The 141879-nt window shown below is 44.4% G+C and overlaps 6 protein-coding genes across 15 annotated transcripts; 4 read left to right on the top strand and 2 right to left on the bottom strand.

Moving 5' to 3' along the window:
* Positions 1–4037: 4037 nt before the first annotated feature.
* On the top strand, positions 4038–32104 carry STEAP3 (STEAP3 metalloreductase). 6 transcript variants are annotated; one of them, XM_056348455.1, is made up of 5 exons: positions 4038–4283; positions 19188–19671; positions 20141–20668; positions 22248–22412; positions 28637–32104. In XM_056348455.1, the coding sequence occupies exons 2-5, from the start codon at positions 19189–19191 to the stop codon at positions 28925–28927; spliced, it is 1467 nt and encodes a 488-aa protein (XP_056204430.1). In that variant the 5' UTR covers positions 4038–4283; position 19188; the 3' UTR covers positions 28928–32104. The 6 variants fall into 6 exon arrangements, with proteins under 6 accessions (XP_056204430.1, XP_056204429.1, XP_056204428.1 ...); XM_056348454.1 differs by lacking the exon at positions 4038–4283 and adding an exon at positions 7377–7498; XM_056348453.1 differs by lacking the exon at positions 4038–4283 and adding an exon at positions 12336–12497.
* A 6788-nt stretch (positions 32105–38892) lies between these two features.
* Positions 38893–50537, bottom strand: C8H2orf76 (chromosome 8 C2orf76 homolog). 4 transcript variants are annotated; one of them, XM_056348458.1, is made up of 7 exons: positions 50478–50529; positions 49980–50128; positions 48554–48706; positions 46751–46801; positions 43173–43210; positions 42957–43038; positions 38893–39887 (listed from the first exon to the last, which is right to left on the bottom strand). In XM_056348458.1, the coding sequence occupies exons 3-7, from the start codon at positions 48684–48686 to the stop codon at positions 39811–39813; spliced, it is 381 nt and encodes a 126-aa protein (XP_056204433.1). In that variant the 5' UTR covers positions 48687–48706; positions 49980–50128; positions 50478–50529; the 3' UTR covers positions 38893–39810. The 4 variants fall into 4 exon arrangements, with proteins under 4 accessions (XP_056204433.1, XP_056204434.1, XP_056204436.1 ...); XM_056348459.1 differs by having other exon boundaries at positions 49980–50053; positions 50478–50526; XM_056348461.1 differs by lacking the exon at positions 49980–50128 and having other exon boundaries at positions 50478–50537.
* Positions 50538–50758: 221 nt separating this feature from the next.
* Positions 50759–54121, top strand: DBI (diazepam binding inhibitor, acyl-CoA binding protein). Its single transcript, XM_056348463.1, has 4 exons — positions 50759–50914; positions 51061–51178; positions 53057–53119; positions 53827–54121. Exons 1-4 carry the CDS (start codon positions 50906–50908, stop codon positions 53898–53900), a joined length of 264 nt encoding a protein of 87 aa, XP_056204438.1. The 5' UTR covers positions 50759–50905; the 3' UTR covers positions 53901–54121.
* An 8372-nt stretch (positions 54122–62493) lies between these two features.
* TMEM37 (transmembrane protein 37) lies at positions 62494–66853 on the top strand. The gene is made up of 2 exons (XM_056349685.1): positions 62494–62647; positions 63490–66853. The coding sequence occupies exons 1-2, from the start codon at positions 62627–62629 to the stop codon at positions 64060–64062; spliced, it is 594 nt and encodes a 197-aa protein (XP_056205660.1). The 5' UTR covers positions 62494–62626; the 3' UTR covers positions 64063–66853.
* Positions 66854–67452: 599 nt separating this feature from the next.
* On the bottom strand, positions 67453–92810 carry SCTR (secretin receptor). The gene is given in 14 exon segments (XM_056349686.1): positions 67453–71363; positions 72385–72426; positions 72610–72748; positions 72844–72935; positions 75667–75736; positions 76248–76308; positions 76397–76550; positions 77735–77867; positions 78835–78932; positions 79222–79325; positions 83216–83326; positions 86248–86374; positions 90268–90369; positions 90372–92810. Coding segments are annotated over 14 exon segments (1635 nt in total). The 5' UTR covers positions 90597–92810; the 3' UTR covers positions 67453–71186.
* Positions 92811–97789: 4979 nt separating this feature from the next.
* Positions 97790–121676, top strand: CFAP221 (cilia and flagella associated protein 221). Of its 2 annotated transcripts, XM_056349390.1 has the most exons (24): positions 97790–97970; positions 98437–98537; positions 99534–99620; positions 99726–99821; positions 100303–100403; positions 102787–102890; positions 105003–105162; positions 105681–105804; positions 105892–106003; positions 106226–106334; positions 106920–107007; positions 108739–108828; positions 110774–110869; positions 112331–112421; positions 114036–114163; positions 114611–114691; positions 115720–115827; positions 115970–116146; positions 117613–117771; positions 118186–118280; positions 118833–118922; positions 119126–119242; positions 120599–120628; positions 121240–121676. In XM_056349390.1, exons 1-24 carry the CDS (start codon positions 97832–97834, stop codon positions 121361–121363), a joined length of 2607 nt encoding a protein of 868 aa, XP_056205365.1. In that variant the 5' UTR covers positions 97790–97831; the 3' UTR covers positions 121364–121676. The 2 variants fall into 2 exon arrangements, with proteins under 2 accessions (XP_056205365.1, XP_056205366.1); XM_056349391.1 differs by lacking the exons at positions 97790–97970; positions 98437–98537; positions 99534–99620; positions 100303–100403 and having other exon boundaries at positions 99734–99821.
* The last annotated feature ends 20203 nt before the right edge of the window (positions 121677–141879 follow it).

The following is a 141879-nucleotide window of genomic DNA, read 5'->3' as shown; positions in this document are numbered from 1 at the left end:
GCCTTCCTGATATAAACAGAGCTGGAACCCAAATGCAAAATAAAATAATTTCCATCCTCTAGCTTCTTTCTTCAGGTAAGCAGCTTGTTTCTTTAATTCAAATTAGCTCTTCATATTCAAGTCTTATTTTATTTAATCTTATTTTTTCAATTAAATTCAATTGTCTGTGATCTTCTTAACTTCCTATGCTTCTCTGCCTATCTAAGACAGACAAATTTTGTATGTATTCCTTTCACTTTTTTTTTTTGCAAGCCAGCGATGCTTTGCTTAACAAAACCATCTTCCAGCAGAGACAAGCGGGTAAGAGCAGAGCCGTGGCTTGGTCTGATCCTGAAGCACATCTGCATTGCCCATACACAAGCAACGGCTACTAAAAGGGTGTGCTGGGGTGGGGAACATGTTTTCCACCAGCCGGCTGCCTCTGCATGATGTCGGGGTGTTCGTGCTCCCCGTGGGCAGGGAGAAACCCAGAGCCATGGGGGGGGAAGGCTGGGGCTGGCTTTGCACCCGTGTCGGCCAGCACGGGGCAGGAGGAAAAGGAGCATCCCTCTGCTTTTTGAAGTGTCCCTTCAAAAGACAGCCTTTATTTCTTTCACCTTTCTAGAGGGATAAAAGGAAGAGTTTCATGAAAGGCATGGTGTTTCATGAAAGGCATGGTGTTAAACATGGGTTACAAGTACCTGAGGGGGTTCAGACCAAGTCAGACTCCAACATTCAGTGCATTGCAATGCCTGCAATGGAGCCGCAGGGTAGCTCCAAGCTATACATAAGATTTTTTTTCTTAAGAATGCCTTTCACAGAGCCTTCCCCAGAACACCCAGTACTCCAGACACATGACCGCAGCCCACTGCCCTACATCAGGTCCAAACTCATCCCTCCAGGCACCAGCTCTGAAGTCCCACACAGGTCTCTGCAGCCAGACCCTACACCTGGTCAGGATGGGGGGACCTGGAGAAAACTGGGGCCATTCAACAGAGAGGGAAAGCAGCTGTCAGCGAGAAGAATAATTCTGGGGACAGTTTTGTCCACAGTTGTGAAGCTGGGAGCAGAAGAATCACCTTGGAGGTGGTGAAGCTGCCACCCATACCCACTGAGAAAGCTGTTGGCAGTGGGCAGACTTCAGAGAACACTTAGGAAAGACATAAAAGCAGGAAAGCTGCAGCAGCCAAAAGATAAACCTCAACATATAAAGAGGTGATGCATATCGTCAACTACGTCTTTATCTGGCCACTTCTCTGACACAAGTGTCAAAGGCAACTGGGAGCCCCCTGCCCTGCCCAGCAGCCACCAGACCCAGCATTTGCAGGGGAGATGCTCCTGCGGGATTTGCTCGGTTATTGCATTAGAGGTGTTTTCCTGCTTTTACGCTGTAGCAAAGTGTAGCTATTTCACCATCAGTGCCATCACAGTGCTTTCAGTGCTTCTGGAAGGGTTACAGGAACCAGAGGGCCAGTGATCAGGTGAGAAATTCAGTTTCCACCGTCTTTTTTAAATACTAATAAATGCTTAGTCTCTCTGGTTATGATAAAAGGCTGGAAGCAGCCCCCAAGTGTATTTCAAAGATGGAAAGACCAGAAGGCAAAGAATAAAGGCCTCCAATTTTATTATTTTGTATAATTGGAGAGCAGACGTTGTCTGTAGCATGGTGCCATTAGGGACACTGGATTTCTAATAAGAAATCCATGGGGGAATTAGACACTGTTTCAGTGGTGGTGTGGCTGATTTACAGAGATGCACCTGGAGGCAGAATCCATGCCCTGAGTAGCTGTACTTCACCAAAAGCAAAAAAATTAGGCACCATTTGGAAATCCCTGCAAAAACTGGGTCTGCAGCGGAAAAAGCAGTAGCCCCTTAATTATAGCAGCACTTGCGGGAGCTGTGATAATTAGGAGTTTCTGGTGTTCTGGAAATCAAAGTGTTTTCTATTCTCTTTTTTAATTAATTCAGGCTTTTATCTATGAAAGTGGAGATGAATTAAGGTTCTGCTCTGGGCAAAGTGCAATGACGCTTATGCAGTCCCTGGTAGGGTGAAACCACCAGACCCCAGGATGTGGGCGATGCCCCTCACCCTGCAGCATCCCTGGCCTCTGGTTCTTGAAATTTTGGGAAAATAAAGGGGAAAGGCAAGAAGGAGACATGCCTGAGCAGGACTCACCATGTCACACATGTATCGCAGGGACCTGCTGCATGGGGATGTGCATCTGTGTATCCTCGGCAGAGGACACACCGCCTGCCAGCAGGAATTCATGCATGGCAGATAACAGACACCCAGCATTATCACCTCCCCACACTGGGAAGGGTGAGTCAAGCTGTGTAAAAATCATAGGATTGGTATAAAATCATGACTTTTTGTTTGTGTGTTTAAAGCAAAGTAACATTATATGTCCCTTTTATTTTGCCCTGGGAGGGGATGATCTGGGGAGGTTTTCTCTGGCAAACCCCTAGGGCTGGGAAATCACACTGAAAATCCACACATATGTTAGAAGATGACGAGAGCAGGGTAGGATTTGCGCTAAAATCATGTGATGTGAGCAAAGCGGATGCCTTCATGATGTGAAAACATACATGCACGGATGGCAGAGAGAGGTTTTTGGCTGTAAGGAAAGCCTCCAGCTGAATGGATGACCTCGGTGCTGGGATCAGGAGCATCTGCCACCCACCGGAGCTGAAGGTAGCAGCCCAAGCCAGTATACTGCAACTACCACACAGAGCTAATTAATCAAATCCAGCCCTGACAATGTTATCAGGAAGCTGCCTGGAAATGATCCTTTATGTCAAAGTCTATTTTTAGATCCAATCAATAAGGACCCGTCCCAGACTAAGCCGTGCTCCAGCTCGGGGCATCTCCAAGCCTCGTCCTTTCCCACGCAGTGCAAATTCTGCAAAGCACAGGCTCAGCACTAGAGCCCTGCCCCAGAGCAGCTTTGTGTTGGGTTAAACCCTTCCCCCGGAAAGAAATTGTGTTTCAACATCCCCCCTCTTTCGGTTTTGGTCTTTTTCTCCTTTTCCTACTAGATGGCGCCTGCGCGACAGGCGGAGCCGAGCCCCGGCAGCGCCAGCGCCGAGCATCTCTACCAGGTCTCCTCCGGGAAGGGCTGATAAATGACATTTTTCTCCGAAAAGCCAGGCAGCTGCGAAAGCGACAACCTGCCAGCAGCTGATTAGCAGCAGGAAGCCGTTTTCTGATAGCGCCGTGTTAACTGTGCTTTCCCACCAGCTTCCCCAGGGGATGCTGCCAGACCCCCGGGGGGTACGGGGCCCAGCCAGAAGCTGAATCTGGGGTACCCCGGGCATGCATAAGCCCTGTACGGACACTTCCAGACCCAAGCATCCTCCTGAGCACCCTGGCACCATGGCCAGTGCTGCCAGAGTGCTCAGGAGGATGCTCAGGCTGGAAATGTCCTGCATGGCCATACAGCCAGCCACACTCAGCCACATCTCACCTCTATAGTCTGGTCCAAAATCCAAGCATTCCACTGGCATTTCTGGATCAGCAGCAGAAGACATGCAGCTGACAGCAGGGAGCAGGTGATCAGCATGGCTGGAGGCCCCTGTCGACTTCTAGCACCTTGCAGCCACCATCACCCCTACACAGCTGTGGGGTGGACTGAGGGCACACAGCCCACCCTCCCCACCTGGGATGCTCTGGGAGGGACATGGCAGTACTTTGTCCCGCCTGCAAGCTACCCGCAAGCAGCTCCCCTCTGCACGCTTCCCCCTTGCAGCTCTGTGAGGATACAGCCAGGTCTGTCCCCAGCACATCACCCCCAGTATTTCCAGATAATGCCAGCAGAGTCGAGGGACAACACAAGCTACTATTTCTTCACCCAGCAAAGATGCTGTTTGCCCAACTCAGGCTTCACACAGCAATTGCAGCTCCCTCCCCCCCCCCCCCCCCCCCGCACCAATTTTTGCAGCCTCCAGCTCATAGCCCCTGCACGTGCCCTCTGTTTCACAACCATGCCAAATTAATATCTGGCCTCTGCTTGCTGGCAATAATTAACCATACACAATCAATTCCACTTTGTATACGCACCTGTCCAGCCTCTCGGTTCCCTTCTGGGCTCAGTGGTTTCAGCACCGCCGGCCCATGTGCCAGTCCGGCGCTGTGTGCTGGTGAACCTGCGTGACGCTCCTGTTGGGCTTATAACCCGATTTCCCAACCCGGCCGGTATCACTGGGCCCCAAGAAAGCAGCTTCCAGCCCAAAATACAGCTCTGGAAAGGCCAGAGGAGGAGCCACGTTTACCAACTGCCCCGCCAGCCAGTGCCGGTTTGCAAACGGTAAGTTTGCCACTTACTACCCCTGGATTTCAGGGGAAAGCAGAGCCGTTCCCTTGCCGTGACATTGTGGGTGGCCAGGTGAGACAGTGTCCCCCAGCTTTGCATTTGTCACCATATTTGCTCAGCTGCAGCCACTGCTGCTGCATCCCCCGTGGCCTCCAGTGCACATCAGCCCTTGGGCTGGCACTTACACCTCCATGAGGGACCCACAGGAGCTGGCAAGGGCGAAGGGGCATGGGGGGACTTGGGGACCACCACCTTGGTGTCTGGGTACAGCGAAACCTGGGCATGCCCTGGGAGGGCCATCACCTTATTGATTAGGTGTGGGGAAGGGGGCAAGCTGGCCCAGTGTACCCCTCCACACGGCCATCTCAGATGGCTTAAGCATCCCAGCAAGAGCCCTGAGACACAGTGTGGGAGCTGGAGGCTCCCCACGGCTCCCTGGTCCGGCAGCCAGGAGCTGCTGAGGTTCATCTGCTCGCCCACGCCACGCTGTGCCAGCACATGGGCACCGGTGGAGCCTGCCAGCCCCAGCCCTGAGCAGATCCAAAGCAACTGCCTGGCCCCACGGGGGGCAAGGACAGGGAGGAGGGGGCACAGGTGGCACCGTGGCAGAGGGGACAGCGGGGGCACGGCCGGCTGGGCACAGGGACACAGATGGCACTGCCAGAGAGCCACAGCTCCAACCACCAGTGATGGGCCAGGAAAGACAACTGCTGGGAGAAGGGTCCAGCTGACACAGGGAAAACCCTCGCTTAGGACCAGCAAGGAGAAAGAGAGGAAAAACAGATAAAGACACAGAAACACTGGCCAAGTGCAGCACGAGCCCGGCACATTGGGTGTCTCTGTGTAGAAGAAAAATGAAGCCACCTTGCAAGCCCGCATCAGGTCGGCTCATCAGAAAGACAGTTCCCAAGGGCATTTCCTGAGCAATCAATAAAGCCAGTCAAGGACCAGGAACTGGGGAGGCTTGAGATACCTACCAACATGCTGGGACTCAAACCATCCAGCAGACAAGTGGCCTGGAGAGGGCTGGCCACAGGTTTGAGAAGAGGGAGACAGGTATGAAATGGGTGTGCATTTTGAGGCTCTTCTTTGCGACAGAAAAGAGGAAAAGCAGAGGATATTTTGATGAAAATGGTGGAGAAAAAAACCCCAAAGTTTGCTACTGCACAAAAAAGAAAGAGAAATCTTAAAAAAAAAGTAGCCTTCAGTGCTTCGGGATAAAGGAACCCCAGTGGGCTGGTTGTTACCCCAGGAAGCGATCATAAACCCCTAACAGCAGCCTTGCCCCATGCAAGGGAGACCCACACGGTGCAACTGTGGCTTCACAGAGACCTGAAAGATGAAAGAAGAATCATGTAAAACGAATTGCAATGACCAAGGCAAACAAGGCACTGACTAAAAAAAATCTATAAAAATTTTCAAGGCAAAATTTGTCTTTATATAACGTGAAAGTACACGTAGCAAGATACAGAAAACACAAGGGCATTCAATGATTCTTTACTTCAGTCTCCACAGAGGGCTCATCATGGCATATAAATTAAGTATCAGAAAGATACACACGAGGAGGCAGGAGCCCCAACAGGGAAGAAAGGGGTAAGGAGTAATATGGGTCTCAGCTGCATTCAATCACAGGTGGACTTAATGGAGGCATGATGAAGTAGAGATATCCCAACCATCCTCCTTCTCCTAACCATGCTAATAGGTTTTCTCACCTCTACAGTATTCCCTAGTACTCAGGGAACTCACAGCATCTCAAAGTTTGCAGCTTGAACACGCCTCGCCTCCGAAGCTTTCTCTTATCCAAGGTCCAGATACCAGAAGCCACCAATGCAAGCTTTCCCCAGCAGTCCCACATCTTCACTGCAGCCTCTCCATATCAGCTGGTTTCTGTATCTCTCACCCCATGGATGGGAGAGTGGATGTGCGAGGCGGTGGGTACCCCCCTGAGCCAGGACAGCCCTGGCTGGCAGCTGGCCCTGTTTGCAGGCAGCACAGAGGCAGGAGAGGGGGGACATCGGCGGGGGACAGCAGAGAGAAGGGGCTGAGGTGGTTAGCATCAACGGCCTGCCCAGGAGAGGGGAAAGAAGTGGAGCTTGTTTCATCCCTGGAACACCCATCCCATGTGCAAGGTGGGTACAGAGGGGATGGCAGTCTGCGAAAATCAGATTAGGAAAATTCTCCTAACGGCCAGGGCAGCGGAGCATGTAAGGCTCGGTTCAGAGGGGCTGCACACCCCTCTGTGCCAGCTTCAAAACCAGATGTGGCTGGGGGATGGATGGCACAATCCCTTCGGGTCCCTCCCCTCCGTGCTCCTCTCCTCTGCTGGGTGGGTGAACCAAAGCTCCAGGGGGATTTTTTTTATATTTTTTTTTAAATCCCTGTGGGTTTCACCCTGTGTGTTCGCCTGAAGACACTACTTTCAGTGCCAGCTCTGCGCAGCCTAAGCTTGTGTGACCGCCGGTCTATCGGAGCTGGGCCGTGCGGCTGCGTTAGGGGTGGCTGCCGCAGGACAACTCTGTCCCCCTGCAGGGGTGACAGCCATTATCTGCTCCACGCCCGTGGCACAGCTTTTAACAGCAAGTGCACAGCCCCTGATAGCGGCGAGCGAGGTGCACCAAGCCGCACCCTGCCATGGACGTGGCACGCTGGCTGGCCCTGCAACGCACTTACGAGCAGGGAATTCAGCCTGCCCGCGGCTCCTGCCTGTAACGGATGCCACGTCCCCGCAGCGCTGGCAGCGATGCCCTCCCCCCGGGTGCGTTTAACCCGGGCGGGCGCAGTGGGGGGAGGTGGGGCCGGGGCTGCGGGGCTCACCGCTCCGGCACGGCGCCCCTGGGCCGGGCAGTGCTGGGCCATCATGCGGGCAGCCTGGCTGGGCAGAGCCGTGCTAGGCCGTGCCGTGCCGTGCCGTGCCGGGGTATGGCAAGCCACGCTGTGCCTGCCATGCAGCGCCCCGCCGTGCTGGGCCATGGGGTAAGCCTGGCTGTGCTGGGCCGTGCCGTGCCGAGCCGTGCCGGGTATGCCAAGCCACGCTGCGCCATGCAGCGCCCCGCCGTGTGGGCCATGCGGTGAGCCGTGCCGAGCGGTGCCCGCGGCCGCCGGCGGGCACATGGGCAGGAGGGCGGGGCCCGCGGCCTGACATCACGGCTCCCGGCTCACCGCTACCGGACGGCTCCGCTCGCCCTCCCGCCGTCCGCCGCCGCGCAGAGGTGAGCACCGCGGGCTTCCCCTGGCGGGGACGGCGCGGCGGAGCTGCCCCACGCCCGGGGTCCGGCAGCGGGGCTCGAACCGACAGCCGGGCGCCGCGCCGGGCGTGCGGTGCGGGGAGAGGGGCGGCTCGGCTCGGCTCAGCGCGGCGGGGAGGCGCCGCCGGGGGGGCCCCGGCCCGGGGGGGGCCGTTCCGGGCCCGCGTTGCTTCCCCCGCCGCGGAGCGCTCGGTCGCGGGGTCAGTCCTGCCTGCACCCGCCGGCCCCGGGAGCCCCGCGGTGGGGCCGGGCCGGCCCCGCCGTCCGCTGCGCCCCTGGGCTCGGGCAGCGGGTCCGGGGCGGCCTCGGCCGCGGGCGCCTCGGTGCGAGCGTGGGGCGGGGGCCGGGTCCCGGGCAGACATTTCCGAGGGTCCGGCGTGTCCCAACCTGGGTGGTCGCTGGGCAGCGGCCGGTGGGACGGTGCTGGTCCCCGGCGGGGCTGCCGTGAAGGGTGTCCGCGGGCAGCGCTTGCCGGGGCTGCCGGGCGGGTGCGGGCAGGTCCGGGGCGGTCCCGGGCACCGGGCACAATCCCGGCGGAGCGGGGCTGCGGCGGGTGGGTACCCGGGTCAGGTTGGGTCCCCCGGAGGGCAGCCTGCCCGCCCTTAGGTTTCACTTTTGTCCCCAACTCTCCAAATGCTTTGAGGGGACGAGTGGCTTCTCCCAGCAGTCGGCACCGGGATGCAGCCGGGGGGGTCTCGGCAGGGGCTGCGGGCGGGACCCCGGCTGCGGGCGCTGGGCGGCGACTCCAGCGTTTGTCCGTGTGGGAGTAACGAAGGACGAAAGCCGTGAGGGAATCGGAGGGGTGACTGTAGCAGGGCCGTCCCGCAGGTGGTGAGAGCTGGGGTGGACCTGGCCCTGCCCTGTCACCCTGGCCAGGGGCAAACGCTTGCCCGGGACCGCGATGTCCCCCATGCGGAGCACCGGGGAGCTTGGGGGAGCATTGGTGCCCGCGCCCCGCTGAGCCGAGTGGGGACGGACAGGGGCTGGGGACCCCGGGTCCATTCGCTCGGTATAGCCTAAATGAAACTAATACACAGAAAATTGCCTCCTGTGGCAAGAAACCAAATTTGAGACAGCAGCAGAGGAAGGCCATTGCCTACAGCATCAATACTCCTGTGGGCTGAGGAGATGGAGGACTAACAAGATTTAAATACTACATCAAGCTTAAGTTTTCTCCTCTTCTAAAATCACATTTGCTATGAAACAAATGTACAGTAATACAAGATCCCGTAGTCACTGCACATATTTGATTTCCTCCATGATTGTGAAGAAGAATATGTTGATGACTCAACAAGTCTTTGTTTAAAAAAAAAACCACCAAACCCCAGGAAAACACACTTTGTGAAAGCATAATATTTTTTTTTTGTTGTTTGCTTTGCTTTTTGTTTTTGGTTTGCTTCTTATTGTTAGGAACTGTGTTTTGGCTGTGACCTTCTGAGATCACACCCATAAATAGAAGCAGGTTTAGATTCAGGGGAAACACATTTTTCCCGATGGTAGAAGTAGGCCAGCCATGCCAGCTATCCCAGGAGGTGGGAAAGGCCCTGGCAGCTGCGGTAAGAGATGCCACGTATCAAGGATTAAAACTCACCAATTTTTTATCTGTAAATTTACTATCACTGGGGCTTTTTGTCAACCCCATTATGGAGGAAAATGCTAATTATTTTCAAATTTTAATTTACTGCTTCTTCATAGGGTAGTTTTCCCTGCAGCCCTACAGCGGATTAAGTAGCTTCCCATCTTTATCTAAGTTTAGGTGAAATGTAGCTTAACTCAAAGGATAAAACATTTTGAAAGCACATTGGTGATGTTGGGGCTTACATTGCATTTCCAAAAGCCCTTTGGGGGCTAAATCACTTGAACATTTTGAAAATTATGCCCAGGGTTTAAGAGGCTGAGGCAGAAATTCCATCCTTTTTCCAGGCTCTCAGATTTTCAGTGAGTATCTCTGGTTGTGGTAACACGTGAATTTCCATTTAGTCTGCATGAATGTACCGCTGTAGCCTGTGGAAAAAAAAATGTCCTAAGAGCTCCCCATGGACCGTAGACTTTAAGAACCAGTGTCTGTAGGTAACATGTCTACCACTAAAGTATGCCGATACCAACTACTGAACATGTACAAGCACTAAGAGATACCAACATGCATCACCTCAGGGACTTAGAATAAATTAACTTGTCACCACAAGGGTGTCCTTGCTAAATGTGGGTGCGGGAGGCAGTGCCCCAGCAGAACTGGCTTTAAAAAACTCATCGCAGACCATCAAGAGGGATCCCAGAGGACAGAACTGACCAGACAGACAGCATCAGCTCCCTCTGCAGCAGCCAGTGTAGCTTGGCACAGAATGGCTCCCCTGAGCGGTGGTGAAATACATGGTGTTTGTACTCATCCAGTACACGTGGGTCTCGCTAAGTTGCTGGCGACCTTGGGAAGGCCGTTGCGCACACCCGCATGTGCACATGTGCACACGCATGCATCAGCCTTCCCTCATCCCGGAGAAGGTACCTCTGAGTTGGAAGCATCTGCTGCTGCTTTATACTGAGATATTCTCCTTCCCAGGTACCTCTCCTGTCCGTGGCATGCCTTGAACATGCCCTGAGGTATATGGTGTGCTCGGGCAAAACAAGTGCTGTACTCACAAGGCAGCATGATCTTCCTTGTTCTAGTCATTGTCCTTCCGTGGTCCTTTCCTAGTAAAGTCACCTGCTGCCTTCTCTTGCTTTTCCTCCCAGCTCCTGCCAGCTCAGTAACACTCCCTGTTCTTCCTCCTTTCCTGTTGGTCTCATCACCCACTTGAAGGAGTGAAGAATAAAGAGAAGTATAAAATAGATGGCCAGAATAACACAGAGCAAGATGTTAGCAGCTTGGTGTCCCTCAGCAGAAGGGCCTGGGTTGTATTCATCTCCCTGGCTGACCTGCAAGGCCGCTGCCTGTGCAGGGGATGAGGTGAAGCGAGCTGGCTCTGCGAGCTGGGATGCTGGACCAAAGGCATGTTTCTGCCAGACACAGGCAGGCAGTGGGAGTGGGAAGTGAGCTGACTCCCTCCCACCCATCTTCCACCCATCTGGATCCCCAAACAGGACCACCTGGTCAGCCGGTCACTCTCCCCCATCTCTCCCAGGAGCTTCCCAGAAGCTTGTGGGAAAGGCAGAAGGAGCAGAACGCGGCCCTACATGGGCTTTGTTGCCTTTCCTGGGCAGCGTGTGCCATTCTCTCCACTGCTGCTTCAGGGTGGGCTCAGAGCTACCTCTGCGCGCTGTGCTGTGCCTCTGCTCCGAGGCTGGAAAGCAAGAGATCAGCAGGAACCGGGCTGACCCCATGCCACAGGTTGTGTCTTCCCTGCGCTCCACACTGCCTGCCAGGCCATCTTCTCTCCCCTGTGGTCCTGCATATCTTCTGAGTCATCAGGAGAGGCAAAAGGAGAAAGGCAAGGGAGTGCTGATCTTGGAGACCCTTCAAACAGGCGCTGCAGCGTGGGAATAGCCAAACCAAATATTTTCATGCGACACACAGCGCCTCTGTGTCTTTCCTGGAAAGAAATAAAGAGGTTTTAAACAGCCGGTGCCTGCCAGCTCCCTGCAGTGACTGCTGAAGTCAGGTCTCACCATCTCGAAAGCCCTCAAGCTCCCAGCAGAATAACATACACTGCCCAGAGAATAGGGGAAGAGATTTTCCCCAGCTTGTTTCAGGCAGGAGCACCTTCTCCCATCGGGTCTGGCTGCAGGACGTTATTAGATCTACCTGAGAAGCTTCCACCGTCTGGGCTTTCGGCTGCTTCCCTGTTTTCCCTGCACTTTAGGGAGGGAAGGCTCAGAAATGGGTGGGTCAGTGTGAGAGTGTCATTAACTTGGTAAGTGCAGGAAGCAGATTAAGACCCAAAAGAAACAGGTAAGGCTGAAGTGTGGCACCTGAAGTTGTTGTAAACCACCCCTTTATGTCACTTAAGAACTGTGAGATGATAAGCAGGGAAAATAAGCTTCTTATTCAGAGTCACATCAGCCAGATAAAATCCCGTGTGCTATGTCAGCATCAGCACTGCTTTAGCAAAACTCCCTCTTGCTTCAGGTCTGTGCTCTCTGTGGTCTTACAATGAAACCTCCAGTCTTCCCAGGCTTTCAGATTCCCATTTTATGAAGTTATATTACAGGGCAGGTCCTTCTCAGGCTTCTCATTACTCTTATCAACACAGTGGGCACAGGCAGCAAGATCTTTTGGCAGAAGAGCTGAGGAAGCTCATCAGGTAAGGACTGTGCTGCAGAGAAATGGTACTGCACAGGGAACCTCACCTTCAGAGACAAATCTGGGAGAGTTTGGGGTTATCTGTTGCAGAGCCTGTTGATATCTGTGCTTAAAATCATGTTGTTTTGATGAAAAGAACAGGCCAAAAGTTTGTTTTCCAGTTCTGTATCACAGGCGGGTGATTTTTCTGCTGAGCATTAATGCTGCCTGTTTAACCTTGAGAAGGGAGATTCTTCTTGCAAAGTGGCCACAGGCTGATGTATTTCTATAGAAAAACTGTAGCCAAAATGTCTGAGCTTGTGTGGGAAAAAGAGACTATTTTGCCACTGTGGGAAACTCTGGTAGCCCTTTCTCCTCCACTTTCCCTTGTTTTGAAAGATGTTTTTGAATTTTGGTCATGGTGAAGAACATCTCGTGGTCAGGGACATGCCTTTGGCTTCACCACTGGCTTCCAAACCCAACATCCTCTGTATTTATTAATGTTTAAACCAGAGGGTGCACAGAGCAGGGAGGGTCTGTGCCTGTCAGCCTGTGTTTTCATTAGTGGGTGATGCAGTAGGGAGGCACGTACTGAATTCATAGGTGACGCTGAGCTGGGAGGAACTGGAAACATTTTAGAGAAGAAACTAAGAATTAAAGGTTGTGACAAACTGGAGAGCTGGTCTAAATAAGCAGGGCACGTGTTATGTCCTGTGTGGTAGGACCGACTGACTGCATGGACACCAGGTGAGTGACCAGCCAGGCAGCAGCCATGGGGAGCCAGAGGACAGGGTGATGGGCACTGTAGCCTGTGAGTCAACAGTGTCATGCAGTTGTGCAAAAGCAAACAGCCTGCTGGGATGAAGAAAGAGTAGTGGCACATTGGGGAAGTGGCGTCTCTGCTCCAGCCAGAGCCTTTTAGGGGCTGGGTTAGAAAATGCAGTTCTAGGCATCCTCCAAGAAAAAGGAGAGGAAGGAAGAGGAGGCTGAGTTGCAGGACACACATCAGATAACAGCAATGAGGAAAGAGTTGGATTTCACTTGTGCAGGAAAAACTGAAGGGAGACGTGAAACCTGTTTTCCAAATGCAGAATGTGTCTGCAAAAGGAGGGGACAGATCATTTGCTGCATCCTTTGGGGGTAAGAGAGGAAGCAATGAGGTTAATTGGATCAAGAGATACAGAGAGGGGAAAGCTGGGCTCTGCAGGAGCTTATGAAAGTGGTTTTAACAGATAAACACCTGATAAATGAGATAATCAGATAAACACCTGCCCTGGAGCAGGGGGAGGGATAAAGACCTGTGAGTGCAGAGTGCATTAGGGTGGAGAGCTCTGGTAGGGAGATATGCAGCAAACCCACGGGGTCCCACAGCAGGTCTGTGGTCCCAGCAACCCCTCAGGTCTAACGGTGGGTCTGTCCTCATCATGTTGCAGGGGACAGCACCCAGCAATGCCTGCTCAGTGCAGGGCCATCTCCCCCAGGGCAGGTCCCTGTCCTACCTCCTCAGCCCGGCGGCAGGGGTGCAGGGTGCACAACCCCCCAGTTCCCCAGCAGCCACCCTGCCCCTCTGCCCTGTGGGTGCAGGGGCCGCAGGACAGCGCAGGGGAGCCCGGCTCCCAGCATTTCCTCATTCTCATGGCCTGGCTGGCATCCCAGGTAGGTTTGCAACTTGACTTTTCTGGCTGAAGTGAGGCTGGAGGGTGATTTTTCACCCAGTTCCTGGTTTGTGCAGTTGGGGAGTTAACCCTGCTTTGGAAGGAGAAAGAGGGAAAGGGGCAGCAAGCCTGGTTCCCCCCCTCCTTCCCTTCGCAGAGCAGAGGGGTGATTTCCAGTCAGCCTGGGCAGCATTGAAAGGTCTCCTGAAATGTGCACCGGTGCTGGGGTTAAAGCAGCTTTGGATAAACCCTTTTCTTTCTTAAATCTGTTCTAGTCCCAACAGGTACGCGGTACCTGCTGTGCTTCTCGGAGGAGCACTCCAGGTATGGGGGACTTAAATGTTTTCTTTTCCCTGGAAACAAAACAGCTGTAGCCAAAAAAAGTGTTTCTGCTCACAGCAAGACATGAATAGACTTCAGGCGCTGAATGCTCCTCTCCAGCTGGGGCTTCTCAGGGGTTAAAGCAGCAGGAGATACTCTGCAAACAGAAGCTGTAAGGGCTTAGGCTTCATGGTTCAAAGGTCCCTCCATGCAGGCTGAAAGTCCCCTGGGGGCAGAGATCACCCCTGTCCCTCTCGGTGTGGTGTCTGTGGGCCTGTGTTCCACGGAGCTGGGTGCCAGCTGCGGCTGGCAGGACCCAAAGGGACCGTGCTGATGCAGAGAGCGTGACATTCCCCTGTGATGGCTTGACCAAGGGCTCTGCTACATCACTTGATTCCTCATGTGGCTTGCTGGTCTTTCAACCCACGTGCTCATTAGGGGATGTAGATAAGAATAGCGAGCTTTCATCTCAGATAACCCCAAACAGAAGCTGAAGCAGAGATGCCTGTGATGACCTGCATGGGTTGAATCCACAGCTGCTCAAGGCTCATTTGTGGTCAGTCAAAGCAAAACCCAACCTGGGGCAAAGACACAAAAGGGTTTTTTTCAGCCCAGGTACTGCTGGCTCAGGCCCTGTACACGAGGCTAAGCTCAGAGATGTTACTTGGAGCTCTTTATGAGATTTCTGCCGTGTTCTTTGGCACAGTTTGACTTGGTGATATGTTTAAGGTACTGCTTTTTTTATTAGAGTTAAGTTGTATTTTATCTGATAAATCTGAAGGCAGTGAAATGGGTCTTGATTGTTTGGTTTTTTTGGTCAAAACTGAAGTGAAGCTCATGCCTTGTCACCACAGGTCCATCCTTCTTCAGGGTTTGCAACTCAAACACCTCCATGCTGTGAGCCACAGGAACCAGCTAGGCTATCCTTCTGTACCAGAGGAATTGAAAGGGGCCTGAAAAGATGGTCTCATTGTTAAAGACATCGTCAAAGATATCTGGGTCTTCCCAGGCAAACTTGCTGGAGTCCCATAATTGTTAGTATCTTGGTCCCCCGTGGCTGTTGAAAGTGGATAACGCTGGAGCCAGCTCCCCCTTAGCGGTGGGGGATGACCAGCTTGGCAGATCGGTTCTGCTGTGAGCCCGGGGACACCTGAGCAGGCTCCTGCAGCCTGGCTCCATCCAGAACGGCTGTCCTGCTGCACAACCTGAGCGAGGCTGCCCAGTGTGGGCAAAGAGGCAGAAAAACCTTGTTTGCCTGGCAGTGAGCCTAAGCTAACTGCCTCTGCCAAGCCTCAGGTGCAAAATACCTCAAATTATCCGTTTTTCTTCTGTGAGAGCCCCTCCCTCCCTCTGCCTGGGCAAGAGAGATTTGACTGCTTCGTTTTACCCAGCTTTTGTCTGTCTGATCCTGTTCTTTGGGGCAGGAGTGGCCTTCTGGACGGTTTTGGTAGGGTGCCTGGCAGAGGGGAGCTCCCCGTCTTGCTTGTTGCCCATCGCTGCTATTGTCCTGTAAATAATAACAGTAATTGCAATGCAGTCAGTGAACCACACACAGGAACAAGTGTGTCAGAGCTGGACATCGCACCCCCACGCTGTGATATAAGGGTGTTATTAATAGTCTAGCTGAAGGGCAGCTTTAAATTGTATCAGATATTTTAATTAGGGAACTGCTTCCCAGTTAGGATTGGAGCTAGTTTACTTCCATTGGGCTGTGCTTTAAGTCATCTTGTAGCTTCTTTGCTAAGAAACCGACCTCCTTGAATTGCATGTGCTGTAACTCAGCAGGGGTGCAGTTTCCTTGATAGGGAAGATCAATAAACGAGGTATATCTAAGGCTGCAACATGCTAAAGATGTGTCTGAATGCCTGGTAGTCACTCCTGGCCTCCTCTGCCTCTGGGTGACTCCGCAGCATCCTGGCTGCCGTGCTTTGCGCTGACTTTGGATGGGTTGGCCTTGCCATGAGGAATTAGCTTTGGGAGGCAGAGTTTTAAGCAGGTATCACGTTGTCCATAGGTACAGAAAAAGTAGCATGGACATGGTAAGCCAGGGGCGGTGGCAGGAGACCAGAGGGTTTGCGTGCTCCGCAGAGATACAGAAGTGAAAAAAGCTGTTGCCTAATCAGATGCTCCATTTCCAGGCATCTGTTAGGCAGAGACCACAGCATTTGTGTCGGTGAAATGCACTTACGTGAAAAAGGGATCTCCTCCTCCTTCCTTGGGAGGATTTCAGTGTATGGTAGTGACAGATTGCAGCCAGCAGCAGGGACCAAGCTGCCATCACACCCAAGGGCTGTGCAGCAGGGATGGGTCCTGCTCCAAAGCCCTGACAGTCAGAGCACAACTGAAAGAATCACACCAAAATCCACAGAAAAGGTTTTGAGGCTTCTTACTTTTAACTACCCTGCTGACTTCAAAGGCCATTTAATTCTGTTGTCCTTTTTATTCAAAATAACGGGGGACAGCAAAACTGTTTATCTCCAAAAATTGCCAGCATCTCTCTACGTGTTCAGTGGCAGTCACAGGACAGAGAAAATGCACTACAAGAAAATGTGCTTGCAGCAAAATTCTTATCCTGGTGGGAGCATGGAGAGAGCTTTTGAGGCACTTTAGATTGATTACAAAATGAGTCTGCAGGTAACAACTGCTTTGTCACCCTGAATGTTGATTTCTCTCCTCTTGGCTGAGAGCTGGAAATGTATGTCTCTCGGGATAACATTTTGTGCATACAGGTGGTGGAAGAGGGGGGGCTGTAGGAAAGAAATCTCGTTTGGCTGAACAACAGCGTTGGCTCTAGAACAAATACTTCCAGCCACAAATAAATTCAGGTGGAGCAAGAAGGTTTCTAAAAAGTAAAGCAGTGAGCTTTTCAAAAAGTGTCTGTTTGAAAGGGGCCAGGAAAAAAAACCAACATCTTTTCAGATAGAGCTGCTTTACTGTACAGTAGGGGTTTTGCAGCACAGCTGGTTGTGGTCAGAGTGGACTGGTGTTCCCACGTGGCTCTCCAGCATTCCCTAGCTCTGACCTGAGCTCTACTTGTGAGGTTGCTCTTCCTCTCGAGAAATCCCAGGTGGTCCCTTCTGCATCCTCACTCAAGTGTTTCTTTTCCAAGCTGTCAGCCTTTGTCATCTCTCTTATTCTTTCCATCCCCTTCTAGGTTTATTCCCATTTTTTCCATGGGGTGAGCAGAACCGCAGTGTGCTGTTCAATTTATGGATTTGTACAGTGGTATAGTAGCGTTTTCTGTGTTGTTTTGTATGCCTTTCCCACTAATTCCTAGATGAAACATCCTAGTGATGGTGATACACTTGGAATATACCCAAGACAGGGGTGTGTGCGCTGGCAGCAGCCTGGGTTAACCCAGCTGACACAGCCAGCATCACCACATCAGCCTTGTGGCACCCAAACCCTTCTGCAGGGCTGGAACAGAAGCAGAAAACTTCAGAGTGATATATGAGTAATTCTGAGTTTAACAGGACTCTCTTACTCACCCAGAGCATGAAAGAAAGTCTGTGTGATATGTGGGGAGCAGGGGAAAGGTGTTATTAACGGGGAGAAGCTGGCATGCTTGTCTTTGGCACTTGTTTTCTGCTGAGAGCACTGCTCGTGTGAACACACACCTTTGGTCTCTGGGACGAGGGGGTGCTTGGTGGGAGGCAAGCAGAGCAGACAGACCTCTGCCATAGAAACAATATTGTCACTGAAGCTGTGATTATTTTTTTTTATCCAGGACAGTGAATTATAGTTTCAGGGTCCCCCTGCTGAAGGTGCCTTGTAGGCTTTCCGTGAGGAGCAGGACTGAGAGATCATGGTTGCTGTGTAAGAGATCTTCTCCGGCAGTGACAGGTTCTGTTTGAGGTATGCCGGCCAGGGAGCACCGAGCTGCTATTCTCAGGGCAATGTGACCCTCAGATCGTTTTTTTGAGTGGTGTTAACAAATCTACAGTTCATGAACATGTAGGTATAACTAGGGGGTTTTGTGCCCATAGGCAGCTCTTGCCACGTGTCAGTAGTGAATTTTGGTGCATGGGCACTTTGAGTGAGGAGATTCTTCTGCAGATTCTTCGCAGTGAAGACTGAGTGTCCTAAATGATCATCACGCATAAGCTCAACCTTCTCAATATTCGCTCCCTTTCCCAGATCACTTACGAGCCTGTTGAACAACACAGATCCTCAGGGAAATCCCTTGATAACCTATTCCCATTATGAAAATTATCTATTTCTTCTTACCCTTTGTTTCCCATTGGTAACTATTCATGCAGAAGTGCCCTTCCCCTTTGCACCACTACTGCGCCAATCCCAGAAAAGCCTTGGGTGAAGGACGTTTCTAAAAGTGCATGAAAAACAGCCTGCACCAGGGACCAGGTCACCCCAGCAGAGTGGTCACCTTCACTTTGAAAAAACTTGACTAGCTATAAGCAGGACTGTACTCTGCCAAAACCAGGTTGTCTCGGTTCCCAGTGTATCGTGAGTTTGTTAATGACGCCAGTACAAAAGCCAGGTGTCCTGGTGTGTAAGTTCCCTCGGCCACCTCCCGAGCCCTTTATAAACCTGCCTTTAAGGAATCTGCCATTCCTTAAGAGCAAATTTGCTATTCCTTACGTTGGTGGCACAGCCTGGCAGTTCCCTGCCTGAGTTTCTTCTGACTTCCAGGGCCAGCCAGCGTGCTGCCTGTGAATTTACTGATCTGCTCAAAACCTATCTGTGGCCTCAGTATCTAATCTGTTACGAGAGCAGAGCATTATAGGGCAAAATTCATTAACGTTTGTAAAGCTCATCAAGATCTTTCATGAGCAAATCCCATCATGTTTTAATTTTTTTTTTTTAAATGTCACGAGTAAGTTCTCATTACTCATTGAAGAGCTGAAGCAAACAGTGTTTGCCAGACCCAAATATTGGAACAGGCAAAGGCTGCAACTCTCTGGGTTTACCACTTTTAGGACACTTTCATTTCAGCTTAAACTCCCTGCCTCAATTCTGCTCCTACAAATCAGAAGCATAGCCTGCCACCAGCTTTTCCAAACATAGGCTCAGGGATTCCCATAGACCCCTGGCCCTGGGCTTTTCAGAAGATGTCTGGTAGCTCCATGGGGCTCTGAGAGCCTCTGGTCCTGGTTGCTGTTAGCGTTGCCCTGACTTTGCAGTGTGAGATGCCAGCGTGAAGGACAGCAAAGGATGGATGAGTGTATCCAGCAGGTGTTGGATCACACAAACCCTGGAAACCTTCCTAAACCCCTTGGCCTTCCAGCCCAGTGTGGTGGTTTGTCCCCCTCCAATGGTGCTTGGACGTTACTGCACGCCTGCAGGTGGGTTTGGCAGATGGTCCTGGGCTACTGGGACCAAAACCACTTGCACTTCTGTTCAAATGGCCTGAGTGGCATTCTTCCCCACGACTGTGGATGTGCTCTGGGTCTCTGTGAAAGTTTCACAGTGGACTTACATTTCCCCTTGTTTTTCTTACCAGGATGTCCAGAGGAGACATGGCCAAACCCCTCCTGGGCCATCGGAGCATGGAGGGTGACCCCAGCAGCATGCCAGCGGCCGGCCGCACCATCGGGGTGCTGGGGAGCGGGGACTTTGCGCGGTCGTTGGCCATCCGCCTGGTGTGCTCCGGGTTCAAGGTGGTGGTTGGCAGCCGCAACCCGAAGCGAAAAGCCAGCCTCTTCCCTTCTGCGGCAGAAGTCACCTTCCAGGCTGAGGCGGTGAAGAAGACGGACATCATTTTTGTGGCAGTTTTCAGGGAACATTACTCCACCCTCTGTGACCTGGCTGATGTGCTGGTGGGCAAGATCCTGGTGGACGTTAGTAACAACACCGAGATCAACCATCACAAAGAATCCAATGCCGAGTACTTGGCTTCCCTGTTCCCAGCCTGCACCGTGGTCAAGGGGTTTAACGTGGTTTCTGCGTGGACGCTGCAGTCAGGTGCCAGGGATGGAAATAAGCAGGTATTGTTCTCTTCTGACAAGGGCCAAATCCCAACTGTTTCAGCAGCTGAGGTCTGGCAGCACCAGCAAATGGCCTTAGGCTCCAGGAGCTGGGGTCCAAGGGCTGGCCGTGGCATCCAGAGACTGCCCCATAGCTTCTGGGTTTCTTGGCTCAGAAATGAAGCGCCCTCACTTGCTTCGCGCTTTGTGTAGTCTTTGGGGCCTCTCCCTAAGTGAGAAGTATTATTTAATTATAGTCTGTTTATCTAAACACAGCCAGTAAAACAAACTGGTGGTGCACACATGAAAGGAAACCTGTCCAGGAGAGACATCTTCGGCAGCCATGGTAAATCCCCGTCAGAAAGCCTGCCAGGAAGCATGATGCTCACTGGAACAATGTAGGCTCCCTTTAGCACAGCATTCCTCCCGACACACTCGTTCCCAGCAGCCTGATCTCTCTGCCCTGTGTGTATCTCTCTGTTCATTGCAGGTTCTGATTTGCTCAAATAACCAAGAAGCCAAGCGCACTGTAGCAGAAATTGCTCAAGTCATGGGATTCACCCCTGTGGACATGGGCTGCATGTCATCAGCCTGTGAGATTGAGAACATTCCCCTGCGCCTCTTGCCAGCCTGGAAAATCCCCATCTTTTTGGCATTGGGGCTCTTTCTTTGCTTCTTCACTTACAACCTGATCCGGCAGGTCATCCACCCTTACATCAGGGAACAGAAGAACAAGTTGTACAAGATCCCCATTGAGGTGGTCAACACAACGCTGCCTTGTGTGGCCTACGTCATGCTCTCTCTTGTCTACCTGCCCGGGGTGCTGGCAGCCTGCTCCCAGCTCTACTATGGCACCAAATACAGGCGCTTTCCAGACTGGCTTGACCAGTGGCTCCAGCACCGAAAGCAGATCGGGCTCCTCAGCTTCTTCTGTGCAGCTTTGCATGCCGTGTACAGCTTCTGCCTGCCCATGCGCCGCTCCCACCGCTACCAACTAATCGAGACAGCCGTCAAGCAGGTAACATGGTCGCTTTTCAGGTCAGCACCTGTAGCGATGATCTACGCACATCCAGGTGTCGGGTAGCAGGCTTAATGTCTTGGCTTTTGCACTCACTTTCCAAAGCACGTGTGGGACAGACAGTGGGAATAAGCTGTTATCGGTATGAGCCCTTCCTCCGTGGTGCAGCCGCGCCACGCATGCCAGGCATGCACCCATCCGCATAAGGACCAGCTATCTTGGCAGGAGGTTGCCCATGCATTCACAGCCAGGGCTAGAATCGAACTTCCCCGTGCCATTGCTCCCCAGAAGCACAGACAAGCCTTTGCAACCAACTTTGCCCAGCACCTGGTGTGCCTGAGACTAAGCCAGAGGCAGGAAGAATGCCAGGAGAGGAAAAATCCAGTGGTGGAGGGAGCAAAGTTCCCCTCCACCTTTCTCCCTAGATTTTGGGAGGTCCTTGTTTACTCGCGCTGATGTTCACAGTAGGGTGCCTGCTGCAGTGACCAAGCCGTAACCCGGCGGGTTTGTTTTGTAGAAGCCGTGTCCTCCTCACAGTGTGCCTCCAGGAGTTTAACAAAATGATGGCGAAGAACTGGTCATAGTCTAAGAGAACAAGGAGATGGAAAAGGACTTTTATTGCCCTACTGAGACTCTCAGCAGTGTTTATCCAATGTGAGATTGCTACCTTCAGGCAATTCAGCCAGCTCTGTAACTTGTCAGTGCCATGGGGAAATGTGATTCTGCCCTTCTGTCTCCTGGCTTCTTGCTGCTCCCCCCTGCTCCCTCCTGGGATGGCACACGCTTCATACGGTTGAGTGGAGAACCTGATCAAGGAATTGCCCCACAACCCATCTGCTTTCTGTGCTGGGGTATTTGCCCGAGTGTTTCCAAATGGTTGTCCCCACAGAGAGGAGGAAAGGGGCCACGGGGGCAGAGGGGAGCAGGATGGCTGGTTTCGGCAGCAGTGCCTGTTCAAAGCATCCATCAGACAACATCCACAGCCTCTCAGCTCCAGCCTTGAGCAGGTCCTTCTCAATTGCCACGGCAGGCATCCTGTGTTCATTTCCCCTCTACCTCCTGTTTTCTAGCAACATCTTTGTTTAGTAAATTAAACCCATTTAATGGGCTAGAGAGGACAGTTCTAAATGTTCCTCTTTGCCATGCAGGATGAAACCCATCTTCCCTTCCATTAGCATGAACAATTTCCCCCCTAAATGCACTTAAAACAAAGGTTATTAGGAGACTACTGCATATTCAAGCATCTGTATTTGTTTTCATGGCTTTAAACTGACTTCTCATTCTAATTATCTTTCCAAATGCGACTTTGGGGCCTGCTGCTGTGGTTACTGGCTGTGGGAGCTGAGAGCGTTCAGCAGTTCTTCCCAGCAGGCTTCACATCAGGTCTAGCTTTGGCCAAATGGCAGTGGGATAAAAGAAGATTTCCACACCTCTCAAATAGGCAAATAGTGCTGGAGTTGTGAACAGGACCCAGTGTTCATCCAGGAAACCTGCTTCCAAAACCCAAACAAATACAGATAAAATTCAGTTCCCCTATACCTAAGCGCTCTGTTGTAACAAACCTTCGTTGTCATGCCAGGCTGTGGAGAAGAAGATGAATGTCTGGGTAGAGGAGGAAGTCTGGAGGATGGAGATTTATATCTCTGTTGGAATAATTGCCCTGGGCTTGCTGTCGTTACTTGCCATCACTTCACTTCCATCCATCGCAAACTCTCTCAACTGGAGGGAATTCAGTTTCGTTCAGGTAAAGTTGACATTTGCCGATGCTAGAGAGCGTTTTTGCACTCAGGCCCTTTCGCAGGCCACGGAGGGCAGGGGTTGACCTGCCATCCCAGTACAGCCCTGCTGCGGCACAATGACTGCAAGCTGTGCACTGGTGCCAGGGCAAACCCTGCCACTCCACAGCTCCCTGTGCAGTCCGGAGCCACGGCCCCTGGCCGGGAGGTGACACCGAGCAGTGACAGTGGGGCAGCAGGCTGTGCTGTGTGCCGGGGGCCGCTGCTCTCAGGGCTTGCCCTGTCTGCAAGGGGTGCTTCTCTCGGGGGGAAGGGAAAATGCAGCCTGTCATGGGCAGGCATTGCAGGAGGGAGTCTTTAATGTCTTGCCTGAAGTTCTTTCTCACCCTGCATTTAGCAGCATTAGTTAGAGATCCTGAGAAAAATTCAGCCTGGGCTTTGCCTGTGTGACACCCCTATGCAGAGTCCTCTCCCTCTCGCTTGGTGCCCAGGAGCTGCACTGCTCTTCACAGCTAAAAACCTCCCGAGGTCACACAAGGTAGAAAGGCAGAAAGCCTGGGGGTCATTTTGAGAGGGCAGGGTTGTTCACTTTCGTGGGCAAGATCTCCCTTGGAGCTGGTCGCGTGCCCATCACGCACGATGTGTTGGAGCTGCTGTGGGGAGTTTGCACGTGGCCAGGGAGGGCAGGCAGGTAACCTGCCATGGAGACGGCTGGCTGCGGGACATGCCTCTGCCCTTGCATTTCAGGGAGAGTGACCTTCTGAAAAAGAAAGCACCTGGGAGGACAGTGCAGGGGAAGGTCAGGCTTGGCAGAGCTGGCATGCACCCAAATATTCAACAGGCAGGTTCAAAAAGGCTTAAACTGGTCTATAAAATGCCAGAGCCCAAGAAGCACAGAGAACTGGGTATGCTTTCAATGATAAGTCCATGTCTGATTCTAAAAAGTGCATTAGGAATGTAATTTTCCTTTCTCCAAAGTCATTCAGCAGTTTAGGAGCCTTCTTCCCACTTGCAGCAACGTCCAGGCTTCCAAGGGCCAAATTCCCTTGGTGACCCGAGTCCACCATGTGGGACATTCACAAACCCCAAATTTGGGGGCTGCAGCGTTCTCAGGGATGCACTTGGAGCCAGGCTTAGGGCTGAGTAACAGGGATAGCAGGGAATGGACTTCAAGTATTCCCTGCACATTAGAGCAGATTTTGAGGCCAAGTTCCACTCACCATGTCACTGTCATATCCCACAGCCCTAAAAAACCCTTGTTACTTGTGTCCCCTACCTCACTGCTGCTGAGCATGCACTAGGCTTCAAGTCCTGCTGCAGTGACCCCTGTGGCACCCTGACATGTGTGGGACCCCGACCCCTGCATAGCCTCCCTGTGCATCACATGGGTGCGCACCTGACCCTTCCAAAAGGGAAGGCAGGGTTTGGGGATGCGGAGGTGAATATCTTATCATCCAGCCCCTCCTGCTGAAGCTCTTCAGCAGCACGTAAATAATTCAATATTCATTAGAGCCTGCTCCCCCGCTTCTCCCGCAAATGCCCCAATCACCAAACGAGCAAGTCAGGTTTTGTCTTTTCTGCTCTCTTGCTGTGGGCTAGTGAGTAATTATTTACACTGAGTAGAAGACCCTCACCAGGAGAACTTGACCCCTAGAGATCATCCCTTGGGGAGAAGGGAGACCTGGCTTTAAACCTCCCTTTCAGACTGGACAATGGGAGCATATTCATTCTTGCCACCATCTCCTGGAGGGGGCTGCAGCTGCTGGGCTGTTGGATAAATCGATCTTGGCTTAGGCATCTCATACAGGAATCCCAAAAGAAGGGAAGTATGAAATAAATGAAGCTCCTTGGAGCTTGGAAGGAGGCTTTGAAACCCCCTGTAGTGCTGCCGTCTCCTACCAGTGCATGTAATGTGACTGTTGCATCTGCCCTTTGGGATCCGTTCCCATGCCTTTCCAAGGGGATGTCAGCCTGGGACTAGACAAATACATATTGGTCAGCTCCAAAATAGCTCTTGGCTGCCCCACACAGGAACGGTTCATGGCTTAGTTCATGGAAAGATATTCACACCTATTTTTGTCCACGTAGGATAAAGCATGACGGTGCAACAGGAGCTCCCAGCTGGTCACGTGCAGGAGAGGCACAGCTGGTGTTGTGCCCTGCTGCGGAAGCAGAATGCAAAAAGAGCAGGTTACAGATCTCCTAGCATGTTAGCTTCTGCTTGTGTGGGGTTTTTTTAATGAGGACTCTTAAATTATTTACTCTCCAATAAGTTGGTGATGCCTTTCTTGAGGAAATTACGAGCAGATAAAGCTACGGCTCCTGGGCTCCAGAGGTTAACATTCACGTAATGCGGTGTGATCCTCCCTGAATTAATGCACAGCTGCACAATGTAAATACAAGGGGTGAAGCATGAGGCTGCTTTCTCAAATATTTGGGATGTCTAGCACTTGACCCTTTTACAGCGCATCAGAGGCATCGTGGCTTCCCGTGCCTGGGAACAGTGAAAGAGGGGGAATGCGAAGCACAGCCACCCCAGCCAGGTGTCTTCCAGAAAATGCAGCAATTTGTTGCTGTCTCACTAGAACTGGCTGATGTGTTTGAGAGATCCTGTACCAAAAGCTGCATCTAAGAGAGGGCTAGGGCTTGTTACAAATTCAGGAGCCGCTTTAGTCCCCTCCTTAACCGGAGCTTCTCAATGACATTTTCCAGCAACAGTGTATGCACCTGTATTAGTGTCACGGGATACTGCCACGCTCTTAAAATACCCATCTGTTGCCTGACAGGCCAAAAATCCTGTTTGGATTGTTGCTAAGGTTTGAGAAAAAAAACCAGTTAATTTTTATAGTAGTTCCTGCACATATACAGATTTCAATTAAATATAGTTAAATTGGATACACAGTTCCCCTTACATGTCCAGTTTTGATTAACAGAAAATGTACAGGATCTGGACAATGGATAAGTGGAACGATTTGTATGCAATTCAACTTATAGGAGACATTTTTAATATTCCGCAGTGATTTACAAATCCACTCTAATTGGCTGAGAAGTAAAAATGTGTATGATTGCCTTTACCTTCCCGTCCTGAGAAGTCCTCCTGGAATTTCTTGGTTGAATTGACCTGGTTTCCTTCTTAGCTCATGTATCACAAGATATAAAGAATCTGTCATCAGACCTTTTCTAACCCTTCTGTCGATGAAGTGTGAGCCAGAGTCACTGCCACGGAGCTAATGACTTCACAGGACTAACGGCAGCAGAAGTCAGAAATATATCTGGGTCAGGAAGGGGCTGTTTGCTTTGGATGCTGCCCAGAGATTTCCAAATGCGCCACATGCAAGTGAATCACCTTTGGTGATGGATCACAGGGAGCCTCACGGACACCAAGGACATGGGGGAGATATGAGTTATTACAGAATAGAAAATAATGTGCAAAGCCTGCGTTAGGAAGATACCGTTTTCACACAGCCACCTTTCAGAGGGCTTTAACACCTTATGTGGGTGGTGGCTTCACATTCCTCATGCTGTGACAGTGCAAAGGAAACCTTTGCCCCTGTTTAAAACAAAAACCCAAAAAATTTTCCTAGCCAGAAACTGCATTGAGAGGGTAAACAAGAACAGAGCTTCAAAACTGGTAGCAGGGCTAAGCACGCTGGGAAACCAGCCACCCCGGGGTGCTCAGCAGGCTCTGCATTGTGCTATGCTGGGCAGATACTGAGCTGTAGATACTGAACCAAGCTGACATCAGGAAAACTTCTGGGGTTTGTGCCCTTACAGACCAACCTGTACCCAGCTGACAGCTTGCCTGGGGGGTGCAGCCACAGGGCGCTGCTGACCACAGGTCCTTCAGCCAGCAGCACCATCCGGGCCCACCCCAGGCACCCCCAGCTCTCACCAGACAGCCCCTCATTTGTGTTAGAAGCGGATCAGACCATTGCTGCTGTCTGAGGAGCTGCCAGTGCCGTTTCCAGCCTCTGGCAGCTTATCCACGTGGTTTTTGCCAATTAGCTTTTTTGTTCCATGTGCCCCGCTATCCGCACACAAAGGTGGGTCACTGAGCGCCTGTGATGGTTTGTCACCTTTTGTCCTACTAATTTCTCCCCCAGTACCAGCAGCAGCTGCAAGAGAAACTGTAGAGGAACAAACTAATTACCTCCAGCTCTGACACGTCTGCCATGCACAGAGCCCTGCTCTGGCTGGCTCCGAAAGCACCCTCTGCTCAGGGCAGGCAGTGTTTGCTGCCCTCAGACTTCACTCTGTCCCCTTTCCCCCTACCCTGCTTTACATCTCTGCTCTTCCAGATGAGTCACAGTCTCGTACTTCCAACCTTTTGCCACCCAATGATTTTCTTTGCCTGTTGATAAGAAGCTCAGAGTTGGTAAAAGATGGATAAGCTATAGGTCAGGTCCTGCTGTTATGTTCAGCTGTGATCATGGCATATTGCAGCAAACTCCTCCCTAATTTTCCAAGTGAAACCAATCTTCACCTCGTTTGGGTTTGTTGCTTGTTACCACTTTGGTTTAGGAATCAGACGTGGCTTCTGGTAAGGACAGCTGTCCCTGGAAGAAAGGCTGGATGTGGGGATGCACACATGACCGAGGTTCAGCTCACAGCTCTGCTCCTGATTCCTGGCACAGCCTCGAGTAATGCTCAGCTGTAACAGAGCAGAGTTCCCTACCTTGGCAGGGAGTTGTACAGGGTGAAATCTTGGCAGGACTCAGCGACACCCAGGTGACTGCTGGATAGGTGCTGTGAAGTACCTAGACGTGGTAGTGCGTTTTAGAGCTCTCCTCCCCTCCCCTGCCCAGTCCTCAGCTGCCTAAATAATTAGCTCTGAAGGTTAGAGGAGTTTTTGTCTAGTTTGTTGGTAACAACATGGTACATTTTTAAAAGTTGTCTGGGTTTTTAGTTTCCCAGCAATCAAAAATAGGAAGGGATGCTTTGAATTGTTCTTCAGCTGAGATTATTTTTTCAGAAGAAAATGATGAGTCCTTCCTCCTGTCTTGCCCTGATCCCTTATTTCTCTGCTGTGTCCTCTTTCTAAACATGCCTTGAGGAAGACCGTGTTTCTTGCTGATCCAGATCTGACTAGCTGCACCAAGCCAGATACTTTGACATGTAGAGACTTCCTTCCCTACGTTAGGGATAGCAGCAGCAAAATTTTCCCTGTCTATGCATCTTGAAATGCTGTTGTTATTGCAGACTTAGACCAGGCATTCAAAGTAGGGCAGCAGAGCAATATTCTACACCTGTGCTTTTCTTTGAAAATACAGCAGCAAAGGCTTGTACTCAAGATGCCTCCGGGATCGAGCGCCCGGCTCCTGCTGAGGAGCTGGCAAGCTCAGGAGCCACCACCTCTGATGCTGGCAGGAAAATACCAGTGAGGGGACCACAGTTTAAAACCCCTCTTGTGAGCAACCCTCAGAGGGAGCTGGAAATATTCAGGCAAAATACTGTCTCTGTGGGTGCTTGGGAGCCATGATCTCAGCTGAAAATGGGGAAGTTCTTTGTCTGCAGAACAGGAGGTGGGTTCTTGCTGCCTCCCTGAGTGACTAAAGAGCTCTTGACTCCCCATTCAAAGGACTTGGTCCATCACATAGCCTGATGGTCTGGCTCATGAACCAACACAGATCTCTAGGACAGAGAAGGAAACCCTTCAGGGATGTTCCTCACCTCAGAACAGAGCACTTCTGTCTCTGCAATCTCATTTTCCTGTAGATGACAGCACCTGAAGGTGGCTTTCCTTACAGCTTCACCAACTTCTGATGGTGCCAATTGCTGGTCCAGAGCCACGATGCTGATGCTTCACCCAGTCGGCCAGCAGCCTTTTGCCAGCCAGGGCCCAGCAGGCAGGGGAGCTGGCAGCTGCAGCTGGGGACGAACATTTGCGAGCTGCCTGCGGTGACGGTGACAGTGACGTGCTCGGCAGGGGCTGGGGGCTGCTGCTTTGCATGGAGGCAGGAGCCCACCTCTCAGCCGAGTTGGCAGCATCTTCCGGGAAACTCCTGCTGAGATTCTAATATCACACTTAACCTCTGATTAGAAAAAGAAAATGCAGCCTGGCACATTACCCAGGAAAGGTTTCCAGTTACATGTTATTCTGGCTAAGAAATGCAGGAGTACTCATTGCTTTCTCTGTGCTATGTACACTTAGAAAATAGTGTAAAAAAAAATATAGAAAAATAGCCAAGTACAAGGTCCTCTGCTAACTGGCATGTGTTTCTTTTCCTTGTAGTCCACCCTTGGATTTATTGCCTTGGTAATCAGCACTCTGCACACACTCACATACGGATGGTCAAGGGCCTTTGATGAGAACCAGTACAAATTCTACCTGCCGCCAACCTACACCCTCACGCTGCTCGTCCCGTGTACTGTGATCCTAGCAAAAGTCATCTTCAGTTTGCCCTGCGTCCAGCAAAGACTTCTGCGAATCAGGAGGGGCTGGGAGAAGGGGAGATACGTGAAGTTTGTTCTGCCCAGCGCAACGGGGGAATATTCAAGCGGGGAGACCTCTAGCAACGTCTAACAGAGCCCTCGGCTGGGACACAATTTCAAAGCACTATCAACATTTCTATAAAGGTGTTTCTTTTTCTTAAATATATGTATGTTTTGGTATAATTGTGTTGTGGGTAAATAATAAAGTTTGGTGACTTTAGAAAATGGATAACCATGAAGCTAGTTTAGACAGTAGTAGTTAAATTATATTGCTGATTTGCTAGGACAATTATTGCCTTAAAAATGACTGTGAAAGCTGAGCTGGCAGCACTAATATACAAGGGAAACTGAGGGACTCTCTTAGATCAGTCATTTGAGGTGCTGGCTGGCAGCTCCTCAGACCAGTACTTCTCAGTTGCTTCCCTAGCTGCTCTCATGAATTGCAATGCCTTTTTTTTTTTTTTTAATATGAAGTAGCACAGATTTTCTGGGTTTTGTGACCGCAAAGATATGCTGCCTCTTGAGTGTCTGGCTCAGTCAAGGCAGTGAGGTTTAGAAAAATGAATTGTCTCTGCTTTTGGTCTCCTCAGAGAACTCTATGGATAAGTAGGAAGAGCAATGTCCGTGTTATATAGCATCTGCAGATTTTACTAAAAGCATCCAAACCTGGCAGCAAGTCCAAGTATACCTGTTCTCTCAAATACATACAGCACTTCTGGTCCTGTAAACTGTGCCTGATGCACCTTTATAAGCTATAGAAATAAAGCACTTTTCCCAGCAGCATAAAAAGCATTTGGAGAGATGTCCCTAACATCACTTGTCTGGTCTGCACGGCTGGCTCCGAGATTGCTGCTGCTGCTGCACATTCTCTGTTTTACTAAGCCAAAGTTTCAAGCAGTATTTCATGGAAACAGAGCAAAGATAATTATCAGAAAGACCTGCTGTTTCACGAAATTACATGGAGAAAACTAAGGCCCTCCAGCTGGCCTTACAGCAAATCAAAGGGTGAAGCTTTTAGAAATCATCTGTCACCTGAACATGCCCATTTACACAGACAAAACAGCAGCTCTAAACCCATTGTTTTCACTAGCAATAATATCTTTGAATGGTCTTACAAAGGGATCAAAGAGTCTTGACTGCAATATAAAAATACAGCAGTTGTACATTTTGGGCACAGTCCTTCATTGCTTTTCTCCTTAAAAAGTCACTTGCTAGATCACAAAGCAGGTAGCAAATGCTGTTCTGACTTCACTCACACTTTGGATAAGGTACAGGGCAATGAAGATTTCTGTCCTAATTTAATTTTCCAACTGTCACTTTCTATGCCTTCAAGCTGTTACTCTTGATCAGAATAATTGTCTAGGTTTTGGACATCCAAATCACCAAACAGAGAACAGACAACCATTCACAAAAGCTCATTTGAGCAATCGGGATGACACGAGCAGTCTACCTCAGTCAGGTCAGATAGAAGGACACAGCTGTAACAGCCTCTTTTTCCTACAGTTAAGCAAAACCCACCACTTCATGTTCAGTATTGCTTTGAAAAACAACAGCTGTCAGCATCAGATGAGGTACAGTTTGTGGCACCAGTACGTACTTTTACTGGACCAGTTCACAGAAGGGGGGGGGGGGGGGCCAACATCAACCTTGGGGTGCATAAGCCTTTCTACAAGCCAACATTGCTTCTGTAACATGAACGGTTTCTGCACAGACCGTTCTAAGAATTCCCTGTTTAGCCTCAAATAACAAAGTGAGTAATATTCTCCAAGCATTGCTTACAGTGCCAGTGATGATACTGAGGGATTTCAGCTTTTGCCTAAGGCATACAGTAGTCCCAACACCGCTTCCTTTCGCTGAACAGAAGGACATCAGCATGAGGGAAAAGCCTAGATTTCATAATCAGCTGGGTTTTTTTGGTTCGTGGGGTTTTTTTGGCAACATGGGGAAGTTACCATGCTTTCCCACTGTCCCCTTCATAAAGTCATGGTTATTCAGGTTTCCCCATCCACCTCCACAACCTAGTCCAGATCAGCACCTGATCAAATCACTCACCAAGCAGATTGATTACGCAGCACTATTTATTTGTGGCTGAATGGTAGGTTATGTTTCTGCATGGCTTTGAGACAGTTTCACCTGAGCATAATTCCACCCACTCCAGTTTAACTCATCCTTGAGGAAAAACTGGATTCAGCAAGCTTGTTCTTTTAGTCTTCCATTTCACAGAAAGTCAACATCAAGCAAAGTCAACATAAAAGCACCCAGTCTGCACATTTTTTTCTCGTTGCAATAGTGTATTCCAGTGCCTCTTTTTCCCACCTAAGCTTCTCTTCACATCTTTAGGTCAAACAAGACTACTGCCTGGCGGAAAAAAAAAACGAAAAAAAAAAAGAGGATTACAAGGCAGGGAAAGAACATCACACAGGCTTGCAGGATTTTGTCTTCAAGGGGCAAGGTGTGGTTTTATTGTGGGCACTGCAAGGTTGAAGACTCGCCTTTCTGAAGTAAGGTTTGCACCTTTGCTTTGTTTACATGACTTTCGTGCCCACATATTCTTTCCTATCGATGGCAAAGGGACAGTTTTCACGAGCAGAAGCAGAGTCAGGCACCCAGACCTAACCTGAGGAGCTGGCTCCGTTAGTGAGTCAGCATGGTGCCCTTCAGATGGACACAGGCCCAGATGGACGGACGAGCCAGCTCAAACTCCCCACAGCTACTGCAGCTCCACGGCGTCTAAAAAAAGGCTGGTCAAGTGTCTCCAGGTAACGCCTGTGCCAACGTACTGTCAGCCAGTCACCATCCCTTTGAAAGACTGAAACGAATTAGTGTAAATGCAGAACAGCACTTCAAGTGGTGCCCTCTGTAGGCGTCTGGTCCTGAAACCCTTTGACACAACAGTTTTGAGTAATTTCTTCACATGGTGGAATGCTGAAAAGTAGTTTGAAGAATTTTTCAGTTATCTTTTCCTTACACTTTTTTTTGATGTGGGCAGGGGGTTCAGTGAGGTTAGCTTAAAATTTACCAATGAACCGGTTTTGTACTTGGAGTTTCTCCCTCTCTGTATATTTGTACACACATCCATATATATTATCGCAGAATATATAGCTGGAATGTAAATTTTTTATATTTTTATTTTCTGTATTGCCTACTATGTGCCTCTGGGATATGTAAGAACCAACTGAAAAGCTGTAAGAGTAAGCCCAGTTTTAATCACTGGCATCTGTAGTTATATAAAAGATATTCTGAACACGTCTATATAATTATAACAGAACTCGTTTGAGTCTTTTTTTTCTGTCCTCCCCCTAAACAATACCATTACCTTGATGGCAGTAGTAGTGTGATTATCTACAATTTAACCACTAGGAAATTAAGCCCACTACAGCCAGCAGCTGGTAGAGTCTCATTATCAAGGTAATAAGTGAAAATGATCATTGCAGTGACCCACGGTGCCAGGGTCTCAATTACAGAGTTCCTATGCATGTGGGAGGGCACAAGTGTGTACAGACATAAATTTCATTACAAGAGTGGTATTACACAGCACTTGTAGCACAGGATCAAACAAGCTTAATTCACTAAACAAAAAGTGCTGTTGATACAGAGTTCAAGAAGGAGTTCCAGATGAGGGTTTATGGGACTGGAAAGAAAAAGGGAGTTTTAATACTATCAATTTGTTCTCTGTTTCTTAAGTAACTTCTTCACAGAAGTGGCATGCCAGATCAACCAACTTCTGGATCTGCAGCACTGCATTTTAATGAGCTAATTTGTAAGTTGATTTTAATGAATTCATTTAAATTCCTGTGCTGAAGATTAACCTCTGCAGGTACAGTTCTCTCACTCCTTCTGTTTGATAATACAAGGCTTTTAACAGTACGATGGGTTTTTTGCTCTTCAGGGATTTACTTACAAAGTGATATATCAAACTACAGTTAAATCATTAGGGGGATGCACTTGCTTCAGCATCTCTATGCAATATATTTCCTCCAGTCTCTCCAAGATGGCCAGCACAGCAGCATCACCTACTACAATCGGCAACAAAAGCCTGGTGTTATCCTTGAGCTCAAAAGTTCACACACTGAGCTAGCAGGATCTGCAGACTGCGCCTCAGGTTGGAGGAACCAGATTTGTTACAGTAGGACGGTTTTCTTTTATCTGTTTATTGTGCCTTAATAAGCAGCATCGGTTTTGCAGAATTTCTGCTCAAGTTTTTTTCAGTGCAAGTCAGAACCATGCTTATTTTAAAGCTAAGCATACAATATACAGTAAGAAGATACCATCTATGATTAGGGATGGTTCTTAGCAAAGCGTGTGCAGGACTTTCATTATCAAAGACTAAAAATAACTGTTGTATGTGGCCAGTCAGGAGGATCACATGTTACAAGCCACAGTATTACTGGAACCTTTCAAAGACTTAAAGTGCTACTACTGCAGTCCTCCTAGAAAGATAATCTGCTTTAGATTTAGAAACCTCAGCACTGGAAGATCCACTACAGCTGCTGTTCAGCAGGTTAGTTAATCTTCTTATCAGTTTCCCATATCTGATACGCAATTAGCTAGCTTCAGCTGCCGCTGCTGCATGCCAGCCTGCTGGCTTAAAGAGCTGTCTATAATCAGATGTCTTCGTTTAAGTAGCTGTCTCATTCAGTGCTCTAGAAAAGTTGCTGTGCAAGACTCGAGTCTGCTTTCTGCAAAACCAGGTTTACTTGATTAAGGAGGGATGGGGCAGGGGAGCAGCGAGAGGAAATGGCCACGATACTAATTGCTACGATACAAGGCTTTCATTTCCAGCTTGGTGCTTTGACTCTAAAACCAACTGCTGTGCTCCAGTTGGATGGACACAAATATATGCACAGAGCCAAAGATGTGACGTCAAAGCCGTGGGAAAAACAGGCCAACACCACACTTCTCATTTTGAAAACCTCAGTTCACTGAAGAACAAAAGCTTCCCAAACTGGCCTTAAAGTGTATGTTCCCTGGGCTTCAGGTTAGAAAGCAGAATTAAACCTTCCCAAGACATGGAATAAGAACAGACGGCAGCAGTTCTTACAGTACATGCTGACATTCCTGGTACACCACACTAATCACCTGCCAGAGAGCAGAAATGGACATACAAAAGTAAATTCTTATACTGATCCGTCATACTAAGCTCTTGAATGTATTCATTATCAATTGAAACTCCAAACTTTTCTGGCTAGCTGCTTTCAGCCCACTACAAAGGAAAGAATATTGCTATCAGAGGGAGGATGCTAGCAAACAAAAGGTACAATCCATACTGATAAACAAAATATACTGATAAACCAAACAAAAGGTACAATCCATACTGATAAAAAATATCTCTACAGGAAGACGAAAGCTCTATGCCCCATACTGCATCAGCAGCCCAAACACCCACCTGGAGTGGGTGAGGAGTCTCCACTATCTGCCACGCACGCAATGCCTCTAGACAAGGTCCTGGTCCCCAGCAAAGCAGAAATGGGTGCTGTGCAGAAGGAAGAGAAGTGGGAATAACACCTCCCAAACAACCTGCATCATCATGCTGGCTGCACCCATGCACACTACCGTCTTCCCCTGCAGACAGCACAAGACTGCACAACTTGTAATCTCCCATGCATCCCCTCTGGATTGTGAATGGTATGTGAGGATTATAGTGATCATTCAGAATCAATAAGCAGTTCTCATACACAGCAAGCTGTGGTAAACCGCTAGCATGACACCAGTGCTACCATGCTAGAAGAAAGGAACTAAGCAGCAGCGCAAAACAGAAGGAAGGGAGAACTCAGATGACACAGGCTTTACCTGCCACTTCCCTCTCCTTGACAGACTTTCTGGCATCTGCAAGCGGCTGCAAGAAAAGTAACAGGAATCTCGGCAGAAAACTCTGTTGCACCTTGTCCCTGTATGCACACTTCAATCACTGACAGCGTAAAGCTGTGCACAGTGCTTGGGTTCAGGCTCTGAAACTCATACCTCACCACAGCTCAGGAAGCATGGCCCAGGGAACGCAGCGCCAGGTTCTCCTGAGCCCTTGCACTACAAGGAAGAAATAGTAGGAGCTTAGGGTCAGAAGCATGGAGGATACATTTGTTGTGTGTTTAAGCCGTGCTGCTGAAAATGTTTTGCTCTGCTTTGCGTGTGTGTCTGTTCTGGGTGGTTTTCCTTGTGTTCAAAAAAAATAGGCATACTTAAAGTCTACTTTACAAAACCTCAGCAAATTAACACTGATCTTTTCCAGACAATTCTTCAAATGAATGTTCTGCAAATGCCTCTTCACAGCATGCAAAGATTTAGATACGCTGGAAGTGGCTCTGCAAAGGATGCTCTCTAACAAGAGGAATTTAAGCACTGATACCAGTTCAATTTGCCGCTTTTTGATTTTAATATAAAAAGAAATACTTTCTGCAAGGAAAGATTCAGCTTTCATCACCAGAACCCTAGCGCAGACTTTGCAGGCTAAACCAATTCACAGATGAGCACTTCTCATAAACATTACATATTTCTTTGCTTACAGGTTCTGGAGAATGAAAGAACAGGCTGTGCTGACATCTGGTGGCTTTCTCTGCAGACAAAGACAGTTTATGGCAATAGGTCTTGGCTTTTCACTGCTTCCCCCCCCATTTCTGATACAACTTCCCTTGTTTCCTTCTAAGACACAAAGCATTATGATAAAAACATTTTTGTTGCCACTGACCAGTGGACAGTGCTGTCCTATACAAGTCCTCCTGTAAAGCAAGAAAAGATCCTTTGTTACGCAGTATAAGCGGCAATGTAGAAAAGGTCTCCTCTTTATTTCAAAGCATATTTCTTCATGAACAAAAAAAAAAGTGTACATTCACTGCCACAGGAACTGCTGCTATTGCATATCAGATGAGGTGCAAATCTAACCATTAAAGCACTGCAAATCAGCAGAGGTGGCAGCAAGGAGCAAAGGGAAGTGGCTGGGAAAACACGCACAGCTGCGCCTGTTTCTCTGAGTAGGAAAGCAGGTAGCAGGGAAAAGTCAATGTCCTGATAATATGAAAAGTAGCAAAGTTGCCTAATGGGCATCGTTGCTTGACTTAATCATTTGCAAACCTGTGTGCCAAGTAGTGCTACAAAAAGGAAGTCATGGAAGGAGGATTGGGTGCCAACCAGGAAGACTGTGCCCAGTCCAAACTGGTTAATAAGCAAAAATGTGCGCTTGTCTCAAGTATTTTTAATGGCTCCAGCCGGCTGCCGTTCCTCTGAAACCAAGATCCTATCAATCATATGAGGCCAGGAATGAGTACTGTATGTTCTGGGTTTTCATTCTTGATCTCTGGACACTCAGGATTTCTGTGGCTATTAGCTTCCAATACAGGACCCATGGATGTCCTGTCATGGCTGTGGTAACTCTTGGACTGTTACTTGCAAGCTCATTTCTAAGTAGTGATCTGTCAGGGGATGCGCTGAATACTCCCAGGGAATAAAAGAGGAACACCACAGCTCACAACATCTCTCTAGATCACCTTTAAGACAGAATGTTCACATCAAATAAAGCAGTTCCCCAACTTTAATGGTGATGCATATCAGATCTTTGAGGACTCCTTTGTCCCACTGGTCACTGTGAACATTTAACTCAGCTATTCACATCAGCAGTTTTCTCAGCTCTTGCTTCTTCAAGAGGCAACATAACTACTCCTGGACAGAAAAATACACAAGACTGTGTAATACACACCTTTGCATGCAGAAAGTATAACATGACAAAGCCAGAAAGACCAGGATGCCTATTCCAGCAGTTTATGAGTTCCATTCCAGAAATTATTAAAATGCATTATTTCATGCATTTTCAAGCAGCACTACTCCAGTATTTATGCCAAGAGTGCCATACATTGAAGATTTTGCATCTTTATTCAGTTACACTGTTACCTCTTCTTCATGATAACTCCCTTCCTAATTTCCTTTCTTCTCCTTTAGTAGCTATACTTTCACACCTTGTAACTAAAACACCAGTCTCTCCGAAGTGACTTTTTTCTCCAAGAAACACCCAAGTCACACACACACACACACATAGAGCTTTGTGTTAACTACCTCTCCCTCCTATAGTGCTACAACCCAGCGCAAGTATCTTACTTCAGCACCCACTCTGGATGCTGCTGTTCTTGTTTAAAAAAAAAAAGCTGGTGAAAGACCCAAAGACACCCTCTGAAAGATGAATCCTTATTAACCCCATGATGTCTTAAGAACACTAGCAAAGCTACATGACTTGCCCCACTACACATTATGGGGAAGCCATCTTTGATTAACAGTAATTGTAAACTGATGTAGTTCATGACCTCTGCTAGGATAACAAACCATGGTACCAACCTGTAGGTGGCTTCTTTCAATAGAAGGAGGATTTCATAACAACATGGGCAAAGATACCTCAGTCTTCAGTAATTTATTAGCCAGTGTGCACAGATTTAATTCAATACCTAACAGTCCTGGATCCAAACCTACTTTGACACAAGGCTATACCATATACCACCCAAAAACATTGGAACAGCAGCTATTGTAACAAGTTCTCAGTTACCATCCATGGTTTTGTGGGGTTAATTTGAAAGAAGTATCATTAAAGGTCTAAAAAAAAAAAAAAAAACAAACCCAAACAAAACCAAAACCCCCACAGAAACCCACAGTAGAAAAACACTTCAGAAAGAAACCAGTTTACAAGTATGGTCATTGAGAGCATTACAAAAGGCTCTACTGTGCTGCTGCAGAAAGGGGCCAATGAAGTGCCATGGCCAGAGTGAGCTGAGCTCACAAAGCACTAGTTTAACTCTTCCCTTGGAAAAAGAAGCCAGACACATAATTCTTGAATATTTGCATTAAAACATTTACCGTTTTCTCGTTGACGCTGTAAGAATTGCTCTTTCACTGTGCCACACTTGATGTGGCACTGAACATTTGTAACTGTACTAGCCCAAGAAAGGGCAGTTGTTCAAATACGGTGACTATTTCAAACACAAATGCCTTAGAGAAGAAGGATCACAAAACCAATCCAAATCTGTCTGAAAGGGCTGGAGACCAAATTCAAAACCCCAGAACATGAGGAAAAGAATGACAGTGTTTGCTCAAGTCTGAAAGCCTGAGTGTGCTGACAGATGTCATCCTGATGACTTGGTAGGACAGTCGGAGACATTGATCTCTCCAGTATGCCATCTACCTCTTACAAAGTTACCTTCATTATTATAAATTTGGCTGAACAAAGCTGGTATACTCTGGAGTGCAATGCTTTAGCTTAAACTGTCTGAGAAGATGAGTACAAATTGGTATTAGCCAGTATAACACATCTGCAAACTTGATGCACTGTGTAGGAAGGTAGCTGAGACATGGGCCCATGTTTAGGGAGCAGGTACCACAACAGAAAGGCAGCCTGGACAGAAAGAAGAGGCAAGTGGTAAGTTCTCCTTACAAATTCATCAGAGAATGCGTAACAGCATTGAAATCCCAAGAGAGCACATGTGACTTCAGTGACACAGGAATCCTCCTTACCAGATAAAGATACAATCACCTTTTTAATCACAGATGACAAAGTGGTAGACTACTTGCACAAGACAATAACTCTGTCTGAAGCAAAGCTGTTGGTAAGTAACACCAGCTATCAAAACCAGCCTAAACCAGAGCACTGTCAGGAATGATGAAGAAAATGAGGTGGGAACAATACATAGAGGTCTCTTTGGCCCTACATCTAAAGTAAAGAGAACTTTTATTTAGATACTTTGGAAATCACACATCTGCTTTCACTATCACATGTCAATTAAAAAAAAATATATCATCAAAGCTCTAGGAAACGGTAAGCTTATTTCTCTGGAAAGTCTCTTGTGGAAATAGTGCTGTCAGCTCTCACCCAGAGCTGAGGGTGGATGTGTGGGTCTAAAGCAATTGTACATGAGGTCTCATTTGATTTAGCAGAACCTATAGCCAAAAAGGCTGCTAAGGCAGAGGGCCAGCATAATTTCTGTTTCAGTGAAGAGAGACTTAAAGGCACAGTGTCCCATCTTGGTACCACCTAAAAAGCAGTTTCATATGCAGTATCTATCTAAAGGTACTTTATTGGATGCATGATTGGGTTTTCTGTTATTTTTTATTTGGTTAATGTAGTAGGAAAGCCTGGAATAACAAAGAACTAACATATAGCAATGAAGTATTTGGCTCTTAGAAAGCAGGAAAGAATCAATTCCCATCTTGACAACATGTGGCTCGCAGAATGGGCCTCTCCTCGCAAAAATGCAATCATTCAAGTTTTAGGCTTAAAACTGAAACCATCAGCTTTCATTCCACTTGGAAAAATGCCCAGTTCCTACTTATGCACACTGATGTCCTAGCAGAACTCAGGTTGGTACCTCTTACATGAAGGTGTCTCTGTGAAGTAAAACTAGAGACAGGCCAGCTGGTCCTTGAACACAAAAGCCTCCCAACAGTCACTTGTCCCTTTCAGCATGCTAAAGAGGGCTGGAAGAGAATATAAAGGAACACATTCAGAAATGCTTGCCAGTCTCCACCATTTAAACAAAAAAAGACCAAACATAAAATGAGAGAATTAAAGCAATGACTTGAAACAAAGATTCTCTTCTCAAGATCTCAATAATACCCACTGATTTGGTCATAAAACTTTTCCATTTTCATTATAAGTTAAAACTGTAATGGGATCTTCCTGTGTACTGTACAGTCTCCATATGTAACTAATGTCTACTGTAGGATCGCACCAAGAATGTGTATCACAGGTCAGAGATTGCACTGCTTGCATCATAAGAAGCAAGCAAAGGAAAAAGAAAAGCAAGAAGGACAAAAAGTAATTTATGTCCCCCAGTTTTCCTTCTCTCAGTCGTAGCATATCGACAGAAATTAATTTCTATAGGAAGGGAACTGCACTGTTTGCAAAGCAATCCTCTAGGATTTATTGATCTTTAAGAAAAATCTCATTAAGCAGAATAAGGAAAATTTACAACAGGTATGGGAAAACAAAACAATCTCTTGGGATCTTCACCAGGCTGAAACAGGATTAGCTTTGTAGTTTCTGTAATCTTCCTCACAGAAGAATGCTAATTCGGTCTCATTTGCTAGAATGAATAAAAAAATTAAATATTTAGCACACCAGTAAATGAACCACCCAACAGCCAGCTATTAGAATCTTAGAAGAGAACTGGCAACTTTTTTGTTAAAGACAATTATAAATCACCACACACTTCCCCCCCGCCCCAACATGCATTTTTGAAAAAAAGATTCTAGTATTAAAGATGTAATTTAACCTTGTTACAAAACAAGAACAAAAATCAAGAACCTGAATGTATAGAAGTAAATATGTACACAAGACACCTCAAGGTTTGTTTAACACAGCCTCAGAATTGCTTGTATAAGCATTCAGCAAATTAAGTGATTGCATTCCTAACGCCTTCACATGCTAAAAAATAATGAAACATTATTTTCTTTTTCTTTCTTTTGTGCATTTTTCTGTTAGGAAAGGGAAAAAGAAACAATTTTTTCGATTAAATTAGCCTGTAGGTATAATAATTTAATACTTAGAGGATCAGTAGAATATTTTACAGATCACTTTACATTCTCCCTCATGACCCATCAAAATATGTGTCTGAAGAAGTTAATTTTTTGCCCTGCTGATGATTAATTCATGAGGCTTCAACAATATGCAAAGTGAAAGACACAAATTGGCTTCTCCAGCAATACCTTCAAATACCTCTAATTATTCACAGGGGATATGGCAGAGCTAAAGGACCCACAAAGGTTCAGAGCAGTCACAATTCTTTCAACCCAGTAGGTCAAGGACTTCCTCTTCTAAAACAATAAGTCAGCAACATTACTAATTCAGAACAGAGACAAATCTGATGGAAAGCCTTCACAATTATTAAACATGAAATTCTTTAAGGTGCTGAGCCAATAAGTTCCACATTCGTTTTTTAAATTAAACCTGAAGTTAATGAAGTCTGCCTGTCTTGTAAAAAAGAAAAAAAAAAAAAAAAACCGAGCAGAAGGGGTTTTAGAATCTCAACTAGAAAACCGACAACACTGTTTGCAATGAATACTGAACACTTTATTAACATACACCTTGCTTTAAAAAAAAAAAAAAAAAACCACCACCAAAACAGGGAAGCATTAACTTTGCTGACTAGATAATAACTGTAATAATAATCGCTACCACAGAGGCTTTCCCGAGGATACTTATCTAATGTCCTCATAATTTATAACTCTCTAGCCCAACCCTGTAAAGTGCCAAGGGCAATCAACTGCAGCTTAGAAAAAACGTTCTGTGTATCTCAGAATTTCCCAGATTTTCGAACGGCAATTCTCTCTTTTATTCTAGCAAATGTTGTCTAGGCTAGACATTGGAAAAATGTAATATGTCAACAAGAGGTTTAAAACCTTACTGATTTAAATGAAACTGTAAAAAACAAGGACTAGTGGTATATGCTATCATACTTCCTTGGTTTACTCTTTCCCACTTCTTGTTGAAGAAGAAGTAGTAAAATCTTTAAGATTTTACTACAATGACCCCACTTCCAACTTAGCTAATTTTCCTACCAAGATATGCTAGAACATACCAAAATTCAAAATAGCATAATGGCATGCTGCATTTTACAAAGCAAGAGTTTTTCTTTTCTATCACAATTACCCATTATACATTAACAATTAACTGCTGTTAGTTATTCTGAAAAAAAATAGAAAGCAGCTTTGAATTATCTTGTGTCTTTAATAAGCCACCCTCTCCATGCAGAGACGCAGAACAGGCTGGTCTACTCCAGTTTCCTTTCATTATAACATTTATCCTGATGTTTTGACACCTTTTCTGAGATCACATCCAACTGTTTCACTGCTGTAGCTACAGGTTAGTTTCAAAGATGGATAATATATACAGATATTTATCAATGCTATCAATACCTTTTTGAAAGAAGGCAGCTCTGAACAATGCAGTTTCTAATTCAACATTTGGCACTGTCATCAGTCCCTCTCCTGAACTGCATTGCCTCTTATGCCTTAGGTAGATAAAAATCATGCTTAAATGAATCTTCTGCTAACTAAATGACAAATCTGTAAGACTTGAGTGCCATTAATCCTCCTTTCTGAGGAACTTTTTTTTTCTTTTCTTTTCTCTCCAGATAAAAAGACCTGGTTTAGTACAAACAGCCAGACAGTAACTATCATTCATATTATAGGAACACCCAGAGACCTTTAGGAAAGGTATACTGAGGCCAGCTGCAGTACACCCTAGAGAGAAACATTAAAAAGACATTCCAAATCACTTGAAACCAGAAAGTAAATGTAAAGAAACAAAAAAGCCAAGAAACCTATGTGAAAGAAATCCCATACCCCAGCTGGGGAGCTATCAGAGGGCAGCAGGAACAGGAGGGAGCTTTCTTTGCGAAACCCCCACACTTAGAGCACAGGCAGTTAAGCATTCCAGCTAGGCAAATCAGATTCAAATGAGCAAATGTCCATATCAAGGTGGAATACAACTACATCCCTTAAGTACCCTGCTGCCACAAAGTCATTCAGCCACATTTATGTGAAGCCCAAAGGACATCCAGGGACCATCAATTTTATCATGACAGACATTTCTTTACATTATTACCAAAAGACATGCCCTATATGTAGTCCCCTGTCAAAATATGAGAAATCAGGTCAAGTTTCAACTCTTTGCTATGTTCAGCACATTCTCTAAATGATAATGCTTGAGCTTTCCTGAGCAATCTGGCTATCAGGCACTGTATGCTGCACATTAAACAAATCTAATCTTATTTCATTATTCCATGCTGGTTCCACTACTTACATTTCTAACCAAAACATCAGTTTAAATGTTACTGATAAGACTAAGCAGACATGGTACTAATAACCTATCTGTCAATCATTTAAAATTACTCTCAGCAGAATTATAAGCATACCCTCTAAAAATCACAATTTGCATTCTGAACATTTGAGTGCAGATACCTGCTGCCCTCAGTCCAATGATTTGAATGTACATTATCCCCCCCTCTTCCCTGCATAATTATCAAGTAGTGTAAAGAGCATCAGGAATAGCATTTACTTTTCGGCAGACTATCCAAACATAATCAGCCAGTTATCAATTTAATGACAACCACAATGAACAGCACCTTTAGTCAATACAAATGTACTCCTACCTACTCCAGCTCCTTTCAGCGTTTTATCTTCTTTCAAGATCAGTTTGTCATCATCTTCCAAACTCACTACAAGTTCACCAGTCTGCAAAACAGAGAACCAAAAACCAAAGATAATAAGAATTTACTGAGTGCCTCTGCCCCAGTCCTGTTTGACAGTGCAGAGATCCACTTCAATTAAAGCATGTAAAAAGGGAAGAACACAGCTAATAATCATACCTTAGATTTGTGTGCTTGGTGAATAATCTTCATCGTATCTGAAAGAAAATACAATGTTTTCCTAAAATAAGGCTTAACAGGCAGGTAACACTGAAAGTTGTACTTGGGGAAAGAGAGACAAACAAAGGGCTAAGGTTCAAAATCTTTTGTTAATAAAATTTTGTTTCTTCAACCTAAAAGAGGAGAAAACATCTTGATTTCCCAGTCCTGCAGACACATTCTTAAACCAATCAATCCAACATCTCAAGGTACCACATCCTATTGGGCTCCTGTCTGCTGGCTGAATTACAGTAACTAACTAATGACCATCCCAATTGCCAGTCAAAACACATCAATTTAAATGCCAGTTAGGGTGTTTTAACCTAACAGGTTTTACACATGCAGGTGGTGCAGGACAGACAGCATTTATGCACTGTCAGCTACTACAGTTCAGACGATAGGCAGCAAGTGATTAAGACAGAGTAACCTGACCACTTCAACTCATTCCTTCAAATTTTCCTTCTCATGAAGAAAGCACCCACCACAGAAATTTTGTTAAGCAAGTCCATTTTCCATGAACATGTACAGCCTCTCCTCTTTTTAATGCTATACCCTCTTCAATAATATTTACCTCTGATATGCTTGTGCAGTGTAGGACTTTTAAGAAATTATGTTATATAAAAAAAATACTGCTTTCCTCTGGCAATGTTAGCAGGGCTTTGTTAACAGAAGGGAGAAAGAGGGGAAAATAATGTGATCACTAAAGCAACCAGATGAGTGCAAAGATCCAGAGGGAATGGAAGTCAGAAGATGCCCATGCAGTGCTTAAAAAAAAAAGAAAAAAAAAAAAAAATCAAACTCTAAAGCCTCTGTGTTCAAATTCAGAGTGACACATGAATCCCTTCCCAGCAAAAAAGCAAAAACCAGTTCTGCTCGGCTGGTCATTTCCTGTTCTACTTTGTTTTTGTGCATTAACTGAACACTACATGTTAAAATAGTCTAGTAAGAGAATGATGCAAGAAAGTTAAATATAGGCTAAAACAACTTCCAAACTACTGAAAGCAAGTATTCAGATGTTCAGAATAACAGATATCACATTCCCATTCAGAAGTTTGCTTTCATACCACCAAAATGGCCCATTTTGAACATTTTATTTAAAACATTATAGAAAGTAAAAACTACTCTGTATTCCCACTGCAGAGGTTACTGAGAAGGCAACCTTAATATGTTGTAATAATTGCAGCATTAGAAGCAAGACACATATTAATTTGCAATTACCAGGACCCATCTTGCATAGATGTGTTGCAAAAAAGACCAAGCAATCACAGCAAAAATACACTGCAATCATGAAACCTTTCTGCCACAGCAAATATAATCCAGCCTCTGCTTGCTAGTTTTAAGTTTCTCCATCTACTTTGCCACATTCCCTTTTCTCTAGCCTTTGTCCGTTCTCTGAACTGTTGTCTCTATTTTATTTGTTCACAACTCCACCACTGGCATCCAGCAGTTTATCATATATTCACCTGAGCTATTCAAAGGGCTTCTCTAACTCTGTCACAGAAATGAAGACTTTAATCATAATGAGAAGAGACTGTGGTTTAAGTCCTCTCAATAGCCTTTGTTATTTCATCCCCATTTAATTCCACTCAATCATATTCCCAAATTTTTATCTATCCTTTTCCAGTAGTAAATACTCTGTGACAACAGACAAGAAATCACTTTCTAAGTCTGATTCTGTGAACTGTCTACCACATTGCTCTGCATTCATGGAGAGAGGGAATTGAGAAGCAGCTTACGAGACAAGCTGGCACCCAGGCTGCCATCGTCAGTGAAAAGATGGCAATGACAGGGTAGGAAGATGAGACTATTGACTGAGAAGAGTTCTAGACCAAGGACAAGAACAGTGTCTACAGAGCAATGAAGAGAAAATGAAAGCATTGATACGTGAATTAGAGCACCAAGACAAGAGGGAAAATGTGATGTCATTATAGATGATGTTGAGAGAACAAAGTGGTGCTGAATTCTAGAGAGAAGAAGCCATAACAGGCCAGGTGAGAGACAGCCAGGTCCACCTGAGATTTCTGGCACTGCCAAACAAAGGAGGAAAAATCTGATTCTTACGAGCACTAGTCATGCAGAAGTCTCACAGCTCTTTCATCACCAAAATACAACAAAGACTGCAGAGCACACAAGACATGCCAAAAACATGAACCTAGATGATTCACAGCCTGAAGGGAAGGTGAGGAACTTGGCTTTGATTTTTCTGTGTGAAAATTTCCATGCAGCTAACACCATCCCACTAAAAGCAGGCCCCCACTAACTGGTATAACAGGTTTTTAAGTTCTGCAGTGTTTTTCACCCACATTATGCTCAGTTCTGCACAGCACAATCAGGCACTCAGCCACAACATACGCCTTGGGAAAAACTAAACTGATGCTCTAAGTGATGAAACAGCTAGCAGCAGGGATAGGGAACACAAGGAATACCACTGACAGTAGCAGTTCTAGATAGGACACCCTCATCTAGCCAAAGCCACAGATACTGGAGAGAGGAAGGGCACTCCAAATTCAAACTTACAGTTACCTAGATTTTAAGACCTTAAGTAATGTATTAAAAATAATCATAACATTCAAGTCTTTGCCACAGGCATAACATAAATCTCAACCCCTAACTCTTCTTCTGCTTTCATTTTGCACTATCTCTTTCACCATCAGCAAGAACACAGAACAAAATGCTTGGCTTTTTCTTTTTTTTTTTTTTTTTAAATAGGCAAGTAAACTCTATTACCATTCACATGTATTAAGTAGGTTCCTCATACAATTCGTTGAATCACTGTAGAGGAAGGATTTTGTTAACTCCAAGAACATGGGAGAGAGAGGATCCCTTGCAGCAAAACTCCAAGGGAACTTTCAGAATTGCCGAGTTCAGGAAAAGATACGTTACTCACATCTGAGTTAACAGACTCCAGGAAAGGAAATAATTTAGTCTATTTTGAAAGTAGATTCTGTCCCAAACAGATGAATTGCACATGTTCATGCCAATCTTCACAAAAAGGAAATATACACATAGCTTTACATAACTTCACACCAGGCTATTTCACCAGTTCCTCTGCTTCTCTTATATCATGTAAATTATTTAAGTATATAAGTCTTAAGCATTTTCTATTTACTGACTTCAGCTCCTGCTTCTGACTTCACAATTAGTAAATAGATACTAAAATACATAAGTCCATAGACAACTACAGTTTCAAAGCCTTTGAGACCACAAGCTGCTCACTACAGTAAAAAGAGCATTAAAAGGCACTTACAGAAGTAATAAAAAATTAATACTAAAAACCATTGGTACCAATTAGCAAATAATGTATAACATGCAGCCTAATTCAAAGATTAATACGGAACTTCAAAATAACAGCCAAGCTCTGTAGACATGATCCCAGTGGTACAACCCCAGCTACAAGAGCTGGACAGAGTTGCAAATGTAGGCAGGCACTGCCAGCAGCATGAGGATTCTACAGCAGTTTAAATTGTATAAAAACTGGTATAAAATATTATGTCTGCATTTTACAGGAATTAAAACAAAAAGAAAAAAACCACACCTACCATACTTGTAATTTCTAAAAGGAGGAGGAAGTGCTGTTCTTGAAGACACATCTATTAAAATATAAAGCACCAAGTTAAAACACAGTTGTCTTTTATTATTTCCAATATTTTACTTTTCATTATTGTGCAATATATGCACCCTGGACATCCTTTACATCAAAATAAATCCACAACACAGGAGACTTGTTTGAGCATCAAATACTAAAACACAACCTTTGGCTCAAATTCTGTGTTTTCTCCATACTGATTAATTTCACGTGAGCTTGAAGTCCCTCTGAACAAAATGACCTGTGAGGACAGTGTGTCAATACAATTAAGATATGATCACAGGAGTCTGATCCTTCAGAAAGCTGGCAGGAACATCTTGTTAATGGTTTGCACAGCATCTCCCTCTACCTTATACAAACAGCAAACAACTGTCACTCATAACTGAATTGTTCAGTAAATACAGCCATGGGAACCAGCCACAAAAAGGAAGCCAAACTGTAGAAAATTAACTCTTTAGACCCACGCAGGACACAGCCCATAAGCAACTGCAAGAACACTAACACCTTCCCTGGTGCCAACGTTTCCAGTGACACGCAGGGATTTAACCTGGGCCTTGGAAGGCCCAGCCACCTTGCGATGCTAAGCAGCAAGGCGGCTGAAACCTTACTTTCATCAGTAGTTTAACAATTTATCTCAAACTCCCCCTTCAAAACAGGTTACAGTAAAGGAAGGAACACAGCTTTTGGACCAAGAACAGCACTATCCATCTGTGGAATGAGGTTCCAAAAAGCCTTATTCAAGATGCTAGCTTTGTCTCAAATAACAACGAGTTGCAATACTGCACACATCAAAAGCAAGTTTCTTAGCATTGTTTTTTATTTTATCCTTCATAACAGCAGCTGTACCATATGTTTTGGAAGTGCTTGTAGTTTTCTCAAAGCATCCTACAATATTGCCATGCCTATCACTGTCAAGAAGTACGGAAGTTGCTGAAAACACTATATAGCTGTGAGGCCCAGGGCAATGTCCTAGAAGTTGCTCAAATATTATCAGCTATAACAGTTCGAGACTTGTTTAAGCTGACTTCATGTAAAAAAAAAAAAAAAATCAAATGATGTTATATTGCACTCTTTGAATGTCTCCATTTAGGTGTGTAGAAATACATCTGCAAGATCAGGGTAACGCCCTAACTACTGAGTCACTGTGTGGGCTGGTCTACGTTAATTAACTTTCAGATACATTGTCACTTTCAGCCAGGCTTCTAAACCATGAAGCTCATAGATGAGTAAATCCATACCACAAAGCTCAAGATGGAGACACAAACTGGGCAGCAAACATGCACAGTTAGACCTCGCAGTGTCAAAAACAATTTTTTGAGGTCCTCTCTTCTCACAAATAGCAAACAGATTTGCATTCCCACATTCCACATATTGGTGTAGTTCCTAAGGATCAAAGGCTCTCTAAATTTTACTAATTTACTCCTGTTAATTTATGAATAGCTGCCTGACAGCACCACTCAAGGAGCCTGAGGCACTGAGCCAAATGCACAATGCCCGCGTCTCTTTTTGACTAAACATGGGGATCTGGGCAGGGGGAGCAGTCTATCCAGATTCAGGCATGGCACATGGACCATAGACACCCTTATTAACTCCAGACCTTTAATCCAAGGGAGGAGAGCGCACAGGGGATGTAAACACAAATCTGGCATCTCTACCAAAGCCACAGAATTCCCATTCATTTGCTCCCCTCCACTTTCTTGTGCAGAGACAACAACACATGGCACTGAAACAAACGAGTAAGGCAACAGCCCCTTACCCTTCTGCACAAAAGTAATGAACTGCTTTACTGTCTGATCCAAGTTAACTCCATGATACACTACAGGTCTGAAATTCCGGTGTTCAAAAGAGCGAACAAGACGAACTGTGATGGTTGAGCTTTCTGCTGACATGAGAATTAATTCTGAATAACCTGGAAAACATTAAAGAGAGGAATGATTGCCCTTCCTCTGTGTATGAGCGCAGCTAGGAAACAAGGTACAAGCGGGTCTCAGGCAAAGATTAAAACACGGTGAGAAATTCAATAGCATTTTGTCTTTCAGGACTTTATTTATATTATTTCTACAGAAGCAGTATCAGAATCTCAAAACAAACAGGGTTGTCTAGGATATTATTGATACTGCACACCAAATAGTCCAGTATTTGTACCTGTGCTGTGTAATACAGCACCAGACTCCCTATTAAGCACACAAAAATGTTGTAGATAAATGCAAGTATGTTGTTTGGGATTTAAGTGACTGAAGACTACCTGCTGGGTGAGTAACATTGTGCTCTAAAAGAATGTACTAAAATGAACAAACCCAAAACCTTCTTAATATACTTATATCATAGAGGACATAATACCCTGAAAAATGCCTTAAGCTGTTACACAACGCTCATTTTTACCTCCCTACAGAATGTGGAAAAACCTCCCCCACATACACATGCAAATAATTCTCCTGGTATACTACTACATAATTAAGAGGCTTGATTTAATTTAAAATAGTAGGTCTCTAGAATGGTCTACAGGGCTTATAGTACTTCAGCGGAGAGCAGAAACTACAACAGAAGCAGCTTATGAACCCAAGCCCCTCTACAAACAAGCCCACGTGTTGTTCCATTGGGTTCTTTCTCTCCACAGGAAAACAAGCTATTTCCTACCTTGACAATCTTCTCTTAATTTTGGTGCTGGGTATTCCTCAACAACATTGCTTTCTGGTCACACAGTAAACTGCCGTGGCTGCTGCAGCAATGAGCAAAGACTGCAGTCTAAGTGCTGCAACATCAGCCAGGGACACAGTACAGCCTCTGCATCTCCTATCCCTCAGCAGCCATTTCAGTCACCACTTCCAGTCCTGCAAGGGATTCTCTTGCCTATTCATCCTTTCATGTTCTTTTTTTGTGTGTGTATGGCTTTTTTTTTTTCTCCTTCCGTGCTGCGAGGGGAGATAATCTAAGCACCCCACCATCATGCAGGTAGCCAGGCATCTCCCAATCCTTGCTGTATTTGTCCTAGCAAAGTAAGCAAGCAGTATTTTCTTCAAATACTTTCTGCAGAATGGGGACACAGGCCTTCCACATCAGAAGGTAACTTGCTTTTACATCCCCTTGGTCAATAACTCCCAGAGCTCTTAACTCAATTTTCATTGTAAATAAGCTGTGATACACAAATGAAAGATGCCAATCAAGAAAAGCATACTTTGTACCTTAAAATCACTAGATTTTTGCTATACAGCAAATATTAATATCTTCTTGATGCTGTTGCACATGGGCTTGAGACCTGGAGGGCACAGTAGAGAGTAAAGGAAAGGGGATAGCATTCAATTAACTTTCTCCTGAGCAGCGTGGAAGAACGCTGTAAGAATACAGATTTGGGAGCAGAGACCGCCGCTTTTCACAAGTACTGCACAGACCCAACAGACCGATTCCACCTCGGGCGGAGACCAGGTACCGGGGCAGCACAGCAGACCCCCTGCAGGCGCTGGCCGGGGCAGAGGCGCTGCCGACCGGTACCTCTTGCGAAGGGGGCCCACCCCTGGGCCCGCCCAGCTTAGGCCCACCCGCTGTAGCACCAGGACCCGCGGCGGAGCACCACCCGCCCCAGGTATCCGTTCGAGATCGAACGGCCTCCCTCAGCCCTCACAGCCCCCTCAGCCCCCGTCCCGCCCCAGCAGGGCCATTACCCCCCCCCTCAGCCTTGCTACCGACTGCCCCGCCGGCGCTTCCGGGTCCCTCTCCTCAGCCCGTCTTCGCACAGCCCCACCAATCACCTCGTTTCGGTGCCACCCACCGCACCGAGGGATTGGCTGCGAGGCGCCCTGTCCCCGCCCCCTTCCCGCGCCTCCGAGCCGCAGCGGGGCTGGGCGGGGCTCCCGCCTGCTGTCGGACGATGGCCAGGCGAGCGCCTCACGCCAGCGAGCGCCGCGGCTCCCTCGAAGCCCGCCCATCCCGCGCTGCATCCGCATTGGCCGTGTGCCCGGCTTCTCCCCGCCCCCGGCAGGCTCCGATTGGCGCCGTGTTGCCCGTGGCGCTGGGATTGGCCAGCAGGGGCTCTGGCGAGGAGTGAAGCGGCCGAGCGGCGGGGGCGGTGCAGCAGATGCTGGGTGGTCGGTAACGCGCTGGGCTCGCCGTCATGACTGAGGTGCGGGGGGCTCTGAGGGGACGGGGGGCGGAGGGGATGGGATGGGTGCCTTTTCCCCCTTTCTGTCCTTCTCCCCTGCGTTGGGCGGTGGTAGTGGCAGCCTGCAGGTACTGACCCCAGCTACGCTCTGCGGCTTCCCCCTCTAGGCCGCGTTTCAGAAGGCCGCCGAGGAGGTGAAGCAGCTCAAGTCCCAGCCTACGGACCAGGAGATGCTCGACGTCTACAGTCACTACAAACAGGCCACGGTGGGCGACGTGAACACGGGTGAGCCTCGCCTCGGTCCCCGGCGGGCAGCGGCGCCCTGTGCAGGGCCCCCGGCGGGCAGCGGCCTGGCAGCTGCGGCTTGGGGGCTGGGCGGGAGGCGACGGGGGAGGCAGGGCCTCTCCCCTATTGAGTGCCACCCTTCCTGCAATCCCGCGGTTTAGCAAAAACGGCTCAGTACCGACTTGGCATGGATTTGTATGCGGGCAGGCATAAGCTGACCTGATAAGGGTTTGTGCAATTTGTGGTTTTTAGATTAACCCAGCCGCAGTCATCTAAATCGTGTAGCAACAGTCTGAGAATCCTTTGTGTTAGCTTTTGCAGATGTTGGGTTTGGTATTATTGGAGACCTCTGTCAGCAAGTACTTGCTTAGGCCGAGGGATGCTACCTTAATACAAACACTTCTCAGTTAAACAGCAAGGCAAACCGTACAAGTGTGGAATTGCAGTAACTTTGAGGGGTGGAGTTCGTTTAAATTGGATTGGATGCTAAAAATAAACTGTAAAGCCAAAACAGAAAAGGGGACAAAACTTTATAGGAGCTGCAATTAAATACCACATCTTGGAAAGACTGTAGCAGAAATATCTCTGCAGGTATGCTATGCAAAAATCTCTCCTGCTACTTCTGTTGCTACACTTAAGTCACTGGCAGCTCAGCCTAAGAATGACATTTAGAATGAAGCCTGTCTCTATTGGCCTCGTATAACACTTGAGTAACTAGATTTAGAAAGGGAAAAGGTCATTTGTTTGGAGCACTGGCCTCCTGACCCAGTTGCTGGTGAAGTTTATTGGGTGTTGATTAAATTAAAAGCTGGCAACGAAGCGTGCAGGAAATGGTAAGTATGGGCACTTGCAGTCTCTTACCCCCCACACACACATACACACCCCGCAAGATGAGCAGCATGGAGGGGGAGAAGAACTAACTGGTTTTAAGGTTTGATCCTTTAGGTATGAGTGGACCTTAGCAGTATTAATGTTTGCTATGGTGAAATGGTGCTTTAGAGCTGTTAATATACCAACGTTTCTGCATGTTGCTGCGTTTTTGTGAAGCAGTAGCTAACAGGAGTTGGCTAGAAAAGCAGTCTGTGTAAGAGTAAGCTAATAGGGTTTTTGTTGGAGACCGGTGAAGCTGCCAACTAGTTTTGCGGGTCACATTGCCATGTGAGCAGTACAAGGGTATTTTTGTGGGTAATGTCCAGTTCCATTTGTTAATCCTAAGAATTGTCTTCAACGAGACAGGAAGTAAAAACACAGAGGGTTTTATGTTTCTTGCTATATTATTTTCCGTATCAAGGGGACTTCATGTGAAGAATAACCATATACGCATCCGTATCTCATTTATTTCTTCTTTATTTGGCCACAATGTAGCCTGCAATGAAATGAGTTAGAATTCAGAGCTTATATCCCGAGATGACAGAGCAAATGAAGAACTGTGTGTTAGAAACATACTAATAACTTGATGATAATGAGTTCTAAGCTTTACGCTACTAGTTTTGATTTCATGTCTCTGTGTAATGGACCTTAGGGCATTTCTGCTTTACTTTAAAGCTGATGCTCTTCAATCGGAGAGCTGACACGCAACAGCAGTCTCTTCAGAAAGTACGATAAAACCAAATCATGCTATTTGGTGGTGATCTGCTCAAATGCTGCCGTCTTAGGGGAACTTGACAGAGAATATCTCTGTTGCCACCAGTAGCATTCCAGCATGCTTCCGTGAGGTGATCTTCTGACTACAGGTTAGTAAGTAATAGCTGCAAAGATGAACCATTTTATTTTATCATAGTTAAGAGCTAAAATATCCCTTTCCTTCAGGAAAGGAATGAGTACTGCCTACCTTCAGACCACACAAACTAATACTGCTGTTTATCCTGTCTCTCTCAGACCGCCCTGGTATGCTGGACTTCAAAGGCAAAGCAAAGTGGGATGCCTGGAATGCATTGAAAGGTAAGTGTCTGCTTAAAAAATTAAAAATTAGTAAATAAAACCACAGGCAAACTAGTCAGAAAAGCATGTGTCGTTCAGCAAGAAATAAAATACTGTCGCCTTATAAGACAAGAGTTCTAGAATGCTGTGATAAACTTACTTTTGATTACCTCTGCAAGGCAGAAGTAATCTTGAAAAATGTAGCCTGTGTGAAATGGAATTAAGGTGAAATATCCCCCAGCTGGCCCAAGATGCCACACAAAGGAGAACTGTAGCAGCAGCAGCAACTTGAGTCAGTTTTCCAGGTCCCAGCCTGGTACCCCAGAGACTGAGCTCTCCCTCAGTTGTTTCTTTTGAAGCTTTCCTAAGTGGAAGATGCAACTGGGTGCTGCTCTCTAAATAAGAGCCAAAGAAATTATTTAATCTACGAAAATGGGATTTTTCTGGTGTTTTAAGGAGCCAGCACCACATTTAAATGCAGTCTAAGTTGGTTGAATAGCTTTCCTCTAATGGTTGTTATAGCGTTAATAGAACTTTATTTGTATAGACAGCAACAGTGTATTTGCCACTTCGAAACATTGCTTAATATGTCTGTTTAATACTAGATTCACAGCCAAGTGACCTTCTTAGCTTCTTTTCTCTCTGGTAGCGTGCTGCTACACGCTATAGCAAGGAATTGTGACTTGCATGCAAAAGGTTCTGACTGCTTCCTGTGTTCTGTCCTTCAGGAATGTCCAAAGAAGACGCAATGAAAGCTTACATAGCGAAAGTGGAAGAGCTAAAGGGCAAATATGGCATCTGAGGACTGGATACAGCAGCCACTTGCACACCTGAAACATGCCTTATTTCTAATACTGTGGAAAACTGGTTTCTGCAAATAATTTTAAATACCTGTATATTACAGTCAGTTTTCCTCATGCCTGTAGTTCTGAGGAAGTTGTGTACCTGCCTAATGTACTGACACGTTATAAATTTCTTCTGGGAACAAAATCTGGAACTCATTAAAGTGCATTTGGTACTTTAGCTGTTGTTATGGTCATCCCTTAGCGATTATTCCGAATTCATCCCTTGTTTGACAGCTGCAACATGGCAATCACTGCAAGGCGCAAGCCAGCCTCTCCAGTCGCTGTGCCGCTAGAGGGGGCTCAGCAGTCGGCGCTCCTGCCGTACGGGCTTGTGTCCAGACCTGTCGGGTCACGCCTGGTACTGCTTTGCATCTGCCTTGTGTAAATGAGAGGCAACCCGCAAAAGCTGGAGCGCCACGAAGATTACTGTGAAGAGGCTCGGTCTAATGCTGTGTGTACAGAGTACTGCTGTTGCCATGTACCAAAGCTGCAGTGAGGGGTGAATCAAGTATAAACTAGCTTAACACTGGCAAGGCTGTTCAAACGGAAAGACTTGGTGCTCATCAGAAGTTTTATTACCAAACCCACAGCTATGACTATCTCTAGTAGGCTTTTACCTGTTTTGGTCTGCCTAGTATAGTCTGTTGGAGCTGCTGATGCTGGAAAAGGGAGACATTGCTTCTAAAAGGTGACATGTACTGGTTAGCATCTGAACAGGTGAGGACTTCAGTCTTCAGATAAGCAATTGATTTATAGAAATACATAGGGGTGAAACCTATCATTACCCATCTGTCTAGGTAAATACATAGTTTTGTACTAAGCTACACAGGCTTTGCTGTGTCTAGTGTCTAACTCATACTTTTTTTCCCTCTTATGCTGGTGGTAAGAGAGAGAGAAGATTTCAAAAACTAACCTTCCCCCTTTGCTGCTTTTAATGGGAAATGCTCTTGGAGCTCTGTTCTTATAAGGAAAAAGTTTGTTTAGTCTTATTCTTCCTTGTTCTTCTGGGTAAGCAATATAAACATTTGGGTTTTTTTTACCTCCTCTTGTATCCTCTGTTAGTTTTTCCTTAATTACATTCACATTGCAAAAGAGGGGTAAGAGTAGATCTTCAGCATCAGAGATGTTTTTAGCTGTTTGCTAGCCTGAAATTCCACAGCCAGCTCAGTCTTCACAGCTGTATTTGTGAAGCTGGTTATCCTTGGAGGATTCTGTCAATCTGTAGCAGGATGTAACTCATTCATACTGGCAAATGCTTCCACTTCTGTTCTAGTTTGCTGGAAGCTGATGGCTGTGAGCAAGCTGCGCTTTGTTAAACATGCTTTCTGTCAAAATGGGTGTTCTCAGAATTTTTGACTGCTAAAGCAATAGAATTAGATTCTGTCTAAAGAGTGGGCTGGGAGCAGTAAGTTCTGTATCCTCATCCTCATTCTGCTTTATTTCCCTTGTGAGACGTTACTGATAGTTATGGTGCTGCTGTCCTTTCTCATACCTGTCTGGCATTAGGAAAACATTGCTACATACACAGTGCTTATCCCAGAGAGGGCTTGGTCTTGGCCGGGCTTTTATACATTGCCTTGTACTTGCAAATAATGCTATTTGCCAGTCTATGCCAGTGACTGAGAACTCTACCTCTAATGTCCTTACTTGGGATATTCACCATAGTAACACCTTCCTGCTTGCAGCTTCACCTTCCTTGGGAAAGTAACATTAGTGGTCTTACTATTTAGCTTGCCCTTTGGCAATTAATCTACCCTTTGGCAATCAGTTGTGCATCTCAGGAATAAGCTAACAAAATTCAAGTTGTGGAAGTAAGAGCTATGCAGTAAGAGACTGTACAAGAGGTGCTAAGGCAGGAAGAAGCATACTGATGTCTGTGCACAGCGTCCATGATGAGACTGTAACTGTGGGTACTACCACTGCAGGGAGGGTGTTAAAAAAGGCTGAACTGAGTTGAGGGGCTGGTTGTTTAGCAGTAGGATGAATGTCTGTAAGTGCATGGACTGTTGGGCTGTCTGAAAATGTTGCTGACTTAATGGTGGCATAGTGCTGTTGGTATGGAGTATGCAATTCCTGGGTTGCTTAAGTAACACTCTGGCAGTAGTGATGCTAGGGCAATAGTTGTTTAAGGATATCTACGAACAGACTTGTGGGTAGTGGTAATTACTTTTAATAAAAGGATAAAGTAGTAAAAATAGACAACCAATAAAGATATATAGCCTTGAGATTTGAAACAGAAGCAGCAAGCCTCAAACCAAAATATAATTTCAAAACCATTATTCTGTCTGTGATAAGCTATGCTTGGTGGAGGAGCTTTTGATGGCTGGGCAGTGCTGCAAAACAGGGAATTGTTCTGACACCCATTCAGGGAGCTGCTGCTATTTCCTCTGTATTAGATCAAAGAAAGGCCAGTAACATCCTGATCCTCGCAGCGCTTGGGAAGGGGAAAAGACGTGCGCTGAAACAAGCCCAACAAGCAGGAGGTCAGAGGCCAGCTGGCACACACGCACTCAGGTCTGGTTTGCTGAGTTTGCAGAGTGTGCAGGACGGCATCTGGACTTTGGATATAACAATAATAAATGTTAACTTGTGTGTGTGATAAGACAGTGTTCCTTCTATCGCACTTCTACGATTAGTTCTTGCAGAGAAACTTTGTTGATTGGCACCCAGTGCAATTAGAGATAAGCTGTAAAGGGTACGTTTTGCTTGGTTGTTTTTTTTTCTTGTGGGTTCTGCTTGCTCTTACCAAACATATGTGAAGGTTAAATGCTTGTAGCACAGATTTAACAAGTCAGTATTGGTGTGCTGCTTAAGACATAACAGATTATTTTTAACCCTGTGAATTTTTATGTTTGACTAAAAAGCACTCTGAGGCTGACTGCAGTGTGCAACTATCTGTCAAAATTCTTCATTCCTCATCTGGAGTGATCTTGTTTCACAATGCAATTATTTCAACCTTTGAACTTGCTTGACCCTGATGATACTGCTAAAAATAAATGACAGTTGTATTTGCTGCTGTTTAAAATATTTGCTCTGCCTGCAGACTGTTCAGAGCAAACAATATCAAGCAATACCACTTTGGGGTGACTATACATCTGAGCCATCTTGTGGGATTGATTATAAGCTGGGGAAGACAAAAAAGAAAATGTATTTTGGCTTGGATAGGTTTCTGAATGCCATGCACAGCTGTCACCCAAAAAAGGTTATGCAGTCTTCCAAGTTGTCAAAGCCGCTTAGAGGTAAGACAAGTTGATATTACATAGACGTAACACATTTGAGTGAGAGTCACAGTGATAAACTCAGCGATGTAGAAGCTGATAGCATAAAATATAGAGTCTGATTTTCTTTTTGTTATTTTTTCCTCTGCCTGTAAGTATATGAAGTATCTTCAGGCTCAGATAACTTATCTATGAATTAGCCAATCTTCAGTTGCTCACTTAAAGTGCAGATAAGATCGATCCATTCTAGGCATGACTGTCTTCATCATCTATAGAATGAGCTTGTATTTGCTGTAGAGCCAGCATATCTATATCTGTGGAAGTTAAACACAGCTTGGTTTTGTTATTCTAGAATAGAGAATTAACGTGGAGCTTGGCTGCAGTGATCTTTAAACTCATTCCCATTTCTACCTGTAGCTACTGGATTTTGGGTTAGTCCCTGTACACAAACATTTATTTTTCAAGGTCTGACACTATTAATGATCACTAGAGGTGATTAATCTCTTACAGCTGTCCTGCCATCCAGTATAGTTCTAGAGCAATCTTTTGCTACCTCAAAAGTACCTGAAGATGTACAGAGCTGTTCTCAAAATCATTCAGTGTGTCTTGCCTCTAATGATTGAAACCTTTCCTACACTTCAGACTGTCTAAATTGATGGAGAAGCTGTTCACAAATACAGTATCATTAATGAGAGTGGGCCTGGGGAGGAACAGCTGGTCAAAATTTCTGGAGTTTTTTGAGCTTATGAAAGAGGTGATACAGAAAAACTGCTTGGAAGCGTAATCAGTGGCTCAACTAATCCCTTCCAATCCTTACATTAGCAAGGATTACTCTAGCTCTATGTACTGCCACTGCAATGAGCAGCTCTTTATTGTTATGTAAAAGAGGCCAAAACCCTGGTGCATGGGGATATTACATGATCTCTGCCCCGTCGGTTGTAAACCAGGAGCTTGTTCTGTTTGCAAGCCCGGAGTGCATCAGTCAGGTGATTTTGCATCCTGGGAAGAAAGAAAGTTATGTTACGTGGCTAGAACAGCCAGGAAGATGCCTTGTTTGTCTCCACCAAAGTGTGCTAAGGCACGGGCTTGTACTGTGTTCCCCAAAAGGCTGAGATGGTGGTATGTCATCGCCACCTAACAAACACTGCTCATTTGAATAAGTTCTGACTCTGAAAGGTGATCTCGCCAGTTTCACATACTTGGTATTTTTAAATCTGAGTTTTTACTGCAAGAAGAAATTTGTATGTGACAACTGAGAAATGGAATATGAATTCCCCCAGCTTACATAGTATTGACATATGGACCCAAATTTTTCTAGTAGTGCTAAAAGGGCTGAAGTTTTATTTTCTCTATTGAATGTTTATTTCAAAGCATCAATTTGTTGCAACGGATGGATGCAAGTACTTTGAGGTATGTCCTAAGTCAATGTAACTATTGCCAGAGGTCCCTAAAAAGGGCTGAATCCAAAGCAGAATGAGTGAGCAACCAGTGTTGGGTCTCTGCAGTGTGATGCTGAAGTAAGTCCAGAAACTGATCAGAAGTGAAAAAACAATTATTCCAGGATACAAAATGTATTCCTTTAAGCCTGTCTTTCTGCTTAAAGTCTCTTCTTATTCTTGGAGTTAATGGGGGTGAGGGGTAAAGCCACTGTAATGGACCAGCATATTATCAGCATGTTTCTAACCCAGCTATGAGTGCCTTAACGAGTACGGTTTGATTTGGATGAACAATAGGATCCCAGACATCGGCAGCAGGTATTCTTGCTGTGTCCAGCAGCCCAGGTCTCGCACGTGTCCAGTGGTGAGTGGGAGAGCTAGGGCTGCAGGGACGCGGGGCAGTGAGCAGCCTGCCTTCCTGTGGCACGGGAGAGACCTCCAGCCAGGACGCAAAGTGAAACCACCTGGCCCAAGAGCTTTACGTGCTTGACTGCATCTCTCTTACATGCTAGGATGATGCTGTCCGCTTGGCTGCAGTGACTTGCAGCGATGAAAAGAAAATTGTGAACTCAAGCCGTTGTGGTAAGGGGTTGGTGTGAGCTGTACAGGCCTTGGTGTACAACCCAAAACCCCCTAACATTAAGTAGGCTGCCTGGGGTACTATTCACTGGGGAAGGCTGTGCCTGTGTTCCCAGAAGCTGTCGATCTTGAGCAGCTTGCCAGCAACTTGCTGACTTTTTGCCCCATTCCAGAAGCTCTGTTTGAGCCCAGCTAGGCTGAACACAGCCTGAGCTGAATGCAGCTTCTTCAACTTGGATTTTCAGTCTGCTGCCAGAAAAAAAGAAAGAAAAAACACTGCGAAAAAACAGTGACATGAGACAGCTAGCCTCTTCCTTCCTCATAAAATTTTCTATGTGCTCATTTTTGGGGGAAGATACCAAAGAAACCATTTTGCACTTTATACAGGCTTTGGGCATCTCCCAAAGACTCATCCTGCAAGATAACGAAGATCTCCAAGATTTGTCTTCAAGATCATGTTAATGTGTGTCTGGAAAGACACCTTAAAACAGAAGTCTGACAAAAATGAGGGTGTAAATGCCTAGCCAGATCAATTGCTATGCCAGGAATTAAAGATGTGATCAGAAAAAAAAATTATTCAACTGACAAGTGTATTTACAGAAGTAACCAACTTTCAGATCTGGTGAACCTGGACCGGTGGTGACTCAGTCACTTGTGTTCTGCTTTACCTCCAAGTGAAATACTTCATTGGGTAACTGGTCCCTAAGCCCCTGGTGACTCTCAGACTTCAGTCCTGAACCTTGTCCGGGCTTCTGCAGGAAAAAATCTGAAACAGATTCTTTAGTGTTAAACTTTTCATGGTTTTAAATGAACCAGATGAAACTATTCCATGTTTTACAGCAGTCTCTGGTAATTTCCATTATTTATGAACACATTTCCCTGAAAACTTTCTCTCCAGGGAGAGGATGTGAAATACCCACTTAAACAATAGAGAAAAGGGACTTTCTAAACAAAATAATGAACCTGGCAATATACCAAGAACTCTACATTAACACAGCTGAACCAAAAATACATCTGAAGTGCTTTAAAGGTCATTTACCGAGTTGTTATGATGTAAGTAACGTGTTTTTCAGACAAAACCCAAATCTTATTTTTCCTTTTAAAGCACTGAGCTCTTTTTATTGCAAAACACTTTTCACTTATGATTTTCCAAAATAATAACCTCGAGGCATTTTTCCACAATTTGTCTTTTCTTCAAGCAATTCTGTTATTTTTTTTTATCTTTAAAAGACTCAAACTGCCATTTCCCTTAATGAACCAGCTTGGCAGATAACTATGTAGCTGCTCAAGTATGACAGGGAAGCAGTTTTCCTTTCGAAAGTAACCACTTTAAAGTTCCTCATATTACAAAGCTTCTTATGCACGTGTTTACTCATGTGAGCCTTACCACAGGCTTTTATGGAAAAAAAATTATCTTGTTCGGCAGGATATGCCCCCATTATTAAAAATTATTTTTTAAAATTACTAAAGTCATTAGGATGACTCACTTGTTTTAAAGGCAGATTTATGCTTAATAATTTTGCTGATTGGGGCCCAAATTGCCTAATGCTTTGCAGGATTGAGCCCATGTTACAGAAAGCATAAGTCATGTGAGGTTCTTGCCAGATAAGAGTTGGTGTATTTTGTCTGGCCCAAGCCTGCATTTGCTTAGCACGGTTACGTGCAAGCAGCATTCGTTCAGTTCATGCAACAAATGAGACCAGACCTGCTTGTGCTTTTTGAGCCAAAATTGCATAAATGTTGTTGCATTTGGAACTTAAAAGTGGAAGGGTATAACAGCAAGTGCATGTAATCAGTCTGAACACTGCGATACAGGAATGCTATTTAACCTGTGGAATAAATAGCCCTGGATGTTCATAACACTATTCTACCCTCTGATGAACCTAAAATGAAAGGGATGTGGCAAACATCAAGTTTGCTAGCTTGGAACGCACATTCAGAAAACAAAATAATATTGCAGACCACAAACCCACAGAAGTTTTAACCACAAACCTTGCAAAAATTTGCCCCGTCTTGCAAAAACAGAAAACCCCAATTCAGCGTTTGATGGAAATATAATTAATAATATATACAACTTGAAGAGAAACAATTTTAAAAAAATATTTTGCAGGAAGGGAGAAAGAAAAAGGTCAGAATTTGTTGTCAAAATGAGTGGTACAAAACTGAAACTAAATGTGTTGTTCAGAACGCTCACTCTTACTAGAAACAGTGTTAGAGCAAACACCCCCGGCCAAATCACAGCAAATATATATGTATTTTTCAAGGAAACATAGGCAGCCCCCATGAACTTGTGTGGAGATTGAAATAATGAGACAATCTTCATAGACAGCTGATCTGTTCAGAAGTGGAAGCTGGAAGAAGGATGAAGTTGTGATGACTTGTACCACTCCATGTTGGAGAAGGGGAATGGTCGCATTCAGACCCCGGCTACCTGTGAGGGAGGCCAGGGCACCCCGGAGACCATCCACTAGATCCTGTGGAGTCACCGCAGACCTGTCCACTGGAATCAAAATCAAAATTTGGCAGTAAAACAAGAGTTTCTGGTGACAGCAAAACCTGCCTGCCTTTTTTTTTTTTTTTTTTTTTTTAAGCCGTTTCAGGAAAAAAGGAAGGGGGGAGGGGGGAAAGAAAAAAAAAAAAAGCAGTAAAGCAATCCGTAATTCATTAGAGGCTGGCGAGTATGAAAAAGAGCAAGGGCAACAAACTTTATGAGGGGTGGCGTTTTTGCTGACGGTGGAGGCAGCGAGATCCCCAAGGCCGAGCACGGCGGGGGGAGATAAGGGTGCGCAGCAGGCGGCGAGCGGCCGCACCCGCAGCAGGTGCGGAGGGCCCGTGTGCGAGCGGCTTCGCAAACAGCCGCAGCGGGAGCAGATACCGCAGGGAGCAGGAGGACGAGGGCCGGGGCGTCCCTGTGGCCGCGGCCGTTTCTGCGGCTGGGTGTCACCGCTCCGCAGCGGCGCGGCCCCGGCGGCTGGTGCTGGGCCGTGCAGGGGGCTCCTTTGCAACACGCTTCTGCTGGAGAGCGACACCCGCCCCGCGAAGGGCTGCGAGCAACCGGCACGGGGCCGCCCGGCCCCCCCGGAAGGCAAGCAGCCGCGGAGGTCGCCCCCCCCGTCACCGCCCCGTGCAGGCCGGGCACCGGGGAGAAACGGGCCGCCGGGGATGCACCGGCACTCGGGGCAGGGGGGCTAGCGCTAGGCCGGGCACGGACGAGCCCGTGCGCTGGGCCAGGGCAGCGCTGCGGTCCCCGCTACGCCGGGCCGCGGCGGGGGAGCGGCCCGGGCCGGCTCCGGCCGCGGCTCCGCCCGTCGGGGCCGCGCTGCTGACTCAGCCGCGGGGGGGCCCGGAGGGCGCCCCGGCCCCGCGGGCGTGGCGGGCGGCCCGCCGCCCTCCGGGGGCATAAAAGGCCGCGGCCGGAGCCCGCCCGCGCCTCTCGGCGCCGCCGGCAGCATGACCGCCATCGGGGCGCAGGTACGTGGCCGCCGGCGCCTGCCGCCGGGGCGCGGGGGAGGCTGCGGGCACCGGGGCGCCATCGCTCCGCCGCTGTCGCTGCGGCTTGTCCCGGGGCAGCCGCGGCCCTTTCCGGGGCTGGGGCCACCCGCACCCCCCGATCCGGCCGTGGCTCACCCCTCCTCACCGGCGCGGCCGCTCCCCGCCGCACCTGGCGGGGCGCGCAGGGCCGGGGGGTCTGCGGGGCGCTCGGCTGGGCTCGCAGTTCGGTGTCGGGCGCCCCCGGAGGGTTTCGGTGAGGAGGGGGCGTGCGTTGCCCGTGCGGGCTGCAGCCGGAGACCCCCGGCCCCGGGGGAGCCGAGCCGTCTCCGGGGTGCAGGGTCGGGCCGGGCCGCCGCTGCGGGCGACGAGCGGAGGAGGAGAGCCCGGGGGGCTGCGGGGAGAGGAGAGCAGTGCTGGTAACGGGGTGCCCCCCGCCCCGCTTCTGCCGCCGCTCCCTTCCCAGCCGCGGACCTGCAGCCTCCCGGGGCCGGCGGTTCCCTGCAGCCCTGCCAGAGCCGGGCTGTGCGGCGGGGGCGCTGGGGCAGGGGTCTCGCTCAGCCCACAGCCTTTGTGATCCCCAGCCCAGCATTGATGTGGGAGCATCGTTCGTGCAGCCGGGAGCGGGAGGGCTTCGCCCACCCTTCCCTTCTCCGGGGTACAGCCTGTAGCTGCGCTGCCCTCCCCTGCGAGATGGGGTTTGATGTGCCCGGGCAAATATTTTCAAACGCTGAAGCCCCACAACTTTGTCCCTCTGGTTTCATTTCACCCTGAAGTAGCGCCGTTAACCTCAGGGTTTTTTCTTCCCCCCGCTCTCCGTTAAGTCACAGAGGCTGCTGGCGCACCGGAGACCACAGAAATCCTTCTTTGAGACGCTCATCAGGAGCCTGATCATCTTGTGTGTGGCCATCGCGGTGGTCTTGTCATCCATCTCCGTCTGTGATGGCCGCTGGCTCTTTGCAAGGGGGCAGCTCTTTGGACTGTGGCACTTCTGCACCGTTAGCAACGGCAGCGTCCTGAAGTGCGTCACTGACCTCAGCCTGGCCAGGGTGGAGGGGCTGAGCGTGGGGGCGATTCCCATAAGGAGCATGGTGTCCTTTGCTGTTGTGGTCGCCATATTTGGCTTGGAGCTGCTGATGGTGTCCCAAGTCTGCGAGGACACCAATGCAAGGCGGAAGTGGTCCATGGGCTCGGTTCTCATCCTCTGCTCGTTTTTGCTGTCGGCCACCGGCGTTCTGAGCTTCTCCATCCTTGTGAAGGATCATCTCACCTTCACGGGCTTCACGCTGACATACTGGTGTGAGTTCATCGCAGCCTTTCTCTTCTTCCTTAATGGGATCAGCGGACTTCACATCAACAGCCTCACACGCCCCAGGAACAGGGTAGGAAAAATCTAGCTGCAAAGATGTACCTCTGCCTTCGTGTAATCAGCTTTGCCAATTAGACTGGAAAAAAGGGAGTCTAATGAAGTTTGAAAAGGACACTGCGTCTTAAATTGTGTGCATGGAAGGGAAGCATGAGTCAGTCCTGGTGCTTGTGGAAGACATACCCACCCACTGGTCAGCATAGAGGGCTGGGCAACGTGAGCAAAGCAGAGACTGGGACTGGTTGCTCCTGCAATGTGGTTTTCTGGAGGAGTGGAGTAAAGAAGAGGGCATCCCGTTAAATGTGCGCAGGGTCGGCAGACTGCAATCTACATCCATGGGCTGTTTTGAAGCTTACACAAAGCCTGTACTGCTGTGGGTTGGGCGTTGCTAGGATTTCTCCCATACTCTGGAGCCTGTGAAGAGTGTGGTACAACTTTGGTGTGTCTCATAGCTTTGCTCTGTCTCAGGGACAAGTGATCGGTGCCTGGCCATGCTCACTGGTGTGGACTATTGAAAATCTTCATGGGACCTCAATCCTCCATTTCTCTTTCAAAAGAGAAGGCACGCAGTTCTTGTTCTGGTCACCTGTTTTGTTACCTGTGTCTGTCCTTTCTCCTGTGAGTTTTTCTGGGATGCTTCTGACAGAGGCCCAGGGAGATGCAGTTGTCTTGAGGCCAAGGGCAGGCGCTGAGTGATGCAGATGTACAGGGAAGGGTTGTGATGCCTTTCTCAGGCAGCAGTGTGTATTCCTGGGCTTGCAGCCTCCCCACTGGCACTGCTCCTCTGCCAGCCACGTAGGACGCATGCCAATCGGCCACCAAAATTGGTTCATTCACAGCCCTTGCAAAGTTCAATGTAACAAGGCATTGCTCCTCCTGGTTTCTTTTTTGTCCCTTTGGGGCAAGAGAGATAAGCTCTGCAGGGGCTTTAGGCGGGCATCGTGGCTGGGCAGACCGCCACACTTACTGGAGTGTGTTTTGGTTGTTGGTGTTTCCTGCTGGGGCAATAGGAAATCTGCTCATCCTGTAGCTGAGAGTCTCCTGTAGCATTCCTTCTAGGAGGAGAAGGCTCTAGATCCTTCTGACTAGACTAAGTCCTTTTCTTCCCCTAATTAACAGTGAGCCTGGGAGAAGCCGGTGATTTCCGAAGGAGGGGCTGATGGGGGCAGCTTTAATCCATCACAGCTGGTGGAAATACCAAGGGACTTGGCCAAAATTATATTAATGGTGGTCTTCCTGCTGCCAATGCCTGAGTCAAGATCTCTAAAATTGCTGCAGCCTTGATGTTCCCCATAGTGTCTGATGTAAAAGAAGACCTCAGCAGGAGAGGAGACCTCAGAGGTTGGTGGCCCTGCATGTATTCTCCCTGTCCAACATACAGCACTCAGCTGCCCAAAGATAAAAATGTCTTTAGAGTATTTCAGGGTTTCTGGTTTAACATTTATTGGTTATTGTATTTGCTGGTAAAGCTGCTTGTATTCTTGTTTTGGAACAAATGTTTCTATACGTTTCACCTCTGTAGTTTGTCTGGTAGCTGTTGAGCAAGGTTTTCTTTTCCTGTGTGCTGAGTTTGACACAATTTTTCACCTGAAATAAAAGCATCATAGCACAAAGTCTGAGAAGGCTGTGTAGGTGAGCTATGGGTAAGCAGCTTTGTCTGTGAAAGCAAAGACACTTTAAGAGCATACATCCGCCTTTGCCGAATGTGCTCTTGTGGACTCACTTGCCTTCATGTGGACAGTGTCAATTCCTTCTCAGATTTCCGTAACTATAAGACGACACTCCTGAGCCTTTTTTTGTGGTGCAGTTTCAGACCAGGCTTGCTATAGACAGTGCCAGTTATGTTTTTACACATGAGTCTGCCTGTCTTTCTGGCAAGATAATGCACAGAGCTGTGCTACCCAGCCAACTCCTGGAACTCTTGCAATGTCTGGGGCTCTGTCAGAGTTTCTTGACCTGCTTTAAGGACAAGGACTTGGGTCCTGAACTTGCCTCTGGAAAACTGCACTGTGTGTGTCTTTGTGAAGGTGCTTTTGATTTGCTGAATTGAGCTGTGAAAGGTATGCTAGTGGGCTGAATTTGCAGATGTTTGTGTGAATAGTGCTGTGGCTTTAGCAGAGCCGATTACCCCAAAGAGTCTGCAAGGTGCAGTCCTAAACCGTTGCACTTTGGTGTTACCAGGTAGTAGAGTGCCTTAACTAACCAGTAACTCGGTTGTGGTGCCTAGGGCTGCACATGCCAGGCAGGAGAGTTCCCCTACACGAGGTTAAGGGTGTCCACGGCTTGTCTAGAAACATGAATGTAACTTCAGAGTGGCGCCTTGGTGACACTCAAACCTGGAAATCAGTTCTTCATGTACTCCCCTTTGTGCTAGTGGGAGTCTGTGCCCCCAGCCCTTTCCCTGGGGGAAGGCAGCTGTAGCCAGACTTGAGTCCCAGGCTGGTGCCTCCCACTCGGGTTAGAGGGAGGCAGTGGACAATCGGCCATTGAGTTCACCCAAGACTTGGTGCAATTGTGAACGGTTGCAGATGCCCTCTGCTAGCTGAAGAAGAGGCCTTTTGTTGAGGGTAGGGAATCCTTTAGAGAAAATACAGTAACTTTTTTTTTCTCCAGCTGTTTTTGTATAGTACCGCTTGACTTACTAATGCTGGGAGAAAGCACGTTTTGGTGGCTAAATATTACAAAACAGGGTTGATTGTCTCGGACACCCTTACATACAGAAACCTGTGCAGCAATGGGTAACTGCTAATTTTCTGAAGCCTGTGGAAGTGTCAAGCAATATTCCTGAAACTTGTTAAATAAATTTCTTTGAAATAAGACAACTGTAATTATCTCTTCTTATATTTAGATGCTGGGGTGTAGATTTAAGGGGACGAGTGGGGTTTACATAATCTCCCAGGCGCCATCCCCTTGTGTTTACCCAGCTAGACCGATGAAGAAACAACTGCCTGGCGCTTTGCCGAGCTCTGACCAAGGGAGCCAAGGCTGCTGCACACTCTGCTCTCCTTCCCCCCCCCCCCCCCCCCCCCCCAACCCAAGCAGCCAGCACTGCTTTCTGGTCTTGCAAAACAAGGGGTGTCAGCTGTGCTGCTTTGTGGGAATTGGAGATAACCTTGTAGGCTCTAAATGATTTCCTGCTGTTGCATGTGCTCTGTTTACCAGCTAAAGAGCTCTTTCCTGTGTCCTTCACCTCCCTTTTCCCACACCGCACCCTGTGTCTGAAGCATCCTTGCTCTTTTCCCCAGCTCTGCTTATTTGGCCTGCAGAAAGTGGTATAAGAGTACAAATGTATTTATACAGGTTTTTTTCCAAGCTTACTGTGCTAACAGATTTAGTTGAATGTCAGGAAAACAGATTTCCACCTTCAGCACTGAATTCATTTATGTAATCTCAAGTAAGTTAATTAGCACCTGGTGTTCTCTTTCTGATGGGGGAGGTCATTGGTCTGTCTCAGATGGTTTAACAGTATCTCTTAAAAGCAGGGTAATGAACATCACCTTTTGTTAATGAGCTGTTTAGACTTAGTTACTAACTTTAATTGGAAACTTGTGCACAAACCATTGCTTGCAGATAAGAATAACAAAATATCGGTACAGGGCATGCTAACTAGGGAGATATCCTGGGCTGTTCACTGGTATTTTGATTTTAAGTCTACAGTACCTTCATCAGCTGTGCTTGGAGGGACAATTGGTTTGGGGGTTGAGCTTTGCTTGCTTTTGTGAGTCAGGGAAAGGTGGTTGTAGGAAGATGACTGTCCTCACCTGCCTTCTCTTTCACTCTTCTGAGACCAATGGTAAGCAGGTAGTGGCTCTTCTAAATTTTCCACCGCCAGCTTGCATACACCAGAAGGGCCTCTGGGTGGAAGGCAGGTCTGCCCTACGGGGTGTTGGCTAGATTCCTGGGTCCTGTCACCTTCACCTGGATCCGATGCCTCTGAATTGGCACCACCCACTTCTGAAACAGTTCATTTGAGCTCCCCTGATGCCCAGTGAGGCATTGTACAATGTAATTAGTTATTCACTGCACAACAATACTGCTTTTTGCTTCTGATGGTTTTGCTGGGAACTTCCTCGTTGCTGTGTTGGGAGAGAAAATCCATTAATCATTTCCTCTTAAATTCAGCCCTAAGGCCTTAGACTGCTGATGTTCCAGCTGCTGGAGCTGCTGCCGCCTGCACTGCTGGCTTGCAGAGCCACAACCGGCTTCTCAGGGGACCTAGAGTGAATAGCCAGAGGCTGTCACAGCATCATCCCAAAACAATGATAACTACTTGACTGAAAGATGGCCCTATTCACCGATAACAAATTCCTGCTTTACCCTGAATACTGAGGAGCAAGTATAGAAAAAGGGAAGCTGGTGAATTCTGAATATGGAGTTTGCATTCAGTCTGTGTCAGTAGTTTCAGGCCACCGATGCTGGAGTCTGCATGCCTTGCACCTGTTCATCTCTAGCTTCTTGAACTGCTCGCTGAGATTTACTTCCCTGTTCCTCTTCATCTGCTTACAAACATGTCAGAGTTCCTGGAGCTCCTTCCACTGCATGGTGTATGTCCCGCTATGGTGGTGATAGGCAGCAGCTTTCTACCTCCAGGTCACAGCATCATAACACCTGGGGCTGTCTGCTTCTGGCACCTGCACGAGTGGTCATGCTTTTCCCAAAGAGCCAAAGACTCCAAGTGCCAGCTGACATAGAAGGCTTTTTATGGAATCAGCTTTTCATACAAACCAGGCCAGTGCTTGATACTTGAATCAAATGTAATACAGAATCTGAGAATACTTCCTTTTTTTTTGGTTATTTCAGACAAGTCAAATAAAACCAAAATGGCCATGTAAAACAATAACATACTAGAACTTTTTTTTTTAACACAAACAAACAGCAGTGCTATATTTCAGGGCATGTGGTTCGCCTCTCTCACCAGGACTCCTGTACAAATAAGTATGACACTCAGCATGAGCTCCACCCGAACTTGTGCCATCAGTGCTGGTCTTAACTACATACTGCAGGGCTGGGCTCTTTACACTGGCTTGTGGGAGAGCCGGTAATTGCATCAGGTCTAATTAATTACATGTTATTATATCTTTGAATCTCTATTTCTTCATTTATGCCGGAAGAAGACACTTGCATTTAAAACAAACAGCTGCTTTGGCTTGGCTGGTAGATGTTTAATGCTCAGACAGGGAACATACAAGTTGTTTCACTCCTCTTGGCCTTACTTGTAGGCCAGAGAGAAAACTAAGCTAATGGTGGTATCTTTTCAGAAGTATCTGACTTGCTAAATGCTCTGGGACAGAGCGAACCCCCGAGAAGGTTGGAGGCTCTACTTGGCTTGGGTAAGTCAGGGAGAAATGAGATCTTTCACGCAAACATGCATGGAGGGGGTCTCTCTGTTCTTCCTTAGTCACTTCTGCTCTTCCTTCCACTTGCTTTGGCTAAGTTTTAAAGGACAAATCCAACTCAAAACCTTGCCATTTCCAAAAACTTAAGTTTAAAATTAATTCCTGGAAACACTTGCCAGCTCACTGCTTTATATTTGATTATTTTTTTCCACCCCTCCTGGTGTTAAAAGAGGTCCAGCTCTCCCACTGCTGGGTGACCTGCATCAGCTGGCAAAGCGAACCAGGCAGGGGAGGCTGGAGCAAACACCAAGCCCTCCCTCCTGCCGAGGTGCCCTTCCTCGCCTGGCTGCCCACAGTGCCCGCTTCAGCGGGGAGGATACGGGCTGTGCAGTCTGTCAGAAACGGCAGGAAAAAAAAGACATTTTCCTGAATCTTGGGGTTTGAAACACTGCTAATAGCACTCAAAAACCTGCTCCTGCACAGGTAATTTAACTTTGAAAGCATCCTTAGAATTCTCTGCATGTTTGCCTTCTGGCAAAATGGCAGAAGTCTACCATGATGGTTTGGTGTGAATAAAAGCTGGTTAGAGCAGTTTGGGCCAAGCAGCTGGGGAATGCCTCTAGGTCAGCATTTGACAATGTCATGTAGGTGATTGGGAGGAGGGGGAAGGGTGATAAGCACACTTGCTTTCTGTTCAGTCATCTTTGCCCTTGAAGAAAACCAGGCAAGAATTGCCCCAACTAGGGAAGTGCAGATGCAGACTCAGAAGTCTTGATTGCATTTGACGTATGAATTTTTATCCCTTTCCCACTAAAACCAGGGAAATTTGCTTAACAATTTTATCCTTGAGAACGTAAAACTGTAATAGAAGCTCAGATACCTTGTGACAGCGTATCACAGTGCACAGTCTTGCAGATTTCAGCATGCTGAGTGATCATAGACTTTTAAGATTTTTGCCAGCCACTGTGGTGGTGTTTTTCACAAGATAGTTTGTGCTGTCCAGTTCAATTGAGTTTTAAATGTCTCAAGGGTTTCATTGCTTCCCTTCAAAGACTAGCTGGACAAGTCTTAGAGGTACAGACACAGTAGGAAAAAGCTATCTTAATGAAGTTTTCTTGGCCACCCTTGGAATATGCTATGATAGCTTTTTTACCATTTCAAGAAGATATGAAGATCAAAATTGGACCACTGTTATTTCCAAGGTCTCCATTGTTAGGAGAGGCAAAGGAAGAAAACCATCTGAACCTGCTACTGTCACTGAAGCAATGGATATGCAGTCAGAGGGGAAACTGGAGCTCAGCTGTGCGTTATGTTCTCAGTGTCTATCATTTGTGACCCCAACAGAAAGACTTTGAATGTTGGTAAATTTTAGAGATTCATTAATTTTGCATTTCAAACCCATGGGCTGTGTTAGAGGGTGGCATAACCTTCATAGTACAAGATTGAGTGTCCTGCCAGCTTCAACAGCAGAAGAAATAGAGAACACTCACCAACCTGGCTTAGCCTAGAACATGTTGAAAAGCCACATGGAAAATGAAAGGTCACATTTAAGGTAGAAATAGCAGCTGAAAAATACTGGTGTGGAAAGAAACACAAATGACTATGGCTAGAAGCCCAAGGAAAAGCATAAAGCTTTGGCCCATTTTGCCTTGCAAAATAACTCTGGTGCTACACAGGATATAAATGAACAGATGTGCTTCAAGAATTGTTGATCTATAGCCAAAGCCCGCTTTCAGATGCATACACAAGACTCCCAGCACGGTCCATGGGACTTAACCATGTGTATCTGAGCATGGAGGTATCCTCCAGGTGTATAGTGTTAAAGCACGCTTGATCTTTGGAGGGTTGCTCTCCTGTGCTCTGGTGGGCTTGACCTCACCATCTGCATCTCTTGAGTTAAGCCGCTTCCTCCGTTACTTGCTGAGGCACTGAGATGCTGACGCAAGTGTTTGCTTAAATGCCACTGCCTCCATTTTCTCTGAACTTCCAGCTGAACCTGGGTAGAAAGATCACAAAATCCTTAGTTCAGCTAGTTTATCTTGGAGCCCTGCATCATGGAGAGCAGTATAACAGGAAAAGGAGAGCAGGTAACCTTTGCCAAGGTTTGGATTTATTTCTTTAACCCCCAGTTTAAGGGGTTAGGGTAGGACCTGTTTCTTGTCACTTCTACTGATACTGTTGTTGCAGCCACACAATTTTCTGTTAACCTCTTTTTCTGTTTAATTGCATGTTAAAATGCTCACAGTCTAGCTGGCTTTAGTGTTTGGTTTAGATTTTCCCAAGATTTTGATTTTGGTTATAAAAATTGGACAATTTTGTATACTAAGGTAAAAAAAAAATCAGATTTTCTTTTCAAAACAACTTTTTCTGAACCCTGTTGAAGGATCAGTTGAAGTATTTCAAAGCCCTCCTCCATTTCAAAGTGACTTTTTCTTCCAACCATAGGCAATAATGATTTTTTATTCCCTTACAACAACCTCAGGATCTCCCAGGTTTGGATAATGTTTTTCCCCACCTCTACCAGCAGCAGCATTTCAGAGCACAAGTTCTAGCCCAGAAGCCTGGGAGTTATCATGCAGCTACAAAGGAATGGTCCCTCTTCCAAAAGTTTTACTTATGAGAGGCCTAATAGATTTGGACTGGATATAGCTTTTGATAAATTCCTTCCCAAGGATCAAGCAAAGAGAACAGCCATAGGATGACAGATAATAGCACCATACATCAGAACCAGTTGAATGCCAGTGTGACCGTGTGCGGGATGGTACTCCCAGCGTCTGTTCCCAGACAGTAATAATGCTATCAGATTTACTAAAAGGCTGCAATAGTTGAGAGATGAGGTTTGCATCTGGCATACAATTACTTAAGTTTGCCAGATCCAGGAGGTATTTCATGAGTGACGTTCGGTAGCTGGGAAGAAAACCCTCAGATAAAACATGCAATTCATTGGAGAACGTATCCTGCTGATTAATAAGGCATGCTTGAGCAATAAAAAAGAATGTTATATACACAAAACTCACCTCACCATTAAGAAAACAATAAAGTACAGCCACGACAAAGCCCTAAAAGATAAAAGAACCATAGCCACAGAATTAGAACTGCAGTTTCAGCTTCTTAATGGGGATGAAGCATCTCAAGGGAAATTAGACAGCTTGGTTTTGCCACTGGAACTCTGCTCTGTTGCAGAGTTATATGTTATACCTATTTTTCTTATTTTAAAGAAATAATAGCTTGTCAAATATTACCTGGAATGATCCAAGAGCCAATTCGAAAAACAGCTGAATTTCCATTGTGCCACTGCTTGTGTCTTCTGGGAAAAAAGCAAAGATGATGTAGTGGACCCCAAAGAGTGGGATGAGGAGGAGCATTGACTTTGCAAGTCTCCTGAGAATGAAAACAGAGGGGAAAGCCATTGTAGACAGAGCAAGAAGAGCTCAGGTGGGCTCACATGGCATAAAGTCATGATGTAAGGGACATACTTGTATTGGTTGAAATCACTGTTCCGTCCTTCAGGTGAGCTGAGCTTCCTCATCAAGATTCTTAAAATGTTGACAAAAAGAATGAAATTTATCTGAAAAAAAAGAAACAGACCAAAACACAAAAGGAAGGACATGAAAATAAATAATAATAAAAAAAAAAAACAAATGCCCAGTAAGCATGCACATAACTGCTAGGTATCAGCAGAGCCAGTTTGGGGTGTTTTGGCTGAGCAGGCAGACTAGAGGGGCTGGGACTGGCCTGTCCATGTCTCTGTCCCCATCCCAGTCCCTGTCCCTGCCACTCCAGCCTGCCCTGAAGTGCTGGCTGCTTTCCCTGCTGGATTGCTGCACCTTTAGTTGTGGGGATGGTGATCAGGGCTTATTATCTAGGCATATCACCAAATGGCAGGGAGACCAGGCACATTGGTAGGATCCCTTCTGGTGCCAGGTTCAGACAGCCTCTGTGCAGTCTTTGGATGCCAGCAAAGGGACAGCACTGGAGCTGCCCATCACTAACCAGGGCTGCAAATGCACTTTGTTCCGTGCCAGAAGACGCAGCACGGTTTGGGACGATGGAGGCAAAGCAGTTAAAAGTGGGGATAGGAGAGAGTCGACACTGAAGTCCTTCCTTTTGCATTTTCCCCCTCTGCAAGGGTGGATATCAGATAAAAATGCTGATGTCCTGCTCAGTTTGGGTGAAGGTGGGTGAAGCAATAGCTGGGTTTTTTTCATTCAACCCTCAGGCAGAGCAGGAGTGGCAGGGGAGGCAGAGCTGGCCTGAGCGTGCCCCTCTCCCACGGCCAGCATGCAGTACTGGGAAGCGAGCTTGGGTAATCTGCCCTTTGCATGTGGGCTCCCAACATCCCCTGTGCTCCTCCTGCACCCACAGAGCCTACCACAGCCCTTTTGCAACACGCTGCACCATGGCAGGCCCTTATCCCTCCCCTGCTCCTAGAAACACCATCGCAGTGGTGCATCCTCTTCGTGGTGGTTTGTACGTGCCTGTGGGTGATGGAGCAGGGGTCTGAGGTGCTGGGTTTTCCTAAAAGAAGTAGGTCTACTGTAGATGGGACAGATCCAGGATGTCCCTGGGTTTCCCGACTTATTGGATTAAGAGGGAGCAACTGTGGCTGTGTGGTCTGGGCTGCTGAGGGTGTCTGGGGAGGGCTGGAAGTTTGGGGAGCTGGGAGGAACGAGGGGTGGGGAACATGAAGGAAAGGCTGAAATATTCTGGGGGTGTTGGGGGGGGGGGGGGGAAGAGGTTCAGGTCTGGGGGTTCTGGGTTCTTTTAACCCACTAGGCCAGGTATGCGCAGTGTAGGCTGAGCAGGACTTTTTGCTGATGAAAACTCCTGGGGAAGGCGGGACGGTGGGGTTCCTGCTGGGAGGGATTGCCCGCGGGCAGCACAGCAATGCATGTTAACCTAGGAGCACAAAGGAGGTTATCGGCGTCGATTTTCTACCCTTTGAACTGCTGAGGACTGTGCTGTGAGGAATAAAGAGATTAGATCTGAATTCTGAAGGACTGGCTGTTTGTTTGTCTGTGGCTATGGGCTTGAGAAAAGCCTCTACCTTTTTGGGTAAAGAGGCAGAGTCGTGCTGGCGGCTCCTGCCTTAAGTGGCTAAGCTAGATGTGATCAGGATATTTAGGAAACCTGGAAGGGCATAGTGGGTGGTGGTCATCAAAAGATAAATTAAGATTGTGCTTTTTGCCTTTCAGAATGCCTGGGCTTTGTTGGCATTTAAATAGTGCTGAGTAGCTCCTGGAGCATAAGGGTAGTTTCATTAAGAAAAATAAATGCTATGGCCTCATTAAGTTGATCCTGAATCACTTTTGTGGTCTTCTGCTGATCTTGTGGGCATGAAGGATTGCTCACTGGTAAATGGGAGCAGAACTTTAACCCACCACCTCTGCTGCCTGGGTTTCCAAGAGATTGTGCAAGTGTTGCAGTTTCTGTCTTGCAAATATTATGGCTTCTACGGGCAGCACAAAACCCTCAACCATCTCTTGGGTTCTCACATGGAGTGTCAGTGGGTTACTTGATAGCCACTAGCAGTACGCGTGTTTCTAGTGCTAGGGCTTCAGATAGATCATTGCGGAGCGGTTTGTCCCAGAGCATCTCTGCTGGGCGGAACAACTATTTCGAAGAAGCAGCTCCAGCCCCTCGGTGCCTAAGGCTCTGAAGATGAGCACCAGCAAATACTCAGACTGTAAGTGCGGAGTATTATATGTACCAAACTACTGCCTCGTACTGGGTAGGTTCACACTGGGTTTCAGTGCCTGTGCCTTATTTCAGTGAGCAATGCTGTAACAGTATAATTGTGATCTACTGACATATGGTGCATGCAGCCTGTGAGCTGCTTTCATTGCTGAAAACAAAAGCTAATGGTCATGTAAGGCAAGTTGTTTTTGGCTTTGCTGAGAGAGGCATTGACCGGGAGACACAAAGGTGATTGTACTGAAATGTACAGCCACTTAATTTCTCCTCCAGAGCCTTCCTTGAAACAGTCCAAAACAAGCTTCCACAAGCCAGCCAAGTTCACATGAAATCAACAGGATGTGGAAACCTGATCTTCTTCAGGCTCTTGCTTCTTGGGAGGACACTCTAGCTTTCCTTGTGAACTTAGCTTCGGGGCGTTAGTTACTTGACTAAATCCTGCTGAGCAGAAGTTGCTTAAGCAGTAATTCATGTGTCACACCAGTCCGGGCACATGTCTAAGATCAGTTCAGTAACACACTTCTAAAACATGTTGAGCAAATGATCTCTGACTTCATGATATTTGAAAATACACTTTGAATCTGCTTGTCCCAGAAAAGACTTACAAAAATAGACAAAACTACAGGGCCTCTAATGATCCACCAGGTATTGGCATTAGTGTTAATATCCCAACACCTGTAAAAATAGAAGAGAAGGTGCAGTCAGTTATCAAAACACTGGTGTCTGTTCAAAGAGGTTTAGTCTGTTTTGCACTTTAGATAGGCCCCTATCCCCTTCTTCTACAAAATTATTTTCCTGTTCTCAGTTAGCGGTACAACATTGCTGATAAAAACCTGTCCACCTGCACTGGACAAAAGTATATCCTGCCCTTAAAGTACAACCACTGTTCAAAATTTTGGAAGGGAGAAAAGAAAGGAACAAAGTTTCACCAATCAGAAAGTCAAATACAGATGCTGAAAACATCATGGGCTGATGAAAATTGAGCCTTTTTCTTAGATTGCTCAGCTGGGTGGGCCTCTACATGCATCCATGCTAGGATCCACACTCACACCACAGCAGGGTAGTAGTTGGTTTGATTGGTTGACAGTGGTTAGGAATGAGCAGGAGTCCGTGGAGCAGACTGCATGGGTGGGGGCTGCATGCTCCCCCTGGCATGCCACCTTCCCCCACTCTCCACGCAACTTACCCAATATTTTCATGGAGTTGCCTCGCAGTTGCCCATGCGGCCACAAAGACGGTTGGGGCACCTGCAATTGGAAAAGCTAGTTACTGCTCCACAAGTCCCTCCCAAAGGCAAAACAAACCCACATTTATTCTTACTGAAAGAACCAGTACCCCATCCGAGGGTGATGAACCGCCAGAGGAACTTTGTTTCCGAGAAGAAAGAAATAACCAGGAGAGTATGGAGGTACAGTCCCTCCACAAGGAGCCAGCTGTAGTTAGACATGATGCAGTACTGAAAGAAGACCATGGTGAGCTTACACCCAGCCTGAGGAAAGAGAGGATAATTAGCTTCTGCCTGGGTTTGTATCTACCTTCTAACAAAGACAGAGCAGTAAATAAATCTTGGCGGGCGAACGGAGGGATCAAAATGGGTGGCCTCGAGATAGGCATTTACATGACAAGAAAGCAGGGCTGGCACTTGCAAATGCATTAATCAACTGCCTGGATAACCTAATGTGTCATGGACACATAGGTTTGGGTTACTTTCTCAGAGGAGTTTCACTATTACTACCTTATTAGTATCAGTAGCACTAATATCACCTTAAAGAAGCACGTGAATGTATTTATCAGTCCTTTTTTTGCCAAGAAAAAGGGTCGATAAGACAAGTTAAAATTTGCTTAGAATGTTCTTGTTTAGAAACAAAAATCCCGCAAAACCTGGGGGAAAAGTTTTTCTTTGGTTTTTTGTTTCCCTTCCAAAATCTTATCTTTTGGTCTAAAGCATTGAACATCATCTCTGGTGCTCACACACACAGAGACACCCAATTTTCAAGATATTTTGCTGCCAATAAAAAGAAAAAGGAAAAAACAGTCCAAAATTTAGGTGGTTCCTTTTCCAGGCTCTCTGGGTGCAAACCCCTGTCTTAATATCAGGTCTCACACTGCAGTGTAAGTCAGCAATATTTAATATGTTCTTGTACTTTTCCTGCCAGCCCCATCTACTGGGATCTAAAATTCATGTAAGAATCTCCACCCTGGTGGTGTATCCTGTGTTCACAGCCCAAGACACCTGTGTTTAGCCATTTCTGGGTCAATATGCTGAACTCCTGGTGTCTTCTGTGGCCATTTAGTCAATGCAGTCAAAGTGATGAATGCAGGTACCTACTTCAGACTGACCTTGGTGCCCTCTGCTCCAATACTTGTAAAGGCATCTATAGCCAGGAGAAACCACACCTGGGTTTCTGTGGTTATGCTCTAGCCTGGCCTGCTTTTGCATCCTTATGTCTCCTTCACCCACACAGAATACCATCAAACAGGGAAATCTCAACCAGGAACAACCCACACAAGAGATCAAGGGATGGAGAAGGGACAGGGCATACCTCTCCTCTCCCGTAACCCCGCATGCTGAATAGAAAGCTGGGACAGAGATTTCCTTCCCTGCGTACTAACTACTGCTAGGATCCTGCTGGGAAACTGAGGCATGGAGCAAGCTGGAAGGCAGAGGGTTACCGTGTATGCTCTGCAGTAATTTGCATCTTCAGAGGAAAACAAAACAGCATCCTTGATGAAGTTGGACGAGGCTCGCAAAATGAATGATGTGAAGAGATGCATGTGGATGTAGTTTCTTGTACAGCGAAGCCTTCTGTTGCAAAAAGAGAGAAAGATCCTGTGAGGTTACGTTCCTAGCCAATGTGGGCAGCTTGTGGCTGTAAACAGCATGTTCAATCCCTATTAATGCTAAACTGGCAAATTTAGAATGCTGTTTTTCTGTCTGTGAAAGGAAGGCTAAAGCATTTCTCAAGAGGGATATCCTAGAGAAGACCTTAAACAGCTAGAGTCACATCTGCTCCATGCAGGTACTAAAACAAGCTGAAGGTTGCCAGAAGGATTGTGATTTCACACCAATATACTTGTTCTAGCCTCTCACCCTCCCTTCTTTCTGGAGTAACATGAACCTAAGGTGTTTATCCACACCTGGGTGGATTTATTTCGTTTGCCTGCACAGTGTGCTTGTGTCTGGAATGTTTTCTGTACTAAATCTCCACATAATCTGGGTCCAGAGGCCATGCAGCCTGAAGACAAGTTTGCAAAGCAGTTGAGGTTCCTTCTGCCTGGAGGTGCAGCCCTGACACTTACTGTAAAGGAAATTCATTTCACTGAATAAGCAGCAAAGTACAAATTCCAGGTTATAAGGATGTGTGAAGAAAAGCTGACTGTCAGATCACTGCTGTAAATCTGAGACACCTTCCCAGAAGTCAGTGCAGCAGCACGTAGAGCAAAGTTTTAGCCACAGTCTCAAGTGGGGAAAAGACACTCTTCCCAAGGGACACTGAAGTCATGGGAAGACCTCTGCAGGGAGGTGGTGCAAGTGCCAGTCTGAAAAATACATCCAGCTACATTTTGAAAAGGACAGGGGAGCACAATGTGAGGAACAGCCCTGACATTTTCTGGGAGACAAGACTAAAAGGTCATTTTTGTTACTGATTTCTGTGAAGGTTTTCAGAAATACTTCCATTTTTAACTTGCCCTGAAAGCCAACAGAAGGATCTGTGTTGGCTGACATGACCAAAAGTCCTGGCCAAATGCCAGCCAGAGATGCTTCTCCTCACCTGAAAGAGGCCAGCACCGCTAAGGCTATCATCAGCGTCACAAGGGAGGTGCAGTACCCGATGGTGTACATGGTCTTCAGAATCATGAAATAGGAACGCTGCAGGGGAACATGTATTTTTACATCTTTACCTTCGACTGTCTGGTAGAAATCAGCCCATACCAAGAGAAAGATGTCTCCTCCTATTTAACAAATTTTCTTGTAAAATCAGCTACTGAAATTTTATCCCAAGCAACCTGTTCTGATAATTTGGAGGAAGTGTTTATGCTGAAAAACATCTGTCACAATAACCCCACCTGAGTTAAATCATAGCATCATTCAGTCTTAACAAGTTCCTCCCCCAGAGCCCCAAGGCAGCAGATCTGTGGTCACAGGCACTCAGACTCACTCTTGCCTCGTTTGCTGTGTCATTGACATTGTAGCCACAAGCGATATCAGGTCTTGGATATGGGTCTGACCAACCTTCGCTTGTACAGTTTCGGTAGACAAAACCTGTGTGGTAGCAACAAAAGAAAGACAAAACCAAGTGTGATCATTTCTGATTGTATCTTCATTCTCCTTGGGAGTCAGTCACAAACATGTAGGTTACTCCAAGAGCAAAGAGAGTATTGTCCCCAGGCAGTGCACTCCGCATAGCTGGTGGTGAAATGCAGCTGAGCTAATTATGTTGTTACTTGCCCAGTGTACTTGTGTGGGTCATAATATTGTTTGCCCGCTCACAGATGACTGTGATGGATGTGTTTTTATTAATTGCAACATAAATAATACTGTTCAGTACAGCTGGTGTTTCTTGGCCAGTATTCCAAGACCAGCAAACACGTGACTTGTTCAGTCACAGATTCATGCTCCACGCAAACCTGCTACTTTCCTGAATGCTCCCACCTCCTTACTGTGCTTTGTCATGGTCCAAAGAGAACACAAAACCTTAGACGGTCACAGATTTTTAGTGAGTTTTAAATGAAAACCAAAAAGCTTGATCCCACAGCCAGGTCTGGGCATTATCTTACACTGTTGATTTCCTCCCTTACGTGCAAATTAAAGGCTAGGATGGGATTTCCCTCACTTAAGTTAGACTTCTAAAAGCTAAATTCTTGAGTCCAACTGTGTTCCTCATGGCTGTCTTACTAGTCAGTGGAGAAAAAGAGGCATTTGCAGAATTCATCTCATTTTCAGACAGACATCGGCAAAGGACAGTTTATCTGACCCACTTCTGCTGGGATGACTGACTTTTAGACTCCTAAAGCTGAGTGAGATGGATCCCCAGCAAGCTGCATGCAGTTGAGCAGGGCAGGTTCAAACATGTCCATATTCATGTTTGGCACCATAGTGAAAGTGAAAAGTCCTGCCCTGCACACCTTACAATCTCATTGGAAGAAAATGACCCTAGCAGGCATGTAGGTTACGTACTGAAGAGAAGAGAAACTTCCACAAAGAAGTAAAACCGCTGCTGACTGTCCTAATCATGTTGATCTGTCAGGTGGGAGCCACACTTGAGAAACACAGAGTGAAATCCTGGCTTTGCTGTAGTAATGGCAATACTAGCAAGGACTTAGGACCTGAAATCAGCAGCCCTTCGTAGCAGAAGCCTTGCCAGAAGACACCATAGAAGTCTGGTTTTGCCCACACATTTAACCATGGGGACTCCAGGGCATCCAGTTCCAGCAAAACATCCCCACAGTGTTGAGGATTGGAGGGAGATGCATATACAGCAGTGTTTGGCACTGGTTTATGCTCTTTAGAGCCCTGCTGGGACTGTCAGGACAAAGTCAGGGCTCCTGCTACCTCTGGGCTAATTCTGGTGACCTGACAACATGTCTGCACTGGATTTGAACTCACTTCTGTAAAACTGCAAGGTACAGGAAACATGCTGAGACCTCCAAGTGGGAAGAACTCTGGGTATGTCAGTATCAGACCATTAATATGATGCTTTTGTTCCAGCTTAGCATCTTTGAAAGGGGCAGGGTTGCTTTTGTAGCCAGATCTTCCATGCCCTGCTGCAGTGCAGCAACAACAGGAGAGAAATAGCTCTCCCAAACAGTTCTCCCCAACCTGCCTTGGCACTCAGCAAGGGAGCAGTATGATGGCAAATTCTCTACTTCAGCTTCAGTTGTTAAGACACACGTACTAACTCGTAGTATTGCGTGTATAAACATGCCTGTAACTGTTTTTAGCCTGAGGATGTCACAGTAGATCAGACAAGAGGTGAATTTCTGTGTTGGTGTGTGCATGCAATTGTGTTACATGCAAGGCATGGGAAATAACGCAGGGCATATTATGTTGATGGATATAAGCAAAATTTTAACAGTGCTACTTGCTTATGGGTGACACACGGTGGGGAAACTGCAGCATGTTCCACTCTGAGCAGACTCAGGTCCACACTGTGTAAAGATCTGTGCTTGGTGTTTACTGGTCCTTAGAGGCTTTTGGAGTTGCCTAGGCAAGGGGGAACAGGGACTAAAGGGATGGCTGTGAAACTGGGGCCATCTGATGGGGCATTTTCTGGCTCTGAATCCCCACAGTTGTCACACCTTTCCTCATTTCTTGCCTGAGACACAATGTGCGGGTCTGGATGTGAACTTGGTTCCAGTATTATTTTGTTTCTTTGGTCTGTTATGTGGGAAGGGGCCAGACAGTCTGGGCTGCAAATGCAAGCCTAGATGTCAGCACAGAGCTCAACAGCATGGAGACCAGGGTCTGGTCAGAGCTCAGAGCTATCTCTGTCCCTGAACATATGGGTCTTTGGCATTTGTGGCTGCCCATCTGCTTTGTAAGTGGTGAGGAGAGAAAACTTCTATTTTTTTCTTTAAGCAAACAGATTTTTGGTTTCTTTTGCAAAATTGCTTCAAACAGGGCAATGACTGTAGCAGTAATTAAATGCAGGAGTCACAAGGCAACCGCAAGTATAAGATCAGAGAAGAATGTGGCTATGAGAATAAGAATAAACTATTGCTGACTTTGACTCAAAATGCCAGACGCAGAGGCCGAAATAAGATGCAAATGCCAATGGACCATGTCTTTGGTTTATGATTTGAACACTGTCACTCTGATTGTTGCTTATCAGAAGTGGTTCAGCTCTCAGCTTCTCGATAAGGAGGGCAACTAAAGTTTAAAGCTGTTAGACTATCTCCAAGATAACCCAATGCACATTTGAGATGCAAGCATGACCTTTGGACGTACAAATTCCTGTTTTCTGCCCGGTGCGAAGGCCAGAGGCAGGGAGCAGTTCCCTCTAGCGGCTGAACCAGCAAGGAACCAGCAAGAACCAAATTTCATGCATTTACGGTCCGGCATCACTATGCTAAGGATTTGTGAACACATGCCAGATGGATGATTTCTTCAGCGATCTGTGTCCTTGTGTAGTTTATCCTCTGTCTTTAAACCAGGCTACAGGATTCAATGGGCAGCTACTGTTTGTGTGTACAGAAAGTAGCAGGGTATTTATTTTAATCTGAATGGCTCATGTCTGATTTTATTTAAAGAGTACTAAGTGCTTCTCCTCTGATTTATCTAATCTTTATTAGACAATCTAATACTTGTCTCCCATTCCTCCCTCCATAAAATGAATCTGTATGCTTTTCTGTAAGTAAATTAATCCATGTCCTATAACCAAAGAATGCAAAACCCTCTTCCAATTTGAGTTATTAACTCGCTAAAGAGAAATGTAAGCACGTTTCTTGGGCATTGCTGAAAATGAACAGAAAGCAAGCAGGGAGTCCTACTTGATAGCTTATGATTACTGTAGCATTCTGGAAATAAATTTCACTTCATTTCTAGCTTAGAAAGACAACAAATGTTGCTTGAGCTTATCTCTTTTTAAGTTGTTTGGTAACAACCTGCGTTCCCATGAACGTGTGCCACTTGTGTGGAGCTTGTCACAGCCAAGGGACAAGCCCACAGTGCAGTCTTCCTCTTGATGAAGGCAAAAAAGGGATCTTTTTCCCCTACCTGCCTGGCTGTTTTCCCAAAACTTGTATGAACTTAACTGTGTGTGAAATTTTGTCTCCGTCAAGCTCAGTTGAGATCAGCCACTGGCTCTAGGAATTATTAGAAGTGGAAAGACAGGCAGAAATACATAAGCACTGAGCCTGAGTGAAGAAGAATCTTTCCCTTAAGAAACCATGCTAAAACCCTGCTTTTCAGTATAGCATTTGCTTCCTGCACTTTTTTCCACCTGGCTAAGAAAAATAAACATCTTGCTACTTTAATTCCAGGCTTTCCCACATCTAGCTTAGTGTTGGAAGTGGAACTGCTAAGTGACCATCAGCTGTTAAAAGAAACAGGGACACAATTTCACTTCAAGTTCAGACCTGACAGTGGCATCCCTGTACATAACATTTTTAATCAAAAATACCTGAGCAAGAAAAGCATATTTTCAGTGTTACCTTTTTTCCCAGTCAGCATCTGGAAGAATTCAGGGCAGTGAGCACTGACAGTCTGTCCCACGGCAGATGAAGGCCAGCAGCTCATGTTATCCCACATTCCAACACATCTGCCTGTGGAGGGGGCAACAATGAAATACCATGCACCATCTCCCAGTGACAAAACACTGTGAGACTTCTCCCAACAATGAAACACTATGAAACATCTCCAAGCAATGAAATGTCTCCCAAGGACCATGGCAGCTAGAGGAGCAAAGATGCTCAGTACTCTGAAAAGCAAGGTGGATGAGATAGAGCAAGTCCTGCTGAGACCTGTCAAGACTTGGATGGGACAGAACAGGTCCTACTTGCTTCAAACCAGCCCCAGCAAGTTCCATGCCTGTCCCATTCTGGTCCTTGACTCCACTGGTCTGTACTAGCCAGAAAAGAGCAACTTGGGGCATTGTGAACTTTGCATCAGGCCTATGGCTAACCCTCTGTCTCCTGGTAACTATTGAATGGCCCTGGAAAGATGAAGGAGACCAGATGTGAGTTTTTTATCCTACCTTTCTGTCTTTCTAAAGCTTCCACTTTCACCCTAATGTTTTCCTTCCATACCCCTTTTGTAAACAGAAAAAGATACAACTTGACTAGGAGTTTAAACAGCTTCAGAATGATACTAGGGAAAGGGCAGAGAGGAGCAGTATCGATGTCATCCTGTTATCACCATAGATACACCTCTGCTTGTTCATCTCTTTCATGATGCCAAGACTGTCCTGGAGTGAATAACACCAACAGACCACTCACTGGGCTTGGCCACAGCTCTCAATGGCTTTTTTGCTGCAGGAGAACAAAACTTTGCCAAGCTCTATCAGTCCTTGGGAGTGTAAAGGGAAGGTCATCACATTTACAGGCCAGGACAAAACATGGATACACTCCAATATGGTGGCAAAATCTGACCATACTGTTGTTTTTTCCAAGGCCAGGCCTCTGACAGTATGACATACCTGTTGGAGGACCCAGCTCAGAGCAGCCATTGAACCTGGAGTCCTGCTGGACTCCCTGCAGTCACAAGCCTGTGGCTCAGTTGCCCTCCCTGCACCTTCTGCCACCCAAGGCCTCTATCAGCTGCAGGGACTGACTGCCACTGCCCAGATTCACCCCATTTCCTTCAGTTAGGCATGAGAACTCCTTATTTTAAGGCTGGGCTTGTCATGGTCCCCTCCTACAGTCAGGGTGTGAGGAAGGCTTTTCCAGCTGCACCCTTGCCTTGGCTGTGTTGCCTTCTGACAAGGCTGGTAGACATGCATCAAGGAGCCAATGGTCAGTGGAGCACAGTGTGACAGTGATCTCAACTTAGACATCTTGCTTAGGTGCTAGAGGCTGGCATGGATGAATTTTGGCCTGTGGTGCAGAGTTTAAGAGAGAAGACCTACAGATGATGCCCTTTGTGCTACACAGAAACTGCAATCCTGGCCTTTCTTGTTTTGCTCTTCTCCAGACATAGGCTGAAATCATTCAGGCTGGTTCCCTTTTGCCTCTGCTTATTGTCATTAGTTTTAGCAAAACCTTCTCTTTGGGTTTTGTAACATGATGGGGAAAAAAAGAGGCCAGAGGAGCATGCCAAGACTACTGTACACCTGGCGGGTCCTGACATGTGCCAGATGACCTGCATGCTCACTGAAAGTGGAGGGGAGGAAGTGCTGAGCACTCTTCAAACACTTCGTGCTTTATAAGGCCAGCCTCTCTCAGCCTGCAAAAATATTTACATTTCTAGAAATGTGTTGATTTCCTCCTGCACAACAGTCCTAGTGCCTGGAAATACAGAGCTTTTCACAGCCAGGGCGTTACAGCTCTGATGTCCCCGCCTGTGCCAGTGTGTATAGGACTTGGTAACCATTTACTTCCAAGCAACAGTTTAACAGCAAATGATACATCACCTTGGGTGACATTTATGCCTGGCTGTGCTGCATTGTTTGCGTTATTGAACCTTCATGCCAATGCCACTGGCATAAAGCCCCCAAATCAGACTCAGTGCACAGAAAAAACACGGTAAAATTATGATGTTGGGATGATCTCTGCCCAGGAGAAGAAAACAAAAACCAGCTGAGCCATTCCTCCTGCAGGTGGGCTTCTTGCCATTCCTCACGGAACAAAGCCAGTGCCACCCACCCCTGCCTAGCTAAAGAGCTTCCTGGATGGAGGCAGAGTACAACAGCACCTCCCTGGCATCCCTGTGCTCTTCAGGACCTCCCTCGAGCCGCAAATAGAGCATCCCCCCAGCAGAAGTACATGGTGTCACCATGACCAGAGCTCCAAGACCTCCAGCAGCTTCCCTCCCCTTTCTCCCTGCACCTGAGAGAATTATCCCACCTTCGCTCATGCACAAAAAGGAGCGTAACCATGACTTGAGTTATGTTAATGCAACACTTCTCCCTTCTCCAAGCTAATGCTATCAAAAGCACAGAGTCTCTTTTTCCTTATACTGCAGGAGCATAAGAACTTTGTGCTTGATTCACCCTCAATTAATCAATCCTGTGTGTTTATGCCACTTTCACAGAGATGTGAGCATCACAGCAGAGATGGCACCATGGAAGCTCTGTTATGTGACAGTAAGTTAGAGCAAGGAGGAAGCGATGAGGACCTTCAGGCCACATGATTCAAATGTTGGCTGTTGGTATTCATTGATTCTGAAAGCATAGTTAAGTAAATTTGCACTTACTGGGCAGACTTTGTAAAAATTTCCTTGCCCAAGATGAGAAGAATTCCAAATCCTCTGCAATTTGCAAGATTTTGTTGCTGATGTGCTCCCTAGTTGTGAGGACTGCAGTTGAGCAGCTGAGTAGAAGGCTCCTACAGCTCTTGCTGTCACAGGTCAAAATCCCACTCTCAGAGCCTTATAACAGATCTTACCTGTTTTTCTGCTCCTAAATGAGAGATACATATAGGGTGCATGCCTTCTGTGGGGTTGTCTGATTGTGAGTCCACGGAGCTCTGTGAGTCCACGGAGCTCATCTGAGAGTGGTTTTTATCATGCATATTAATTCACCCTTTACCTGAGCTCAGGAGCAGATAGTTTTCAGTTGTTCCGTTCTTCACCTCCAGGGAAAGCGTCTCAGCACAGTTTTCTTCCTCCTTTTTCAGGACACTCAGGAGGTCACAGACAGGTGGGACAGCTCCGATCTGCAAATTTTAAAAGCAGTGGAATCAATTTTCCTCTTATAACTTACATCCCCTTGACAGGATTTACCCTTCTTAGGCTCACATTTCTCATGCAAGCCAATCAATATGTGGGCAATATTTCCTTGAAATGTAGTCTATTTTCCTAATTAAGTCTGCTTTTTTATCATAGCAGCAGGCAAGCACAGACTGAGTTTCTGCCTTCTCCTTTTTGCTGACATTACTGTTATTGAGAAAAATGTGTTATTCTGGGAAAGTAAACACATGAGCAGGATGCTCTTCCAAAAGACTGCAGAAACATCCAGGGCCCTGCTGGACTCTCCTAGAGCAACAAAGAATTACTCACTTGCCCCTGGCAGTGTTACACCATAGACCTGGCAGGTCATTTTTCCTGGCAGAAGTGATCCAGGTATGCCCACTGGTTGCAGACCACCCAAGCCTGTTTCACTGCTGCCGATTACGAAGCTGCAGGAGCCAACCTGAAGGCAGAATCTCGCCCTGATTTTTGTGAGAACCTAGACAGTAATTTGCTCTAAAGTCGTTTTCTCATCTTCCCATCTTGCCCTAATCCTCCTTTCTTACAAAGCAGTGTGGAAGTGTTAGTCTTAACTCAATCCTCATGTAGAAATTAAATGTGCAGTTCATTGTATGTGTAGCTGAACCAAACCGAATGTACAAAACAGCTACTGACCATTAAAATGTCATGTATTAAAAATCATTGCAAAATTATTTGCAGGACAAGGTCCAAGTTGTTATGTCTTGCAGGAAAAAAGTACTTGTACCATTATTTTACCAGTTTCTGTTATTTTTTACAATAAAAATACTGCATATAAGTGGGTTCCCATTAAAAAGAGTTAAGTAATTCCTCCCTCATGAACAAAACCAAAAATCGATCAATTTCCACTATGGAACTCATAGGTACATATATATCTATATATGCGTATGTATATACACACATACTTAAAAGATTAAAAACAAGTCATCAGGATCTATTATTTGAAAATTATCAGACAGAATTTTTTAATGTACTTTATGCAGGAAAAGTTAACCCAGCAGCATCATATTACTACTCAACCTAATCAATCTTGTAGCACGGCTGATCACTTTCAGATTAGATTTAGGAGAAAGAATGATTACTGAAAACCTTGTAATGAGAATTATTACTTTTCTACAATTAAATTTTAGCCTAACAGACATCAGCAACTATATTCCCACTCATTTCGGCTGGAAGTACTCTGGGTATTGTATTTCTGAACAAAGTTTGATCTTTCCAGCAGTGTATCATGCCTCATCTAATTGGTCTGTTGTGTTTAACTTCAGCATCTTTCTCCCTTGTCTTTGTGCATTATGAAATAAATAAACTGAAAGCCATTTGATTTTGCATAATGTAATGAATTTTCTGGAATCACACATGCAAAAGATTCAGATGAAATAAACTATCCTCTGATGCCAGGACTTAAATGCATTTGTAATGCATGCAACATTTGGGAAAAAAATAATTTTAAAAGCCGCTTAGTCTTTGAAAAAACAGAAATGTCTGACTGGCGTAACATGTCTAAAAAAACATAACTGCATTTAGTAGTTTCAGTTGTTAGCTGAAGGTTGAATTTGACAATTTCTAAATAGTGACAGGTTTTTTCAAACTTCCATTATTTATCATTCTATTCTTTATATTTTATTATGATAGTAAAACAATTTAGCACATTTTCAGAGTTCACAAGTACAAATGTGACAATTAAGACCAATAACATACTTCTGCTGTAGTATCTCTGTCTACAAGTTGCTGTGAAAATATGTTAAAAAACAATGTTACTGCTGAACATTTGAAGTTGCTGACAGAATGGGTCTGGTTTGGACGCAGAGTATTGAAGATGATACTGAACATACATAAAAATAAATGCCACCAATCACGTTAGTAACAATCTCAGAAACAGGAAAATTCTTCATCTTAAATAAGCTTACACATCTTGTGGGCACCATTTTCTTTTAAGAAATGTAGGTCCTAAGAAAGCTTTTACTCAAGAAAGATTTAAAGCCTATGTTATTTCTTTATGACTAGCATGAGGCCACATGCTTTTAGCGCGTTCAGCTGTAAAGACCATGCTGATGCTCTGACACAGCATTATTTTCTTACATAAAATGTGTTGCTCAAGCAGCAATGTGGTGTAGTTAATGCTTTACAATTGCTGTTTTAACTCACCAGGTGATGTCCACCCTATTCTTCTGATCAAGTAGATATCACTGCCTGGTAATAGACATGTGGGGAACAGGCTTTTAAACCCAGAGGAAGCAAAGAGCCTCCAGGTGCTAAAGACCTTGTTTTCCACAAATGCTGTCGCTTGGTTGGTCTTTGCCCGTGCTGGCATCTGATGGGACAGGCTGGGTGCGAGTGGGGCCATTGCAGGTCTGCTGCCACTGTCTGCTGGGTGCTGCAAAATCCCACTTCCCATGGCACGGCCAGGTAACCCAGCTCTACTATCAGCTGCACTCAAGTCTTGCTCATATTTACCATCCGCAACTGGGAGCAAACAGTCTGTCCCCACGCCTTGAAATCAAGGAGGTAAATGGGCTTCTCTGTGCATGGTTTCTTTGTCTCTTCCCGAACAGTTCACTGAAACAGCTCACAGCCCACAGGCTGTCAGATTTTCATGAGGTGGCAAGACATCCTCATATTTTCTTTAAAGACAATATAAGATACCAAAACCATTCCAAACAGAAATAGCTGTGATAACTGGATGTCCAGAACAGGCGGAAAGCTGCAGTTTGTGACATTGTCAGCAACAGCCCACTACAGTTTTTAATAGAAATAGGAATAGATCTAAACACTACTTAATATAAATAATATTTGCAGCCGCAGAATTCCCAGCTATTTATTTTGAAAGTAAGTGGGTTTAGTTTAATGAGAGGATTTAAAGGAGAACAAAAGATGCCTGGCAAAATCAAAACAGATATTTTGAAGGATTAGGAAAAGAACAAGTGGAAGGAGACGCTCTCGGTGGCACCCCGAGCAATGACATCTATTTACAGAGTCCTTTAGATAGAATCTAAGAATAAGAAACAAAAATTACAAGAAAACCATCACAGTCACTATTTTTATTGTGGAAGACAATCAAAAGGAAAAAAACATTTGCAGATTGCATTCACTCTGCAATTAAAATGTCTAGGCAGAGCTCAGGTTTTCTTGGAGTTTGAACCAAATCCCCTGCTGTGACAGACAGACTGATTTTTCCATTAGTTGCAATGAAACAGTGATTTTTTTACAATTGCTAAGAGTTCGCTCCTTTCCCAATTTCTCACACCCAAGCTGAACATATTTCAGTCTCGGTTTTATATGTTTTCAAAATCTGAATAAGCTGAGCAGCACCTGGACGTCACAGCCCAGGTTCAGCTGTTCTTCCTGACCGGTCTGAGCACGCGGAGCTCAGCAGCAACAATCTGCCACATAAATTCCCAGTAAAGTGATAAAGCTAAAAGAAATAAACCAAACTTTGTGTGTCAAACATCACTTTGCATCCCTTCAGTCTGAATCAAGGGAAGCAGTGGCAGTCGTGGGTATTCCCCTTTAGGGAATTGCTTGCTGGTGTAAATCAGCAAAGCTTCTCTAAATGGCATCAAATCTTTTCTCCTTCACCACAGAACCTGCTATGTTTACCAAAGCAGGTTAGTAACACTGCTGTCTTTATAATAGGTGGGGAAACTGAGGCACCCAGCATCTAGCCATATGACCACTGTCAATTAGTGCAGGAAGCAGCAGAATCAAGAAGGAAATAAAATAATCCCAGGCTCTACACAGACCTTTTTAAACAAAGACACCACAACTTCATGGAATAGAGGTGCGCACACTCAGACAATATGTGATTCCATGCAATTGGGAATAAATAGCTCTGAGCACCTACCAGTACAGTTGAAATCCAGAAGATGATCACCCAGACAGTCCACATAGTCAATCACAGTCTGTTTCTTTCATCCCTCATGCATCAGAGGTCACTGGTCTGTCTGTATGCTCTCCAGTTTGGTTCCTAGCTCCTTTCACTTCGTCCCTTTCCCTCCTCCTTTTTTTCCTTCCCAGCTTTGACCATCCTTAGCCAATGTTTCTCTCCAGCTGCTGAGCCCTAGAAAGCATCAGCAATGACAGGACACCTCCCATCCCCCTCCATCTTCCAAGCTCTCCTCCTCCTCTGCAGAAACCTCCTGTCCCAAGAATAACAGCACCTCGCTTGAGCATGGTCCTACTATCGTTTGCCTTCCCTCCTGACTATTATTCACTGTTATCAATGGGTGTCCTGGGGAATGATCATTCCTCATGCTCCCATGATAAGGGACTGAGCAGGACTCTCGTGTAAGATGTCAGTCCCACAATGGCAGAGGCAATCAATCAGGGGGAAACAGAGTCCTGGAATAAGTGCCCTGCTGAGAAACAAGAGTTGGAGGAATGCGATTCAGGCTGCCTGCGCTGCCTCTGCTCTCCACAGCTCTGCACATGCCTCCCGCAGGGAGCACACATCCCAGAGAGCCAGAAATCAGGAGGCTGGCAGAGCCTGCTGCAGGAAAGCCGGCTACCCGCACCTCCCATCAAGCCCAGGCAAGCACAGCTGCCAGAGCTGAAGGCAACCTTGAGTCTGGGATAGGTACCAGAGAAAGGGCAAACAGGGGACCTGCTCTTCCCACCCCTTGCAATGCTGAATGCTCCTGGGGCTTCACTATCTCATCCAACATCCAACATCCAACATCCAGAGAAACAACCAGTCTGCATTTCTTCCCAATGCTATAGGTTGCAAGATGTCATCACGTTTGGATCCCTGTGTACCTTGTTGGTGTGATACAGATTCCAGCTGTCCTGGGTTCCCCATAGGCAGTTCCTCAGGAGCCCCCTTTCCCTGGCAGCAGAGCGCTCTTTTGTTTTTCCAGGTTTTGTTTGTGTGGCATAACCATTGTAAAGGGGATGTGTGCTTACCCTGGTTGTGGGCTCCCAGCTGCCAAGGCAGGCACTCTAAACTCTTGCTTGCCAAGTTCACTTGTGGCTCAGTAATGAATATGTCTTTAAAAAAGTGCCGAAGTTTACACGATGCACTAGTGCTCTTTCTCAAAGCACTGTAGTCCTCAGGTTGTGTCAAAACTTCTTTTACTACCTATTCCAATTTACCACTTCCCATCACCCCAGACAGGTCACATGTGATGCGGTGCTGCCCAGAATGAGGGTGTGCTCCAGTTCTACCAGTAGAGTCAATGACTACGGCCATAAAACATATGGCTCATTACTTGTGCACTGAAAATCTGGCCATTGGATTGAGCAAGTCATCTGCTGAGTAGCACCATGAAGGAATCCGGGTTTCCTAGTGAAAGCTGCCCTTTCCCATGCCAACTCTGACCACAGTAACTCCAGCTCATCTCTATATGTGCTCCTTAGGACCATTTAATTGCAATGCTCTTTGTTTCCCTATACACCACCCTCATTTCTCCCCACATGTCCAGAGCAGGAGTCTGGCAAGTGGCAGTGTTTGCTCTAACCCCGCACTATGTCTGTCCTGCCCTGCTGCCCGGTTTGTGTGTGCTAACTACCCAGCTAGCACGCTCACACAACACTTGCCCTTGCAATGGGCAAACGGCTCAGTCTTTGTTGCCCCTGTCCACACTAAACTTGTAGTAATTTCCGTTTCTTGAAGAGCTCTGCTTTCCTGCAGAGTTTGGTTGAAATTGGTCAGAGGGTTAAACTGTTGTTTAATTGTTAAAAGGGGGTCTGAGAGGCAGCCAGACAATATCATTACAGTAGTCTGAAGAAACCACATTGGCAATGCTTCATCATCTCAGTGGGGTGCCAAGTCATTCTCTCTCTTCCTTTGGATGAAGGAATATTTTATTATTTCATTCATATTGTAACAGCTTCCGCTGAAAGCCACTGCTCTTGCTCGTGTTTGTGCAATTGAGGGAGCTTTGCTCCTGAACGTGCTTTCGAATGTGGAGCATTTTCTGAAATAGGCGATGGTTGCCCGAGACTTTCAGAGAGACGATGTTGGACTTAAATACCAACAGTGTGAATGAAGAGCTTAGTATTTTGTGACCCTTCCATTATATTCGTGTGTAGGCTGAGTGTCTGAAGGAAGCTGGATGCAAAATAAAACCTGGAAAATTTTCATCTGTGCAAATCATTGCTTGACTCGCAGCACAGCAGATGTCAGTGCAGCTGGACAGTTTGCAGCAGGCTGTGAAACCTCGGAGCAGCAGCAGACTACAGAGAATAGTTACCAAGAATTCACATATCCTGAAATTACATGTTTGTTTAATTAAATAATGTAGCATTGCACTTGGCTGCATGCACCTACCTTTATTCCTACTACATATAACTATTTTACATTTGTCACAGCTGCAATTTCTTTCAGGTCTGTAATCTAAACCAGAAATAAAACATCAGAATTTGTTCATGCAATCTTGAAAGACTTTTAATTGTAACTTTAGGAGTAAATAAAATAAATTGCTTTGTATTACTCTGGTTGTAGGAGTGTTTACTTATCAAACACTAACCAACTTTGATGTTAAGTATTTATCTATTAATACTTAAAATTTCCGTTAGTGCTTCAGCCTAATAATTCATTTTTCTCCCTCCTTTGCTAAATAATTAAATTGTTTGCAATGCCTCTATTACAGCTTCACAGTCAGGCCACATATTTTTCATCTGATATTTGCAGTACAGAGATAAAACTGAGGTGAGAATCACCTATTTAAATCCTAGTTCACAATCTTTATTTAAACTAGCCTTCCCAAGAAAATCTGCAGATTTGTTGGTTGATAATCTCCTCTTTTCACCTACCTTTTCCACTGATTTGCTACCTCTTAGGGAAACCTTAGAGAGCTTTTCCAGAGGTGCATCATACTCAGCTCCTCTGATGTGGAAGTGGAGATGGATTCTGATTTACACTCAACTATGACTGTCCAAGCAGACAGAGAGACAGACATGTGAACTGTGTTTCTGTGGGAGGAGAAATATGTTAGCATGCTATTTGCTGTACTACGTTCCCAAGGCCTTTTTCTTGGAAACAGAAACAAAACCCTGGCAAGTCTATAGACCTAAGCAAGTTCAGCACGGGGCACTGTGATTAAGCTCTATAGCTGGCAAGTCTATTTTCAGTGCCAAACTGTGCCATGCAAAAAACATAGTATTATGCAGAGACATCTCCCCTTGCCCCAGGGAGCCGACTGGAGGAGCCCAGCCTGCTTAGAGAGTTCTCCAAGAGATCCATTCTGGCAGAGAAAAGAATTTCAGCCATCTCCCCAGCTTGTCAGGTGGAGACCAAGCTGTCTGCCTTTGTTTACTCAGCTATGGTGAATGGATAGTTCGGAACAGTGCCAGCTTGCTTTCTTCCCTGATGCCTGAAATGGTCAAAGCTCCATCAAAGGCAGACAGCTGTGCACATGGAGCTACATGGAGGAGGTGCATGCACCCAGGAGAGGAAGGCTGAGATGGGAGGTTAGGTGGGCAGGAGGTGTTTCGGGTACATCTTTGATGGATTATGTGCCTTTAGAGTGGTGTAGCACATGGGGGCTTATATAGAGGTGAGGCGAGGACCAGCTCCAACAGAAAACATGCTGTGAAAAGGTGGGATAGCGAGCTACTGGAGTTCACACAAAGGGTCTAGAGCTGATCCTGAACTTTCGCCTAAAGCCAGCTTGGATGTTGTCATCACTGGGCATCTCTCCACAGGCTTGTCAAGGGTGTAGGCTCCATTCTTTCCTAATCTATAGCAACTACATTTTGCTAAGTATGGGAGCTACATTCTGGGAGTTGAATTTTATGATCTGAAGTTTTTTCTTCCTTCCTTTTTTATTCAGAGTGTTGCACTAATTTTGGTCACATTTTACCTCTTCTAGAAAAGCTGAAAGGGAATAATTTTATTCTTAGAATACATAAGAAAAATAAAAAGTTCTGGAAATATTTCTGGCTTTTTATACTAAGCCTATGTTTAAGATATCACGGCAAAAACAGCAGGGCTGTGAACACAGTTTGTCCCAAACACACACTCATGGCAGAAGGAGCTGGGGCAGCCAGTATTCTCAGATTTATTTTTCATGTTGCCTAGTGCAGGGTATCAGTGCAGATTTCTTCAGTGTTAATCTTTCTCTTGGGCTCCTCCATTGACCCTGCTGGGTGTCTGGAGGGCTTACAGCTCTGGGACAACATTTATAAGGGAACGCCAGGGGATCTTTAGAAAAATAGGTTGTGTTACCCGAGGGAGCCACACTGCTGTGTTTAATTCATCATTTCTCAGCTTCGTCAAACCATCCAGATTGCCTGTTTAAAGCAAAAAAAAAATAATTGTGCTTTCCCTTCTCCCCTGTACACATGCAGGTGAACGTATCATCAGTCATGGGTGGTAAGAGCAATGCACTGAAAACTGTTTTTAAGATTATGTTTCGGGGACTGCTGTTTAACACTGAAAAGTGAGAATATATACGCAGTGGAAAAAAGAGATGGTCTTTTTTTAAAAAAAATATTGTAATAAAACTTTCAAAGTCTGTTTTAAGCCAGGCGGGCCCCAACAGGCACTGCAACCCCAGCTGGCCTCACCTCGGAGCTGAACCTTTATCTGAGCCTTACCAAAGAAGAACAAGTTAGATGCTAATACAGGAGGGTTTTTAAAAATAAAAGCGTCGGTGCCGTGTCTGCCGCCACACCGTGGATCCTGAAAACGATTAGTAGGGGGGGAAAGGAAAAAAAAAAAGAAGGAAAAAAAGGGTGTTTTTTGTCTTTTTTGTACTTCGGCCGTCAGAGCCCGCCGAACTGCAGCTGAGGGGATGCCCCCCCCCGCCCCGAATCGGCGCTCCCGAGCACGGCGGGTCGCCTCAGCACCAATCCCCCCCGCCCCAGCCGCGAGTGGTGCGGCCCAGCGGCGGTGCCCCGTTGCCTAGCAACCGCCGCGGCCCGCCGCGCCGCTGAGGTGAGTGCCGGGCCGGGCCGGGCCGCGCAGGGTGTCCGGCGCCGTGAGCCGCCGTGAGGGGAGGAGCGGGCTTAGCAGCGGCTCCCTCCGGGCCGGGGGGACGCGTGGGGCGCGGGGGTGGGTTGTCTGGGCCTGCGGCGCGGCGTATCGCTCGCAGAATCTCAACAGGGCAGGGACGGGACGTCCAGCTCCCCTCCGACTCGGCTGGAGGTGGAGGAGAATGTGGCACCGACAGGGGTTACGTGTTGTTCGTGGAATTTCTGTCCGCTAAGAAAATCAGCTAGAATAGTTATTTAAATTGGACCTTAAAAGCACGTTTTGCATTGCTCCTAAAGCACGGGGGATGCTTTTGCAGGTCTCATGCAGTATGTAAGGGCAATAAACTGCATCCCTTTCTGGTGGTGAGGTGTGCTGGGAGCTCTGAGACCCAATGGGATTAGAAAGGCCAAGTGCTGATGAAAGAAGGGTGATACCCTGGCCTGAGGGCATCTGAGGTGAGTTTTGCTGTTACATCCAAGGAAACCAGCATTTCACAGCCTCCGAGTTCTCCTGTGGGTGGCTTTACACACACACACACACACAAAAAAAAAAAACAACCCTCATGTTAAGGATAGCACAGGTATACAGGTATCCTGGAAAACTTAAGAATGTCAGGCTATCAGAGATTCCAGGACCTTGGCATATAAACATTTGTCCTGTATTAGCCCTCTGAAGAATACTGCAGTGCGTTATTAAAGTTGGTGAGTGATGATGATAGCATCACTTTAAATTACTGATAAGATTACATTGGGAATCCTTTGTAATATGTATGTCTACAGTTTTTCAAAACTTGTATTCCTGATGGAGAATACTGACCAAGAGAAGGAGGGTGACAGTTGTATAAGTTAAAGTTGAACACCACAAGTGGAAAGAATGTAAGCCTTATGTTTAGAAATTTTTTTAAGTGTGTTTTTCTCCAAGTTTGGTTGGTCTCACTACCTCAGAAGAAATTTACTGTTGTGCACAATAGTACAGTTCCTCTTACAGATTTTCTGCTGCAAGTAGAAAATCTGTACTTGGAGTTATGGAGTGGAAAATATTATTGGGGCTAGGGTTCTGGTAGCACATTATTTTAAGCTTCTTGCTTATTTATTATTTAATACTGCACAAGGCCACAAATCCAAACAGCAGCTTATAAGCCTGAAGCACCTCTCGACTTCTGCCTGAAAGATCTAAAGCAGACTACAAAATCAGACAAATACCAGAGATGAGACCAAAAAATGTAATGGGGGGAGATGGACCTCTTTCGTCCTCAAAAGTCCTGATTCGGTTATGTTGGGCATTGCTTTGCTGCTCTCTTCTTCCTTTCCTCCCTCCAACTTTTATTGATCAGTGTTAATTTTAGGTTGGGGCCCTTTAAGGTCTTTCAAGCCAGTATGAAAGTGTTAAAATAACAAAGAAAGCACAATACCACTGCTGGTATTAACAATTCAATTTTGGAACTGTTGAATCTTCAAGTGCTGCCACGGTGTGGATCACACAGTGGAACTCTGTTGTCTGAGCAGCTAATCAGCCTTTGTGGCACTGCTCCAGGAGCAGGAAGGTGCCTTGTGACCGGAGCCTGGCAGGAGGAGTCTATATTCTCTAGCATTGGGTGGGTTCAGCGGTGCACTGATACTAATGTGGCACCATCCCGAGCTGCACACCCATCTTCCCGTTCATGAAGAACAAATACAAAATGAAGGGTTTTCAACCCACTTCTTGATGGTTGAGAAAAACCCAGCATGGCTTTTGAACTCAGTACTTTTTCCAAAAGTATCTTGTCTTTTTCTCCATGCAGTTCTCCGGTTCATAGGAGAGCCAAGGACTATGTGCTGTATTTATGAAGATAATTTTTGTGGATGGATTGTGTCTGCTGTCCTTATTATGTAATATTTGAACTTGTCATTAGGGAAGTTTATGTTCTGATAACAGTGCTTACTTAACACAGGATCTATAATACCTATGGCCTTCTGAGTTTACAGTTATCTTCACTAAACAAATAGCCCAGATGATGCTATCCAAACAAAAGATTCACATGCCAATTTTCTTATCCCTCTTATTAATATTTAAAAACTAGAAATGCGTCTGCAAGTTAACAACCCAGTCAAGAGAGATTAGAAGAACATCTCTGCAGAAATCAGTTTGTATAGTGGAATTATCATAAGAGCCTTTTCTTCTCTGTGCTGGAAGACACGAAGGGAGAGGTGTTTTACACAGTGCTGAAAGCCAAATGCCCCCAGTAAGCCTTAGAACAGATGAACATGGCAAAGTGCTAGGGCTTACAGTGGGAAAAGGGTTTCCTGGAATCACTCTGTCCTTGTACTTACCACACACACAGTAATCTACTTCAGTAGGAAGAAAAATAACTCCTGCTCCTAAATGTTTTTAGGCAGTATTAGGCAATAGATGTTACCAATGCAAGGGAAGGCATTTTGATCATTGTTATTTTGATCTGACCCCAGGTGCTGAAGAATTTTAGTACCATTCAGACTCTCATTTCTGTTCTAACATGGATGTAGTTCAATCAGCCTCCACAGAAATCACAATCGCTAAGAAATCCTTCAAGAAAATACCCAGTGTCCTTCTGGGCAGCCTAGTGGAGCAACCTAAAAAAAGACATGCTGTCCCCAATCACCTGCTGGAATCAAGTAAGTTTCTGCCTTCTGACTGTTCCCCCACCTTAGAGCAATCCTAGGAGGCACTTTGCTATTATTTTTCTTTGCAACTTGCAAGCGAAATGCCCATCCTGTTGCTTAAATTGTGTCTTCCTGTGAGCCCAAATTGTAGAAGAGGAGTCAGGAAAGAAAATAGTGGTTGTACTGATCCTGGCTGACTCATTTGGGCTGACTCAAGTTTTGGGGTGGCTTGTTGAAGCTGTGATGCCAAGACATAAACTGGCAACAGGATCATGGCTCAGCTGGGATAGTAGATGCTGCCTTAACTTTCCATCTAAAAAGTCATGCCCCCTTAACAGGAGAAGTAATCTCTGGCTCATTTTTTTCCTCTATAATGCATTGGGTACAACGTAAATATATTTAGTCAATGTAAGTAACAATCATCATGTGTATTTCACCTGGTCTCCTTTTCTCCCTGTTTTATTATCTGTCTCTGTAGAGATTTATTCAGAACTTCAGAAGAGCAAGGTTATACAAGCTGAGCCTGCTGTGTTACACTATGGAGGGTATGAAGTTGGAAAATGTCATCGACAGATACTGGTAAGTGTCAGAGCAGGGATCCTCTTGGGGGTCATAAAAGGACAACAGAAGCTGAGTAGACTGCTTGTGGTCATGAGGCCTTTTGCTCTATGGAGTCCTCCAAAAAGCAGCACTCAAAATCAGTGGCCCTGTGGTAACAAAACAGACGGGTACCATGCTGTGTACATCACTGTCCTTTGCGGTCTCTGCTCTACCTTTGTTTCCTGTGTCTGTGAGCAGTGTTAATGATATGTGACTTGCATGTCATAAATGAAGGATGCATGCTTTAACTCCATAAGAGATTGTTTTCAAAATGTACTTGGGCCGTCACTGGGTCTGCAAACATGTTCACTGGCGGGAAAATTTTGAAAGCACCTCTGGCTTTCTGCCAAAAGCAATTTAATCTAAGGAAAGAAACTTGGTGCATAGGTTTAATTGTCTTTCCTTGTGAATAGTTTGGATATTTCCTTCTCTCTGTTTTCCCTTTGTCTGCCTTCTTTACGCATGTGGTGTTTTGAGGCAGTGGTTGGGTGATTATGGTGGACTAGGTTCTCCAGATATAATGAAAGTAAACAAGAAGCAGGAGGCTCTGCAGGCTGAACTGTCACATCCAAAGGTTTGTTGCTTTGTGATCCAAAACAAAACCATGGAATATTACATAATTTCTGTTGTTTCATACCTCTGTAAAAGCAAAGTCAGTAAGTTGTTTCATTTTTTGTTCCTTTTGCACATAAACAAAACGGCCAGAATTTGATTCAGCAGCAGCGTCTTACAGTAGTATCTTCTTTAGCAAAACTGTTATTCCTAAGGAATTGTCATTGGTTCCAATGAATAAAAAATCAGAATGCAAAATTTACATACATTTCTTTTAAATTCAGAGCATATTCAGAATTATTTTTACTGAAGTAAAAATTATTACTTACAAAAAATGATCTTACAAAATGTACAGTTGGCATTCTCAACTGACCTTTTACATTGTAAAGTGTTTTGTGGTCTTGGCTTTCTTTTGTTCTACAGAAGCTGATAAATATTTCTGGTGATGTAACAAACCTTCACATAATACCACCCCAGACAAAGTATTTTCAGATCAAATACAACAAAACAGTAAGTGTCAGAAAGCCTTCACACTGCTTTTTGCATGCAGCACCAGTTTTGTGTCACGTAAGTGGCTTTTACAGGCCATCTGTTTTATTTTGGGTCATTTTCTAGCACCGGCTTGTCCCTGGCTTTTCATATGTGGTTACTGTTGACTTTTGTCCCGATGAGTGGCGCTATTACTATGACTGCATCCGAATTCACTGTCAGGTGAGGATTTATTATAAAATATATTTACATTTGTAATGGAATGAAGCAACTATTAGGACATGATGACAGTGATAAAGTAAAGGTACAGTTAATCTCCTAGAGCCACATGGATTTATTCTCAGTAAGTCTGGATTGGATAATTTCATTTTGAGCATTTAACATTCTTCTCTCTGTAAATGTCCTGGAGCTGTGGCTAAAATATCTTCCTTATTCTGTTATTCTTTGCCAGTAGATCAATCTTTGTGCAACTCTGATGTAATGTCTTAGCTGAGCAGGCTTTGAGGAGCTCTAGAGAGCTGCTGAAAGTATGGAAAGACAGATGGATACTGAAAGGATGTAGAATGTCAATATCCTGAGGTGCAACACGGTGATGATCTTGAAGACGTTTTGTGCCCACTTACTGGCCAACTACTACAGAAACATTTTCTTTCCATATTTATTCAATGTAAGAAACAAATATTTATCTCCCTTTTTTCTGCAGGGAGATGATACATTCATTGTTCCTGTGCATGCTTACCCTGCTGTGAATGTTGTAGAATTTCCATCATTTATAAATCTGTCTGATGTATCAGTTGGTCAGAGGTGAGTTAAGGATAGACATTTGTCCACATTTTGTGAGACATGCACAAAATCTGAAAAATCTGATTCCTAAAATTCCTTAAGTACAGCTTAACATATTGGAAGCTTTAAGGAAGTCAGCTGCCATCTGGACTGCAAAATAATTCTATATACGAACTGTTTCAGGCACTTGTTCACAGGAAAGTAAATGCTGTGCAAACTAAGCATATACATAGATGGAACTGGGTTTTCAGTCTAAGTTGCTGCTGACTCACTTGATTCATCATATGGTGAAGCAGTATGGCTGCTGTCCATAATCTGTACACTCCCAAGTGCTATGTCCTTTTAGCATTATTAAGTCCTAAGTGAATGAATCTTCCTTTCAAGATGAAGCATTCTGGAAATGAAGATATGGTAGATATAAGTGATAGCAAATACGTAACCTCAGTCCACAGATTGATTAGTCATTAGATTCGCTTCTTCTATTTAAAAATATTGAAATCTTCTGATGTGGAGCTCTAAATGGCACAGACTTCATCTTGCTCTGTTGCATAGATGTAAAACTGTTTTCATGAAGTTATCGGTAATAATTGTGAATAGGAAATGGGGAGGGGAAAAGGAGAAGGGAGATCCTGTTGATTAGGGTCTAGTCCTGTAGTATATAGACTATATTAGTTGTAATTATGGTGATCTGTGTTAGTGTAAAGATTTGAGTGAATTCTAGGAACTGAAGTTCTTAGCAGCTGGATTTTGTCTTAGCTTGTCAGTTGGAAGCAACTCATTAGTTTTACTGAAGCACAGAAATATGAATAGGCAAGGCACATACAAGGAAAATGCAAAATTCTGCAGTAATATGATCCCAGAATTGTAGAATGAACATTTGTGTGGTTTTGTTTATTTGCTTTTCTAGTATCCTTTAATCTGTTAAACTCTAGTGAGTCCATCAGAATTGATGTTACAGCTTTCTCACAGGACTGAACATAACTCCTGATTTTTTGGGTGCCTCTAGGCATGATGTAATTCTCTTTATTTGCTCCATTTTTGTAACAAGTGCTGAAATATACAGAATTTTCATACTCTCAGAATACAGAGAAGAGATTAGAAAGAATACAAAAGACAATTTTAAATGATAGGAAAAATTTTCAGCACAACAGGGATGCTCAGAGATGCCCCTGAGGGAATTTGGAGGAGTTCCTGGAAAGAAAACTGATGGTTTCAAACCTTAATTTTTACTAGTATTTTTCATCATTAGGCTATTAAAAATTTTCCTAAAAAATTAAAGCTCTCTGAATACATGGTACTGCGCAGAACCCAGGGTACTATGAGCTCAGTCCATAGCCCACTGAAGTCAATGGAAGAACTGCCTTTTACTTCCATAAATGTCAGATAAGACCTATATTTTACCACTCAGCTTTTTCCTTAGGTACAGAAGGTCCATCAGGCAACAGGTGACATAATTGTTTTTAAAGCACTTTGGCTACTGTACAAGCTGCACTGTACCCTAAAACAAATTGCCTCCCCAGTCTGCTGTTACATCTTCTTTATGAACAGGTCATATTAAGGGAGAGAAAAAAGGACTTTGCTGTTATCATTTCCTTAAGCATTTCAAAATGTGCTTTCCAAAGAAACACTGTGTATAACATGCATTCTTTGCTAATCAGTAGGATAGGATTTCAGCCAGTTTACAAAGAACAGAAATAAGCCTGGGTAAACTGGTCTTGATTTGTAGGATGATATATGGTGTTACCCCACTGCTTTTGTGTTTCAATTTGGTACATGAAAATAGATGCATACAAAATTAAGACAGCTTGAAAAGATATGTGCTAATACCCTCACACAACCTGTGTGAGACATAAAGAGCTTTTATGAAAATCAGGCCGTGGTATCTTTATTTCCACAGTGGTTAAAGCCTGGTCATTCTGATGTGTTGGAGTTTTCAACACTTTTGAAGACTGCATAGTCTTTCCTCATCGTCTTTCACAAAGACGGCCATGGGAGAAGGCTGATTCCTGGTTCTGTACTTATTGTTGCTCCAGTTTGGATTGTTTGTACTAGCTAGGTACTGCGGTTTGTAAGAATTTGAGGATACATATAACTAACTTCTAAAATCTAAATTTTATAATTTTTTCTGTAATCAGATTATGTATGGGTAAGACAAAGTAAGTCAAGTTGTAAAATATCCAGCATTCAAATCAAGATTTAGCTCTTATTTCATCACTGAGTGAAAGATCTGAAATATTTTGCTCTTTTGGAAAAACGAGGAATGACTATTTTCACATAAATAAGTAACCCATCCCTCTGAACACAGATAAATTCAGTGCATGTTGTGTATAATATAATTGTTCAGCTTGTAATTGATGATCAACTGTAGTTTCATTAATTTATTTCTTCCTTTCTCTCTTTTCAGTAAGGAGTATGTTATCCCGTTGCAGTGCAGCTGTCCAATAGATTTTGAATTCCACATTGATTTTATTCAGCCCCACAAAGCCTTCACTGTCCAGCCAACATTTGGTAGATTGAACTTATTTTAAATGTTAAATCTGTATTTATTAAGTGTACTTACTTGTGATAGTGTATTCAGTGCTGTACAGAAAAAGCCTTTGCCTCAAAGTGTTTCCAGGTAAATGCAGGCTGATAAATATTAGTCACGTACAGCCTCATGGCAAATAGCCTTCTGTGGCTGGTAGATTTCTTTTGTCAATGCCCAGCTACCAACCTCTGGCAAAATATGGGACGTCCAAAACCATCCATCCAGCCTTTGTCTTCTGTCTTTGCTGGTGCAGCCTTTGGAAAGGAGAGAGGCAGGAAGCTCAGCACTCACTTCTTTATCACAGCTTTCCCCGTGGAGTGTCTGGCTTCTGCCCCATAAAGGAACAGATATCTTTGTGGAATAGGTATGCATCATGTTGCTTGACTGGGGGCACAGAGGAAATAAAAATGGCCTCTGTTCTATCAAACATATCCCTATACCTGTCTTCCCTCATGGTCTAGAAGAATTTGATGGAATTATGTCTGTTGCTTCAAGAACTGTTACAGTGATGGGCACAAAACACACTGCTGCAGGTGTTTCATGGCACAGCAGTGGATATTAGATTCATTCTAGATCTCTGTCTATGGGCTTTACAAGAGGCAGGGACTTTTGGCTGCAGTATGCTCAGCTATTTTCATGCCTCATGTTGGAAAGGGCTCTGTCTTGAGGCAGATGTAACTGTTTGCAGGTCAGTTGCTATCATATGTAACAAATTTGCCAGGTGCCGGCAGGAGCATGTAAGTTTTCAGGTGTTCTGACAAAAATACCGAAGTGAGTGAGACCTGGCTGAATAATTCACTTTGGCACTCTGGTCAGTCCCATGAAAATACATAAAGATCTAAATAAATAAAAATCTTCACAGAACTGGTGCTTAGTGCCATTTGTGACACTGGAATTTAAACTTTGATTATTTATGCACTTCAAAAAAAGTTGCTATTGTTCCTGTATGTACAATGATATGAATTTGCCCTGTCTTGTCAGATGGATTTTCATTCTTCAGGGGTAGTAAGTAGTTGGATTCCATCAATCAGATGTGTGGTTCACAAAGATAAACTGTGCTGCTGCCTTATTTTGTGTCATTCTTTCAGGATAATATTCTTTCTTACTTTGTGCTTAAAGAAGTTTTGATATATCAAGGGAGGAAAGGAACAAATTAGTGTAACTAGGGAGAAGTAAAATTCATCAGGAAGTTTTTGGGGTTTTGCACAGTCATAGACAAAGCAGCTGGAACTAATTCATGCTTTCTAAGTTGGCTTAGTTATTGGGAGTATGGAGAACAAAAATATCACAGAAAAAAAAACATTAACCCAGTAAAAACTAAGTCAGAAACTTTGGTAGCTAGAAACTCTGAGGAGCTGAAGGCCATCTGAAAAGGACTAAGAAGTTTCAGCTCCTGTTCAGGCCATTGTGCTCTGAGATAGTGATGAAATAATTGAACAAATTACACACACAAAAAACCACCCAACCCAACGATGAAACTAACTGGTTTTAACTGCAGGATGCAGAAAACCAGGCAATGGTCACTTTACAGATACAAGAAATTAGTATTTCTGATGATCTGAATAAATTCCTTGTTGCAGAAATGCATCAGGGCCTATATCCTGGGATTGCACTTAATGTTTAGGGATACGAAGGGTGGTTAAAGTGGTTGAAAAAATAATGGAATAGGTAATAAGGAAATAAGACCAAGTAGTGACAGGTAGCGCATCAAATCCAGATGATTCCCCCAGCTTGGAAGAGCACAGAGGAATATGTTTATAATGCTTTGCTCATGAAAGCAGAAAGTGCCAGAGATTTAAGACTGGCAGATGCAAGTGAAGAGTTTCTAGATATAAACAGGCAATAATTTTCATAACAGTAGGAAATATTATAGTTTCACTGTCAAATCTCTCTGCTATTGCAAAATACCTTCCATTATCTGGCAATGGATATTTCTTGAAAGACACTTTGAGATTTGAAATATTTTCCAGGCCTGCTGCCATCCATTCAAACGTTAATATTGTTTTAAAAAAATGTAGTCCAGAATCAATTTCAGTATACTTAAGTGACCTAACATTAGATGGACTCTTACTGGTTTTCTCCTCTAATCACAGGAATCATTCCAGGCAATGGGAAAGTGGAAGTAACTGTGAAATACTCCCCACTTGAGTATGGAACAGCACAAATGACAATGCAGTTACGGATTTCACAGTTTCATTCAAAACCCTATATTTGTGTATTCACAGGAACATCAACACCACATCTGGGTCTAATGTATGTGTGGCTGACAGGCCTTTGAGTATTTTTGCCCAATGCTAAAAAAATTCATGGATTTAGTGCCATTTTGCTGGAATCATTTTAAGCATTTGTATCTATGGAGATTTAAAATACAGTAATGTGTTTCAACTGTTAATACATGTACCTGCCTTCTTACATCATTTGCTCAGAACGCCCTTAATCTATGTGAAGTGAAACTGTACCAAAATAAAAGTAATGAGAATTTACATGTCCTTAAAGAAGTGTTGAGCATCCTCAGCTTCCATTATGCCTGCTCTATGTTATAATTATTGCTGAGGTCTTGCAAGATACAGGGGGTTTTGAGCAGTAAGATCTTTTGGGCTGTATCTAATTTTTTTGAACTCTGAAGATTAGAAAGTTTGATTCCAGTTGTAATATGGGAGAGAAATTTCCAGTCTCCTTCTATATCTAAAGGGGATGTAAATGCATGTACTAGACTTATATGCCATTTACAGAGTACTTATAAGAGCAATATCTGTCCTTTTGACATCTAGAAAAGAACATTTTGACAAACAACAAAGTCGTCCAGAGAAAAAAGCTGTGTCTGCAGGAAAATCTGTGGTGTGGAGAAGAGACCAATTCAGCCAACCACGTTCGAGTCCTATTCAGAAAGTAAAGGTGTGAAGAGATAAATACACACAAGTACTTTTCTGGGCTGAAAATCTTTCATGTTTCTATTTCTTCCTATTAATTTATATCTCATAGGAAATTGAATACCAGAATCTGAGATTCCCCACAGACTTGTCAAATCCATATGCTGTAGCTACTGTTTTGAATCAGGAACCAGGCAAATTGAAGATTAAGGACTTGAAAGAAGGTAATGTAATTAAGCAGCATAAACTTGGTCTTTAGCGTTATTTGTAGGTTTCTGGTGAGGAACTCAGCTTCAGAATTGCTGAGGTGATGTCATTGTAGTTCCTGTAAGAAGTCTCACCTTAGCTTTATGTATTAATGAATTCAGTTATCATAATGGGTGGATTTCCCAAATAAAAATTCAATTTAGTCTGATGTGTGATATGGCTTTCTGATATTCCTGCAGCTCTTTGCCAAGGCACTGAAGGGATAAAAACAAGACAGATGAAGGAAGCCATATTTCACTTAAAAGTCAAACAAAATATTCAGGAAGAAGCAGCAAATTATCTGAAGTGGTAAGTGTTAGTTAACCATATTAACAACACTGGGGTTTGCTTAACTAAGGCCTCTATGAATGATGTATGCAATATCTACTAATGCATAATTCTGCCATTTCATATCCTGATAGTTCTGGTTTACAGCTAAGTTACTGTTGGTTTACTTCCATTTTTTTATCTTCTGCCTAAAAGCAGTCTCAGTAGTGATCCATACTAGTACCCAATGAGGTCTTTGATTGTATAATGGTTACATTCAGAAAGAAACCTGCTGAAAACCTTGTTCACCTAACCTTATTCTCAGGCATCTCATCTTGTGGCCTTAAGGGCAAGGGAAGCTTTTATCATGGTTGGCAATAAATCAAGGCTAAAATGTGTAATGGAGTGAACAGAAGTGCACATATACATCAAATGGCCTAAAGTAAAACACTTAAATTGTGTCTGTAAGCACACTGTGATTTCATTTGCAATCCAGAGATCTACCTTTATGCTGAATGTTACAGACCTCTAGATGCCTTAGGAAGAGGGTAATAAGTCTGTTAGTCTTTAAATAAAGCAAACTGTGCATTAAGTAAAGCGTTTTTCTTGCCTCCACTGTAAATGCAGGCAAGTTCGTAAAGGCAAAGATCCGATGTCTCTGGAATTTAAAAAAGAGATTCTTGAAAACCGACGGAGGGAAGAAGAGCAGTACAAGGTTAGTCTTTGTTGTTTTTTCTATAAATCTAAAATCAAATTTATATTTTCAGACTACACAGTGCACTAGTGAATTGTATCGAGCTCTCTGTGTCTTCAGTTTTTCTTTATACATCAGTGCAAACCTATACTAGCTGTACTTCTTACTGCAGTTATATCTTTATTATGCCTGTGTATCACTGTTTCTGAGGTGGTTTTGTCTTGGAGGTAGATGGAGAGGATAAGTTATTAATGGAAATGTAACGAGATATTTGCCCAACCTAGCAGATTTGCACCCAGCTGCATCACAGTGCAGCTTTGCAGTGTAAGTCTGTCGGCATCATGGCAGCATCCAATCTTCTGTTTCTATTGTACCTCTCTGAAGAGCTAATGTCCTGAATTGCTCACAACCAAAAGCTAAACCCAGTCATTACTCTCACACAGAGCCATGGGGAAATAATTCATCAGGTTGTTCTACACCTTTGCCCTCCCTCTCTTTGGTTTCCTCCAGTCACCCCAGACTGTGGGTCATGTTCCATGAGGGTGACAGCAGCAATACCTGGTGGCAGGAGATATTTCTCCCCGTATGGCACAGCCCTCAGGGACAGGTGGGGTTTGTCCCTCTTATCCTGCCTTCTGGACATTCAGGTAGCTTCTGACATCCCACTGACTTCCAAGGAGCTGTTTATGGGAGTAAAATTATTTATAGATAGGGTAAAGGCTTGATTTATACATTGAATTAGGCACTGTGAATTAATTTAAACATTGTATTTAATACTAACAAAGGAGAAAGTCAGCAAAAAAAGGATCTAAATTGTGAGATTGTTGTATCACTAAATCAGATGTATGTTAGCTTTGTTTAAAAACATTTATTTACTTACCTGTTGGCCATAGGGGCTGTGGAGATCTCTGGTTGGTTTCACAGTTGCCCCCATGCATTTCTGACCGAGGCGTATTTTTGCTCATGCTGTCAGTTTGTTCACCTTGAATGTCATGAGGCCTCACAGAGTATTTATTATCCCTCCATCATTTATTTGCTCAAGCAGCCACTATGTTATACAGCCTGGGAGTGGTTGTCCTGGAGACCTTTAACTGGTCTGTCTTCCATTGTATTAACTAAAACCTCAGTCCATGAAAATCATGGGACTTTTGCCCTGCAGAATAACCCCAAGGTCTTTGTTTAAGATGTAATGGTATCTGGGAAATGAAACAATAGGTAAGGAGGACTGGGATGGAAGAGGCACGATGAAAAGAAGCACTGGTATTCATCCAGCATGCCTGAACACTTTGAGAGGATCTCAAAGAGGTGAACTGATATCAGTAGTAAACTGTTTCACACATGAACAGATTGAGCTGGCACCATTGGAAACCATGACAGAGATGTTCACAGAACATGGGAAAGCTGCAGGAAATTTCTGTAGCGCTGTCATCTGGGAAGATTTGTTCAGGTGCTAACTTATGCTGTTGGTTCTGTAACCCCTCTCTTGCTGATTCTGGCTATGCAAAGCAAACTGTGTTTCATTAGGGCAGAGATCTGGTTGAAACTCAGACCCAAAAAGACATTATTTTACTTTGTTTGACTTGCTCAGGGCTTGCAATAATCACTCCCTAGAAGGGAATGAAGTCTGTTTTGTCAAGCTCCCCGCAAACGTTACATTGTAAGTGAGCTCCACTATTTCACTAATTGTAAGGGAGGAAAGAATTCACTAAATGTTTTGTACTAATGTGATTGTTCATCCTGGCGACAAATTAGATCCAAAGAGGAGATCCTATCATAGAACAGGAGTTTCAGAGGAATGAAGTAGAAGTTGCTTTCAGACGTGTTATCCGCCCTGTTGACCAGGTTTGTTTATGTGTTTTTATTGCCTGCTGTATGTTATTATCACCTACTAAGCTAAGTAAATATTTGACACTGAATACTTTTCCTCCTAATATTCCCATTTCCGTGTTAGTGTCTTATTTCCCATTTTACTTTTAGTACAGTAGGGCAAGCATTGTGCTACAACTTAGCTTCTGATGTTCTGATCTAATATGAGAGACAAGTGGAAATCTGCAGGCCTAACCTGAGATTCATATTGCTTGCTTCTGAAAGGTCTCTCAGGAGTAGTTTTCTCATGCCTAAACCTAAGGTTAAGCATATCACAAGATTTGCAACCTTTACTTGCAGCTCAGATTGACAGGAGCCTTTCTGGTACTTAGATTTTTTTGTCCTTCTCTGTGGTGTAAGGTACTTCCTAAGATCCATTTCCTAGGATTATTGAGCTACCAAAGGAACTTTGAATGTTAACAATATGAACTGCTGCCTTCTTGAGGAACATAATAGCTGTGGGAGTTGGTCTGTTGTTATACACCTGTTACAAAGTGTTGAAAATTGTTTGGTGAGGCATGGCATGGTGTTGTGTGGAGCTGGTGTTCTGATAACCTTCCTAATCTAAATGTTGGTTAAGCAGCTGCCATCCTGTTGAGAGATACTGTACTCTGGGTTTGCTGGAATTCCTTCTAGTGCCACATTCTTCTGTTACATTGGTTTAAAACTGGAGAAGAGATTAATGCATCAAGAAAGAGATTTTCTTGTGTTCAAAGAGTGTTCCAACAATTTAAGGCATTAGAGACATCACCTCTGCCTCAAGTATGTCCAGAGCCAGACCTCACTACATGTGAGGAGGTTATTCTGAGAAATTATCATTCTTAAGTTTACCCCAGCCTTTTGCCCTTCTGTAGTATGTGCTATCAGCCATTATTGGAGACACAGGATACTGGTTTTGCTGGGCCCCTGGTCTGAGCCCCTACAGCTATGTCCCAACTTGATATCTGTGCAGGATGAAGTGTGTAAACAATAGAGACCTAGTCCATTCATCCCACTGTCTGACTGCCCACGTATTTGTCCTGGTTTTGGCTGAGACAAAGTTAATTTTCTTCTTAGTGGCTGGTGCAGTGTTGTGTTTTAGCTTTGGTGTGAGAACAATGCTGGTAGCACACTGACGCTTTTGGTTGTTGCTAGGTAATGTTTATACTAAGGCAAGAACCCTTCAATTTCTCAGACCCTGCCAGTCAGAGGGTTGGAGAGGCACAACTGGGAAACTGGGAGGGGACATAGCCAGGACAGCTGACTCGAACTAGCCAAAGGGATATCCCATACCGTATGATGTCATGCTGAGTACATATAAGCCGGGAGAAGGGGCAGGGTGAGGCATTCAGCATTACAGTGTTTGTCTTCCCAAGAAACCATTATGCGTGATGGAGCCCTGCTTTTCTGGAGATGGCTGAACACTGGTCTGCCCATGGGAAGTAGTGAATGAGTTCCTCGTTTTGCTTTGCTTGTGTACACAGCTTATGCTTTACCTATTACACTGTCTTTATGGCAACCCACGAGTTTTCTCACTTTCACTCTTCCGATCCTCTCCCCCATCCCACTGTGGGGGGAGTGAGTGAGCGGCTGGGTGGGGCTTGGTTGCCGGCCAGGGTTAAACCACAACAGTCTTGCAGTTAAATCATAGTGTGTGGTTTTCATTTGTGTGGATGCAGACCATGCTACATTATCTCTGCATTCCCCATACTGTATCTGCAAATATTTGGTGATTACCTCCCATTAAGCCCTACAGTAAAGGCTTCTGGTTAAATGCCAATACTGCAAACGTTTTCACTTGACTTAATTCCAGTGTTCAGAAATAACATATGGATTCAGGCCAGGGATTGGCTTGGGCTGGAGGAAATCCCTCCCTTGTATAGTTGTAAAAGGGGTGTCCTTTTTCTTTTCTGTTTCTTTTTTTAAAAAAAATACCATGCAGCATCCAGGTGTCCATCCCACATTTGACTTGCTCCGTAATGACACTTGGGACAACAGAAACAGGATGCTGAGGAAATTCCAACAAGCAGCATACAAGGTAGCGTGAACAACCAGAATGCAGTGTGATGGCACGATGCCTTGGAAATAGCACAAAAGAACAGGCAAACTAGCACATAAAGAGTCTTCACAGCTAGCTAGGGATTTGATAGTTTGATAAATACATCCCCGCTTCACCAGGAAGTAAGGATCTGGAGTAAGTTTTGCATTTGCTGGTGGTTCTGCTGGTGCTTGGTATTGCAATCAATACTGAGCAAATGCAGATAAATTTAGGGTTTTTTAAAAAGTAAAAAATATTTCTGCACAAAAAAGAGAAGATTTCAAAATGCATATAGAATACTGTGCCCAGTTTTGGCATCCCAGTCATGAAACACATCAATAAGCTGGATCATCAGTGTAGAGCCACCAAGATGGCCAGGGTCTGGAGCACTCATTCTGTGAGGAGACTTTGTCAGGGTGCACTTACTCAGCCTGGAGAGGGAAAGTGGAGGGAGGGAGCAGCACCTTCCAACATGTCCGAGGACATTATTTGTGATGGAGCCAGAATCATTGCAATGGTGCATGGTGGGAACATGGGAAACAATGGTCATAAATTCAAATAAGAGAGGCATAGACCATGTATAAGGAAAGCCTTTTTCACCATGAGGACAGTCAGTCATTGGAGCAGGTTGCCCAGAGAGGCTGTACAGTCTACATCCTTGGATGTTTCCAAGACCAGACGGGATAAAGCCCTGAGCAACCTGGTCTGATCTCATCACTGACCTTGCCTGGAGCACGAGGTTGGACTAGGACCTTCTAAGATCCCTTCCAATGTGGAAGATAAAGACTAACCAGTAAAATCACTTATCTCATTGGGTTTAAATATTATTATGCATCTTCATGGCTCTTTTCCCAGTAAATCTAAATGTAGCAAGCAATATGGAAATTTCATGCTCTCCTAGTATTCAGTTTAGATACTCTTCTCCAATCCATTCACAATATTAGGCTCGATATGTAGGTCCTGAAATGAAATGCTCTTTCCTGTATTGCACAAATAAAGAGGTGGCTAAATGGCCCCTTCCAGTATTAAAACCTAGGATTTTTCATCGTTACCCTGCGATATGTGGTGCTAGGCAAATTGCACAGTGCAGGTTACTACTTATTCTTCTCATTCACAGAGCCCCAAGTATTCATATGACCCTGATCAACTGACTGTTTACCCATTGTTAAATCTGTATATGCCAGTAGACACAGCTGAAGGATCTAGCCAAAAGAAGTCTGACCTGTAAAACTAAATGGTTTGAACTGGTTTTGTTGTGTAATGGCACTGCAGAGTTGAGATCCATTCTTCATCTCTGCTTCCCCATTTTCTCCCTCCTGAACAGAAAACAATAGTAAAAATTCTGAAATAGAGATGTCTAAGTCAGCTCTGTAGAATAAATACAGTTGTAATGTATGTATATTTCTCCGGCTATACTTAGAGTGTTTGGCTTAATTATAAACTTTAAAATCATTCTCTCAGATTGTGATTCAGATTCGGCTAAATCGTTTACTGCTTCTATTCCGTGGGCTAACCAAAGAAGCCAGAGGTTTGGAGGAAGGCTCTGTCTCTGGTAAGGAGTAGAAGAACAAGTTGGTATTTGTCCATGAATTATGATAATTCAGGTTGTACTGCAGTGTGTCAGGTGCATTACATATAAAGGTGAAGACAGAGTTCTTACAAAGGAGTCTTCCAGCAAAAAAGAGAAGTGTGACAAGGCAGAATCATAGAATAGTTTTGGGGTGGAAGGGACCTTTAAAGGTTGCCAGTTTGAACCCCCCTGCAACGAGCAGGGACATCTATGGAAGGGATCTTTAAAGATCTAGTTCCAACTAGTTCCAGGGGCAGGGACATATCTGTCACTAGATCAGGTTGCTCAGAGCCCCATCCAACCTGACCTTGAATGTTCCCAGGGATGGGGCATCTACCACCTCTCTGGGCAACCTGTGCCAGTGTTTCACCACCCTCATCGTAAAAAATTTCTTCCTTATCTCTAGTCCGAATCTACCCTCTTTTAGTTTAAAACTGTTACTCCTTGTTCTATCACAACAGGTAGGAACGGCTGTACTCAAAATACATCTGTTTTTCATGCACATTATTTACCAGATTTTAAAAATATGATTAACTCTTCTTAGGAACCTTATGACTTATCTGCTTAATAATAGGGCAGAAGTTGTGGATGGTCCATCATTGGAAGTGTTCAAGGTCAGATTGGATGGGGCTTTGAGCAACCTGGTCTAGTGATAGGTATGTCCCTGCCCCTGGAACTAGATCTTTAAAGGTCCCTTCCAACCCTCCTGGAATAACTTCTGTGATTCAACTTAAAGAGCTGAGGAACAATGAGAGGGCAGATGGGACTATATGAAAAACAGAGAGGTGGGTAAACAGATCAGGTGGAGCCCAAGAGGTTCGAGTCATACGTTAAGAGGAGCTTATTGCATGGGGGGTGGAATATGGAAAGACACCTCAGTATGATGAAGGCAAGATATCTGAACTCAGTGAAATGAGACAGTAGGAAGCATGAGATACATGGCTAGGTGGCCTGTACTGGGTTGAGTTTTCCTCCTTATTGGTTTCTCATACAAGTGCTTTCAAGCAGTCACTTTTCAGTGAGGTGGAAGTGCTGGCCTGGAAGAGTCACTTGTTCTTTAGCAGTCATAGAATGAAACTGACCTTGGATGGAAGTCACAGTTGGGTACACTGGGGACAAAAGAGAATTTGTGTCTCTTATTTCCCACTCCCTTGTACACACACCATTTGACAACTGCTGAAGCACCTTTGCATGTCAGGCCTTTTCCTGCCTCTGCAAGTTGGCACTTGTAATTCCTAGTATGCAGGAGCTGTAGAGATGCTTCCGGTAGGTGAATGGCAGTTAGTGTAAGAGAGGCCTTCTGACTTGTTTCTGCCTGGCTGAGCGGAATGAGTTAGAGAACCATGCTGGAATGAATAGGCTGTAATGTCCTTTTAGGAAAGGGGAAATTAGATCTGTCTGCTAGTCAAGGTATTGTGCCTGTTATCTTGTAGATAAGGCTTTCAAAGCCTTTAAGAAATATTACCTTACTTCTTATATTAAAATTACTAGACAAATCTGTCTTAGGAAGATGTTAAATACATCTTGATTCTATTTCTGAAATGGTGTATTAAGATATATTACAAAATCTTTATATTTGCTTTCCATTCATGACAGAAAGCAGGAGTTTCAGCAAACAAAAGAAGAGTGAAAAATGTGAGGGCTTTTCTTCCAGCATATCTGAAGATCGTATATTGCCTTTTGAATTCCCATTTTACAGTTCCCATGAATTGCACCGTGACTTGGTAAGTATAGTAACTGAAATGGTGGCCAACACTCAAGGCAGAATTTTGTTGAAGACACTGGCCCAAGACCCAGTACTGCCTTTGTTAAAATTTCACAATGTGATTGGTGTTCTGGGGTTCTGACAAATTAATTCAGGACTTCAGATTTTTTGAGGGTACTGCTGAAAGCAGTAAAAAAATTAAAATCTTTGCATTGTCTTAATTGCATTTTAAAGTTCTGATTAATACATTAACGACCAGAGTTAGCTAACATCCATGATTTTGCAGAATAAAAGAAATGAAAAAAAACTGAAATGCTGAAGTCCAAGAAAGGACAGGAGAAATATCAAACAAAATGTTTGCATAATTATTTCCATATATTTTCAAGTGGCTGTGATGATGGATTGCTGCCAATGCAAAACAAAGTGCCCACCATATTACTGAGTTTTAAATACTGTATTCTTTCAGGCACCTGGTGCTCTTGGCCTAGTTCCTATCGAATCTGTAGATGTGACAGTCAGACACATTCTTCCTTTTTATGATTTGAAGGTAAGTCAGTACAGCTCCCTCAACTGTATCATGGTTTTCTTCCAGAAATCCAGTTGGACACGTTTTCTGCCTGATTCAGTGGCCCCAGTGTGTAGCTCAGTAGAAATGTTGCCTTAATATGGCTGTATGATTAGCATGCTTTTTTTAAAAACAAATCTCACCTGTTTCCATAAGTAACAAGCTTATAGTTGGCAATAGTCCCCTCCAGACAGAGAAGTGAATCACCTCAGCCAAAATTATAACTCAAGCAACAAAAATCCTTCTATGAATGATGATGCTGCAAGCCCTGCACACTACACAGTTTTTCCTTTGGTTTTACAGTTTTATAAAAGCGACATTGTAAAAGGGTCCTTCCTTTTACAAAGTAATGGAAGTCTTCTGTTTATTTGGCATCCTGTTCTTCATGCTTAGTTCCTTCATTCCTGTATAAGAAATGCGAACTTCTCCTTCTTGAAATAAGTAATGTTTTTGCAACTTTGTGAGTACAGAAACTTTTTTTTTTTCCTCCTGACTTCTAAACCCTTTTCTCTCCAATTTTTGCATAGCAAAAGTTCAAATTCTGCACCCCATCCCAGTAAAAATATTTCCTTAGGTTCGAGTCAATGCAGATTTTGGCTCAATGTCCACCTTCTTTTTTTTCAGGTGGTGTAGAAGTCTAGAAGCTTTCTTATAGTGTCTTTTCCCCTTATTACGCATTGGTTCATCTGTCAGTGTTATGTATATTACTTAACACAGCTTTTCTCCACTCCATTAAGTACAGTATATTTGATCAAGAAACCATTAAATCCATGCTCTTTCATAGAAAAGAATGGAAATATTCCTTTATGCACACATTCAGCTTCTCCTGGTGAAGTATGGGTTCTTGAAGTTTTGTTCATATACCATGTTCCAGAATAGTGTTCCAAGTATCTTTTACCACAGAGACGTGATGTGTCTGTGATGAAGCTGGAATGTTCCATTCCATCTATGAGTTAATCAGAAGTTATTATTGTCATCTCCTGCAGCACATTTTTTTTCTTTGCACTTAGGTTCCTCAGCATTCCAGCATTATGAAGTATCAGCCATTTGATACACACTATGCAGCCACAAGTTACAAGCCTCGAAAACTTTCCCGACCACTGAGGCAGGGAGCCCAGGTAATGAATCATCTCAAATACAAACTTGGCTGAAGTCACTCTCCACCCTACATTTCTACATTATTTGTTTAGTTTTGTCTTGACATTTTATACCAAAAAGCTTACTACACCCTGAAAACCTTTGATGTCTGTGTTTTTCAAGGATGAGTTGATTCAAGTAGTTGCTTCTCCTGAGGGGCAACTTAACCTGGTCTCCCAGAGGATGGATTTTTACAAACCATCTCCAGAAGATGTAGAAAAAAGGAATATCAGCCTCTTAAAACTGGTTCCTCCCCAAGCTTTGGTTCACCCTACAGAGAGCAACCCACTTCGCATTTTTGTAAGTAGGAGTTGACTACCACAAAGAACCTAAGAAAGAAGGGGAAAAGGTGTTTGTTCCATCAGAAGCCTGATGTGGAATTGGTGCGCAATTTTCTTACTCAGATTGGTATATAAAACTACCCAGAGTGAGAGTAATCCTTCCAGGTGGAGGCCCTGGTAGGTAGGAGTCACAGAGCTCAGCCCACAGAGAGGGGCATGGCTTCACTCTACAATGGAATTTGATCTGTTTAGGGCAGGGGATGATAAGGCAAAGTTGCCAATGATGGCAGAGAACTGGAGACCCTTCCAGTCTCACACTCCATAATTGGTCACTGATCCCAGGATTCCCTGGAACACCATGGGGCCCCTCACTTCTCCATTTCTTCCCCCATTTGGATGTTGGAAGAAAAGCCATGATCTTGTCGTCTCAGTCCTTCTATAACCTCGTGCTCTTGCCCAGATAGATAGAACAGGTGCAGCCTTGTCCTTGTGTTCAACTAGGGGACTGCAGTTCTGCCTGGTCCTTAGGTAAACTGAGAAAAGTGAAGTCAAACTCTTTGCTCACAATGCATCCTGCTGCCTTAGAGTTTCCAATAGTTCTCATAGCATACCAAAACCACATTTCCAAACTATTAGGCACAGAGATTAAAAAAATTACAACCACATGTGTGGGAGGTTTTTCTGTTATTTAATTGTCATATAGATTATGCTATTTGGCACCAACTACGGAAGTCATTTCCTGCGCAGTGCAGTACAGCCTGAAAGTCCCCGAGGTGTCTCAGAGCAGGAAGAGCCAGCTGTATAGCTCAGTTAAGTGCTGTGCATGGCAGCATCTCCAAGCCAGCATGCCACTGTGCCTGACTTGGGTGGCTCTGTCTGTCAGCATTACTTAGATTCAATGGCTCAGAGCCTAGTGTGCTAGTCTGGTGATCTTGGCATAACATATATGGCATAGACTTGCCCTCACTGCATGCAGCCAGGACTCCAGCGGACTTACTGATGAGATCCTCTATGCATCTCTTTCATCCCTCTGTTATGTCAGTGTAAGAACCAGACACGGTCCGATCCTAAACTGCCCAGCGTTAGACTTCATTCAGGAACAGATGCTAGTGCAGTGAAATAGCTGGCAAAACGCTCACTAGCTTCCACCACAGCAAGGCCAGTTTGCATTCTTGGATTTTAAATTGTTCAGACAATCAGCAATGGAGTTTGGAATAATCAGGCAAATTTTTTTCTTCCAAACCTGGAGACAACACCTAAATTGCTGTATTTTAGACAGCAGAGAACATGGATAAACCAGGCAGATTATGGGTCTGTGATGACAAGAGACAGGAAATGAAGGGTCACACGGAACAGAACAGTCACAATGAGACAAAGGTGTAAATCTGGGGAGACTACATTAATTGTAAGAACTGAATTTTCATCAATTAAATTCTTTATGGTGCTCATAACAGGTTTTAAAAATAATCCTTTCTTTGTTTTTAGAACCCCACACCAGGATTAGTTCCATTTTTACCTCCTTTGGCCTATTCTGAAACAAATATTGAATATCATCTTTGTCCTCATCCAAAATACACCTTTACCAAGGAATGCCCCAAAGGATCCTGTATTCCAGTCACACAAAAGAAATTTCTGCATCACAAGGTATGGCCCTTTGGGTTTCTTGTACAAGTACCTGGCTTCTTGATATCTTCTTGCTGAGAATTTGCTCCAAGGAATGAAAAAGGAAGATGAAGAGTCGTCCTAGATAGAAGACATTTTCAAATATAAATTATGCATGCACCTAAATAGTCAGTACATGGGTCAGAATAACTTGTTCTTGTTCAGCTTTATCCATGTCTCTTATTTATCCCTTAGTATTTCTCTGCTCTTTCCTTCTTTTTACCATCTACTTTATTTTCATGACCTTGCAGTGGAGGTAGCATCTTTTAAATATGGAGAACTGCAGCTCCTCAGATTCAGTTCTCAGCCAAGAAGTCAGATGCTCTGTCCTACAAGCCTCTGTCCCCACTGCATTATGTATTAGAGGTCTGATCGCTGTAGCTCTTGTCATTTCAGGAAGTGATTTGCGGAGTAATGGAATGGAGAAGATTCTTACCAGTAGTGTATTCCACTTTTTCTAACACTCCGACATTGACAAGTAGAACAGCTAGGTAAGAAGGAATTTGAACATACAGTGCCTCTATCCTGCACTAGTTTCTGCTGTCTGTTACTCCATTTGACCAGTAACTAGTCCCACAGATAAAAGTGAGCCTACGCGTGCAATTAACTGCTGCTCAGAAATCCAAAGCCGATGGGGAAAACCCCTACTGACCTCCTTGAAGGGTGGGTGAAGAACAGTATAAGTAGAGGAAATACCTAGCCCTGGAAGGAGAGTTACAGTTGGGACTTTCAATAACATCTTTCCTGAATGCTTTTTGATTCAGTGCTAGAAGACCCTGGGAGGTACAAACCCTGTCTGCCCTGCAGCAGTATGAATGGTAAAACCTTTAATATATGGGTACCTGCACCCATCTGGTAGCTAACATCTCCCGGGCTCAGGTTCCCTCATATCACAGCAGTTTCTGGTGTACTCAGATTTTCCAGGAATATTTAAAAGTACATAATTTTCATTGTAACTACAACTACTGTGTGAAGCTTCAAAATATAAATATTTAGTGCAGTTGCCATCTGCCCATCTTAAACTAATACCATTTCCATCACAGGGATCCTTACAGTTTAGATATGCTTCCAAGAGATGTACCACCAATGCTGCATGGCTTACCTGAGAGAGACAGGGAGAACATAACTGACCAGTAAGTTTTTCCACTATTTTGTATTCAGTGTGATTGATTATGTCTTAACCACTTGTATGAACGTGTCTAAACCTGTACTGAGAGATCCTCCAAGGCAAAAGCACAAAGTCCCTCTTGCATAGAACGTACTTTTGTTTTTTGTTGGCTAAACCCCACTTTTTAAAGGATAAAGCCCAATTCTTCTTCATCTTGCAAATTTTTAGGGAGACAGATGAAGCTGAGTTCAAAATGATTCTTACTCCAGAGATGGTGAGAGCTCTGTTTCCACAAGTTGGGGAAGCACTATCAGAAGGCAAAGAGAAATCAGCAAAAAGAGAAGGGTAGGTATCATTTGAAATTAGGGAAGAAGAATGAGAGGGAATCTGAAGACAAGCATCCCTTCCAGATCACGTAGAAAGTCATACTGAGGTGATGTAGGGGCTCCATCACAAGTGGGATACAGATCTGGTACTTTGAGCAGATTTGCACTTCAAATGTGATCTCTGGATTAGACTGCAGAAAGCAGCTGTGAATGTGACACACTGGCCTGGATGTCTCTTTGACTTCAGTTTTATCAATGTGAGCTAACACTTGAGGCACTTTTCTTGCCCTTGCAGAGATAGTCAGTGTTCTTGGACTAGTGGCTTTTGATTTTCAGTGACCGTTTTTGTTAGATATTTACTAATGCTGGCAGAGCAATAAGCCCTTAGAATCTCCCCTGGCATGGTGCTTTTTTCTCAGGCTTTTCCTAGGAGTGGGTCACATTTTCTCTCTGCTGTCTGAGCTTCACATTCCACCAACACACAATGTGTTTTAGGCATACAGCACAGCATGTAAAATAGCTTACATTCATAAACATAGATTTACCTTCTCCCTAAAATGTTGTGAACTGACCACTGTAAGGGCCAAGTTCTGCCCTATGCCTCCCGTACTGTCAGGCCAATGTCCTGATTTTGCAGCTCAGCAGAAAAACCCTGAGGGGCAACCTGAGGACAAGGAAAGCTCTGAGAGACAAATGGGTCTTTGATGGTGTTGATGATTACCACTGTGGTTTGAGATCAGCATTTCGCAGTTCTGTGGGGCTGGAAGCAGAAGCGGATGAACTGTGTGAAGCCTGGGGGTATGTGATGTTGCAGGAAGGATGCAAGGAGGTATATGAGCTCTTAAGTGGGACACTGAGGACAGTGGGCTTGAGCAGCAGGCAGTATGGGAAGGATACGTGGTTGCAGAGCAACAGAGGAGAATGTGCCGAGTTCTAACCCTGTTTTCACAGGTACCTTGTGTGACTTGGAGCAAGTCAATTAATCTTTATGTCCAACAGTTTGCCCCCTCTTTAAAGTGATTGTGATGTGGCTTAGATGTCAGGATGTGCATAATAGCCTGGAACTTTCAGAGCTATCAGAAGATTTGAATGTCTCATTTTCTTTAATTTTAGAGGGAAATTATTTGATTGACATTGAAATCCTATGCAACTGTCAGCCATTAAACTCAAAAACAGTGCTGCATATTATAAGCTCTCTGACAAAACATTGATTGCTGTATTGTGATTACTACAGCATTGATTGAAAATAATTTGCTCTAAAAACACAAATGTGTCAGACTCAGTGCTGTTTTTTGCATGTTATGACACTATGCTTGTCAGAACATGGGCATTTGGGCTGGCTTGTGTAACTAAAGGGTGGCCTTTTTCTCCACAGTGATACAGTGTTGGATGGTGCTTTTCCTGGGTAAGTAGTTTTATAATCATAAGGATCTTTCTTTTTGAAGTTTTAGATGTTTCCTTAAGAAATAAAAATGCTTTTCTGTATTAAACACCTCTGGGTATTTATACTTACTTGTTGAAACCTTCCCTATTTGTTTGGCTTTGTAAAGAAGGAAACGAAGAATTATTAGTAAACAATGACGCCTCAATCCATTTTTTTTGTCACTGGAAGGTTCTTTGTTGTTATCAGTAGGGTGGTGTTTCACCAGATGACAGATATCACATTGCTCCTCTCCAGCCGTTTCAGCATTTTATCCTTAAGGCAAATCAGTTTTTCATGTGGATGCTCTAGTTCTGGCCATTGCAGCATATGTTCCTTCATAAATAAAACATAAAACTCAGTCTGGTATGTGTTTACCTGTCAGATGGTTAGCTTTACTAACTGGACAAGCCAAAAGTGAATGTTCTTTTCACAGTTTCATTCATTTTCCATTCTGCATAAGTAATGGAATACCCTCTGTGTTCATTTTAAAAAAAGAGAGGAATGATGTGTGTCTCTTCCTTTGTTTTTGTCAGCATTCCTAAGTAGCTCCCCCAGCTATTATAAATACAAATGGCATTTTAAACTTCTTGCAGAGACCTGCACAACCATCCAGATGGACATTTTCAACCCCAAAACAACGAGCTCAGAGAGAAGGTTCAAAAACATGTGGAGAAAATGAAGCTGAAAGCACTTAATAAAACCCTTATTCTGGGATAAGAGTAATTTTACGAAGTCCATGGCTTGGCACTGTTTATCCTGTTAATGTGTGAGGCCTTCTATGTCCCACCTACATGTATTTATGTTCAGTGAGGTCAGCAACGTCTTATGCAGAGAAGAGAACCACCAGTAATGCCACCTCTGCCAAGGACTCGCTTGTGATCCTTACCCCAAACAAAGTAATTGCTCCAGTGAGAACCCTCAGCCACATACCTGCTCATTTTGTCCTGGTGTGAAGGACCAGAAAATGACAGTACTACCATGTAAAATAGTTTGGTAATTAATTTACAGCCCACTGGTTTCAAATAAAATGTGAAAAGTCTTCATGACCAAATTATTCTGATTTTGTTTTTTTAGTTATGACCTGTCCTTGAATTTTTGCAGGTAAGTCACTACATCTCAGTCATGACTGTAAATTATACACTTGAGACTTTTAATGAAAAGAAAGACTTGAACACAGTTACTGTCTACAAAAATAATGTCCAAGCAGATCTCATTAGCTGTTCAGGGGGTTAATTTAATGCACGGCTCTTTTGGCAAAAGGGTGCATGGATTGGGTTGATGAACTCTAGAGCCCTGTGAAAGCCCTGTAATGCTTGGAGTATGTTCCTCTAAGAAATGAGATTTCTTCAGCGTATCACCTTTCAGCTGAGATGTCTCCTACTTTCTTGTGGGCAAGCTGGACATCAGACAAAATTGGTTTTATCTGCAGTGAGTTGAGGGCTCATTTTGAAGAGTGGTCCAGGCTATTTGCACTACAAAGCAGATATCCTCTGTACTAAAAGGCATGTAAGGTGCAGCAATACATAGTATGTTTCTAGGAGCCATACTTCTTTCCAGACATACTTAAAACCCCTAAGAAAAAAAGTTAATTTCAGAGAGAGATCAGTGTAGACAAACTGTAAAAAGCCCAGGGAGATAGAAAATGAAAAAGTAGGCTGAAAATAAAGCTGCAGAATAGTCTGTATTATACTAGTGACATACTATCTCTACTCACTTCAAAGAAATTAAAAGCTGTTAAATTTCTGCTAACTGTCTAATCCGCAAGGGATTGTTCAGAATGCAGGTCTGGATATCTGCAGAGTTTCTCTGACTACAAACAACTGCTTAAATAGGTACACTTTTTTTTTTTCCTCTGCAAGTCTTGAGGAAAGCATTTGATCTTCTAAGAGGCACAACAAGAATTGAGCTGTTTCTTAACATGACCATGACAAAAACATTCACATTTCATACAGTGAAAGCATTCACAGTTCATAATTCACTGTTTAGGTTAAATCAAGCATAGATAATTCTTAGAAACTGTTATTCACTAGCTAAATTTCAATGTCTAGTAAAGAGGGAATAAATGTTCAGAAACAATGGTGATTAACCAAGGTTGTTCTCTTTTTGTTACAGTAGTATCCTCTTTCCTCTCTTCAGAGTGTCCTGGTCATCCCAATGGAAATTAGTCATGCTTCTCCATTCTCCGATGGTAGACACCAGCCTTCAAAGAAATGAACCTCCTTTCTATTAAAGCGATTCTTCTTTCTGTGTTTTAAGGTTTTTATGGGCCAGGTTTCAGTGTGCAGAGAAGGTAAGAAAAAGGTATTACTTTGCCCTAAATCGTTCCTAAAATCCAAAGGGACACTTAGTAATGCATAGACCTCTGTGCATTATATCTCTCCAGAATACCTCGTAGTATGAGGCTGACTCTTCTCAAGGTGATAAGCAATCAGAGACGATCCAGCGGTGTCTAAGAACGAGAAATTTGGCTAAATAATTGAAGTCTTAGGTTTTAATATATGAGGCCACTTAGGTATTCTCCTAGTTGACTACTGAACACTTTCAGAAATGGTATATACACTATAAGAATTATAACCTACGGTTGGTGGTTATTCACAGTTCTATGCCTGTGCAGTGTTTCATGAAAAGGACTGAGGTGTTACAGAAAATAAATCACAAGAAAAAGGAATGATGTAATGGAAATTTTGCTTTTGGTATAACATTACCCACTGTATTGAAATATTTCTGACAGTTGTTTTTATCTGGATTATCATTTATAATGTACTGACCAGAACATAAATTTTGGAGTGCACTTTTATGTGTAAAAGACATATACGGTTGTCTCTAACTAACCTGCTAATACCTGTTAATAAACACTTGGATGATTTGTAGGGTCTTTTTTAAGGATCAGCTAGCAGGATTCAATAGCAATTGTGTCAAATGCCAGCATTCAACATCAGTGCTATTTATAAAAGCATTAGTGCAAACTTCAGCCTTAAGGCTATGTTTTTACAAACAGTGGAAAACAGTTTGTTAATGCATCTTTTAGTGTGCTTTCTTATGCCTCTATTAAAGATGTAAATCACACTTTTTTTGAAGGAAACATAGCATTCAATTCTAGATTAATACCATGAATGTGTGGATTGAATTCACATACAGATTGCAAATCATGCTCAATTATTATGTTATATATAGCCTTATTTCCATACATACCGATGTTAATTTCTGGTTTGCCTTATTTTGGGAATAAAAGGGCTGCATTCTTACTGATATAAGTGGGAAAATTAAGAATGTGTAAATTGATATGCAGAATGTGACAAGTTTATTTCCATTCATTGCAAATAAAATTGCTGCTGCTTCCCATGCTTGGAAAGGATTAATTGGCTAAATGATGATGCAACAGTTTTAGTAATTAAGATATATCCATCTTGCCTGGAAAAGACTGTCTTATTAGCAAGGTTAATAAACACTGACTCACTCTTTAGCTTTTCTCCTTTTTAGTACGTAAGAAATGAGCATTAACCTCTAAATCAAATAAAAGGTGCATTTTAAAAATTAAGAAAATTTTAATGTTCTTATATGGAATTGATCCATGAGCTTAAGTGCTTAGTAACTGGGTTATTAATCTCACTTACTGTTCCATGATGAAAGAAAACCCATCAAGGTCTTTAACACGTAAATTAATTATATTTTATAACAAGGCTTGGAGAAAAACAGCAGTGTGTTTCTGATGAGAAGAAGTGGGTGAAATTATGTTACAAAAATTGTTTCATGAACCCCAAACTAAAGAAATGTAGTTACCTTTAGATTTGTAATGGAAGGCTCATTTATTATAAGCTCCAGTGGAAATTTTTGTTGTGGTCAGGAGATTTATTTGGTCTTTCTCCTACACAGGTTTTCTCGTGTTTAATTAGAGCTATGCTCACATTGCATCCTTCACCTTATGGAAACACTCTGAAGGCTTCTCTACAGCTGTTTCACCATGGAGGATTTTAACTCTTGCTGAGACCTCTCCTGCTCCTTCAGTTTGGTTGGAAATAGCCAGCAGGTTTGGAATTTATCAGGTGAGATATACATAAACAGTGCCATTTCCTTAGAAAGCTGGATACAGGCAGAGAATAAGGACTTCTCTGTGTACTAGTGTGTGTAAATTTCTTTGTAAATGTAATTATGAAGTGCTGCTCTGCAATCAGTAAGTATATTATTCATACAGTTCCTATATAGATGCCAAACAAACTGATGTGCTGACAGCTTCTATGACCTCTGAATACCATAGCTGTCACTGATGTACCTAGGTTTTGCACAGAAGTTATTTTAAGGCAGAATTGGTTAAAAAATTATTTTTTCCTCCTCTGTTTTCTGTTTCTTCTGCTGTCAGCCTGTGGACTGAATACCAACAGTGGTCACTTGGAACAAGTCCTCTTCTTCAAGCGGTTGTAGCTAGCAGCATGCAGTGGTAAGACAGCTTTCTCAAAATCTTTGGGTTTTTTTTTTCTGAAATGTAAAAAGCCTTCTGAGAGGATATTTAGAGCAGTGAGCAGTGTCTATAGCTGTTTGGTCTGGTGGCACATGGATCAGCAATTCTAGCCTGAGCAGCCTCTTCAGTCTCCTCCAGTTCTGCCTGCTGCCAAAGGGTAGTCAGTGGTAGCTGCTTTGGTGCAGGGCCTGGAGAGCCATCAGGAAGGCAGTGCTATAGTTGCATACAGTTCTCCTCTGGGCCTTGTGGTGTGGGGTATTGTCAGTAGCAGGGTCTCAGCATGTGCTCAGAAGAGACTTCCTGTCATTCCTAGGAACAGAGTGCCATTCATACCGCTCCCAAAGACTGAAGGACTTGGGCATAACTATCTTGTGAGTCTTCGTTTTTATGAACATCTCAAGTAAGATGTATCATTTCTATGAAGCTAGAGTTTGTCAGAAGTCTCCCATAAATACTGCTGTACTGAGCCATCCTTTCATTAGCTGTGTCCCTCTGTGTCCTCTTAATGAAGCTGAATTCATTAAAACCAAAATCAGTGCAATATCATGGCAATAACTTCAAGCACAAAAAAAAGATCCAGAAATCACATGATTTGGCAAAAAAAAAAAAAAAAAAGCCAGACACATCTGACAGGGCTATCTTGTGCCACTTAACACCTGCAGAAGGTAATTGGTCATGAGGGACCTCCCAGATTATGTCTGTATGACCACAGCAGGGACTTGAAAATTAAATCAAGTAGCTCATGAAAAACTCCAGGTGATTGCAGAACACCTGCAGGAAGTATTTTTCCATAGCACTGGTACATAAAAAAAATAAACTGATGAGCAGCTTACTTGTGCCAGGCACTGTTCAGTTCCAGCACATTCATGTCTTATCGTCCAAAGGTTAAGCTGCATTTAAGTGAGCGAAGGCTCTCCAGGGTGAAGAGCAATAGCATGTCCTTCTGCCTTTAAAGAAATAAAATTTCCAGGACCCAAATCCTACTGTTAGTTGAGCACATTTTTAAATGGTTACAGTTTTTTCCTGCTGTTCGAAGGCCTTTCTAACTACTTCAGTCAGGCTCTATGAGATTTTAATTGCACAAGGGACTGAGTTAACAGTGCATTATTTCTAATCAGTTGGGTTTATCTGGCTTCAGAATTCTGAACCAAATTATACCTCCGTCACCAAGTAATTACTGGTTTATAATAATTTCACAGTGTGGAGACTCTGGTAATCCAATATGCATTGCCTACAAATCAACAAGGCACTTTGTCACCTCAGGGATATTGGTTGTATGTATTGTTGGCTGAGTTTCAGAGCACCAGATGAAGAAACCAAGGGTTATTTCCCTTGAGTTTGGATTTGCATGATTAGTTCTCTCTGTGTTGCCCTGAAAATGGACACAAAGTATCAAGAGAGAATTGCTTTCAAACAATTCTCTCTTTGCTTCCCTGCCTCTGAAGCACCTTTCCCTGCAGGCAGCATCATGTTTCAACAAACTTGCTACTTCTGGTAACGCAGTAGGCACAGATGTCCCCGTGCAGGTACTGCGAGCAGTCATGGAGCATCATTTTATATATTAGTACAGGAAAGTCACACACAGCTCAGGATGCAGAAAAGTGTTGTTGATGAACGATGTCCACCACCAGACCTAGCAGCCAAAAAGCTTCTGATTCTGCATGTAGCTAACAGGCCAGGGAATCTCAAATTTCAGCAGTTCAGTTCTTCCTGCTAATAACCCCTCCATGTTAATGTAATTCCATCCAGTGCTGGAGCATAGCATAATTAGTAGTAGCTGTTTGGTAACACTATAGAAAGCTGAAAAGGAACAAACCAGCTATGTCTGCTATAACAATAATATCCACCTTGGTCAATCATTTTTGCCTTATGCAAGCCCCTCTCCGGCTGCTTGTATGCACACTTCCTCCCTGGATCCTTCTTCCTGAAAAGTGCTGAAGATCCTACTGGTGAGTTGTCTTTCAAACCTGCCTTCCAGAAGCATAGTGCTGGAGTCCTAGCCCAGTGAGGTTTTCCTGGCCGCAGCCTTACCTTTTAATCTGCACCTCTGGAAATACTGGCTTATGGAACCAGGGGAATTTCTGTGCCATTCTCAGTGCATCATCCATCATTCTGCTATCAGTCAATTTAGTATAGTCACATTCTTGCCTTGCTAAAAGCAGGTGACATAGAAGCTGTGAGCTTCTATTAGTGATACTGATAAAATCATTCACACACTTGTTGAGAGGAGTGACTCAAGCTAAACTGGACTGTTCAAATCCTGGTAGAAAAAAAGGCAGGCTTCAGTACAGGCTGGTCACTGACATCAGTGTCCAGCATCCAAGCAGGCTCACGTCGCTCACTTTTAAATCGACCTTGATTAAAACTAGCACAGACAGCTTTTTTGTGCTAGCCAGACCTCCACCTTTGCAGAGACATTCTTGAAGACTCCTGCACTTTAGAATGCAACTCTGCTTCTTTAAAATTAACAGTGCTAATGGTGGATGAAAATAAGAGTTATACATTATAAGTGATCCTGATTACTCGATTAACAAGCAGGGAAAAAAAGAGTGGCAATCTGAAAAACCACCCCTGGGGTATCAGCATGAAGCTTCAGCTGCTGCAAACTGATCCAGCCCTCTCTTGAGAACACACTGAATTTTTAACGTTGTTTGTAGTTCATATTGAGGAAGTGAGGGAAGAAGAGGTTCATATGCTTCAGTGTTATGAATGAGTGTCAAAAGGCAAGACTGATGACCAGATCGTCAGCAGTGTGCTCAGTAATGCCAAACATAGGCACTGAAAGCTTGAGCCAGATCCCTAGAATGTCTGAATTATTTTTATTCAGTCTGTATTTCTTTCTCTTCTACTCCTGGTTTCTGAGCTGCAGGTTATACTCAGAGTACATTCTCAAGCTTTTTCTGAAATTATGAAAGCTGGAACCTTAATTTCAGATATATTAAATTAAAAAATGTGTTGTTTAATCATCTGCAAAGCAGTCACTTATAACAGCATCAGACACTTTGAGACTCCAGACTGTTACTGCTGGTGTCCTAAAACTGGTGTTTCTCTCCTGGTATCAATAAAGATGGACCAGCTTCACCTGAAGTCTGGTTTGGGAACTGGTCCTGTTTTTATGGGAATAATTGAGCCTCTGAAAAATCACCATGTTTATATATATTTGATTATTCCTTCCTGTCAGTGGTGTTTGAAATTACTGGCTGTCATCCATGATGCTTTCTGATCCAGAGAAGGTGCAGTAAGGGAGTAGCAGGCTTCAAGAAAACTTGAGCAGAATACCTCTATAAGAATTAAACTGTAAGCAGCAGAGTCTCTGTTAACATTAAAACTACTTCTCTGCCATTTCCTTTGGAGACTCAAACATTATGTTGGTCAGAAGAAATTCTTGGTCACATCTGGAGTGGGTGTGATAATTGTGGCTCTGTCTAGCCATTGCTGGATTCATTATCCTGATGTATTATTTAGAAGACCATTTATACCAATAGGCAGATAAAAGGAAAGTTAGTTTTGTAAAAGTGACATACTGAATTTTCTACAGAAGTTTTTGAGTTTTGGCTCTGATCTGCCTTAGCTGAAAACAACAGGCATTTTGTTACTGACATCAATGGCATTAGTATGAGCTCTTTCAGGCTGTGATGTTTCTTGCTGCATAAAACATTGACGTAATCCTATATTTAAGGTGATAGATAGGAATTTGGTGCCTGAGAGACCACTTCATCCTGCTAGGCTGGAATTACACAGGAGAGGCCTGAGAGCAGCCTGCTTTCCTTGGAAAGCCTTTACTTTGTTCTGCTGTTAAATGCTGTTAAGTGTTCTCTGTTAAATCTTGTGTGTTTATAATGGCATCAGATACTGCTGCAAATCACTGAGGGAGCAGATGGCAAAGAATTCAAGTACTTAACTCCTTTTGATGCCCCTGGCAATGAAGCATCCAAATATCTTCATAGATCTGAGCCAAAGAGCTGTGACAGAATGCAAACAAAGGAATCTTTTAACCTCAGACATTGCAGCAACTTGCTGATTGTGGACGGCCCTCCTTTCAGTCTCTCAGACCCCACAGGTTGTTTGTTCTTATTGCTCTGGAGTATGTTAGACTCCCAAAGGGACCGAGGGACATTACTAATTTATACTAATCACTGTAAAAATAACCAAAAAAGCTGTGGAAAAATATCAGGGAGGAGGCAATGGAAAAATACAACTTTCCTATCTGGTCTTTCAACCCCAAAAATACCAGATCACAGTGAAAATCTCCTTTTTAATGAAATGTGATGACATAACTTTGTAATGCCCTAAAAGATGTCAAAATTTCCCACTCTGTGTACTGATGACATCTCACACAGGAGAAGTAAAGCTATTCATGTACTTTCAGCGAAGAAGTGATGAATTATTTCTGTGATTATAGTTATTATTTAAGTCAGTGTCTGTTCCGGGAGTTTGAGATTGATGTATTGAGTTGAATGTCACTGCTAAGGTGGAGTTTATGTATTAGATTAAAATAAATATTCAAGGTAGGGGGGATAGATGACAGAGGAAAGTGCTTTCCAAAAGAATGAACAGAGAATAGATTAAGGCCATGAGAGTGGCCCAGTTGAAAAGTACTTTCCCAAAGGGTCTCTTCATCAAACCAGAACAATCCAAATCTGATAAAATGTTGATAAAGAAAACCAAAGGGGGCATCTGTGATGGAAAGAGGTGCCTGTGTTTGATCACTGGATTTTTTGTCTTTAAGCAAAAGTTACTGGATGAGACTGAACACATTGACCATGCAAGAGATAGTCTCTCTTATCCTTAAGACAAGTGAATATACTAGTCTGTCTCTGTTTAAGTATGCAAATGTGAGGAAGTGATGTTTGCAAACTGATTTCAGGCCCCTGAAAGTAAAGAAATCCAGACGTGACAAGACAGAGACAAAAATAACTATTTACATCATCAATTATTTGTTTGACTTGCAGGCCAAACTCAGATCAGTTTGAAGTCATTTATATACAGCTCAGAACTGGGAAGTCTTACATATGTCCAGACTCTTGTTTGGTTTTGTAATTTCTGCATTTGTTTATCTCTTATCTTGTTCCCTTTTGAGTATTTGCTACATTTGCCATGTGTGACGGAAACAGTGTCCGTAACTACCCAACAGAAATCTAGCAACACAAAGCTTTCTGCTAATAGCAATGGAGTAATACCTTCTTGGCACCGAGCACTCTTGGAAGGCCTGTTTACAGATAATACACCTGAGGCTGCCAGCTGCCAAAAATAGGACAACAGCAGGGCAATCCAGAGTTTCATAGAGAAGACCCTAATAATGTTTTAATTTTATCACTCAATGTAATATTGGAGTTACTGGTCCTTTGTCTTTACCCACAGTAGCCAGATCTCAGAAAGCTACTTGGCTCTAATGGATTCTCATTCAGCTGGAAGGATTCCTGGTCACTTGTAACACTTGAACCACTGAATGCTTTAAGGTGTGCTGCCTTTTACAAATATTCTCCAGAAGAGTCTTTTTTAAAATACATTCTTATTGTGGCTGTCATGTAACATGGCAGTTTTGCATTTTCTTATGTTATACTAGACACTGCCAGGGAGATATTTTGATTCTTGTAAAAGTCGTTCTCTCTGTTCTCTTTTCTTAAAGATAGGATTACACTTCTGGTTTCCTTCAGCAAGAAAGGCCTGACTTTTTCAGACCCATGTGGTCAAGATAATCTATTTCTCCTATTCATTTGGGGACTTAACTGTTTGTTTGAGGAATTCCTAGCATTTCTTTGTTGAGATTAGTGGCAGCAGCTCAACTCTAAACACATCGGCAATCATTACTAATGGAAGTACCCATATCATCACCTTATTCACATCTCCAGGGAAGACTGTAGTTCACATTTCAGAGAACAGATACTAATTTATCTAAAATCTGCAGCTGTAGACTTGGTCAGATGTCTCTATGGCTGTTAGTGATTTCAAATTGGAGTTATTCTGGTCTAGATCCTGATTCTGATTTAGACTAGCCTTCAACTACTGAAAGAATTTCTGTGGAACTCTTAGTTTCTGTCTAGCCCTGTTAGCTGTATACTGTATGGCCAAGATTTTCAAAAAAGTTTATAGATATTTTGTGAGACCGACCAACATTAAACACCATGACAGAGGTATGAACTTACTGACTCCATGTGATTGTAAGGTGTCTCCAGCCAGGCACCCAGAATTTCTAGTCGATTTTGGAATTTGGCTTGAGTGATTTCATTAAAGGCAGCAATTCATACCAGAAAACTACCTGATAAAAAGCTCACTGTCTCTGAGCAATGTATCTATGCATTTTGAAATCTTTTGACTTATGTGCTTTAGTTTGTCTGTAGCTACTTGACTAATGTAAGAGGGAACAGCTTGTCTCCTTTGGAGTGGAGATACTATTTGTGAAATAGCCTTTGCAGGAGTGAGTCACTGATGGAAGGAGGAAGTTACTTTAATATGCTCCCATGAAAACTGCAAAGAGAAAACTGAGTTTTCAGTTTGTCTGAAAGACAACTGAGGGTTGACAAAGTTGGGCAGCGCTAAATACGGGATTTTCAGCTGCCACATGAAATAAACTTTTTCCTTTTGTTCTGATTTTGATGGCACTCAAAGCAAAAAAATAGCTGGATTGTCAAAGGTTTAGCATCTCAAACTGCTAAGCCAAACTCAGTCTTTGCTAGAAACAAGTACAGTATGAAGTATTTGATCTAGTCACATGTAATTAACTCCATGGCAGTAGGGGACCTGGCAGTAGAGAGTGCACAGATTGCAAGTCCAGGGAGTGGGACATCAGGTGCCCACCCACAGCCCAAGGTCTGGTCTGGCTGGGAGTCTAAGGTGGAGCCAGACACCACTTCTGCCTGTGCACATCAAGTGAGTCTCTGGACTGTACACACAGGCACAGAAAGGACCTCCTGTGAGGCACCTTTCACCCCAGCGAGCTCACATCACAAGTCCTGTGTGCCCATGCTGGAAGGGAGAACACATGAAACCTGTGGGCCAAGTTCAGCCCTGGAATTCAACTCCACTGATTTCAGGTGGTGGTTGTCTGACCAATACGGTTGGGATCAGTCATGATAGGTTTCATTTTAATTATAGTCAAGGTCCAAGGCTTCATCTAGGACCCTTCTTATTAGACATGAACGCTTATTAGACCCTTCTTATTAGAGCTTTCATTTTGTAGACTATACATCTGTAGTCATGAAACTATTCATTCAAGAGAAAGACTGTCTCTTAGTTCTTAACTGTTGAGTACTGATGGACTCATCACAGCTTTCATTCAGCAGAACATAACCTTTTTATCTTTCCTTCTAGGCATTTTCAGCGTGTTCTGCCAGATTCAGGCCTGCCCTCCAGTGGATATTCTGCCCTTTGATGTGGCTTACATTTTCTGTAAGAAAAAGCGTTACTGAAAAATACCAACCAAAATCACACAGTACTGCTGGAAAGGCTGAACAATTTTCAAGGTAGTTAAGTCTAGTGGGCCTTTGCTCTGGTCCTCTGAGCAAAAGATTTTGTGCTAACAAACATACTAGAAAGAAATGAAGGAACTGGAAAGAAAAGACGTTTTTCAAGTACAAGCTAGTTTCCAGGAAGAAAACAGATGCAAAAGAACTTGGACAAAGAGAAGGAACAGGACTACTATTGTATTTCCAGTTTGAAATCAATCATGACTTCATTGGCTGTGGTGCTCAGAAGAGGAGCATTTTCTCAGTAGACAGAACCTTAGTCTTTTTCAGCTCCATTGTGAATGGCACATCTCATCTCGCCAGAATTTTGTTGGTAAGTGGGGTAGGACAGGCTTTTGTTACTGCTGTTAGCCTGCAGGCTACACTGGGACTCTGACCCTGCCGTTGTTGAAGAAGCATCCCCAGATGACACTTTGAAACAAATTGAAACAGATTGAAGCAAATGCAGTATTTTAGCCTTTCGCCAAAGAACTCACCTAAAAAAGAATTATACAGGACTCAGTTTCTATGATTTCTGTTGCCACGACAATGGATGTCATGAAAAAGACAGCAGAGCAGTTCTGCTGGTGGAGATCTACGAGTAGACTGGTTTGACTTCTGCCCCCCCAGTTACTGTAAATGGGAGCATAAGCGAGTGGAGCACACAGCTGGGAGGGGAGCTGCCCTCACGGTACAGCCACTATGCTGTGCACTTAGCCCTCGCCTTACTGCCACCTTCCAGTCCCCCAGCAACGTGTAAAGGAAAGCCACCAAGCTGTGATCATATGCTGTAAGGGAATGAGGGGACTTTTCACCCTGCCCTATTGGTTTGTATCATGGCAACATAAGAATGGCTGTAAGGGTTCAGACTGAGTTATCCTGGTATCCATAAGCAACCACTTAGGGGAGTGTAAGGACAAGCACTTACAATACTCCCCCAAAACTCTCCCAGCCTCCAACTGTTCCCATCTGAGGGATTTCCTGAACCTGATGTGCTAAGCCTCAGCAAACCTCTTCTCTCAGTACTTGTCCATTCTCCCCTTGATTCCATGTGAGTTTTTGCCTTTCCATTTTCCTTTGGTAAGGGAGTCCAGAGTTCTTTTACCATGGCATACTCTCTCATGTTTTCCCCAAAGATTCCCAATTTTTCTTGTATTGGGAGAGAATGATAGGAACATTCCTGCCTTGGAGTTTTTCTGATTCTTCTCTCTTTTTTTTTTTTTTTTTAAATTTTAAAACACGATGCTCTTGCACCTAGTCTTTGTCTACATTTCTCAGCAGATATAGTTTTGACTACTGACGGGCTGCAAGGTAGCATCTATCTCAGTTATTTACACATAAATTCAATGGTGATGGCAACCTTAAGCTTATGTTCTAATGATTGGTTTGCTTGTAGGGAAACAGAAGTTCTTAATGATCTCAATAAGGCAAAGGCTAAAGGCAAAATCTCCTGTAAACCTTTTAATTAGAACCCTGCCAGAGAAACTCGGGGGAGGTAGGGGGGTGGGGTGATGATTGAATATTTTTTTCTTTATAATATATGAAACCCAAATTTTGTAGGAATTCTCTTGAGCAGAAGAGGAGATACTATATTTATTTTTTTTATAAAATAATCAGTGTTTCTCTTTTCTGTGTTAACAGGCTTTTCTACCAGAAACTACTGGAACCAGGAGCTCATAAGAGATTGGAAATTGATTGGAAGGTAAGGGAAATAACATGGAGCTATGATATCTCTCAAAGAGAAATCCTTCAATGGAAGATCACCAAACTCCCATAGAGAAACAAAGAGAAAAATATCTGTTAAAAATGACAGGGTAAATTTATATGCTTCTAGCAGCAGAGGATTTATACTCCCTAGCACAGGGAAGGTAATAAGAAGAATAATATAAACTGGAAAGCTGAGTTTACACTAAGCTAGGGAGAACACCAGGAGAGCAGTCTTATTTTTGTGATGGTCAGAAAATACCAGACATATGTTTTCTGCAATCTTTTTGGCAAGATCTCTCAGCTGAAGCACTGAATAGCCAGAATGATATTTTCCATTTCTTTGAGAGCACTTCTGTTCACACCTTTACCATAAAAATGCTGTTCTTGGAAAAGTAGATCACTCCCAGCCATGCACACTCCCAGTTAGTGTCATCTTTTATGATATTCCTCCAGCACCACATAAAGCTGAAGGTTTAACAGATGACTCAGTTTCAAATCCGAAGACAGCAATCACATCCAAAGTTTGACTTCAGTGATTCTGATTTGCTCTCATCAAGATCTTTTTGCCATAAATATTTCAAGTCCAAAATAGTGGAACAGTGATTTCTAGTGAGAACTTTCTGCGGCCATCAGTAGTGAACTTGTTAAGGATACAGGAACTGACATGAATGTCTCTCCATCAGCTCTGTGTTCTGCCCTATCATGTCATCTTCTTGTGCAAAATGCCAGACCTATAGACCTGACTTCCCATTCTTTGTCTTTCTCAATAACGTCTTTCCTTTTTCAACTTATTTCTAACTTATGCTGCCACCTTGCATGTGCTGTCCATAAGCAGTACAAGCTTCTATCACTTGTTTGTCCACTTCTCTGAGTAGTGTCTTAGCATGAACTTTAGGGTGTTTTGACTCCTGTCTTGTCTGCCACTGAGATTGCTCCTGTTGGCTACATAGGTGGGAAACAGTCTGTGAACTTCTGTAGCTCAGCATTCAGTCAGAACATGACTTGCCCTTGGCCCATTGCCAGACCACTGTACACTGATCCTGGCAGCATTTTAGGCTTTACATTCTTTCCCAAAAATATTTTATAATGACATTTTTTTCTCTTCCTCTTTTTTCCCCCAAGACCTATTTTGCTGTGGTTACTCATGTTTATTGTATATATGTCTATTTGAAGGAAAGTGAACTAATGAAAAACTGTCTCGCATAGCTGAGGTCACTTTTAAACATACCTTAATCAATCTGATTTCTTTGTACACTTGTTGCAACTGTCTTCAAATTAGATCCTAAATTCTTCAGGGACTGGCCTATATTGTGGGAGAATGTAAACAGGAAGTTCAAGAAAAGATGTGTGACTAGCAATCCTTTTTTAATTTGCTGCTTGCTGCAATCTGGAAACAATGTTGCATCATGTAGATCACAACAATTGTGAGCCAGACAGCTCTAGCAGCAGCAAATGTCTTGCGCTGAAAACATCCTCTGTTTAAGGGGGGAAATGACAGTGGCTTTGCTAATATGAGAAGGTTTAACACCACTAGGTGTATACAGTGCCAGAAGCAGAGATGGCAGCTGCTCTCTAGCCAGGTGAAAAAGTGATATCTTCATTGTTGTGCCAAAAAGAGACTGTTGTAAACAAAGCTAGCTCCAAGCCACAAAACTGAGGACACCAAAACCAAGGGACACAAAGTCCTTTCCCCCATGGTTTCTTTGTAGCATAGTGTACTATAACACAGAGAGGCAAATTTTATTTTCTGGACAGCACGTAGCTCATTTCTTTATTGATTTTTTTTCCCAATTTCAAGCCTTTTCAGAGTCTACTAAAACATACAATCAGATAGCACTGTACAAAAAGTAAAGAGTACAAAAATTAGTACTAATTAGTATCCTGCTAATAATATTCCCTGTCTGGTTAAGGAAGCCATCTCAGCCTGTGACAGTGCCTCTCCTTCCTTCCCTGCTTGTGAGGAACTATAGACACTTGTGTCTTCTCTTTGCAGGGGGAGAATTTGATCTCATCGACAAATACTTCCTTGGAAAAAAATGTTTGCTTCCTTAAATTTCCTGTGTATTAAATGTGACCTGGTAAAGGATGGCTATAAATGAAGGTGGTGAGCCTGAAATTTTAGAAACTGAGTGGCAGAAGCTAGCTGATTTTCCAGACAAAAGCTTTTTCTAGTGCAAGTACATAATGAAAACGTAAGAATCTGATGGCCAGATCTCCAAGTGATCACACTGAAATGCTACTTCCTAAACACCTGTTTGTGAGCTTTTAATAGGCAACAGTTGAATTTACCCTGAGAATGAACGACATTTGCTATCTGAAATGAAACTCAAAAAAGAGCAAGATTATATCAACTGCTACATTTTTCCTAAAGCAAAAAAATTGCAATTTTCATTTAGAGGTTGTATGGTTTGGGTTTTTTAAACCTTAGAAGTCTAATCATGAGAGTAGTAAACAATGACTCCAGTTAGCACAAGCCCAGATGTAATGCTGGCTTCCGTGATTCAATAACACTCTCTCCTGCTTTCTGAATAAGACCATGGCCACAAATACATTGCAAACATTGGCCTGGAAACCAAAGACCATCTAGGATTCCTCATTGTATTACTGAGCCAGTTGTTTAGCTTCTCTACCCCAGTTTCTGCTCTTGGAAGTGGTCTTCAATAGCATTAGTGTTAGGTATGTTGTACTGCAGGTCAGACAATCAGCTGCCTTGTATTAATTCAGCTCCGCTAAATGTAATGGAGCCAACATAGTTTGCAACAGCCAGTTATGTGTTTCTAGTCACTTATTCTGACACTTCTCAGTGCTAAGCATTTGCTTACTTTTATGTGCACTTCTCTTTTTATCCATAATGGAGGACGTCTACCCTTGACTACCAATCTCAATATGCCACTTATGCCCTTACATATCACTTTCATACTTTCATCACTTACCAAAGAAAGACTTGGGTGACAGGAGAAGTCTTTGGGAAAAGTTTTCCCTGGGACATAGCTTACAGAGCCTCCCATACTAGCAAGGATACCTGCACTTGCACATAAAAGTGAAGTAGGAAGGACTTGGAAAATCTGGGGTATTTTGCAAGACCCTTGCTATTGTACTGCTGTCAGTGACTGATCTGAGCAATGTGCTCAGCATCAGGTGGGATGCTCAAGATTAATGCAGCGCTGTAGATGGTGTCTCTGCTGTTGTCACCAATAAAAATATTTATGTAAATCTTGGCTGGATTCAGGCCTGCTAACACTTACACAGATGCCAGATCTCAGTCCTGGCCAGCAGAGGCCACTACGAGATTATAGGAAGGGCTGTTGTACAAGGCCCTGGAGGCCTTGTTCAGCATGGTCACTGCCAGAGAGCATCTGGTCTGTGGATTAAGACTTCAACTGAAGGAGAGGAATCTTCTGAAGGTTCTTCAAAATTTCCAAGATTTTAAAAATAATCTTGGGATGAATATTACTTTTGCTGCTGGTCTGCACTCTGAGTGGGCTGGTACCTGCCAGCAATGAGCTGGAGCAGGTGCAGAGGGGAAGCTCTCTATAAAAAGAGATCCAGGATACTATTCTACTTGTGCACAGTGCTAGGGAGGACTTTGTAACTACACTGTGCAGTTTGGTACAGTTAGCCAAAGACAGTCAGCAAGCTTGTGTCGGGGTTTGGTGGTCAAGCTGAGATGTCGCCTACCACCCCTTTTGGATGGACAGTAGTAAAAGCTTAGGTGTAGCCCATGTGGCCCAGCTGTCTGTGTCACAGGGATGTGGTGAAGTGGCTGAGGTAGGCTTTGAATCTGATGAGTTTACTGTAATCTCATGTTCTTCTTGATGAGGATTTTGTGTCTGTGAGTGGCAACGTTAGCTTACTCCAAAGTTATCTTCTTTCCCCGTTTTTCTCAGTCCCTTTGGGTTTTATAAAACCTACCTAATACCATTACATCTTTCTCCAGTTCAAAAAGTTCATCATTCAGTTCTAGACTACACATTGCTGCAAAGGGAGAAGCATTGGGTAAAGGAAGCCAATTTTGGCTGCTTAGCCTGCTTCCACAGTACTGCATAATTCCTTTAATCTTGAGCTTGTTTGTGTGCTGCAGCTGCTCATGATGAGCTAAGAAAAATCATCTGAAAATTCACCCAGTGCACATCTTCAAGTGCAAAAATCTGGCACAGAGCAGTTCTGCCTGCTCAGAGAGATTTCAGGACACTATTGGATTCAGCACTGATTCTGCTGTGAACAGGCTTTTCACTGACCTTTCTGGAGCTTTGAAGGCAGCACTTCCCAAATCCAGGGCTTCATTTTAGAGCATCAGCTCTTTGCTGGAAGCACACCCTGAAAACAGGTGGTAGGAGCCCTTCCGAGGAAGCTGTTCAGACAGGCTTATGTATTTTCCTCGCTCAAATAAAAGGCTAAGCACACTAAGCAGAAACTCAGCAGGGGCTGGGAGGTGCAGCCTCACAGAGAGAGAGGCAAGATGCTGTCACAGCTCCTTGGCAATAACTTCGCTCGAGGAAAGTGGCTTCTGACTGACTGGATTCCCAGCCCTGTGCCAGCCTGGCTGTGCCATTGCAAACTGTGCCTGTGCCATCTTTGGCAGCCCACACTCCAAGTGGGAGATGGCAGGCAGGTGTTCCTGTGTCAGGATGCATTACAATGAAGGGATGTCTGAGCAGGCAAAAAAACAGTTTCACATGTGTTGCTCCTGTTGTTACTCTGTAGGTCCGAATCTGATCTGTGTCCCTTGCCATGTCAAGCATAGACCACAGACATGAAGAGTCCTCTGGCAAATCTGCATTTTATTAAAGGTGCAGTTTTGACTGAGCCCTGCAGCAGAAAGGAAGGAGCAGAAAGTGTCAGTTTTTAACTCCCTCTTTTCCTTCTGGGGAGAAGTAAATGTAGCAGATGACATATCCATTACTTCTTCAAAGCCCAGGTGTAAAGAAACTAGCTTCGTAGGGATGGTGTTATTAAAGGTAAAGCACAGAATCATAGAATAATTTAGGTTGGAAAAGTTCTTTAAGGTCTTTGAGTCCAACCATAAACTTAGCACTGCCAAGCCCACCACTAACCATGTCCTGAAGCGCCACATCTACACATCTTTTAAATACTGCTAGGAATGGTGACAGAACCACTTCCCTGGGCAGCCTGTCCCAATGCTTGACAACCCTTTTGGTGAAAGATTTTTTTCTAATACGTAATCTATAAGCTATAAATTATTGATAAGCTTGTTCTGAAAATTCATCATGCACTTGAAAGGCAATTTTTGTAGCCTAATGTGTCAGTAGCCTGTACCAGCATGCTCTTCCACTCAGCAAAGTAGAAAAAGATTTAAAAGGATGTGGATAATATTTTTTTCCTAGGTTTTTCTTGCTTCCCTTTCACTAACTGACATAACAAAATCTGTAAAATATTTTATCCTCTGAGAAATGTCTTGGGTTATTTTTAGACTGAAGACATTGTAACTTGTGCTTAGAGATCCTGTTGCAGATACAATTGCTCAAACAGAAAAATGGAATAAATTCATGTTAGAACAATGACAAAATTTAAAACAAACAGATTTAACAGAATGTGCTTCTGAGATTAAAACGTGTAGTACAATAATAAAAATTGTACTTGGCACAGACTTATAAAAGTTGCTGAAGTTCCCCTGGCTCATTGCAGTTCCCTGCTGATTCTGTTATATGTGAAATACAGTCTAATTTCAGCAAGATTTGACTTTTCAGGTGGGAAATTATTTTTCCTCAATCCGGATTATAAATTACCTACCAATTCTGGTTTGCTTACTAACGTCAATAATGGCATGCAAAGCCACCTTGTGACAGCATCCAGGGATCTCCCCTAGGTGGATTAGGTCACAACTACCCTCCGTTAAGTGCTGCTCCAGCTTTTTTCTGTAGCCTGCCTTCCTGAAGTAAAAGCTTTTGTGTTCAGCAGGTGGCACCAGCTGCTTACAGGTCCGTGCAGGCTCCGCAATGACACAGGTGCGCTGATGTGTCTTGTGTGAATCGTACCCAGAGCCAGGAAAGTGACAGCTCCAACTTGCAGGCTGTCTCTGGAAGCACTGGAAAATACTGTCCTTGCTATTAGGGGAGTATATTTTTTCCCCTCCCTCTGCTACCATCATAGATTGCGCTTTGTATTCTTTTGCTTTCTCATGCCTCACCTGTGCAGTTGTATTACTTGTGTATACAAGACACAGCTTTTCTCAGTGCTCTGCTAACCCAGATGTTCACTGCGACTCACAGTGTCAGAGCAGTGTGGGATTCGCTGGCAGAAAGACAAGGCTGAGCAAGGGGCGCTGGGCCACACCACCCTTTTATGTCCTGTGGTGGATACTCTGCACACTACTGCAGTGCCCTCCCAAAGAACAAGTAGATGTGTGAAATAAATTGCTGTGACTGGTTTTGTTATATTGCCAAAAGTACCAGCTGTTCAGTGCCTCTCTCTACAGCCTGTTGTACAAAAGCAGTGAGAATCCATGAACCAGGCAGACACAAGGCACGATATAGGAGAGTGAGCACAGTGAAGCGGAGCCCTTAAAAGCAAAGGTCATGTACTCCCAGCCTGGCTTTGCACGTATTCCCAACTAAAGCCCTGGTCTTGCAATCTTCTGTATGTGATTATTTTTCACATGAGCAGAAATCCCATTAGCTTTACCAGTGCAGACCAAGTTTATACGTAATACGAGTTAGTCCTAGATTAGGTATGGTTTAGCTAGTCAGTGTCCTACAGCTAGGCTTGAGGTTGGTATTGTTTTATGCCAAAGGAATGATTCCCAAAATGGGACATATGTACATAGTAATTTTCATGACCAAATTACACAGCTCCAGCCAGAATAATCTACCTGGCCGAACAATGTAACAGGGGCTCATTAGAGCTGTCCAGCTCATATTTAATTTCTGGACAGAACCGGACAGAATGAAGGAGCCCTAGCTTTCCCTGGGGAATGCACTCCATACTCGGTGGGAATGTTTGCTTAGAGAACAGACAGTAGGAGTAGATACAAGACTTCTGTGCTGTGATAGGCGGAGTCTAGATATGGCTTTGCTTGACAGGGTGAGCAGCACACGGATGGAGAGGATGAACCCAGAGGAAACTGAACAATAATTCCTTGTCAAGTGACAAGGAGTGCCAAAAGGGGTAGCTGCTTCAACCAGGTCTTGTTACAGAAGTCATTCTGTGAACTCAGGGAGTAAGTTTTTATCCTTACATAAGTGTTTTCTATTTTGCTGTGGATGCACAGAGAAAAGACGCAGTGCACCTCCAATATTTGCTAGCATCAATGAGGGAATTTCACACTGGTCACAAACCTTGAAGCCACAAGAAAGTTAAGTTAGGAAGTCATCTTCAGTAAAGCCTTGATAGCTTGGTATGTGCTTAAATTGATGTTTCAGATTAATTCCGTTGCATATTCTCTGTAGTTAAAAGAAAAAAGCGTTGGCAGTGTTTTTTCTTAACTCCCCACCTTGAAAGTGGGTTGCCTTAGTTACCATGGCCAGCTTGAGAGACAGCAAATTTAGTACTAATACATTTTCAAAGCCCTGCAGTTTCTGTAAAATCTCTGTGTCATAATCAGCTACAACATATGCTTTTATCAGTGTTAATAATCTACAGTGGTGATATCTAATCAAGTTAAATCA

Source organism: Falco biarmicus, chromosome 8, assembly GCF_023638135.1.
Source record: "Falco biarmicus isolate bFalBia1 chromosome 8, bFalBia1.pri, whole genome shotgun sequence".
Lineage (NCBI taxonomy): Eukaryota > Metazoa > Chordata > Aves > Falconiformes > Falconidae > Falco > Falco biarmicus.
This window is presented reverse-complemented; position numbering and strand designations above follow the sequence as displayed.

Excerpts from the sequence above, each read along its gene's own strand:
- TMEM37 (XM_056349685.1), top strand. The coding sequence starts at position 62,627 with ATGACCGCCATCGGGGCGCAG. Across the intron at positions 62,648-63,489 it reads TGACCGCCATCGGGGCGCAG|TCACAGAGGCTGCTGGCGCA; the intron begins GTACGTGGCCGC and ends CTCTCCGTTAAG.
- DBI (XM_056348463.1), top strand. Across the intron at positions 51,179-53,056 it reads GGTGGGCGACGTGAACACGG|ACCGCCCTGGTATGCTGGAC; the intron begins GTGAGCCTCGCC and ends TGTCTCTCTCAG. Across the intron at positions 53,120-53,826 it reads TGCCTGGAATGCATTGAAAG|GAATGTCCAAAGAAGACGCA; the intron begins GTAAGTGTCTGC and ends TCTGTCCTTCAG.
- CFAP221 (XM_056349390.1), top strand. The coding sequence starts at position 97,832 with ATGGATGTAGTTCAATCAGCCTCCACAGAAATCACAATCGCTAAGAAA. Across the intron at positions 97,971-98,436 it reads CAATCACCTGCTGGAATCAA|AGATTTATTCAGAACTTCAG; the intron begins GTAAGTTTCTGC and ends CTGTCTCTGTAG. Across the intron at positions 118,923-119,125 it reads AGGGAGAACATAACTGACCA|GGAGACAGATGAAGCTGAGT; the intron begins GTAAGTTTTTCC and ends GCAAATTTTTAG.
- STEAP3 (XM_056348452.1), top strand. The coding sequence starts at position 18,899 with ATGGATGAGTGTATCCAGCAGGTGTTGGATCACACAAACCCTGGAAAC. Across the intron at positions 19,030-19,187 it reads ACGTTACTGCACGCCTGCAG|GATGTCCAGAGGAGACATGG; the intron begins GTGGGTTTGGCA and ends TTTTCTTACCAG. Across the intron at positions 22,413-28,636 it reads GGGAATTCAGTTTCGTTCAG|TCCACCCTTGGATTTATTGC; the intron begins GTAAAGTTGACA and ends TTTTCCTTGTAG.
- C8H2orf76 (XM_056348461.1), bottom strand. The coding sequence starts at position 48,686 with ATGTCAGCAGAAAGCTCAACCATCACAGTTCGTCTTGTTCGCTCTTTT. Across the intron at positions 46,802-48,553 it reads CATTACTTTTGTGCAGAAGG|ATGTGTCTTCAAGAACAGCA; the intron begins GTAAGGGGCTGT and ends ATATTTTAATAG. Across the intron at positions 43,211-46,750 it reads TTTTAGAAATTACAAGTATG|ATACGATGAAGATTATTCAC; the intron begins GTAGGTGTGGTT and ends ATTTTCTTTCAG.